Source organism: Castor canadensis, chromosome 16 (genome assembly GCF_047511655.1).
Source record: "Castor canadensis chromosome 16, mCasCan1.hap1v2, whole genome shotgun sequence".
Lineage (NCBI taxonomy): Eukaryota > Metazoa > Chordata > Mammalia > Rodentia > Castoridae > Castor > Castor canadensis.
Genome location: NC_133401.1, coordinates 37,874,731 through 38,018,909, shown reverse-complemented (window position 1 = coordinate 38,018,909; position 144,179 = coordinate 37,874,731). Strand labels below are relative to the sequence as shown.

At 42.8% G+C, this 144,179-nt stretch overlaps 1 protein-coding gene and 2 long non-coding RNA genes across 47 annotated transcripts in view; 1 reads left to right on the top strand and 2 right to left on the bottom strand.

The window, feature by feature from the left end:
* Positions 1 to 41,841: 41,841 nt before the first annotated feature.
* On the bottom strand, positions 41,842 to 91,615 carry LOC141418157 (uncharacterized). 4 transcript variants are annotated; one of them, XR_012442863.1, is made up of 5 exons: positions 91,405 to 91,615; positions 80,645 to 80,707; positions 70,201 to 70,259; positions 54,761 to 54,940; positions 41,842 to 42,032 (listed from the first exon to the last, which is right to left on the bottom strand). It is a non-coding gene; the product is annotated as an uncharacterized lncRNA (long non-coding RNA). The 4 variants fall into 4 exon arrangements; XR_012442865.1 differs by having other exon boundaries at positions 70,201 to 70,254; XR_012442862.1 differs by lacking the exons at positions 41,842 to 42,032; positions 54,761 to 54,940 and adding exons at positions 60,386 to 61,067; positions 62,450 to 62,535.
* On the top strand, positions 91,579 to 124,973 carry LOC109694780 (zinc finger protein 354B-like). 42 transcript variants are annotated; one of them, XR_012442830.1, is made up of 12 exons: positions 91,579 to 91,701; positions 92,642 to 92,732; positions 97,558 to 97,697; positions 98,190 to 98,282; positions 99,330 to 99,461; positions 100,237 to 100,452; positions 102,455 to 102,573; positions 109,681 to 109,843; positions 112,930 to 112,973; positions 113,848 to 113,922; positions 115,974 to 116,044; positions 117,651 to 124,973. XR_012442830.1 is itself a non-coding variant. In XM_074058591.1 (7 exons), exons 3-7 carry the CDS (start codon positions 97,601 to 97,603, stop codon positions 117,681 to 117,683), a joined length of 372 nt encoding a protein of 123 aa, XP_073914692.1. In that variant the 5' UTR covers positions 91,579 to 91,701; positions 92,642 to 92,732; positions 97,558 to 97,600; the 3' UTR covers positions 117,684 to 124,973. The 42 variants fall into 42 exon arrangements, 3 of the variants coding, with proteins under 3 accessions (XP_073914692.1, XP_073914691.1, XP_073914690.1); XR_012442828.1 differs by having other exon boundaries at positions 109,681 to 109,848; XR_012442831.1 differs by lacking the exons at positions 112,930 to 112,973; positions 113,848 to 113,922 and adding exons at positions 93,967 to 94,031; positions 95,407 to 95,629 and having other exon boundaries at positions 109,681 to 109,848.
* Positions 124,974 to 142,981: 18,008 nt separating this feature from the next.
* LOC141418155 (uncharacterized) overlaps positions 142,982 to 144,179 on the bottom strand; it is a 3,452-nt gene continuing 2,254 nt past the window's right edge. The window contains exon 2 of the long non-coding RNA XR_012442821.1: positions 142,982 to 144,179. This exon is cut by the window's right edge and continues 910 nt beyond it. This is a non-coding gene — a long non-coding RNA (uncharacterized lncRNA).

Sequence of the window (144,179 nt, the reverse complement as noted above, 5' to 3'; positions counted from 1 at the left end):
TTGGTCCCCAGAATGGAGCTTCTCTTTTCCCCCTGCCCTTTTCTTCCTCATGGTACATTAAAATCAATATTCATGCATGCTAGGCAGAATATTGAGATTGAAAACAATGGCAGTGTATTGCATTAACGATTTCCATCCCGTTCCGTAAACCTGGAGGTCAGGACCTTAGATTAGGATATGTAAATGAATGAAAAGTAGACAGCAGCTTGCCAGTGACTGTGTTTCTTTGGTGGCAGGTAGGTGATTCGTGCTTGCTTTCAGAGGGTCTCAGGTTCCTCTCAGTTCTCTGACTCATGGTACAATCTTGCAGAACTTTCTAGGGCATGCCCTTGGACTTGGATGTATTTTATTCATAAAGCTTATTTATTACTACAAAGAATTAAACTTATTCTTGTCCCACACTGTTTCTTTGTATGGGTTTGTCCTCAACCATTTGCATCAAGCAAAAGCGATGAAGGTCTGAGTGTCCTACCCTTTCCCTTCTCCCTGGCCACCAACGAATGTCCTGGCTTGATGTGTCCTCTTTGTTTCTCTAGGCCTCTTGGCCCTCCCCACCCTAGTCAGTTCATGTCCTTTAGCTTGCAGTGGGGCGGCTCAGTGGAAAGCATTAGCGGGAAGAGGGGGAGGGAGGAGGAGATGAGGGATTCTCGTTCTTGGCTTCCTTCTCTCCTTCCTGCAGGTCTAGGGTGTTACTTCTAGGTTTTCTAGCACTTCTGCAAACAGTTGTGTGACCCTGGCCTTGGGGACCTGTCCTTGAACCACCTGTTTTCTGGCTCTTGCCTTAATTGGGCCCCTCAGATTTCCCTTCCCCAATGTTCTTTGTGGGGATCATGGTCACAATTTGGGAAGAAGAAATGTGGGGGACCCTGGAGGATCTCTGGAGTATGGAAGAAACAACAGGAGAGGAGGACTGGGAAAGGTTGATACAAACTAGACCTTTTCTTCATGGTATTTGAGAAACACGGTCATGAAGTTCACTGCTCCCAGCCCATTTTCTGGAGCTACCCGGGGCTTCTCTGGCCCCATCGTTTGGCTGAATCATGTAGACACGGACTCTGCAGCCAATGTCTAGGTAGAGCTTCTCTTCTGACCTCTCAGAGTGCTGAATCTCTGACCCCTGCATCTATTTGGGCTACCACTACCACAATGGGAGCCCCCAAACTACACTGGGCCCTCTAAAGTGGACTTGAGACAAATCTCAGGCTTCAAGGCAACCCAGGGAGAGCTTGGCAAAAGATATTCTCACAGCTTCTCTGCCAAAACCAGAAACCCTTCCAATGCTGCATCCAGGGAGATGTGTTTGCTCGCCCCTGCAGAGGACCTGTGTGTCCCATACCTTACTCTAGGGGTTAGAAAATCAGATCTGCAGCCATGGCCCTGGTTGTCCCTGAGCAGCAGGGAGCCCCAGATAGATAGCACAGTGCTGGTTGCAAGGGAATCCTGGAGGGGCCCAGCTGGCTTCCTGGAGGGCCCAGCTGGCTTCCTGGAGGAAATGCTTCATGCATGGCCCACTCACTCCACCTAGATTATTTTCAGAAAGGGCACCTTGCCACCCAAGGAGACAACCGCGACTTCCTTGGGTCCCGGAGCCCTGCTCACAGAGGTCAGCAAACAGCCTTATCCAGAGGCCAAGCCAGGCGCTGGAAGTGACAGCTCTGCCCCTTGGCCCAAATGCCTTTGCTCCCTAGCCTCCCTTTCTCCACCTGGCAGGTGGGTACAAGGAAAGCATCTGGAGCATGGCAGGTGCACAGCAAACGCTGCTTCCTTTTGCCTTTGCTCCCTCACCCACTTCTTTCTTGCACAATACAGATACTGGGTGTAACAGAACTAGCATGGGTTTAGGGACTCCCTAGAAACTGTGTGACCTTGGGGAAGTCGTCAACTCCTCTGAGCCTCAGATCTATACATTGGGGATAACAGTACCACTCATCATGCTTTCATGTGGATAAAATAAGACATTAAAGTGTCTTCCCCTTATTCATGCAGGATGTCTTTAAAGAGCCTCAGTGGATGTCTGAGACCACAGGCAGCACCATTCTCTATATACTGTTTTTTTCCTATATGTGTGTACCCATGATAAAGTTTAATTTGTAAGTTAGGCACAGTAGGAGACTAACAACAGAAATTAACAATTAAATAGGACAATTATAACAATGCAGTGTAGTAAAAGTCATTTAAAACTTATGCAATTGTTTATTTCTAAAATTTTCCATTTAATCTTTTCAAACTGAGATTGACTATGGGTAGCTGAAATAGCAAACTTTGAAACAACAGGTTAAGGGGGGCTACCACACATGCAAAAGCACCTAGCACAATATTTGTTCAGACTTCCCCTCTAAAAACATCTTGCTTTCCATCTGACCCAAACCCATCTCTCTGTAGCGCTCTCAAGGCCAAGCTGTGACTGAGGCCAAAGCAGTCCCACACTGAAGGACACTGACCACTCTGGGACTTAGTCGTCTGTCCCCTCTGTTCTTTTTCTCTTGTCATTCAAAGTCCTCACTGATCTTCATGGCAGCCCTGAGTACCACCCAGTCTCTGGTACCACACTGTCCCTCCTACAGCTGCATCTTGGAGAAGTATACTCTGCAGACAGAACTGCTGTCTGCAGCCAGGCCCTGCCTGGTTCTCACCATCACTGCCTGGCTTCCCTGGGTTTCTGAACCCTCCTTCCCCGACAACATTCATTATTTCCGTGCCTTGCTCTACTGGCTAGTGATTCCACCCTGTCCTGACCTCAGGACTGCTGAGGGAGATCTCATTGTCTTTGGGACTGAGAATCCATGAGCTGACATGAACTGTCACTTCCCTGCTCTAGCAGAGGTGAGAACTGCTGCTTCCTTTTGCATTGTGAATGTCATTGAAGATGAACAATCTGACCTGATGTTGAATTCTCTCTCTCTCTCTTTCTCTTTCTCTCTCTCTCTTCTCTTTTGGCGGTACTGGGGTTGGAACTTTGGGCCTTGCTCTTGCTGGGCAGCCAGAGTCATGCCCCTAACTTGGAACTTAGAATCCCTCTTCTAATGGCATCTTTGTTGTGTTTACTCTGTCTCTCAAAACAAAGCGATGGCCATCTCACTTTCTGGAGCCCCAGTGCTGGCCTTGCTCTGAGAGTCCATCAGGAAATGCTGTGAGGGGGAACAATGGCATTTGCATGGTGGCCTTCCTTGGCTTTTTTTTGCAAGGGGTTGCCTTGGGCATCACTAGCTGGCGAGTTTGAGAAATGCATGTAGGGCCATGCCTGGGGTCTGGGCTCTTGCTGGGGGAGATGACATTTGCTAGGCCAGAGTAAGGTCCCCAGCCTTATGTGGTCAGGCATATGCTTCACTGTCCCTGTGTGTTCCTGGGTTATGTAGCTGGGGACTTGCCCTGTGGGAAGGAACCAGTGCCTCTGATGTCCACAGCAGGTGCAGGGCTGTTATCAGAGGTGACAGATACCTCTGACAGTGACAGCTGCCAGCTCTCACATGTGCCTGCCTGAAGCAATTCACTCACCTTCACCATCCTCACAGTGACCCTTCCAGGTAGGTAGGTGTCCATGCTGAGGAGGAAACTGAAGCTCAGAGAGGCAGGGACACTGTCAAAGTCACACAGCAGAATGTGCTGAGGCTGGGTTTGAACACCGGATGGCCTGACTTGAATCTGCCCTCCTGAGCAGCAAACAGGACTGACTGAGAAGTCACTTCTCACAGTGAACAGCAGACAGTGAGGGCTGGCACGCCATGTCCTCCTCCTGCCCTAATCACACCAGGTTGGGAAATCCACTCAGAGATTGGGTGGAAGGGCCAGGCTGGTCCATAGCACAGTGGATGTGTAGGGGCTCAGAGCAGAGTGGGCTGAGGGGAGGAAGAAAGCAGAGAAAGGACCCTGTGGCCTGGGCTCAGTCTGGGTCAGAACCCCATGCTTTGGAGCTCAGCTGCGCCCTTTCTGGTTGTGACAACACTGTGTGTGCTACCTCACCTCTCTGAGCTTCTGCCTTAGTGTCTGCACAGTAGGGAGGCCACGGGGAGGACAGGTTCTTTGCTCAGTGTCCGAACATGCCTGATGGGGTGCGCCCCTTCCCTTCCCTCCCTCCTTCCTTTCCCTCTCCCCCTTTTTTCCCTTCTCTCCTTTCTCTCTCTCTTTCTTTCTTTATTGCTTCTCTGTCCACCCCTGTCTTGGAAATTTCACCTTGGAGGCTTTGCAGAGATCCAGTCCTCTTCCAAGTTGGGTCCCAGTGTTCCAGCCAGAGGTGTTCCCAGTCCACCCTCGCAGGGTCTTGGGGGGGTGGTAAGGCGATGGTGGGGGCCCATCCCAGGTGCTCCCACAGCTCCAGAGGCCAACTTCCAGCAGGGCCAGAAAAAGCAGGGCTCCCAATCCCCACAGACTGAACCTAGCAACGGTTGGGGTTCCTATGGCAACCTGTGATTTATTTTTAGTCGTACTTTAACATTTACATGAGGTGAGGGGATCTGAGAGCTATATTACTCTCTTTTAACAGCACCGAAGGAAGGGAAAAAAGAAAAGAAAGACTGTCTCTTTGTAGAGAGGTTTCAGCCCTTGGGATAGGGCAGGGTGATAGTGAAGGCTGAGGGGTGACATTAAGGGCAGAGGGGTCTGAGGAGCAGATCTTGATGACCCTTTCTCAACTAGGGTCCCAGGACACCCTTCCCAGGGCTGAACAGAGGAAGAGGGACTGGGAACCAAGCAGCCTCAGCAGGCAGACACACCACAGCCCTTCCTTCCTCCACTGAAGGGATAGGATGGGAGGAAAGCAACATGAAACAGCCCAGTCACTTTGCAAAGGGCCTCTGAGCCTCCACCTTGGAGGACTAAATCAGAGCAGAGAAGAGAGCGAGTCAGAGACAGAAGCTGGCTAACCAACTGTATGACCTGGGATGCCAGCCTCCAAAATTAGGGCCAGACCCAAGGGGACACAGAAGGAAGGCTAGGCTGGGCATCTTCCTTTCACCCAGAGGATTCAGAGTCAGATGTCCCCTAGATGAAGGCAGGGCTTGGGTGTGAAAAGAGCAGAGGTGGGCTCAAGTGGAGCCATGGAGCAGATGCTGGATGCTGGTGTGAAGATGTGAGTTCAGTCTTGCGCTGGGCCCGGGCCTGGCTGTGCCTCAGGGCCATGGTGCAGGTGCATAGATTAGTCCAATTTGGAGCTCACAGGGGCAGATGGGTAGAGATGAGTAACCAGTGTCCACCCACACTCATCCCACCTGGTGTGGGAAGATCCTGTTTGGGGCCAGGGGTGCACAAGGAGGAGGAGGTGCTGAGCTGTCTGAAATGGGGAACTGGCTTTGCTGGCTTTCCAGCTGCTTTTTTTTTTTTTCTGTTCAGCCAAAGCTTTTCATTCCTCTAATCTTAGAAGGTGCTCTCTTGTTTACCCAACCACTTCAAATACCCAACCACTTCAAATCCCCCAACATGTGATTGTTTCTAGGAACAGGCACGTAATCCAAGAATGACCAATTGGAGCTCTTCCCTGAATTGCTGAGTGAGGGCTCCCAAGGCCTTCTTGAGTCTTGGCCTCCTGGATATTGACACAGCAGTAGGAGGGGAAATAAGATTGGTGGGCAAAGAGAGGCAGAGACAGCCAGAATGTTGTCCAGCCACCACCCACAGCTCTCCCTTCAGGGAGGGCCTGGGGCATGGCCTCTTCAACTTTTTCTTATACCACTTTCTTTGTTTGAGGCAGGATCCCACTCTACAGGCTTCCTCGAACTCAAGAGTACTGGGATTATAGATGTGAGCCACCATGCCTGGCTCTTTTATTCCAGTTTGATTTGGCTTCTGTCCCTGGCAATTGAACCAACCTGACTAATTCAGTTGGTCCCTGTGATTTTTCTAATATAAAGAGACAAAAGAGCCTTTTGAAGGGAGAAAGAAAGGAACATTGCTTCTCACACCTACTGTGAGTTGCTACCGTGTCAGTGATTGCCTATCTGTTTTAGAATTTATTCTCATAACTGTCTGGAAAATTAACTATTAGAATCAACTGCAAGGAGCCTGGGGCACAGAGAGGCATAGCGGCTTGCCTAAGGGCACACAGCCAGCAAATGCCACACTGGAGTGGCAGCCAGGTCTTTCTGACTCTACCGTGGCAGCACTCTTTCCTTCCCAGCCCCAGAGAAGGGGCCCCAGGGCAGGCTGCCCAGATGTAGCCTGTGGTTCCCAAAGCATACATCTGCCTGGGAAGCACCTGTGCTAATTAAAACTGACCTCTGGGCTGGAGAGCCCAGACTTGCTCAATCCAGTCCTCCTTCTCACCCCTGGCACCCCACCCCACAGCCACAGCGGTTCCCCAAACTCACCCAAGCTCCTTGTTTTCCATGTCTTTGCCTGGACACCTGTCCTCTTTGCCCGCCAATCAGCTGACATGTTCCCCTTTGCCTTAGTTCTGCAACCCCAACACAGCACGCACAGTACACACTTGCATCTCTTGCTCTGGCCTCTGGCAGCCCCCTCCCCTCTTTGCCTCCATTCCCTGCTTCATCCTACATTTCTCCAGGGTCATTCCTGGCTGTCCCCACTCCCGGGGCTGGAATAGGGCAGGTCCTGGCACAGTCTGGCACAAAAGCGAGTATCTTAACCCACCTGGTACTCCATTTCTTAGAAAGGGCTGAGATCCTCTGCTCTGATGCCACATTTTTAAGGGTTTAACCTCATGGCTCCCCTGCCCCTGTTTTTTTGCTATGTAGCTGAGGTTGGCCTTGAACTCTCATCCTCTTGTGTGAGCCTTCCGAATGCTGGGACTGTGGAATTGTACCATTCATACCCTGCCCCATTTTCTTTTAGTGCAGGAAGGCAGCTTTGCATAGGGTTAAAAGCCTGGAAAACTAGGTCTCTGCTGCCTGCTGTTATGTGACCCCTGGTCAAATGACTCTGTGCTCAGATCTCACATCTGGAAAATGGGGAGAACAGCTCATTATTGAGCTGTGGTGAGGATGAAGTGAGTTGGTTCTTGTCCAGTACAGTTGTCCCATCGTATCTGTAGAGGCTTGGTGCCAGGCCCCCCTGTACACTAAAATCGGATGTCACTCAGGTCTCTATATAAAATGGTGTAGTATTATATATCACCTGCTCAATCCAGCTGTGTACTATCACTCATTTCTAGATGGCTTGCAATACCTTACACAGTGTAAATACTATGTAGACAGCTGTTACACTGTATTTTTAGTTGTATTATGTTTCATCATTACACTAGCATTTTTAATTCTTCCCCCCTCCCAATTTTTTTTGTGTGAGGTTGCAGTGAATGTGTTTCATGAGAGCTGAGTCAGGTGTAGTAGCCCCCAGAATTCCCACTGGGACACTCCTTTAGACACTACCTCATTTAATCTTTTCTACCAAGTTAAAAGTTTATCGTTATCTAACAGATAAAGATGCATAGGCACAGAGAGGTCACATGGCTTGTGCAAGGGTACACAGTGTATATGGAGAACAACTGTGTTCAAAGGAACACAGGTTTATGGCTGAGCATAAACTGACATTACACAGATGTAACTTAAGATTCTGTCTCTGTCCTCACTAGCTTTGTGCTTGTAGGCAATTAATTTCACTTATTTGAGATGAATTGACATCTACAAAAGGGGGGTCATTATGTCTCTGTCAAGTGCAAATCCCATCGTAGTAAGTTGCTTTCCACCATAACAAGCCGCCATTCAGAGGCCAGATGGGAAGTGTAAGAAGGGATTCCTGCTTTCTCCTGGAAACCCTGTGTAGCCTAGGCATTCCCAGAATCCTGGCACCTAGGCAAGAAGATGGGTTGTGAAGAGATGACTCCCCTGTTTCCTCCTCTGTAGAATGTGGGTGGCAGTGGCACCTTGCTGACAGGGATGGACTTGGCTCCACAAATGACAGCACAGTGCCAAGTAGTGGGACACTTAAGGGTGCAGGGTATAGAAGCTGGGCCATCAAGCAAGGACACAGTTGAGATGGATTTTGCTCTGAGAATGGAGAGGAAAGATAACGGGGAGGGAACAAAGAGAAAGAAATGGAGGGAGGAGCCAGAGAGAAGAGTAAGCCAGGCAGGGGTCAAAGGGCTGCCATGCCCAAAAGTTGCCCTGGGTGGGGGAACCCCAATATAGTACTGTGACTGTGTTTCGGTGAGTAATCCTCTCCTCAATGTTTGGGAGTGTCCCTCACTCACAAATGCTCAAATGCCCAAAGAGTCCCAGCTTGGACCAGAGCAGGCTTCTTCCTTCTACTCTCTGTTAAATTGGGTCACCCTCCTATAAATCTTCCTCCTTCCCTGGTCTACACTGTTGTCCACACTCCTAGGACTCAGGAGTGATCCTCCCCTTTCTCTTCCCTCTTCTCTTTTTCTTTTTTCCGCCTCCTTGCTTCCCTCCCCCCTTTCCTCCCTTCCTTCTTTTTTATCCTTCAACAGAGAAAAGAGAAAGAAACGAATTGGTTTCATATTTCCAAAATATTCCCTTGAAAATTTTGCTCTAGGTTTACAGACAGGAGACTCAAGGGTGAAGGGTGATCCTGCCAGGACCCTGAACCAGGTTGGCCCACATTCCTCACTGCTGTGTTTTCCTGCCTCCCAGACCAGGCAGGTCAAGGCATTGACCATAAAGGGCTGTGCAGGGATAAGGCAGTGAGTATGCCCCATCCTTCTCCCTCTCCAAACCCCCCAAAGTGCTTTTGACACCCAGGTGCTTGGCCGTGGTGAAAGATGGCCTGACAGACTCATTCACTTCTTTGCCTTTAAAGGAAATGCCCAGTAACAACCTATCAGTTCTGGATGGAGCACAGATGGTCAGATTTGGGGCACTCAAGAGGGGGATGTCCCCAGGTCAGGAGGCTGCTGAGGAGTGTCCTGAGTCCCTGAAGGAGAGGACAACTCCCCCTGACAGCACAGCCCAGCTCCCTATGAGCAGGGCAAGGCCTGGCCTCTTGGCTGGCTCTGTTGTTTCAACAGAGACAGGTGGGATGAGGTGGGGGTGGGGGTAGGAGACAAAGCAGATCTGTGAACCAGGCGAGTGTTTCCAGAAGGTTCTGGCTGTCGTACACCTGCCCCCAACAGTTCCCTGAGCCAGGAGTTTTGCAGCCAAAAATGGGGTGACTTTTCCATCTGGACAACATCAGATTCTTGTCTAATTCAGGCTCAACGTAAACGAGGTGAGGGGGTGGGGGGAGCCCTGGATGATAGCCAGTCTCAATCCCACCCACTTCCCTGGGCCATGAGCACTTCTTCCCCAGCTGAACCTCTGAGTTCCAGCTGTAAGGTGAGCCAGGTAGACCAGATGCCCTGGAAGCTTCTCCTGGCTGTCCCCATTGGAATGTCCATGGTGGGAGGGGCAACTTTGCTATGGGTCTGTGTGCATGTGTGCACACACTTGAACATGTGCCTGGTGTGAGGGCATGCCCACCACATTCCTGATTACTGGACCAAGGAAATCTGAGTGAGGCTTCAAGGAGTCAAACACAGAAGCATGATTGGCTATCTGAAGGAAATAGCCAATCATCAATTAAAGATGATCCAAATCCCATCTCCAATCTCCAGATGCTAAGTTACCTCACACCACACAGGGCAGGATTTCTGGGTGGAGCCATGTTGATCAGGTGAATCAGGAGCCTGCTGGCTTTCAGTTCGAGTGAATCTGTGAAGCTGGGTGGTTTGAGTTCCTGAGAACCAAGCACCTGGATTGGGTGTATGTGATAAGCCCAGGCCCTGCATGTACTGGTGTGACATGAGGGCCACAACTGTGTACTGTGGTCTCAAGTGCACAACTTCATTTATGGAAGGCATGATTGATATTCCAGTTTCCAGGCAGGGAAACTGAGGCTCAGGAAGGGCTTACCCTATCTTTCTAACTGTATCTCCTTGGCTTCTCCTGCAGTCTGATGTAGCTTTCAATGGGCCCAGATCTATCCTGGCCTCCTCTGGGACTTTGCACATGCCTTTTCTCTTGTTGGGAACTTCCTTACTCCATCCTTCTTCCTCACTGCCTTCTCCAGGAAGCTTTGCCTGACTGTTTTGGCTCCTTGATCCTTATTCCTTTGAACTCCCTGGATACTTGCTATCTGTACATTTATTTAACCCAATATATCCTTGCCATGCATCTGCCCTGCACCAGGCTCTGTGATGGGCTCTGGGGGTACAAAGGTGACTTGATCATGGACTGGACTGGAAGGAGCTCCAGTCCTGTCTTGTTGGAGGAGTCAGGCATCCACAGACTGTGACAGCGCAGAGATCCAGATTTGAGTTGGAGTGGGAGAGTGGGGGAGGATCCTGATTCTGTGGAGGGTGAGAAGAGAAAGAGTTCCCATCTTGAAGTGTGGACAGGGACCTGGGTATGGAAGGGTGCCATCTGTCTGGAGAAGGGAATGCTGAGGGCATGACTCAGGCTGAGACTCAGGAGGAAATGGCATGGCTCTTTGGGAAGGCTGCACCGGTCTTTGTCTTCTTTTTGTTCCTTAGGTACAGCAAGTCCGGCCTGCCTCAGCCCCTTTGCACTTGCAGTAGAGCTTGCTGGACTCTTCTCACTGTCCAGCTTGCTTCTACCCCTCCCAGGGGCCTTCTCTGACTGCCCCACTTCACTTGCTGGCTGTGGAGAGTGGATTATGAAAAGCCTATGAGAACTGGACACAAGCAAGGCAAGATGCAGCTTAATTGCTTTTACCTGTAGGCTGAGATAAGCACAACCCTGGCCATGAAAAAGGAAAAAGCAGAACAGCTGTGTCTTCTAAGCTTGTGTTCAGAGAAGGAGGAACACAAGTTTTTCCTGTTACAATGTGACGCCCCTCCCCGAGAGCCGCTGCTCCACCCTGTTCACCACTGTTTATAAAAGGCTCCCTGAAGGAGGAAGTGGGGTTTTGACTTGGGCATTTTGCTTTTGGCTTTTACTTTGGGCTTTGGCTTGGGTTTTTCTGCTTTTTGGTGTGGGAAGCTTTTGGAAAGGAAAAGAATTACTGAAGGGAAAAGAATGGCTAAAGAGGGGTTGATAGAAAGTCTGCACCAAGAACTTTAACAGGCTTTAGAAGATAAGCTAAAGAAAAAACTTTATACATAGGCTTTAGAAAAGCTAAGCTAAAGAAAATCCAAAGAGAACATGAGACAGTGCAAGATAGAGCACTGAGACTTTAAGAATCATGCATATGTAGATTTTAGGCGTGGCTGTTTGAAAGTCCGAGCACCAAGGCTTTAAGAAAGCTAAAGAGAGATGGGACAGTGCAAGCTGGGACAAAAGACTTCAAGAGCAACTAAACTAAACATAAGCTAAGAGAAAACATGGGACAGTGGGAGTCTAAGGAAAGAGGTTTTAAGCAAGGTTGTAAAGAAGACTTTAGAACAAGGTTTTTAAAAACTGCAAGGAGTAAGGCCTTAAAGAATAAAGATAGAGAAAAGAAGGAATGAGGGTTGTGAATCTCCACCAGAGCACCCAACACACCTGACCCCCTTTCTGTCTTTCTATTTATCCTATGTCTTTTCTGAATCTCTAGTTGCCCCCAGTTAAGCCCAGTTAGGTTCTGTAATAACCAGAAGGGAGCAAGAAAGCTCGTTCTAACAAGGGAGGCAGCAAAAAAATAGCCCCCCTCCAGCTGGCCATCTCTGGGCTTTATTTCTTAGTATGTATTACTCTCTGAAATTATGTTTACTTATTTGCAGGTTGGTCTCCCCATTAGGATGTACACCCTGGGAGGGCAGGGACTGTGTGTGCCGCTGCTGTGTCAACTACAATATACAGCAGGCTCTCACAAGTACAGTGGTTTCCATGGAATGTCTATACAGTGACACTCCATGTTGTTATGACCTCCAGGTCCACACATTCTGTGTAGGTGGTCCATCCAACCTTGGATGGGGAACTGAGTCATAGTTGAATGTGTATGGACTTCCATTTTCTTAGCATTATCCCCTAAATTACACAGTAAAACATTTACATCATATTAGGTATTTTGGTTGCAGTTTTTTTAAGATCTCACCCAGGTCCAGGCCCAGCCCAGATAGGCCTGGAAATTTTGATCCTTTTTCCTCCTCCATAGGGCTGGGATTATAGGTGTGAACCACCATGCCCAACTCATAACAGGTATTATGTCATCTAGAAATGACTTAAAGCATATGGAAGGACGTGTGTAGGTTACATACAAACACTGCCTCATTTATATAAGGGATGAGTAGATTTTTGCTTCCACTCATGGAAGCAATCCCCATGATATTAAGAGATGACTATATTTGTTGAGGAAGGAAAGAGGGAAGAAGGAATAGAAGGGAGGGTAGCAGGAAGGAAAGGGAGAGGAAGGGAGGCAGTGGTGACAGAAGGCAGGATATGAGACCAGCAATAGGACACCTAAGTTATGGTCAAGGTGAGCAATTTGAGGAATTATAGCAAAGAGAGGGCAGGGTGTAGGGAGATCACTAGAGTACAGGGTCAGTCCCAGAGATGATCACTGGGGAAGCCAGTCATGACCTGGGCTGAAGGGATAGGGGACAGGGTCACCCAGGTAGAAGCTGCCTGTGGCAGTCCAGTAGGGAGCTGTGGCAGAGCAATGCCTTGATCTTGCTGGGCTCCTGTGTCTGGACCCAGCTAGAAGCCATCCTGCAAGGGGGCTGTTGATAGAATCCACAGAGGTTGCCTCCTAGAGCCCAGATGAGAGAGAGAAGAGGGTGGGAGGCACATTGGAGCAGCAAAGGCAAGCAGAGGCCAAAGAGCCTGTCTATGGAGACCAAGTAACAGAGGTCTAGTCCCTTCTGATGGGCAAGAACAGCTCAGGGCTGCACAGAACTGGGGACCCTCCAGTCTGTGACTAGCCATCAAGGCTCCAATCCTTAGTTGGAAACAGTTCTTTTGGTGGGTCCTATCTTGCTCCATCATTGTTAAGATGTCACTAAGTGTCATCTGAAAATAGAAGCACCCCACCTGGGTCCGCCATGGAAACAGTGTGGAGGAGGTGTTCTCTCCCGGTGCCCATCAGGCTGCTGCCTGCACAGCTCCCTCCCAATGCTGTTTGGCCACTAGGAGACAGTTGGTATTTCCTGAGGCAGACCACATGCCAGGCACATGGTAGAGCTCACTACAGAGATGAGCAAATTATTTATGCTGGCACTGATATTTCTGGATGGCCTCCTCTTCTCCCATCATACAGATGGAATACTGGAGGGCAGGGCAGGAGTAAGTTGCTCGAGCCTACATCTAATAAGTGATGGGGCTGAGATCAGGGCCTGAGGCCAAGGAGATCCAAGTGATGCCGCCATGCCTTCTCAAAGGAGAGCTGTCCAGGAAGCTGGCCAATTTAGAATCATTCCTTTCATTCATCCTTTCAATCAAGTAATCAAATAATAAGAGCCAGTTTTTTTGAGTGGTTACTGAGTACCTAGCCCTGTGCTAAACCTTTCTTATAAGTTCTCTCAGAAAATCTTTGTAATAACATTGAAAAGTAGTTATGATTCCTACCTTTATCTTATTAGTCATGAAACAGAGATTCAGAGAGGTTAACTTGTCCAAGGCCACACAGCAATGAAGAGGGAAGACTAGAATGAAGGCCAGAGCTCCTCTGACTTCCCAGCCAGGCCCTGTTCCACTCTGTGCCAATACACACCTGGTCCATGTCTAGGCTCTCCCCAGAGGCATTCCCAGCAGAGGGAGATGAACTCTAGGAGAATTTGATGACCATTTTCTTTGAAAGTATTTCAGAAAACCAAGGCTTGGCTGTTCTTCCTACAAACATCTAAGTGGCAATGTTTGCAGATAGAGTCCCTACCTGGCTCTGCTGGCCTCATCCCATTACACTAGTATGCTGAGTAGCTCCTCTGGCCTCTCTGGGCACCTCCTTTCCTCTCCAGGGAGGCTGCCTCAGAGAGCTACACAGCTCTACATCCCTACCACTTCCCTGGCCAGCTCCCACCGCCTGCCTAGGGAGGCGGGCAGCCATGAAATGTGGCATCCCTAGAACTGGGTTCAAAACCTGTTTCTGCCTCTGCTAACTGGGGAGCCTGGTTAAGTCACTGCCCACTTTGACTTGCCGCCTTTATACAATAGGGGTCCTCATGATGCCCATGTTAGTGCTGTTGAGAACAAATGAAAAATGCAGGTAGTGCACTTAACATGATGCCTAGTGTAATTAGTACTCAGTACGTAATGCCTATTATTATTTTCATTATTGTTGTTACCTGCCCAGGTGTTGAAGACTGACGGAGAAAGGCAAGATCCCAAATTCCTATGCAAATCCCAGCTCTGCTCTCACTAGCTGTGTGACTCTGAACAATTCACCTCCCTTTCTGAGCCTCAGTGTCCTCATCTGTCCTGTCGGGATAAAAATCCTCACCCTGAAGACTTGGCACAGAATTGAAGGGGGTAACAGGAAACACATGTGTTGCTGCCTGGTTGCTGGTTGGGATTTAAAAACAGACCGAGAGTGCCTCCAGTGCCAAGCTGTTCCCAGCTCCCATGGAGCACAGCAAATCAAAAGATGGCTCTGAGAGTCCGTGGCACATGTATGTGAACCTGAACAAACAAGCGAGTGTTTGTCAAGCTGCAAGTTGGTGGGGCACTTGTGCACGCATCTACATGACGCCACCCTTGAGTGCAACTCGTGTGGGTTCCCTGCCTGCATTACCTAGAGCTTTTGCTCAGGTGATACGTTAGGTAAGAGCTCCAGCTTATCTTAGGAATCCTTCCAGGACAAATCTTGCAGGGGCAGGACCTACCTACCGGCAGCCCCAGCAATCCGCAAAGGAGCCCTAAGCAGGCTCTGGCTGCGTGCAAAGCACTTAGTGGTTGCTGGGCTCATTTGGTTTATAATCTCATTGCTCTTTTGAGGTTCTACTCCACTCCCAGGCCACATGTGTGCTGGGAGGGGTGGGGGAGGTGTGTCATCAGCTCCCCTGGCACCCACATCCAGATGTGGGCAAGGCCCCCTTTGTCTCTCCTCAAGCCTGCCAGGAGGGCTCCCTGACATCCCTATTTAATTCAGCAACTGCCCAGCCCTGCCTCTCAGGCACCCATATGTTCTTCTCACTGTGTGGTCTGAATTTGCAATCCTGCTCTCCAGTGGATGCCAGTTCCGATAGGGTAGGGGTCTTTGTCCTCTTCTGATACAGCCCCGGCACCTATTGGGTGCTAGATCCTGGGAAGGTGCTCAGGATGCCTTTGCCAAAGTAATCGATGGATAGCTACAGGAGGGAATGCTGCTGGACAGAAAGCAGGACTTTATAGCCCGTCCAGGCGAGGTGTGAGTGGAGATCTCTAGAGGAGTCAGAGTAGGACTGTTTTCTCACCAAGGCTGAGAAGCTCAGGAAACTAAGGCTGAGAGGTGGGGCAACTTGCCCAGGGTCCTGGAGTTTTTGTCCTGAACAACAGTCCCATGGTGTGGGCTTCCCAGGGATGCTGCTTTGAAATGGTGCCCATGCTAGTGAGGTGACCCTGCTCCCTGTCCCCATGTGGTTGCCTGGAGAGGCCCTAGCAGCTGAGCTCATGGCTGAGTTTGCCTGGCATTGGGTCTACACAGTTGGATTCCCAGAAATGTCTGAGGCTGCTCCTGATGTCTCCTTGCTTGCTTTGATTCCACCCCTTTCCTTCCAATTTCCCCCACCAGTGTCCACGGAGGCCAGTATCATCCCAGTGTGAGGGACTCTTACTGTTACCCTGCTTTTGCGCTGGTAACATTAATCCATGTCACTCAGCTCATGGGGGACCAGCAGAGGGTAGTCTAACTTCACTGTGCCTCAATAGCAGAAGAGGGTGACACTGGCAAGCAAGGCACTTGGCCCACAGTAGGCACTCAGTAGATATCTGGTCCCTGCCAAGCTCTATGCCTTCCTCTCCTGCCTTCCTGGGCTTCAGACTCCCTGGCCTCAATTCCTGGCAACACCATGATTTCTCCACTCCGGGACCTTTGCATAGCTTTTTCCTCATATCTTTCACCCCATTGTCTCCTTGTCATTTAAAACTCAGCTTAAATGTCAATACTCAGGGACACCTACCTTGACCTCCTAGTCCAAGGTCACAGTGCCCAGCCCCATGACTCTCTGCTCCATTACCTTGCGTGGTTTTTATCCTAGCATGTATCATTTTCTGAAATTGCACTTTTTGACATTTTATTATTTTATTTATCTTACTTGGTGGCACTGGGGTTTGAACTCAGGGCCTCATGCTTGCTAGGCAGGTGCTCTAGCACTTGAACCACTCTACCCGCCTGAAATCACATTATTTATGGGTACAGTCTCTTTTCTCTTTCTAAATGTTTAGCTACAAGAGGGCACCTATGGCCATGTCCCCATACTGGGAACCATGATGGCACATCTGGGCAATGTCTAAGTATTAGAGAAGTGCCTAAATGACCAAATTTGAACATTCTGAGAGGAGAGCAGTGGCCATGCTGGTAAGACATTTCTTTGAAGTCTAATGGTGACTTCAAATACCATGTGAATTTTGCATTGTTATGTACTATGCCCATGTTTGTTGTAATCCCTTTCTTTGAGACAGAGTCTCACTATGTAGCTCAGGTTGGCCTTGAACTCATGATCCTCCTGCCTCAGCCTCCTGAGTGCCGGGATTACAGATGTGTGCTACCACACCAGTCCCCACGCTGGTTTTAATTTTTAGAAATGTGTTTTTTGTAGCTCTGAAAGATGATTGAAATTTACACCCTTGGAAGGTGCATTTCATTTCTGCTGTTTTCTTGGGCAGGATACAGGCTTTCGTTCTCCCAGTTGCTGGCCAGGTTCACAGACTGTTCAGGTAAGGCTGGAGGGAAATAGTCTTTATACCCATTGCCATAGGGTGTAGACAGCACTAGTCCTTTAAGAGGACAGGTTGGCCACATCCAATAAAATGGAACGTGTGCAAATTCAAGAGCTGTGGCAGAGTTACAGTACAAATGACCCCAATCCTTCCCCTCCCTATACCCACACCATTTGCAATGTGACTCCCTATGGAGAGGTGCATTTTATTTCCCCATCTATTGGATATGGGTTTTCTCTTGACCTCTTTTGGAAAGTAGAATGGGGTAGAAATGACAGTGTGCCAGCTCTAAGACCAGACCTTGAGGCCTTGCATGCATAATTCTCCTCTCTCTCTGAGACCCAGGCCTTTGCTGTGTCAGGGGGAGTCCACGCCAATCTGACTGAGGAAGGAAAGCCACATGAAGCATAGATGAGTCATCCCAGCTAAGGCCATCCATGGCCAGCCCCCTACTCACTGACCTATCAACCAACCTCAAGCCCATAATTAACAATCCTCTCCCATCAGATGACCTGGGACCAAATCAACAGAATTGCCCAACCAACCAGGTGAATGGTGAAGAATAATAGGAGAATAACCGATGTTTTAATGCTTTTCTTTTTTACCGTTCTGGGCCTCACACTTGCTATGTTGGTACTCTACCACTTGAGCCATGCCGCCAACCACCACGATTGTTGTTTTAATTCTTTAAGTCTTAGGTTGTTTGTTACACGGCATTGTTGTGGCAATAACTAACTAATACAAACATGGTGGTTTCATGCCCTGGAATCTGCCTTGAGAAACACTTAGCACCTGAGAAGGCAAGGACAAGGATGTTCACTGTGCTATGGTACCAGCAAAACAACACAAGCAAACCTAAATATCCAGCAATAGAGGAATTGATTCAGAAGCTATGATTCATCCCTACAATGGAATTCTAAGCAACAAAAAGGGCAAAGCAGATCTACATATAGTGATACGGAAGATCTCAGTTTGATGATTTGGAAAAGCAAGCTGAAGAATGACTCGTGTAGCATTGTGGTGTGCATAAGAATACACATGTAAAAATAAGTACTGGATGCTTTCTATGGAGACATGTCTACAATCTTGTGAAGAAGGAACTCTGAGGAGGAAAGAAGGGGTTAGGAAGGGAGCTCTCAGTGCAGTCAATGGGTCAAGTCCATGAAATGTTTTCATATTCTTAAAAGGTGATTTTTTTTTTTTTAGCAGTACTAGGGTTTGAACTCTGGGCCTCATGCTTGCTAGGCAAGTGCTCGACTACTTGAGTCATTATGCCAGCTGCCCTCTACCCCCCCTTTTTACAATTTTGTTTTCCAAGATAGGGTGTTGTGAACTATTTTGTTGGAGGCTGGCTTTGAACCATGATCCTTCTGGTCTCTGCTTCCTGAGTAGCTGGGATTACAGGCGTGAGCCACTAGCACCTGGCTAAAAGGTGAATGTATTTATGTTTAAACATGTAATGCACTATTCTGGTTTCAAACAGTAGTTTAGTAGAGGCAGGGATTGTGGCACATGGTTCTCTAATCTACTCCCAAACTTTCAGAATCTTCTCATGGGAATCAGGACTCCCATTTTCAAAATCCCATAGAAGACACCAACCTACTAAAGGATGGTCAGTATAATTAATCACCAGAGAAATGAACTTTGAAACCACAACAAGATAGCATTATGTACCAGCCAAATAACTAAAATTAAAAAGGTTGCCAGTATCAAGTGATGGCCAGGGTGTGGAGCAAGCAGAACTCTTCCATGTTGCTGAAGGAAAGTAAAATGGCACTGCCACTTTGGGAAAAGTTTCTAACGAAACTAAACCTGCACTTACCGTATGTCCCAGCAACAGACCAGTTTACTTGAGAGAAATGAAGAAGCATGCTTCTCCAGAGCCCTAAAGTGTTTATTAAGTGAATTAATTGTCATATTCACATAAATGGAATATATAACTTGGCGATAAAAAGGGCCACCAGCTCACTCAACACCATGACGAATACCAGAGGTTCCATCCCCTTTGAGTCCATGCACATGCAATTTGAGAAAAGGTGGAGCCAGCACTACCGATGGCAGAAGTGTGGTTAGTTGGGAGGGATGGGGACTGACAGATAGTTTTACTGGAAATGTTCTATATCTTGATTGCGGTGGTGGTTTTATGGGTTTATGGGTGGTTTTATCCAAACTGTGAATTTTATTGTGTATAGATTAGATCTCAGTTAAGCCAAGAGCGTGCGGAAGACTTAACTCCTTCCAGCAGGCCCATGGTGCCCAGCACTGCTGCCTGTTTATCTGAGTACACACCACCCCCCAGTCTTCTCCTTCCCCTTTCTCGGGCTCCCGGGCCAGGATCCCAAGACAGTGAGTAATTAGCCGTGCAGGAGTCTCCGATGTGGAGCCAAAAACAACAACAGTATCACATCAGATGCCAAGGTCTCCAGCTAAGAGCTGGCTCAGCCACCCCCACCCCCACAGCTCCCTGCAGAAGGAAAACAGTCCATGTGCCTGGGTGCAATCGGGCTGCCTTTCTCACCCCACACCAGCTGCTCTGCTCCTGCTGCACCATGGGTCCCTCGGGCACCTGCCATCACGGAGTGGGGAGGGGAAGGTCCTCCCAGTGAGTGCCCCCACCCCGTGCCAGGCACAACATTAGGCCCTTTCCATATTTTGCTTCATTTTTCTCCCCTGCCATGCATGCCTCAAGAGATGACCATGGTCCCCAAGTTATAGGTGAGGAAACTGAGGCCCTGAGATGAGGCTGGATGAGGTGGCAGGAATCTGCTACAGCCTGACCTCTGCTGACCACCCTGCCCCAGCCCAGCACACCCAGGAGCTTCAGTGCTCCTCTTCTTACGACCTCCCATTCCCTGGCCCCAGCATTCCTGGTGTGGGAGGATGAGTGGCTAGGACCCCACCACCTTCCTAAGCAGCGCTGTTCTGCTCTCATGCAGCTGTCTCCTTGAGGGAGGCCCCTCAGCAGGATGGAAGTGCTGTGGGATTTCTGGCCACAGGGGGATGGCGTTGGGAGATGGGTGTCCTGGTCCTGATGGCACGTCCTGTCCCACGGAGGCCCTGGGTGTGAGGTCTTGACGTGAGCATGCAGGATGTGAGGTTGTGGTTTGGAAAAGCTAGGCTTTCTGTTAAAAGGTGAAGGCTACTGCGATGGGGGTAGGGGTGTCGCCTCCAGAGCTTGCTTACATCTGGTCCACTTAATCACTGCTCCAAGCTACTTAGCACAGCCTTGAGGGTCTTACATGTTCTGGGCCAAACTAGGCTTCAAAGAGGCCCTTTGTGAAGTATAGCTATGACTACCATTATCTGGAGGCAGTACCTCTGTGGTTAGTTACCAGATTTGAAATCCGGAACAGTGTCTCCTGTGTGTCCTTGGGCAACTCACTCAACCTCTCTGGTCTCTGAAAACGGGCAAAATAATAGGGCCTATGGTGGTTGAGAGTATTCAGTAGGATCCCTCATGCCTTTCTTGGCCCACCTGGGTCCTTCTGCTTGGAATTCCTCTTCACCCTGGCAAGGCTCAGCCAGGTGTTTTTTTCTGTAGAAAATTGCCAAACACCAAGGCTGGGCCACAGGCTCGCACTGTGCTCAGCTCCCAGAGTCAGTGCTGAGTGTGGATGGGAAGCTCTTAGGTGATGGCTGCCTGAGATTTCCGTGTGCTCACAGTGAGTGCAGGGATGGGTGAGCCTCCTGCCACTACTGCAGAAACTGGTCTGGCTAAGAAGCTTCTAGGGCAGGGCAGGGCAGGCCTGCTCCCCTCTGTATCCGTGGGCATCTCTTTACTGGAGGAAGAGGGACTTGCCTTCAGAACAAGGATCAGGAAACTCAGAACATTTGTGACTGAGCCTGTGTCATTTCTGTGCTTCAACTTAACCCTGGCTTGGCTTAGGCCTTGCCAAACAGGAATAAAAAATCATCACATAATCCAAAAATACCCGCCCCAAATCTTTCCTGTTTCCAGGACACATGGACGAGCTAAGGTAAATACCAGTGGTTATCTTGGGACAGTTCATCCCAGCTCGAGGGAGGAAGAGCAAGCATGCATATGTAGACAGCCAGCTGACTTGCTGTGATCCTGGTTAAGCGCTCAGCAGAGCAGTCATCTATCTACTCGGTTAGGAGAGACTGAGAGAGAAGTCAGAGATGAAGCGGAATATCATGCGGCAGAGGGAGGAGCCTGTGCCTTTGTCACTTACAGGCTCTGTGCTTTGTGTGTTCTTAGGAAAACTCTCAGGGGACCCTCAGTGATTAGGATCTATGTGCCATGGGAAAGACAGGACTCCTTCTAGGAGAGGCAGCTGGCCCTGGGCAGCAGTGGTGGCCAAGGACTTTCTCAGACTCTTGGGGCTGCTGAGTGGAGGCCCCACCTTAGGACGGAGGCTGAAGAGCTGGGAAGAGGAACCCACAGTGGATGAAGAGCTACTCCTCAACAAACCCCATCCTCCCTCACCACCTCTGCTTGGCCAGGGACCTCCCAGGCAGACCTGTCCTTCACCTCTCTGCTCACACACCATGCTTTCCACAAGGCCTTCCCACAGCATCTCACTTAGACCACTCTCTCCTTTCCCTGCTGCACGGCCACACGAAATACCCTTGCATTCATTTATTTACTTATTGTCGGGTCTGTTTTGATGGAGCCACTATGTCTAGATGCTAAGTATGGAAGTAGACTTTTTCCAGCAGTAAAGTCTTGCATGACCAAAGCAGGAACTAAATATCAACAGAGAAATGAAAGCACTGACATTTATTGAAATTTCAGGCTTTGCACACAAGACCCTGTTTGTCTTCCCAGCAAGGCCGAGCGGCACAGTCTTCCATCATGTGAGGGAGGAGTGTTACTGGAAATGGTCTATATCCTGGTTGGGCAGTGGGTTTATGGGTTTATGGGTGAAAGAAAGCAGAGCTCAGAGGTTAAGTAGTTTGACTAAGGATACTAAACTGTGGCCTGTCTCACACCAAAGCCTTAGTCATCTCCTTTAACCAACTGTCCTTATACAGCCGATGCTCAATACCCACAGGTCCGCATCTGAGGACTCAACCAAGGGTGGATGAAAAATATTAGGAAAACAATTGCAACTGTGCTGACCGTGCACGGACTGCCCCTTGAAGCTACTCACTCAACACACAGCCCAACCACTGTTTACACATGTGTATGCTGTCCTAGGTATTGTAAGTCACCTGGAGATGATTTCAAGTCTGCAAAAGGATGTGTGGCGTTTAGATGCAAATACCACACTCTTCCAGGTTTTGGCATCCAGGGGGTTCCTGCGACAGTCTCTCAAGGATAACGAGGGCTGCCATGCCCAGTCCTACTGGAAATAAAGTTGTAATCTCCCCAGATGTACCACACACTTGGCAAGAGGAGAGTCAGTCTGGCTGCTCTTTCTTTTCAGCCCAATGTGCGACACAGGTGGGTGCACAGTGAAGAGTGCTACCTGCCTAGGTGGATGAATGGATGGGCAATGTGAGTGAAAGGTGAGTGAGCTCCAGCTGGGTACCTTGACCTAAGCTGCACAGACCTCTGCTTCAGAAGCCCATGTGGGGCTTTTTAAATGTCCAGATCCTGAATCAAAAGATCTGAGGCTGAGGAAACTGCTTAATCCATTTTCCAGGTGATTCTGATATTCCTGAGATCAGAAGATTCCTAGAACCTTGGGCTCTAATGTCAGCCAAGATGGTCACCACCATCTGAACAGTGGTTCCTTCTGCATGGAGCCCCAGTTTATCAGCAGGCATGTGTGGCTTCATCAACAGATTCCAGCTGGAGGAGCTCCAGGGACAAGCGAGAGAGATGACCAAGGTGAGGAAGATGACTTATTAGAAAAGGTGGAAGGAACTGTGGGGCGGCGTTTGTGTGAGGGAAAGCAGGAGCCCCACATAAATCCTGAGAAATGGGGGCAGCATGGTGTGCGGGCATTGCCAGCCTAATGGGGGACAGGGATTATATGTGGTAAATTCGAACTCCGTGCCAGGGAAACATTTATAATGAAGGACTTGCAGTGCTAGCTCATTACAATTTACAAGATTCAGAGCTCTAGGCCTGAAAGGCCGTTCTTTAGAGACCATTTCATCCATTCATAGTTAAGCTTTTAAAAAGTCTCTTTTTACAGCACTGCCTTTGTACAAATGAAATCTCATATGTAATGCAGATAAGACGAAGAAAACAAAGATGCTCAGACCACCTCTCTGCCTGAGGGCATCACCACAGATCTCCAGGGTTCCTAGGAACCCAGTGTGGGGAACCACAGATTTGAGCTGTGGTCCTCATTCTGCACCAGGAGAAACTTAGGCTCTGAGCAGAGAAAGGTGTACCTCCTGGATGCACAGCAAGTTGGTAGCAGAACCAGGAGCTGCCAGGGCTGCAGATGACACAGGATGGAGCAGACAAGCCTCTCACCCTGGAGGCAGGAACAAGCAAATGGAGGGAGCAACTATAACAAGTCATAAAACCATGGACACATGGGCAAGGCCCCAAGTTTGGACTTTATTTGCATAATCTCACTTTGTACCCATAACAGCCTTGCTGTGAACTATTTTGGCTTCCCTTTTTGGAATGAGGAAACAAGGCGCAGAGAGGTTGAACAATGGAACCAAGGTCACACAGCTATAAGAAGTGGAGATAGAATTTAAAACAAAGCTATGGGACTCTAGAACAGGTTCTTTCCCTCTCCCTCCAGCCTGCTGCCTCCAAGGGCACAGTTTCTACTAAGTTGGAGTTGCTCTTGCCTCCTTCACAACAATGTCCCCAGAGAAGGAGACTGTCATCATGAAAACGCAAATCTGATTGAGCCTCTCTCCTGTTCAGACACCTTCAATGGCTCTTTATTGCCCTTCAGGATACCCAGCTCACGTCAATGCACTGCCTACTTCTTTCTGGACTCTAGCCGTACCAGCCTCCCACTCTGTCCAGACTCCCTGCTATTGTAGCTGTCTACCAGTGGTTCCCAAACTCTGTTGACATGCATCCCATCCATAAAAGTTTCCTCAGCACACTCTCAATATTGACACACTTTTTAGTAGTATTTACCTGTATGTCTATGCTAACAGGGTGAATGCATTTAAAATTTACTCAAATAAGTGAAATGAATAAAAGACAAGGCAGAAAAATAAAGAGGAATTTTCATGGTTTCTTCCTGCACCCCAAGGAATTGCCTTGCACATTCTCCGGGGTGCCCACAGTCATTCTGAGACTCCTGATCACTATGATGCCTGGACTTGGGGTGCTCCCCAAAGCCACTTGCCTCCTAGCTGGTGACCATCATTCTTCCTTCTGATACAGGCTGTGGCCTCACACCCTCTAAGAGGCCTTCACTCTTTTAGGGCACCCAAGCAGCACTGGCCTTGCTTATCATCATTTAATAGAACAGTTCAATTCACTTGCCATGTATGTCTCCCTGTTCCTGAGACCAAGGCTGGAGTCAGTTTTACATGTGACCCTACTTCCCATCACTCAGGAGCTAATCCCATTTGTTGACTGATTAAACAACCAGCACAGGACTTGGTGCCTTAGGCCACTACAGTGTCTTGTCCATGGGTCTGAGTCAGTAGGAGTTTTAGGCTGAACTAACTCCCTTGTTTATATGCTGAAGTCTAAACCCCCAATACAGATGTCTGTGGACTTATAGTGGAATTATGTCCCAGGAAACCCATTATAAACTGAAAATATTCTAGGCCAAAAATACATCACAGCCAGGCATGGTGGTTCTTACCTGTAATCCCAGCTATTCAGGAGGTAGAGATTGGGAGGATCATGGTCCCAGGCCAGCCTGAGCAAAAAGTTTGTGAGACTCCATTTCAGCCAATTAAAAAACTGGGCACTATGGTATGTGCCTGTCATCCTAGCTATGTGGGAAGTTTAAGTAGGAGAGGATTACGGGCCAGGTGAGCCAGGGCATAAATTCAAGACCCTCTTGAAAAATAACTAAAGCAAAAAAGCCTGGGGGTGTAGCTCAAGTGGCAGAGAATCTGCCTAGCAAGTGCCACGCCTTCTATTCAGACCCCGGTACCACCACTACCAAAAATGCATTGAATTCATGCAATTTAGTAGTCTAGTGCACACTGCAGGTGACCAACACTGTACACTGCAGAGCACCAGCTGTTTCCCTGTGTGATCAACAGGCTGGCCTGCTCCATGGCAAGAGCATGTCTTACTTACCACATATTGCTAACCCAGCAGAAGATCAAAACTCAAAACCTGAAGTACAACTTCTGTTAAATAAATATCACTCCCTCATCATTGTAAAGTCAAAAAATTGTTTAGTTGAGCCATCCTAAGCTGGAAACTGTCTACACATACAACCACACTTTGTAGAGGCTATTAGTGTTAAATGAAGTCCTGAGGGTGGGCCTAACCCAATAAGACTGGTGTCCACGAAGGAAGAGGCGATAAGGACCCAGACAGAGAGATCCTAGACACACATGCACACTCAGGGTGAGGACACAGCCTGAAGACTGCTGAATATAAGCCAAGTGGACAGGCCTCAGAAGGAACCAGCCCTGACCACACCTGGATCCCAGGCATCCAGCTTCGAGAGGACAGAAATTTCTGATGCAGGGGCTGGAAGCTTGCATTTTTGCCAAGCACACAAAGAAGCCCCATGGTGCCCTGTAGAGCCCACACTCAGAACAACTGTTCTGAACTCAGAGATGGTGAAGGTGTGGCTGGAGGAGGGACGCCTGGAGGCAGAAGGAGAAGGGCTGGCCAGGAATGCTGCCCTGGCTGGTCTTGGGCTAAGGAGAGAACTCTCTCCTGAGGGCGGGGGGCCTGGAGGGAACAGCCAACACTTCTGAGCTGCTTCTTGCTCCCTGCCCTTGGCTGGGGACATTGTGAAGGAGTGGCTGGGGTGGGTCTCCTCTGACACAGGAAGCTCCCCTGGGGATTTCGGTCCCTCCACAAGGAAGCAGCTCAGCTACTTCCTGTGAGCTGTGCTGTGCCTGCAGGCAGAGGTCAGGGGAGGCCAACAGGTTGATGAAGTCCTGGCCAACTGTGGGAGCCTTGGCTGAAGCCCCTGACTCCATCCCAGCAGGGCCTAAGGACTGGAAGCTAAGCTCCATGCACTGCCTTTGGGGCAGATGCTGCAGAACAGATCATTCCCATGGGCCATGTGCCTTCCTGGAGCCTCAGTTTCCCCAGCAAAGATGAGGATCCCTGGTCCTTCTCTGGAGATAGGAAGCTGTGCCCAGTGTCATTTCAGTCATGCATCAACTACAAGTTAAGGCCCTTGTTCTAGATGTGGGAACTGAGGCTCAGAGCGATTAAATTACCCAGGATTTCGGGACTGGAGATCAGGTCATCTAGAATTCAACTCTGATGGCAGAGCCTGCCCACAGCTATTCATATGCGGCCCCTGATAGCTGAGGACCTGGACCCAGCTTGGGGCAGGGAGGAGGCCTCCTTGATGGATGCTCATTCACTTGGCTTAGCTCAAATTCCTATAACCCCAGAAAACTCCTCTGCCAATTCTGGAAGAAGAATAAAACGGCTATGTGCCAGGATCTGCTCCATGCAGGGCACTTTTCCTCCTTCTCCAGGTAGGAAGCTTGAAGGCTGGAGGCCATGTTGCAGATCAAGCAGGCTCCAGTCCAAATGGGCAGGTATTGGCTCCTAAGGTTAAAAAGCCCAAGGTCAGAGCTGGCTTTGGGGCTGTCATCTGGGACTGGCCTCTCTGCATGTGGCCACACCTCTAGTTTATTAAATAAGTGGTCCACACTTGCTCTATCCCCACAACACTATGAATGCTGTCTTACACCATTTCACAGGTGTGAAAATGAGACCCAGAGAAGTTGAGTTGAGAGACTGAGAAGAAACAGTGGACCTCCAATGGGACTTCAGATCTGTGCAGTCCCCAGGCCCTGGCTGACCCCACATCATACCCTCATGCTCTACTTCAAAGCGCCTTGGGTCCCTTCCCGGAGACAGGAAGCACTGGCCAAGATGAAAGATAGAGTTGCTTTTCCCAGAGCTACAGTCAACCCACAGGGGCCACAATGGGGTGTCTTGGTGGCCTAAATAGTCAGAATTGGCAGAGGAGTTTACTGGAGTCATAGGCTCAGCCCACACCAATCCTGCCCTCCTCTGAGATTGTCACATCATGGAGCTTGCCTGTCTTCCACACTAGATGACACAAGCCAGGACTGTTTTGGTTTTGAGTGGCAGAGGCCCAATTTAAGTTGGCTTCAGCTCAAACAAGCATTTATTGGCTCCTAAAGCTGACAAGTTGGAGGGGAGAGCTGGCCTTAGGGCTCACCCCTGTCATCTGGACCAGGCCTCTGCTCTGTGTCTGGTGCTGTTCCCTCTGGGTTTGTGCCAGTCTCCTCTGCACAGGGCAAGATGGCCTGCAGTGCCCCCGACCCTGTGTGCCAGCTTAACTACCCCAGGAGATTATGTTCCTCAACCCAGGATGCTTCAGAGGGAGGCAGCAACCAGGGAGAAGTACTCCGAGTGGCCAAGTTTGGGTCAGGTGAGCAGGGGAGGGGTGGTTTCGGAAGAAAAAACGGAAGTTCTGTCACCAGAAAATGGCTTCCTGGTTCCCCCTCACCTTTGCTGTGTGATCTGGGATAAGTCACTTCTCTTCCTGAACCTCCATTTCTTTTTACAAAATGGGGGTGACACCCTAACTCTGAGGACTGTTTGTGGGATTCAACAAGTTAAGGTGTGTGGCTCGCCTTGTGCAGTGCCTGGCTCACAGGAGATGTCAACCTTCTGCCGCCTTCCCATCTGTGCACCCCATTCCCAGCAGGAATACGCCTGTGGTTCACAATGATGTGCTCCTTAAACGCTTGGCAACGGGTTTAATTACACGCTTTCCTCCTTGCAGGCATCTCTCTTTTCATCTGCCTTTTCTCTTAGGACTCTCCCCTGAGGCCAGGAAGCTCTAAGTGGGAGCCCCTAGAGACAGGTGATAACACAGGTGCTCCGTGCCGGCGGGAGGCATGGCGTGCTACAGAGGCAATGGGAGTGGGCTGAGAACAAGGTCACTCAGTCCTGCCACAAGGGGTTCATGTTCTCATAGATATGCCCCACACCATGGTAGCATGTGTGTGTGGGACATCCTCTTTACTTCCCAGAAGGGATAAGTCAATGGTATCTCACTGACTCCATTGAGCATTATTGTGCTCATTTCACAGGTGAGGAAACTGAGGCTCAAGAGACAAAATGCTCCCCCAGAGTGGTTGATCTCTCAGCAAGCGAGTGGCAGAAATGAGACATTGCTTCTCTCTTCCTTCCCTGACGCACGGCCTGAGTCAGGCCCCACACAGAACTCGATGAAGGTTAATTACAGTGACAGAGCCTATAAAAATCAAACAGGCCATCTTCCAGCATGCTGGAGGAGAGGGGAAAGACATCTGTGTGCAAAAAGTCAGCCCAGGGTCTGGGACAAGCCGAGTTGAGTCCTTACATGGAAATTCACATCCACCAGGAAGGCAGGCGCAGAGCCCCCAGCGGGCCTAGTGTCAGGAGGAGCCAAGCAGTTCACAAGGCAAAAGCAGGCCCAGCAAGCTGAGGAGCCAGGCAACGTGCAAACAGTTGGCTGAGCCTTTGGGAAGTGCCTGGGATCCACAGGGAAGGCCATGTCCTCTTACCTAGTCCATCACTGCCCACCCCAGCCTGATCAGCAGGAAGGTGTGGGTGAGGTCCGTTAGGAGCAGAAAAGCCAACCTGGCTTATGGCTAAGGCAAAGATGAACACTCTGCAGGGATTTAAGAATACAGTAGACCATACCCAACTGAAGGACTTTGGGTAATTGCTCTTCCCTCTGAGCCTCGGTGTTTTCATCTGCAGAGTGGGACTGCTGCTGCCTGTCTATAGAGCAAAGAATGCTAATGCACAGGCCATACCACACAGTCCAAGCCTCAGGGGAAGAAAGAGAGACTCAGAATGGCAAGTCTCTTGCCCAAAGTCACACAGCTGGTCAGCAACAGATAGAGGTTTGGAATCCTGGTCTGTCTGAGTCCACAGCAGGCTCTCCCACCTCACTTAACACACAGTGGGTCCTCACTATATGATGTGCTTTCTCTGTGTACCGCAATTCTAGCAGTTTCTGGTTTAGCCCTGCATATTGCTACAGGGGTATTAGTTCTGAAAGTGTTGGCTGTGTTTGCCATGCAAGACTTGAGAATTTAAAAACACTTATGAAACCCAAACAGATGCATTTATTAACGGGCCACAATCAGGCAGAGTCTATTAGCTGAACAAACAGACAATACCAGGCCTCCTCTGGGCACAAGAGAAAACAAAGGGCTCTTTCTTGCTGCCAGAGACTTGGGGAGCAAACAGGCATTCTTGGTGGACAGCCATGGCTTGCGCATGTTTCAGACACAGGATAAGATAGAGACATTCTTGTAGGTACCAGCCACCATGCCCTCACTGTAGCTACACACACACACACACACACACACACACTCTCTCTCTCTCTCTCTCTCTCTCTCTCTCTCTCTCTCTCTCTCTCTCTCTCTGTTGCCTTACCTTGCTCAGGGGTGAGGGCTCCAGAGGGCCAGCTGGCAGGCCTAGAGGGTGAAGGTACCACGGAACAAAGAAGGGAAGGGATGGCATACTAAGCGCTAGGACAGAAGTGGGAAGGAAGCTGACTTGGGCCCAGCTCTCATGAGGCACAAGACTGATGCGCTGCTGCAGCCTCCCCAGAGTGATCTGCTTCTGGGATGCCCAAGGCAACGAGTTCAGAAACTCAGGCCTTTGGCAAGTTCATGGTTTCCTGACCATGAAAGTTCTATTGCTCACCTGGTGGCTGTTACCAAATGCTGCAAGACTGGTTCCCTTCCTTTGGAAGGGGCATCGGGGTGCCAGAATGGTTTGAAAATCACGGCATCTACCTTCTGAGGCTACAGGAGGAAGGATTTAACTGGCCAGTGTCTAGTGTAACCTCTGAAGATTCCATGATGCCCCTGCAGACCAAGCTCTGCTTCTTCCTCTCTGGTGACCATGGACAGCTCACTTCCTTCTGCCGAGCCTCCTTGTCATAATGGTGCCTCAGGATCTTGGGTGACACAAGACATTATGTGCACAGTGCCGGAAGCAGGGAAGTCCTGGATGAACTTAGCTCTTTAAGATGGCTGCTCTAAAGCCTGTCCCCAGGGAAAAGAGAACCCTTGTCCTAGGCACAAAGACCTGAACTTATGACCTCACATCTATGTCATTAGCCTGAGCCCTCCCCTGACATGGACACACCTGTGTAATTCTCCTGGGAGGTCTTATATGGGAGTCATTAAGCACCTCACGCTTGATACAAGTGAAGTTCAATCTTGATTTTGCCCTCACCCTCTCCAAACCTGCTCCTCTGGCATCCTCCCCACCACAAGGAATGGGACTTGTCAGCTGCTCCGATCAAAAACCTTCAGAGCACCCTTGACCTTTTCTCTGCCCCCCACCCCCGCCCATATCTGACTCCTCTCAGCCCTACCTTCAGCCATCTTTCACCGCCTTCCCACATCCTCTATGCTGGCCCAAGCCTTCGTTGTTGGGAGGATTGATGAGCTAACTAACCTCCAATCCGGTTTTCCCTCTTCGAGACCCCTGCAGCCTCTTCTCTGCTGAGAAGTCGGAGGGATCAGTATGAGTGCCCTTTGGCTGCTATAAAAATTACTGCAAACTTGTTGCTTAAAACAATGCAGATTTGTTCCTTTACAGTTCTGGAGGCCAGAGTCCAAAATCAGCTTTGCTTAACTGAAGTCAAGATGACCACAGAGCTAGATCCTTCCAGAAGCACCAGAGAGAATCTAGTCCTTGCCTCTTCTGGCTTCCAGAGGCCATCTGTTGACCCACAACACTCCAGCCTCTTGCTCTGTCATCTCTTCCCTATCTTGTCCTCTGCAGCAGTGTCTCAATTTTCGTCCCTCTTGGAAGGACACCTGTGAGCACATCAGTGGCTACCTGGATTGTCTAGGACTCTCTCCCCATCTCAAGGACTTTAACTGCAATCCCATCTGCAGAATTCTTTTTTTGTTTGTTTTTGTCTTTGAACATGAATTTGTTTTATTTTTTATTAATGTATATTAATTGTACAAAGGGGATTCATTGTGATATTCCCAGACATGCAAATTATGTACTTTGATCAAAGTTACCCCTCTACCTGAATTTGATTTTATGAAAATTGTTTGCTAGTATTTTACATTAGGCAAGCGCCCTCTTACCAAACCACACCCTTTAGTTCTTTATTGTAGAATGACAGCATGTATTTCATGTTTACATTTTTATAAGCAAATTTTACTGGAGGTGATTTTTACTGGAGGTGATCAGAATTCTTTGAGTCATATAAGACCATAGAGGCCACTGAAGACATTTTCACAGGGTCTGCACATCATACGCAGATGTCTTAAGGGCCCAGTTTTGAGCCTACTGCAGGATCCTTTTAAAGGTAAGTTGGAGCAAGTCTCACCCCCACTCTAGAGCTTCCCGTCTCAGAGTAAAAGTCACATCCTCACGGTGGCCCCCAGGTCCTCTGTAATTGGAGTCCTACACCTTTCTTTTCTGAGTTTAGACACTACCCTCTCCCCTCACTCACTGTCCCTTGTGTGCTTCATAAGTCTCTCACACACCCTGCCTCAGGCCCTTTGCACTGAGTGTGCTTTCTACCCAGAATGTTCTTCTCTCAGATTCCCTCCTGGCTCAATCCTTCATATCACTGCAGTGATGCCATAGAGAGCACTTCCTGGATCTCTCTTTGTGAAAAACAGCCCCACCACACACACCTGTACCTCTCTCTCATAAGGGAAGAATATAGGATAGGAGCGCAGGTCCTTCTGGCTGAAAGCTTGCACTGCTGACCACTCTACTAGACACTGAAACCACAGGGAGCCTGTGAACTTGTGTGCACAAGCACCTCAGAAGTGAAGGGTCCGTGGTCACAAGGACTTTGAGTCATGATGTGACATGTGACTTAAAGGGGTGCTTGTTAGTGACTGAATGTTCCTTTCCATCTGTGGAAGCCCAAACCCCAATGTGGCTGTGTTTGGAAGACATGAGGGTTCAATGAGGTCCTGAGGGTGGGGTCCTGATCCAGGAGGATTAGTGTCCCTTTGCAGATACCAGGGAGCCTGTGCTCTCTCTATAGGCACAGGCAAGAGGCCATAGGAGAACTCAGTGAGATGGCCTTCCCCAGTGCAGGGGAGGGCCCTCTCTACTAGCCACCCCTGCCGCGCCTTCATGGGAGATGTGTAACCTCCTGAGTTGTGGGAAAATAAATGTCTCTTGTTGAAGCTCTAAGCGTATGGTGATTACCCAAGCTAACTAATACAGTGCTCAGCATACTTTTGTTGTGGTGGATAAGCCTGGTTTGGTAGGTACTGCTTTTAAAAAGAGGACTCCAGTTCCCCCCTCCCCATCCTCATTTTCTTTCTCAGCCCTGGAGCCCTGGGTTTGTGGCTCTAGTCTAAGCTGGGCTCGAGCCTCTGTGTGGCTGGGTAGGTTGAGAGAAATAAGCAGAGCCCCCATTTCTCCCAGCTGGGAGCGCCAGGTGAGACATGGGCTTGGGAGGTCTTTCCTACCTGGCAGCTGCTGACAGATCCTGGACTTCAGTTCACTCCTCAGGGACAGGGCCTCACAACCCCTGCATGGCCTCTGGGGGTAGGGTCTCTGGGGACCTGCTTTCTGCATGGTGGCCCTGGCTGGGATCTTGCAGCTCCAGCAGCACCCCAGGGCTCAGGAGTAGCAGGTTGTGGGGAAGCCTCTGAGCTGAGCAGGCCACTGGCCCCCACATGCCCACTCAGTGAGGAGGGAGGAAATCCAAGAGGGTAACCAGAGTGGCTGCCAATGCCCATGGGAGAGAACTTTCCACCGCCACCTGGTCCATGGAGTCCAGCTGCCATGCTCACTATCCTGCCACAAAGCACCAGTGGGTGGCAGTGGGCCGCCAGGTGCCAGCAGCCCTAGGGCTTTCCCATCTGTAGGGGGAGAGGGGGAAGGAGGAGTCCTGTTCCTGCTGTCACCAGCCACACCCAGATCAGAAGGACAGTGCTCCGCCTGCTACTGAGTGCTGTTCCCCTCACGCTAGTCCTGGTCCCAGAGAGTACCCCAAATCTGAATATGGTATAAATGTGGCAGCAAGGGGAGAGACAGTCTGAGATGAAGGATGGTGGGGGACAGATATTGTTGAGCACGATTGTGGTTTGGCTATAGTTCATTGCTGGAGGCTTGCCTCCAGTGTGTTGGTGTTGAGGTGTGGCCTAGTGGAAGGTGGTTAGGTCACTGGGATCCTCCTCCTCATGAGTAAAGGAATGCTGGTCCCATGTAGTAAGTAAGGTGGGTCCAGAGAGAGAGAGTTGTTGTATAAAAAGTGAGCCTTGTCCCTGCCTGGCCCTTGCTTCTTGTCTTGCCTTTGGTTATTCACCTATGCATTTTCACCATTGTGATGTCATCTGCCATGAGGCTTTCATCAGTGCCAAGCAGATACCAGTGCCTTTAAATCTCCACAACTGTGAGCAAAAGGAATCTAATATCTTTATGAAGTACCCAGTCTCATGTGTATTGTTATAGTAAGACAAGGTGGGCTGAAACAAGCACCTGGTGTGTAGAGTGCTTACTCACCTCTTAATCATTATGCCTGAAATTGCCCATGCACCTGATGAAGAACAGGCCCTGTGGCCAGCACTGCACATAGTATCAGTGTCTTACGTCATCTCACCTAACCCTCACAAAACATCTATTCCTTCCTTTGTTTAATGAGGAAAGTGAGACTCAGAAAAGCACTATGACAGTCCCATGGTCGCACAGCTAATGAGACACAAGACTCACAAATGCTATTCCACATTGCCCAGTGGACAACAATAATGATAGCTCAAATTTATGGGTTGCTTACTATACGTCAGACAATCTTTTAAACATTTTGCATTTGCTAGTCTAGTTATTTTTCCTAACAACCCTTAAACTAGGCCCTTCTACTATGTTTATTTTACAGATGGTGAAACAGAGGTACAGAAATTAGGGGACATTCTCAAGGCTATACAGCAGCCAATAAATTGTTCAGCAGGATGAAAGCCAGGCAGTCTGACCCAGAGCCCTTAAACCACAATGAGAGACCACCTCTCCTCTCACCTCCCGTGGTCCTCATGGTAAGCCCCCATGGAAGCATCATCAACCTTGTTTGGTAGAGTTAAGTTACTCATCTAGGGTCACCAAGAGGGCCAAGGGCAAAGCTAGGATTCCAATCCAAGTACTTCTTCTGCATTCTTACAACTATGCTTTAGGTAAGTGTAATAAGTACACGTAGTATAATCATTTACTGTGGCTATTCCAAAGACCCATGTGGTAAAGCTTGGTCACCAACCTGACAGTATCAGGAAATGGTAGATCTGGTAGGCAGAAGTTAAGGAATAGAGGTGTGACTTGGAAGAGGATATTGGATCTCAGCCTCCCTCCTTCTATTTGCTTGACTCCTGACTGCCTTAAGGGGAGCAGGTTGTACCCCACCAAGATGTACTGCCTTGCCACAGGCCCAAAGCAACAGACTCTCACATTGAATCTTCACAATCACCTAGGAAAAGAAGGATTTAACTCAGGTTATGCTATAGTAACAAATGAAGCCCCCACAATTTTAATACTTAAGTCAAGAAAGCATTTTTTATTTTTGCTTACTGTGTTATTTAGGGAACTGTACTCAGAGACAGAGATTGAAGCCCAGTGTTTGTACAGATTTGCCAAGATACAAAACAATTAGACTCAAGCAATTAAATATTCCAGCCTGAAAGTGACCATGACACTTCTGCTCACAGCTCATCAGCCTCAATTCACCATGGTCTCCACCAATTCAAGGTGTCCACTTGAGTATCCTACTAAATGCACAGAAGACAGAGAGCTGCACAAGACCATCCCGTCTTCCCTCTCTTCTACAGAAGAGGAAAGCCAGAGTCCTGGAGGTAAGTAAAAAAGTGTGGAGACAAGCCAGCCTACAGCCCATTCTTCAACTTTGCAAAGTCCTTGGAACTCAAAGAGAACCATGGAGAAGGTGCACCAAGTGTGACCACTTACTATGACTATTCCAGTCAATCTCTATTTGACTCACTCATCCCTGGTGCAGGGCTGAGAAAAATCTTCCCCATTGTGCAGCAGAGGTTGCTACAGTTCAGAGAAATGTCACCACTTGGTTAAGACCATGAAGATTTGAAAGAATGGGGCAGGGATGAGAGCTCAGTTCTTCTTACCCTCCAGTCTTCTGCTTGAGGTCACCTCTCTCCTTCCCTCCCTCTCTTCCTTCCCAGGCCAGGACAAGATAGAATAACTTATGCCACTTCTCTTTCCTTTCCTTCCTGGCAGGGAATTGAAAGGGACACAGTTGATGTTTTTATTACAGTCTAAGATCACAGAGGGAGACAAGTCAGGCACAGACCAAGGTCAAGGAGCATGGCTGTGCCAGGAACTACCAGGAACCAAACCCTCCTCAAGTCTTTTCGTTCCCAGCATCTTATCTAGTCCCTCCAACAGGCAGGGGTGACAATTATTTGATCCATTTTATAGACGAGGAAACTAACACTCAGAACCTAGCAGAGAGTCTGACACAGGAGTCTCATCCAGTTTATAGGCTGGCAAGCTGGGCATGGGAGCACACATAAACTTGTAATCCCAGCACATAGGAGGAGGAAGTAGGAGAATCATGTGTTCAAGGCCAGCCTGGGCTACAAAGTGAGACCCTGTGTCATTAAACAAGTTTGTGGGACAGATTAGAGGGCCTAAGTGACTACCCGAGGGTACCCAGCTCACAAGGACAGGCATTGGTCTGGGGCCCTGGTGAGTTTGTTCAGACTTTGTTTATTCAGTGTGACAAGGGAACTCTGCCTGGGCAAAATCTCAGCTCTGCCTTATCCTAGTTCTACCCTTGGTAAGTAACTTAACTTCTTACCTCAAATTTATCACCTGCAAAAGAGAGGTAAGAAGAGATTTCCCAGGGTTGCTCTGGGGATTAGTTAATACCTGTAAAGAACGTGTTTGGCACAGAGGAAATGCCTCAGGGAGGCCAGTTCTTGCTGCTAAGTGGTCATGAAGTTTTCAGATTGACAAGAAACAGAATCAAAATTCAAATGAATTTTATGTATATATGTATACATACATATATATATATATACACATACGTGTGTGTGTGTGTGTGTGTGTGTGTGTGTGTGTGTGTGTAAACTAACAGTAAGGGCAATCTATGGCCCAGAAATAATAGACAGAAAATGTTAAAGTCCAATTGGGTGACAATTTTGAACAAAGAAGGAAAGAGTAACTATTGTAAGAGAGGTTCATTGCTCTTGTCTCTCTCCAAATCTCTCCCTCCTTCCCTCCCTCCCTCCCCTCCTCTCTCTCCCTCCATCTCTCTCTCTCTCCCCTCCTCCCCTCCCCGACACTTCCGTCCCCTTCTTTCTTTCTCTCTCTTTTCCCCTTAAACTGATGATTCATTTTTAATTGACAGATAACATGTATATAAATTTGGTATAGAACATAATTTTCAATACATGTATACATTGTTCTCCAAGTGTATTTTGAAAATGCTTTTATTAGCAAATAATAGTTGCATAGGGGGCTTCATTGTAACATTTTCACATATACTTACACTATACCTGGGGTAAGTTCATTCCCACCATTGTTCTCCCTCACCACCCTGCCCTCTACTTAAAATATCTGACAGGTTTCAGGGTTCTGTCTTCATACATGTACATAAAGTACATGACCATCTTCACTCTCCTTCACCCTCTCCATTCTCCTTTTCCTCCCGCTGGTATTGTCCCCCTAACAGGACCAGTTTTACATTCTGTTCTTCATTATTTAAGTGTATACTCATTGTTTAAAGGGGTTTCGCCATGGTATTTCACCTATTAATATATTGTATTAGTCTAACCCCCTCTGTTACTCTTCCTTGCCCTTTCCTCCTTCTCCCTATTCTTCAACAGCTTTCAGTGTGCTTCGCTTTGCCTTCTTCCCACACAGATGCAAAGCATTTCAATATTATTCTCTTTTCGTCTCCCTCCTCCTGTAAAATTATCCTCAAACAGTTCCACTACTGAAAACTTCTCATATATACATATATACATATATACACGTGTGTGTGTATGCTCATGCTTATATTTATAGATACCTTTATCTTTTGGATCTGTGCTCCACATATGAAAAAAAGATGAACTTTAATTTTCTTGAAGCTGTCTTACTTTGCTTAATATGACCTCTGCTTCCATCCATTTGCCTGCAGATGACATAATTTCATTCTTATTTAGGGCTGAATAGTATTCCATTGTATCTGTATCTATATACCACATGGAGCTATATATATATATATATATATATGGTATATCTATATACCAATGGATAACATTTTGTTAATCCATTCATCAGTTGTAGGGCATGTGGGCTGTTTCCATAGCTTCGTTATTATGCATAGTGTTGTCACAAACATGGGTAAATGAGTGTCTTTATTGTATCCTGACTTATATTCCTTGGAATACATGCCCAGGACTGGTATCAGTGGATCACATGGCAGTTGTTTTTAGTTTTTTGAGGAATCTTCATACTGCCTTCCATAGTATTTACACTCCCACCAACAGTACATAAAGGTTCTTTTTCCCTGAATCCCAGCCAACATTTGCCATTGTTTGTGATATTGATGATAGCCATTTTGACTAGAGTGGGGTGAAATTTTAATGTGATTTTATTTGCATTTCTTTTATGGCCAGGGATGTTGAGTGTTTCTTCATGTAATTAGTGGCCATTGGGACTTCTCTGAAAAGTTTCTGTTCAGCAAGCACGCTTGCCCATTTGTTCATTGTGTCACTGATTTTTTGGGGAGTTTAGTTTTTGAGCTCCCTATAAATTTTGGTTATTAATCCTTTGCCAGATGTATAGCTGGCAGAGATTTTCTCCCCTCTGTGGGCTTTCTCTTCAATCTGGTGACTGTTTCCTTTGCTGTGCAGAAGCATTTCAGTTTCACATAGTCCCATTTCTCTTAATCATTGAGCTGCTGGAGAAGTTACTGTCTGTGTCTTTGTGCTCTAGTGTTTTCAGTATCCTTTCCTGTAGCATTTCAGTTTCTCGCCTTATGTGAAAGTCTTTGACCCACTTTGAATTGATATCAGTATAGGGTTAGACAAAGGATCTAGTTTAAGAACAGGCAGATATTTGGTTTTCCCAGCACCATTTGTTGAAGAGGCTGTCTTTTCTCCAATGTACGTTTGGGGCTCCTTTGTCAAAAATCAGATGACTGTAGCTCTTTGGATTTATGTTTGGGTCTTCTGTTCTGTTCCAATGGTCTTCACGTCTGTTTTTGTGTCAGTACCATGTTGTTTTTATTGCTATGGCTCTGTTGTACAATTTGAAGTCGGGTATTGTGATACCTCCATTGTCTCTCTTTTTTCTCAGTATTTCCTTCACTATTCAAGGTATTTTATGCTTCCATGTGTACTTTAGGACTGATTTTTCAATTTCTGAGAGGAATACATTGAAATTTTGATGGGGATTTCATTGAACATGTAGATTGCTTTTTGGTAGTAGAAACATTTTCACAAAATTGATTCTGCTGATCCATGAACATGGGAGGTCTTTACATCTTCTAATGTCTTTGTGTGTGTGCATGTGTGTCTGTGTATACGTGTGTGTGTGCACACGTGTGCATGTTTAATTCTTTCCTATCCTTAGCATATCAACTTGATCACATTGCAGCTACAGAACTGAGGTTCTTTTTCCAGTTTGTGAGGACTCTGGAAAGGTAACTGTCAGCAATCCACCATTTTCCTCTCTCAGTGCTTTGTTTCTTCAATTGACCTTATTCAATGGAATTACTGTGGTGGGGCAGGGTAGGGTTGCCAACCTTTGGGCCTTTTGCTACTTCCTACAATCCTGCACAAAACCCTGTTTGCCCCTGTCAAATCCTATCCTTCTCTATGTCTGGCTCTAGAGGCAGACTCCCATGTGGACACTGTGGCTGGGAATCCCAAAACTCTCTGGTCTGTGAATTTTCAAATCTCCCAGATTGTTCAGTCTTAAAACTCACCTGCCCGCATGAGTTCCAAAAATATGATCTCTGCCAGCAAAGACCAGGGGCTTTGTTCTGGAAAATTTCCACGGGCAAGTGGGGCCACCAACACTGCACCTTTCCCTTCCCCAGCAACTTTTCACTTCTCAGCTTACCTCAAGTCAAAGCCTCTCCCTCTCCACGAGCCTCTTGTAGCTGTCCCCTCTTACACACTGCAGCCAGGTATCTTAAGGCATCCCGAGCCTTAAGATTGCTCCTTGTTTTCAAGAACCCTGAGAACCTCAGTCTAGATCAAGAGGCCCTCTCTCAAGATGGCACCTTGCTACAGCTTTCTGAGGTATGAGGAATCAATGGCTATCTTGTCTGATGTTGGGCTGTTGTGCTTGGGAAACCCCCACAACGGAGTTACGGTTTGCAGGTAGTATAGATTTTGTCCTATAAGATAGGTCGGCCAGTCTTATGCAGAGGTAGCCTGGCTTACCTTGGGGTGGAGGCTTCAGCTTCCTCTTCCCATGAGGGAGCTGGGGCTGGAGCTACAAACTGTTAAATTTACTATCACCTTTCTGTTTGTGTTTTTCAGCTGTCCCTGTCTCTTCTTCGTGGTTCTCAATGCTTTTCTTGTCTTTTGCTCTTCTGTATGTACTCTCTTCTTTGTTATCCAGACTCTAATTCATGGGGTCCGATGGAGAAAACTTTTACTCCTTCCCCATCTTTCCCCAACCCCTCCAAGTCTTAAAGCACAGATAAGTGTAAATGGATGTCTTAATGCATTCATTCCCTCATACTGGTATCTCATAACTAGTGGCTTACAAGTGACAGAAATTCATTTCCCACTGTTCTGAGCCTAGGAAGTCTAAAATCAAGGTGTTGTCCAATTCAAGGTCTGATGAGGGTCCCTTTCTTGGTTCATAGATGACCACTCTTTCGTTGTCCTCACATAGAACATAGGGTGAGAAAGCTTTTGGGAGCACCTTTTATGTTTTTAAAAAACATTTTAATTCAAGTATATTAATCATACAGAACAACGGGTGTTATGGTGAAATTTCATACATGTGCATTACTTACTCTGATCACACTCATCCCCTCACTTCCCTCTCGTGTCCTCCTCCCTCTTCAGGGCCTGTTTTTATAAGGGCACTAATCCTGTTTATAAGGGCTCCACCCTCCTGTCCTAATCACCCTGAAAGGTTTTATCTCCTAATATTACCATCCTGGGGATTTCAACATATGAGTTTTAGCAGACAGAAATAGTCAAACTATAACAATGGAAGAAGTTTCTGTAGAAGTTTCAATGGAAGAGAAGCATACCAGTTCCAGAAAACATTAGGGACCATGAGCCCTAAAACTGATTGCCTTTCGATCCATAATCCCACTTCTACATACTAATGATTATCTAACAATAATCCTGGGAAGAAGTTATTTTCTCCCCTTTTACAAATGATGGAATGGAGGCTCAGAGATGTTGAATAACTTCGTTTTTGTTACATAGCCAAACCAGAATCCAACCCAGGCTGGTCTGCTATAAAACCAAAAGCTACATCTTATGTCCTCAGAAGGATGACTCTATAAAAATATTAGAAGCATTAATGTCCCTATTTTCCAGGACACAAATTCTGTAGGAAAATCATCCCAAAATGTATGAAAAAGCAAATTGAAGTAATAGATGGATTTAGCAAGGACAAAGGATACAAAGTCAGTACATAACAACCAATTTAAATGAACTTGAAATTGTTTAAAAAAGTACAATTCGTAGTAGCATCAACCCACAGGAAACACTAGAGATAAATATATGCACAATCTATATACAGAAAACAAACTCAAGCACGGAGAGACACCAAGACCTGAATAACAGGATAGGACTGGGGAGGGCCTGCAAAGGAGCAGAAGGGACTTCTTGCAGTGTGTGAATTCCTTGGTATCTTGACTGTAGTGACATACAACTACGTATGTTTGTCAAAACTCTTAAAATGGTACAACTAAAAAGTGTGAATTTTACTTTAGGTAAATTGTGTTTAAATGAATCTGACCTTTTTTAAAAAACACAGTAGCCAGGTGTGGTGGTGCCAGGCCTATAACCTTAGCACTCAGGGAGCTGAGACAGAATTGTAAATACATGCCTACCTGGGCAACAGAGCAAGCTACAGGCCAGCTTAGAATACATACCAAGGCCCTGTCTCAAAAAAAAAAAAAAAAAAAAACAACTAATGAGGTCTTCAAAACAAAATGTTCATTTAACAGCATGAATGTATTGAGTATCTGCTGTGGTCCATCAGGAAGATGAACAATAGTCTTTCTTCCACAGAGCTTCTGTCCCTTTTTCGTGTGTGTGTGTGTGTGTGTGTGTATCTCAATCAGCTATGTTTACCATTTCCATGGGGTCAAGTTCCTCTAATTTGTCTGCTTTGTTTGCTGTCTGGAATCTTTAAATAGTTTTTTTTTTGAATCTTTAAATAGTTGTTCTAAACTCTTACCCAGAGTTTATCATTTCTGTCTGCTGGAGGATTAGTCTGATACCAGGTACTCCACAAAGACCAATACTGGGCTGAGTGAGCAAGAATGTTGATGCTGAGCAAAAGGTGATGGCCTTGGAATCGTGGCAACTATCCCCAAAGAATGGCATACAGATGTGTGTCACATTGTTCCTGCCAACAATCAATCACATCCATGACTATTGCCTGTGACATAGCATCATAGCACAATTCCATTAGTGTTTCTGGTGATGCTGATGTGACAAACCTACTGCACTGCCAGTTGTACAAAAGCAGAGCACATGTAAGTATGAACAGTGCATAATACTTGACTATGATAATAAAAGACTGTGTAACCAGTTTGTGCATTTACCATTCTCTACTTGCTATGGCTGTTTTAGAGTGCACTGCTAGTTATTAAAAAGTTCACTGTGAAACAATAAACATGGTGTGCCAGTAGCAGTCTTGTCTGTGTCTTGTTTACTGCTTCTGATTGTATTGAGGCCATCTGACACCTAGAGTGATTGACTAGACCATCTAGGTTTGTGTAGGTGCACTCAGTGGTGTTTCCACAATGACAAAATTGTCTAAGAAGACATGTCTCAAAGCCTAGCCCCTTCATTAAGCAACATAAGGTTATGCATGATTCGAGGGTAATTTGATTGTTCAGATGTTCTTGTATTTGGTAACATGTCTGCAATCCTGATCACATACAGTGCTGTTCAAAAATAGAAAATAATGAACGTGCTCTATGTTTTAGTAAAATATTTATTTGGGAACTTATTATTCTTTCATTCAATAAACAAGAGATGGCATAGGGCTAGTGAAAATGAGTGCACAAAGAACATTTAAAAAGTGTTGAAGAGGTTCAAGGAGAGTTCTTTCTTCCACGGTCTCTCTGCACTTTCTATGGTGATTTGCATTTGCTACATGATGTCATTCTAAACAAAGAAACATTAAATTTTATTAGCTTTAATTTACTGCCCATCTTTACACTGTCCTGTTCCAATTTTAACACAAATGCCAGAGCATTTAACACATAAGCAAAATCACTGAAATTACAGTTTGTATTATATGACTCAGCCGAGGAGGGAGCCTCAAGTCACCACAAGAGACAAATAAGGCAGATGCACGAGAGCTGAAAGGAGGAAGAGAGAAGCAGTCATGCCAGGCACAGAGCCTGGCATACTCTGAGCCTGGGGACACTAGCAGGGATAGGGCAGAAGTCACAGGTGTGGGGGTTTCACCCTGTGATCCGGGACACCTCTGCCCATTTGGGTTTGAGGTCTGCTGGGTCCCCCTCCTGCTACCCACTGGACTGACACCACCTGCCCTGGCTAGGGTGGCATGATGGTTAGTCTTGACTTCAACTTGATTGGATTGAGACATGCCTAGGAAATTAGTAAAGCACACTTCTGAGTGTGTCTGTGAGGGTGTTTACAGACAGGATAAACTGGGGTGGGGGGTGTCTGGCCTGTCCTGAATGTGGGCAGCACCATCCCATAAGCTAAGGGTCCCAGATGGAATAAAAAGGAGGAAAAGGAGAAAGCCAAGAGCACAGACACTGCCCCCCTCCGCCTTCTCTGCTTCCTGGACACCAGGAAGCGAGCGGTTTTGCTCTGCCATGCCCTACCGCCAAGGGCTGAAACCTATGCAAGCTTCTTCCCTTAAGTTCATGTATTTGTCACAGTGATGCAAAAGCCTGACTAACAAGGATGGGCTGACAGATGCCATGGCATAAGCAACACTTTCCCCACAACGTGCCTTCCAGACCTCCATGCCAGCACATGTTTGGTGTATAGAAGCCCCAGATCTTATTAAGCCTCAGCCTCCAGCTGGCCTTCCACCAGATGCACGGTGGTGCTTATTAGCCCTGGAGGGGACTGTCCCCCTGCTACAAGATGCCCCTGAGTGTGCATGTCTGATTCCTCTACTCTGCATGCCTGCTGGGTAGAGGTCGCAGTAGTCATGGGACAGGGTGGAAGGGGCACTACCAGGGGAAAGGGCATCTGAAAACCTTTTCTGAGGAGGCTGGGAGGGCAGGCTGTGTATGAGCCAAGGCTCCAGGTCCCCAGTGCATTCTCCCTTATCCCCTCAGATTTCACTTGCAGAACCAATTCAAAGACAAGATCATGAAGAATTTTGAGACCGTGATGGTAATGGTGCTGATGGTGCCCAAGTGCAGGGCCCTTCTGTCTGAGCACTGAGTCTTGTCTGATGGCATTGGTCACATGCCCATGAAGCCAGCCCTGAGTGAAATCCGCCTTGGGATGAATCAGACACAGTTCCTGCCCTTAGTTTAATTATTTAGGCAGCAAGCATGTGTTGGGCACTGTTTTGGCTAGTGGGGACAGAGGGGAGAATACTAGAGAAGCTGTCCCTGCTCTTGGGAAGCTCACAGCCTGGCCACAGGCACCCAGGGGAGGGGCTGTGAGCAGAGCCTTAGTGCTGGGAGCTATAGGGAAAATGGCAATCAGGCTGAGAGTTGGATGATGAGGTGGCCAGGCGAATAGATGGCAGAAGAATCTATCTGGCATAAACTGGGTGTGTCAAAGCCCGAGGCTGGATCCATCTTGGCTTGTTGGAAGTGCCGAGAGATTGGAGGCACTGGTCCAGCCCACAGAAAAATTCAAACCAGTTTTAACTGTAATCTCGAGCTCCTATTTGCTGCTGTGACATGAAATGCAGTTGCCTGATGACCCACCTGGGATGCACTGCTCCTGCAAGTCTGTTGGGAGCGGTTATTAGTGAAGGGTACAAATAGTTCCTGAGACTCCCCATGGATTGTTATAGAGAACACTTAGCTCCCCCCCCAAAAAATGGCTGTGCCAGCCAGGTTCAGGGAGAGTGCTGCTGGCCACCAGATACCCATGTTAGGGGGATCCTGTCCCCATTCCTTGCCTCCCAATTCTGAACCCTCCAATCAGTGCAGAACTGCTTTCTGCATCCCTCCTCCATGTTTGAAGCTCTCACCCCTGCAGCTTAAGACTTGCTGTACCCTAGTCTCATGTCCTGGCATAAGCCTTGTGTTCACTGAGAAAATGAGAGATCCTCCTGTGGCAATATTTATAGTTTTAAAAACACTGTGTGGCAGGTAGTGTGGCTTGTCTAGGACACCTGAGCTCTTTTTATACATGTCTTCCTGTTTTGCCACTTGGCTGTGACCTGGCCATGGAAAACAGAGTAGATATGTGTACTTTGTGCTCATTGTATAACAAATGTACAAAGTGAATAGAATAAAATAAATGCATGCAAATTAGCAAAAAAAGGTGGTGCGGGTGGTGGTGGGGGAAGGAACTTCAGCTCCAGTCTTTCTAGTTCATGAGAGGTGAAAAGAAAGCCTCTTTACAGAAACACATTTTCAAGCTACTCTGATTGGACTGGGAACTTCTCTGAGCCAATCAATGTGGTCAGGGTGATTCAGTATATTGATCAGTTATGGTGCAGAGGCAGGTCCTCAAAGCAAGCAAGTGGAGGAATGGGGAGCTCTGAGTCCCTAAAAGGAAATTAGATGGCTAGTTCTAAAGAAGGGGGGTGGGCAGCTAGAGCACCCTTCCACAGTCCACCCTGCTCTGCCCTCCCCAAAGAAGCTCTTTCAAGATTGAGACAGACCTGGATTCTACTTCTGGCTTCTCTCCTTTGAGGTCTGTGGGTCTCTGGGCCACACCTCCTTTATAGAAATGCCGTTAAGGGGATGGAGCAAGTTGGGAGGGCTTAGAACTTGTCAGGCGCCTAAGAGGCTATAAATACCAACCAGCAGCTATGGAAACGGTGTCTTGCACCCACACAAATACACGGCCTCTGAAAATACTGACTTACTTTTTTGGAATGCACTTGTCTCTCTCATGCACACATCCTTTCCAATCCCTTTCTTTCAAAGCCCACCTGCTACCACTGCCTCTTCTGATGGGGAATGAATTCTAATCCACTTGACCTTTAGACTGTACTTCACTTATAAAATGGGCAAAGCAGTAGCCATTTTCTGAGGTTTTTAGGAGAATTAAGTGAGGTCATTCAGGCAAAGTGCCTAGTCCAAGGCATTCAATGAAGAGGAGTCTCTGTTTCTGTGTGCACACCATCTGTTGGTAATTATCTCTTAGGTGCCAGACTTTTACACTAGACCATGAGCTTCTAGATGCAGGGGCCTTGCAGGATTCACCTGCATTCCATTTTTACCCATGACTATGGCCTACTAGAGCATGGTAGAAGAGGCCAAGAGAAGTGAGCAGGCTGCTTGGGCAAAAGCCAGACTTAGCTGCTGGGAAGAGGGGAAGGTATGACTTTTTTTTTTCTTTTGTCTTCTCACTCACCCTCTTTATCACTTACTAGCTGCAGTTACTCTTGCACTTGGGTGAGACCCAGAGGTCAGGGAGGACAGAAGAGAGGTAAGAGAGCAAAAAGACCTCACTTGATGGGGCTCACCTTAAGCTATCCTCATTCAAATATCTACAGCTGACTCTCCTGGGATTTTTCAGAGACCCCGGATGCAATCCTTCAATATGGTGATGTCATCTTTTGAAACTCATTGATTCCTCTGTCTGTAACCTTCAGGATCAGCTGCCTCCTTCCAGCTCTTAAAACTCCAGCAACTGGGCCAGGTGCAGTAGCTCATATCTGTAATTCCAGCTACTTGGGAGGTAAGAAGATTGAGGCCTGAAGCCTATCTGGACAAAAGCATAAGATCCTATCTGAAAAACAGACCCAAATCCAAAAGGACAAGGGGGCATGGTTCAAGTGGTAGAGGGCTTGTGGCCCTGAGTTCAGTTCCCACTATGCTAAAAATAAGTAAATAACAGTAAAAAAAATTAAAAGAGCCCTTCTAGGTGGTTCTTTTGAACAGGCCTAAGATGGCCTCATCCCAGCCCTCTTGCCTGAGTGGCCTGGATCAAGTCCAAGGGAAAGATTCATATAGGCCTTCTACCATAGTTTGGCTCTTGAGTGTCCTCCAAAGACCCATGTATGGAAGGCCTGGTTCCCAGAGTAGCATTATAGGCAGGTGATGGAACTTTTGAAAAGTGGGGCCTGGTTGGAGGTCTTTAGGTCATTTGGGGGTGTGCCCTTGAAGGAGGGACTCTAGGCCCCTTCTTACTCTTTTTGTTCTCTGGACAGGAAGTGAGTAGTTTTGCTTCGCCATGCACTCCTGCCATGATGAGCTGACCATTGAGGTGGAGAAGGGTGGAGAATGGAGAATGGGAGAGGAGCTGGGCCTGGAGTCCCACCATTACCCAAAGAGTACTTTTTCTGTTACTTCAAGTTGAGAGGGATTTCAGTAGATGATTCAGAGGACTTGATTTCTGTCCTTGGCACTCAAAGGATACAGTAGTGGGCAGTGTCTGCTTCCTGCTCAGAAAGTTGGTAAGAATATCTTTATGATCTTGCAGACCATTCTTAACAGTAGACATTCAAGAAAGGTTGATGTTTCATTGGGACTAGCTAAATTTCTAGAATTTCTTTAGGAAGCATTCTGTCACTAACAAATAACTGATATTCTCAGCTTATAAAGAGAAAAGGTTTTATTTTGTCCCACTTTTAGAGGTTCCAGTCTGTGATTAGTTGTCCTCACAACTTTCAGGTTTCTGGCAATTATTGTTATTTTTTTAAAAACAGCAAACAAGTGATCAGAACTATAGGAAGCTTCCAGTAGCAGCAGTGCCTAAAGATGCATCTGCTGGAGTATGCTCTGGAATTTTACTCAGCCACAGTAATGAGGTTCTAACCAGGAGCAGTGGCACCTCCAGCATCTCAGTGGGGCATGTGAGCGCATACGATCCAGCCTATGTGTGGTAGCAGCCTCCCATCTTATAAATAGCTACCCTATTTTCTTTTGCTCCTTCTACCTTTTGCTCTTCAGCCCTTTCAACATCATTATAACCAATTCCCTATATTAAATACCTACTATCTGAAATAACTAAAGTGGTTTCTGATTCTGATTGTGCTAGTTGATTCTTGATCCCCCAGATCTGTTTTGTGTTCTGCCCCCATATTGATTCCGTGTTTCTAGCCTCCTATCAATTATGTGAGTCCTGATAGCTCTTCCTAAAAGTTCACTTTCCCTTTAAAAGTGTGTTTCTGTGACTTCTCATCAAGAATCCTGACTTTAAAACCAGTAATTCAATTTCAGCTTTAGGGGTTTAAAAGTAAAAATAATAGCTAATATTTATTAAGATTTTTCTGTGTGTCTGCCACTAAGCTCAATCATCTCTGTTTTTCAAAAATTATTTGTCTACAATTAGGCGAGGTAGATAATATTACTAGCACCATTTTACATGCAGGAAAAGGAGATCACAGTAAAAGTTAAGTCATTTGATTACGCAGCTAGGAACCAGTAGAGCCATGATTTGGGCTACAGTCATCCAATGAAAGAGCTCTCATTTTAAACTAATAAACTCTATTGCCTAGTAACACATTAAATATGCACTTCAATTGTAAGATGCCTTCTAATTTTAGAAACCTAAACTCCCACACCATTGTACAATATGTATATAAATGCTAAAGTTTTTCACTCTGGCAATTTGCTGGTGAGGTAGCATTGACAAAAAAGATGGGATCATTTTCAAGTCTAGAAACCAATTTTTCTTTGAAGCCAAAATACTTTCATTAAATTTCAATTATAGTGCCTAAAATTCCTAGCATTCCATCTCCTTGCATTAGGGCATCCTATCCCCAGAAGTCCCTTGGGGAAGGGTGAACAAGGTACTCCATAAAAGAGTATAAAGGATATGGTCTTCGATTATCCAAAACATTCCCCCAGGAACTTCTTCCTTCTTTGGTAACACTCTTAAGCTCTTTTCTCTTTAAGGTAGGCACATGACTCAGTCTTGACCAATCATAGTATTCCATTCCCTCCGGCTACATACAACCATAGACTCTTGGTGTGTGATAGCTACTTGGAATGATGGGTTTCTGTGGAAAGTTTGGGAGAAAGGCAGACAAGAGCACAGGCTGAACAGATTCAGTTGGCATTATGGAGTCAGAAGGTTGTACAGTATATTATTTTCTTTGTTCCTAATGCTCTCATGTATGGGACCTCACTGAGTGGGAGCAGCTGTTCCTTCCAGGACCAGCCATCTTTCAGAGATAGCAGATGAATCCCCTTTAGTTTGCCTTTTCATATGCCAACCAAGCCATCTTCCTACCACTTCTTCTATTAAACCCTCATGTATCAAGCCACTGTTCCCTGCCTCAATTACCACAAGGTAGCTCTGATGCCTAGAGTCCTCTGAAATTATTCAAACTAGCCAATCCTAAATGTTCTTCCCATAGGAAGGCTTCTAATCAAGCATCCCCTTGTCCCTCTGCTTGCTGCCTGACCTGTGGTTCCCCAGTGGCCTGCATGACTTATTGGGTCTCTTATTCCTAGGATCTCCGAGTATAAGAACTTCTGCCTTTATGACAGTCACTGTTGTGTCTTCATGTTGCCTGATTTATTTTAATACCTCATTAAAACAAATCCCAGGTGCTTTTTTTTGTGGTACTTGGGTTTTAACTCAGGTTCTTGTGCTTGTTATGCAAGCACTGTACCACTTGAGTCACATCCCCAGCCCTCCCAGGTGCATTTTAAAACGAGGTGCTCATGTTCAAAATCCACCTGCCTTACTGATCTCCTGCAGTGGGACTAAGCTCAAAATTCCCTCTCTCTGAGTCTTAGCCATTGCATCAAGAAAAATGAAAGGGCATCCCATGATCTCATTGTAGAGTACTTAAACTCAGGTTTCTCTTCCTCTTCTTATAAAGTCACTAATGTCATTAGAAAGGGCCCACCTCATGACTCATCTAGCCTCAATCACCTCCCCAAAGCCCCAACTTCCAAATACCACCAACCTATGCATTTAGGAGTTAAGGTTTTGACACATGAACTTTGGGAGAAGAATGATAATAACTGCTTCATGTGGTTATCGGGAGGAATCGTGGAAACCCAAACAAAAGAAAATCCAAGTACTCTAAACTTAAAGTTGTTCTGTCCACATGAAGCATTACAGTAGCCTTCTCCCCTGACCATGGTTTTGTTTTCCGCAGTTTAGTTACCTGCAGCTAGCCATGGCCCAAAAATATTACATGGAAAGTTTCAGAACTAAACAATGTGTAAGGTTTAAATTGTAAGGTATTCTGAAAAGTGTGGTGAAATCTTGTGCCATTCCATCTGGGAGGTGAGTCATTCCTGTGCCCAGCATATGCAAACTGTATACATGACCTGCCCACTAGTTACATAGTGGCCATCTTGTAGCAGCATTAACTCCATATTGAAAAGTCTGTCAGCTCTGGAAGACAGCAGACACAGAGTGGACACAAACAGCCTAAAAGCACATAGGCGGCAGGAAGGAAACACATGGTCTGTTAATGAAAGGCGTAAAGATGGCTGTCTACACTAACAAGAAGTTGTTTGAATTACAGAAACCTCAGGAGGTCTGGATAGCATCAGCCAGAGACAGCTGACCCTCATGACACCTGGCCTGCAATTCAAAAACAACCTCTTGAATTTATTTGCATCCCCTTTCTCCACCTGATGTTGGACGACAGTCTTCCATCTTCCCATCAGCTAGCTTTTCAAATGCAGTTGTCTCCCTTGCCTGAACACCTTGTCTCTTGATTCAATTGGCCTGTCACACAGAGAGCAGATGAACATGGGTTCGGTTATCAGAGCCACTGTTGTGGAATCACAGTGCTTGTGGTTCAAGTAGCTCTTACAGAGCAGCCCAATGCCATATCACTTCATCTTACCATGTAGGTGTTGTATCATCTCACCTTATCACAGGGGCTGGGGGAGGGGTGTAACTCAGTGGGTGAGTGCTTGCCTAACATTCATGAGGCTTTGGGTTCAATCTCAAGCACTACAAACAAATCAATCAATCAATCAATCAATCAACGGTGACTATAGTACAATAAGACATTTTGAGAGAGGGAGAAAGACCTCATTCACATAACTTTTATTGCAGTATATTATTTTAATTGTTCTATTTTATTATTGGCTATTGTTGTTATTCTCTCACCGTGCCTAATTTATACTGTCTTGAACATGTCCACATGGATAAGGGAGGACTGTTGTATCATGTTATTCTTCACTGGCAATACAGAGATGACCATGAGAACATAAAGAACAGGCAGCTTCAGGTTAAGGCAAGGGGAGCGAGAGAGAGTACCCTGATGGGAGCACACATTCCCGATCCCTTAAAAGACAGGGAGGTAACAGCCAGAGAAAGGGAGACCAAGGAGAATTCCCAGCCAAATGGAGAGAACCACAGGGTGTGGAGCTGCAACCCAAAAGCGTGGAGCTCCAATCTCTTCACTAAGTTCCTCTGGTCTACCTTGGCTTGGGTGAAAAGTATTTAAAGACAGAGGGGTTGAAGGGGAGAAGACAAGAAAGTCAGGCTCCAGAAGTTTCCAACAACTTACAGGAGTCAACTGTCAAACTTCGATGCTTTGCTTTGAGCATTCTTGGCTATTCTCAGCTAGGGCTGAAAATTGCTTTCTCAGAATAAGATGATAACATCAAGCATGCGGGAGGGGCAGAGAGATGGCACCCCTGTGCCCTGGTGGAGACTGTATAAATTAATATTCCTGTTCGAGTGGCGACTTGGCATTGAGTATCAAAAATCCTAAAAGGGTCTGTTATTCTTTGGCCAGTAATTCCACTCTTGGAATTTATCTTAAGGATTGACTCAGACCAAGTGCACTAAGATGTAGATACATGGATACTTATCACAATATTTATAACAGCAGAATACCGGAAATGATCTAAAATATCCATCAATAAGGGATTGTCTAAATAAAGTGTTGCATTCCTACTACAGAATGCCACACAGACTTCTACAGAGGATGTTGCAAATCCACATTTGTTGACAGGGGAGAAGTGCCTGTGGGATGTTGAAAGAAAAAAAATACCAGTTGAAAGTACATATAGCAGAAGTGTATTTCTGTCAGATTATACAGATCTATAAATCTACATGTAAATGTGCAGGGAAAGGTTTGGAGTGATGACACCAAAATCTAGTCTGTGGATATCTCTGGGTAGGGAGATTATGGGGGATGGAGCAGGAATTTTGCTTTCATTTTTATGCTTTTGTACTATAACAAGACATAGACCATTTTATTCAGTAGAATTCCTAGAGTGAAGCTTCTCAGCCTTGGTAATGGAAAATTCTTTGTTGTAGGAGTCAGTCTTGTGCATTTGTAGGATGTTTAGCAACATTTCTGATTTTGGTCCAAAAATGTCAATAGTACTTTCTTCCCTCTACCCCAACTTTGACAATCAAAAGTGTCTCCAGACATTGTCATATGTCTCCTGGTGGGAGGGGGCGAGCCTTGGAGGCAAAATCATTCCTGTTTGAGAACCACTCACCTAGAGGAAGGCTAAATCATAGTAGATGGTAAGGCTGTTGCCAAGAGAAGCCTTGGAAAGTAAAATCAGGTGACATTGCCTAGCTGGTGATGAGGAAAAAGCACAGAGATGCCTGAAGAATAGCCAGGTGGTGGAGGGCCAGATGGAATTCCAATGTATTATTTTTTTGGCCTTTTCTTGAGTTCACAATCCTGAGCAAGAATGGATGTCCTGTGAGAAAATGTGATTAGGCCAAACCAAGATGGCAGGCTTGGGTGAGGAACAGGCTCTGTGAAGATCAGCAGGAGCTCAGTGGGGAGCTGGCAACATCAAGAGATGTCCCTAAACTCTGAGCAAGGGGTTCTGGTTCTCCCAAGTTTTGGATTGCCAACACACAGTCTGACCAGCTCATTCAGGCTTTAACAACTCCAGCTGCCATATTCTTTAGTTGTCAAGTGCTATTGATGTCTCCATCCAAAACAAAGTGGTCTGCAGTTTGTTAGCCCTAATGTTGTGCCCATGATGGACCTCTGAAAAATAAAAACTACCAACACTTACTAAGGTTGTAACTGCATGCCAGGTATGGCTCATAGACCTTTTAAGCATGTTACTCCTTTAATCCTCACAGCAAGGCTGTGAGATAAATCGTGACCCTTCCCATGCTGCAGATGGGGAAACTGAAGCAGAGAGCAGTTAATACAAGTGCCCAAGGAACCCCTAACTAGTTTGTGTCAGAACTGGGATTTAGCCTCAGCCAACCTGAGCCTGTGGTCTTAACCACCCACTGTTCTGTCTCTGAAGAGGTATGGATAGGGCCAGGAAGGCCCAAATCAGGAGTGACAACATTCCTGACCACTGTGCTCAACTGCCTGCTTAATGCAAACACCTGCCACTGGTTCAGGGTCCTACATACGCCAGTAAATAAGAGGTGCTTTACGCACACCATCTTAATTCCTCACAACAGCCACATGAAGCCAGCCCTATTATTACTATGGATAAGGCATCCTTAATCTGAAAGGCAGAAATTTGAAATGCTTCACGCTCTGACATGATACCACAAGTGGAAAGCTCCATACCATGAAGACTTATTTCATGCACAAAATTATCATTATTATTTTTTGAGGTACTATGGTTTGAACTCATGGTCTTGTGCTTGAGTGTGTAAGAAAACACTACCTTGAGCAGTGCCTCCAGCCTTTTTGCTTTAGTCATTTTTCAGATATTGTTTTGTGCTTTCGGTCCAGGCTAGCCTTAGAATGTAATTCTCTCACCTATGCCTCCCCAAAAACTGGAGTTGTCCAGTTCATCTCCCTGACAGAGCTAAGATAACAGGCATGTACCATTGCACTCACCTTGTTCTTTGACATAAGTTCTCACTAACTTTCTGTTTACACAGGCTGGCTTTGAACTGTGGTATTCCTATCTCTGCCTCTCAAGTAGCTGATATTACAGGTGTGACCCACTATGCCCAGCCACTATTTTTAAAATCATACAAAGTTGGCCAGATGTAATGGCACATGGCTGTAATCCCAGCACTTGGGAAGCTGAAGCACAAGGAAGCTGTAGCCCAGCCTGGGCTACACAGAAAGTTCCAGGCCAGCCTGAGTTACACAGTAAGACCATATCTCACAAAAACATAAAAATTACCTCAGGCTAGGTATGCAAGGTCTACATGTAAAAAGTGACTTGGGTCCCATCCCCCAGATATCTCATTATGCATATGCAAATATCTGGAATCCCAAACAATTTTGGTCCTAAACATTTTGGATAAAGGATACTCACTCAACCCACACTCGTATTTTATAGATGGGGAAATTGAGGCCAGAGTCACTGTTCTCTCCTTTGCACTAACACCAAGGCCCTTTGATCTCTCTGTTCCCTCTGTTGTTTCCTCTCCTGCAGGGGTTGTGCCTGCCTCCTCTCTCTCATCTCTTGCCCTCTGTGCTGAGCTCCAGAGGCCATGCCAGAGTGCAAAGTGTGCTTATTACTTTCTGTCTGCCAGTGCCTGAGCCCCCTTCCTGGGTCGGTATAAGTCCTGGTGAGCTCCACCTCTCTTTCTATAGAATCAACAAGGCAAACACATTTCCCTGCAATGATCCAGCCCGTCTAATGACCCCTTCTGGGACACAAGCTGGATAAGGGACAGAGAGAAGCAGAAGTCCTTCTAGATTCCTTTTATCACCATAGTAGTGGCCTAGTGGATCTTGAATGCTGGACAGCGACACTGCCATTTTCTTTCGGTTGGTTTTAGCATGATATATCTATGGAGAATAAAGTGATAAAAGGGTTTCTCATGTGGGGCATTTTCTTCACATCACAGAGATGATTACAATGAAATGTTACGCATCAGTGACAATGGCGTTTCATAGAAGTGGCTTCAAGACTCAAATTAGTGTGGTGGCACATTCAGGAGGCTGAGGTAGTATTGCAGGTTCAAAGACATCCTGGGCTACCTACTGAGGCCCTGTCACAAACAAAGCAGAAAAGACTCATACAACTCCTCGAGATCTGCATCTTTGGTTTTAGAAGCTGAAATTGGGTTTAGAATCATCTCAGTCATTGCATTTATTCTTTTAGCATTTGACTAGCACCTACTCAGGAAGGCTTGTGCTTAGAGATGACCTCTGTCCAGGGGAGGAATTGGATAAGAGCTGTTTGACATAGTAGTGCCTGGAGGTGCTGGGAGCAGTTTGGAATAACAATGATAATAAACAAGTCTTACTCGTTGAGTAATTACCATGTGCCAGGTATCGAACTGCTTTGACGTAACACAAACATATGCATTTAAATTTGATCTTCAAACACAGTAGAGGAAAATATATTGGTTGTATAGCAACTGTGAGACACTGGGCAAGTTATTTCATGTCTTTGTACCATGAAAATAGTAATAGAACCTACCTCCTTAGTGTGTTGAGATGAAGGACTTCCTAAAGGAGCTGCTGAATACCAGGCCTGTGGTCAGATGAAGACACTGAATCTCAGAAAGTTGAGCCCACTTGCCCAAACCCTATGTTTGATGAGTGAACTTTCCTGATCTCCCTGTGTGCCAGCACTGTGCTAGGGGCTGGAAATGTGGCCCTATTCACAACAGACATGGTCCCTTTCTCAGCTGGAACAGTTCCATGTTCAACTCAAAAGGCTCCAACTCTGCCCCCAGTGCTGGTGGCTCATCAGGAAAGGGTCACAGAAAGCTGTTTTGGGGAGCCCCTCCAGCTGACTTCCAAGGCATAATGAGGGACTTGGTAGATGGAAGAGCTGAGCCGGGTGTGTTATGCTGTGGGAACAATGTGTGTGGCAATCCACTGCATAGACCTTTCTTTTTCTTGTTTGTCTGCAGAGGAACATATATTTTACCTTCCTTTGTCATCCAAGTGCTGAAACAGCATCCTTTGTACAAAGAAGTAGGTCACATTTTCAGCTCCGAAGAGGAAATTCTACCTCAGTTGTGACAGGGTGTGAAACAGCCACCTCTACCGCCTCCCACGTGGTCCTATCTCCCTGGAGTCTGCTGTTCCCAGAGACATATTCTTCTTTCTGCCAATGAATACAACATGCAGGAGACTTCATTAGCAGCCCCTGAGCTAGCCCTAACAATGGTGGGGGTGGGGCAGAACAGGGATGGCCTAGCTGATACATACTAGCTGGGAGGTGACTTTTCCCAGGAAAAGAAAACTCAGGCAGTTAACCTTGCCAGAAAGCATTTCCAGTCTCACCCCCACTATGATCTATTCAACAGAGCTTTGGGGCCTTCTCTTGGGAGGCTGCAGAAGATCTGAGATGTCTCTGGATGAAAGTAAACCTAAGCCTTGGTGTTGGGTCACACCAAGAATTTGTAGCCATGGTCTCCCTGCTGCCTGCACAAGCTATCTGGGACTACCAAGGACATTCCTGGGCCAAGGCAAGAGCCATGTCATCAAATGTTAGATTTAGAATAAAGACACCAAGTACTTTAGGGAAGCAAGTGATGCAGTGGAAGCATTGTGGATTTAGAATAGACTGGATCAGTAAGCAGAATGGTCTGAAAAGGGACCTAGAATCTTACTTTGTGTTGGCTAAGCAATGTGCTATGGGGGTGGGGGAGGCAACCTGTACCCATAACTAGTGACTCTATGGTACCACCATGACAGGGGAGTTGTAATATCCCAATGACCCTTAAGGTCCCTGGGTGCTGGCAGTCATCATCCCCAGACAACCTCTGCACTATGGTTTATATATGAAGTGAGCTCCTTGGGGGCTCTGTCTTGTCCTGCTGCTCCCTTTGCTTCCTGTCCACCAGGAAGTGAGTAGCCTCTCCCACATGCTCCCTGCCATGAGGTGCTTCACCATGGGGCCAGAGTCAATAGAGCAAAAGCCCATGGACTAAAATCTCAGAAACTGTGAGTCAGAATAAGTAATTCCTTTCTTTAAGTTTGTTTTTCTCAGGTATTTTGTCACAGCAATGAAAAGTATGACTAACACATTCTGTGAATAGCCAGCTCTGCTACCTGAATTGGAGCAGACTATGACTCTGCACCGATGGGTCACTCTCATGTTTGTCCCTGTACTCTAGAAGGAAGGGGATACTGAGAAGGGGATACAGAAGCTTGGAAAACTTCTGTCTTGCACCTTGAGGCCTCATCTGGCCCACTGGGAGATGTGTACTTGCCCTGTCTTCCCACCCTGGTGGAGATAGAATAAAGCCCTGGTTGTGGAGAGCCGCATCCTATAAAAGCCCCCCTGGGCGAGGGCCTTCAGGAGTTGTTCTGCCAAAGCTCTTTCCTGTATAAGTATCCCAGGACTGTGGCCACGAATTTCCACAGACTTGGGACTTAAAACAAACAGGTATTTATTCTTTCACAGATCTGGAGGCTATAAGTCCAAAACAGAGGTGTTCAAAGCCAGGCTCCCTCTGGAAGCTTGGGGGAGCTCATTCCACACTTTTTTCCTAACTTCTGGTGGCTGCTGGCAAGCCTTGGTGTATCTCGGCATATAGTCCCATCACTCCAGTTTCTGCCCAATCTCACATCATTGTCTCCTCTTTGTGCGTGTGTTCTCCTCTGTGTGTCTTTCATAAAGATGTGTCATCAAATTTAGAATTCACCCAGATAATCCATAATATTTTATCTCAAGATCCTTAGTTATCAGCCAGCTGATGGTGGCTAACACCTGTAATCCTAGCTACTTGGGAGGCTGAGATCAGGAGGATCATGGTTTGAGACCAGCCTAGGCAAATAGTTTGAGAGACCCCATTTCCAAAGTAACCAGAGTAAAGTAGAATGGAGGTGTGGCTCAAGTGATAGAGTACCTGCTTTGAAAGTGTGAAGGCTGAATTCAAAGCCCAGTCACACCAGAACTGGTGTAACTTCCTAGCTGTGTGGCCACCAGAACAAAAAATCCTTAGTAATATACAGGTCCCAGGGTTTGAGTGGAGGAGCCACCCTCAACCCATCATAAATCCCTTCCAATTTCTCTAGCAAATGGAATGGGTCTTATTATTTTACCAACTAGAAAGGGGTAAGGGAGAAGAACCCATGATGTGTCAGGCACTTCTACATTTATTATCTCAATCCTCTTTCAGGTGATGAAATAGAGGATCAGAGACGTTATAGGCAGCTTGTCCATGGCCACACAGCTAGGAAATTTTACACCACAGCATTAGATGCCCAAGTCTGTCTGTGTCCCTTTTGGTCTCCCTGATCACTCTCAGCATGTGGGACAGATTGTACAACATCACATGGGTTGAGGAAGATGCTTTATTGGAGAAGGGGACACACATGTGTGCTAATGGCCAGTGAAAAGTGAGAAGACAGGGAATACCTCAAGCTCCCATAAGCCACTAGAGAGGAGGGCCAGAGCTAGGACACTGAGGATGAGACAGAGTGCTGAATTGGAGAGAGAGTCAGGCAAAGGCTTCATAGGAGAGCCTGGGAGGCATTTGCTCTGGGCCTGGTGACAGCCATTGCAGTGTTTAGAACTTTTACCCTAAAGGCTCCCTGTGGTGCTGGGGGTGTAGCTCCACAGTGGGGCACTTGCCTAGCAGGTTGTATGGTTTTGGAGTCCACACCCAGAACTGTAAAATAATATAAATAAAACAAAATTTGTCATATGAGGAAATACTAGACAAGCACAAATTGTGCCAGGGTCATGACAGGTGAAGATGGACCAAGGAACTGTCTCAAGGAAAAGGGAATTAAAGGGACAAAGCCACAAGATGAAATGTCCAGCTCAGACCTTTCTTTGGGGCCAATAGGCAGAATGTGAATAAGGTCTATAGATTAGCTACTAGTACTGTATCAATACCACCATTAAAAAAAATAATCAATAAGATAGGTTTTATTGAATGTTCACTTTGTTTTGCGGTTCTATATTAAGTTTACATTCTTATAATACAGACTATATACTTTCTTCTTTTTTTAATTATTCATTTATTCACATGTGCATACATTGTTTGGGTCATTTCTCCCTCCTGCCCCCGTCCCCATCCTCTCCTCCCCTCCCTCCCAGTACCACCATTTTTTAAATACCACTGTTTTTGATCATCATAATATAGTCATGGGAGACAGTATTTCTGTTTATAGGAAAGTACCACTGAAGTACTTAGGAGTAAAGGGAGCATTGCCCTGCCACTTACTCCAATGTTTTACAGAAAACTTGCATGCAGTCATCCCATGGTATTGGAGGAGGACTTGTTTCAGAACCCTGCTGTGGATACCAAAATCTGAAGATGCCTAAGTCTCTAATGTAAAATTTGCACATAACCTCTGCACATCATCCCTACACTTTAAATCCACTCTAGATGACTTAGAATACTGGGCCCAATGTAAGTGCCATATAAATCGCTGTTAAACTATATCATTTAGGGAATAAATGACCAGAAAAAGTCTGTACATGTTCACTGCAGCTACAATTTGTTCTGAGTATTTCTGGTCTGCAGTTGGTTGAATCAGTGAATACAGAACCTATAGATACAGAGAGACAAAGAATGGCAAAATGAATGTGAGAAGCTGAGTAAAGACTATGTACAAAGGCTTTGTGCTATTCTTGCAATTTTTCTATAGGCTTAAAATCTATGTCACAATAAAACAGGAAAAAAGGTGAGATGGCCCTGTAGAGAGCTGGCTTAGGAGGGACACGTAGGTAGGAGTACCGGCCAGGCTTGCAGCAGAGCGGAAATAGAGAGTGGGAGTACTAGTAGGTGGGCAGCAGTGGTGGGGAAGGTGGGGAGACTGGAGGTAGTGGGTCCTCCATATCCATGAATTCTGTATCAAAAAAAGTAATACAAGAATAAAAAATGATTTGAAAATCCTTTAAAATATAGCACAAAAATAATTTGCATTGTATAAGATGTTATACAGCGTGTAGATGTAATTTAAAGTATGCGGAGAATGTGCATAGGGTCTATGCAAATACTACGTCATTCTGTGTGAGGAATTTGAGTATCCGCGGATTTTAATATCTGGAACACTCTTGGGTACAGAGGGATAGCTGGACATTTTGAAGGTAGAGCCACCAGGACTCCTGAAATTGGTCATGGAGGCCGAAATAGAGACAGTTATCAAGATCTTTCTCTTGAAGAGACCTTTTCCTGTGGGGAAGAGGCTAGGGTGTAGAAGTATATTTTACAGGGAAGATGGAGAACCTGTGGCCAATAGCAGCAAAAGACTACTTGTTGAGTGCTTCCTTGGGTACCAGGCACTGAAGGCATTTTAGATACATCATCCTTTCTTCTTACAATATCCTTGTGAGGTGTGTACCATTATCCCCATGGAAAGCATCATGTATCTAAGGCTCAGAGAGGTGAGGAGACTCTCCCAGGGTGACACAGTCAGTCAACAGCAGAGGTGGGTTTAAACTAACTCCACCCTTTGCTAGAGAACCTGTTTCCTATCACATCTTGCCCAGCTTCCCACAGGACTGAGGTCTCACCTTTTTGACAAGAAGCCATGCAGCTGCCTTTTCCTGACAGCTGCAAGGCTACTCTCTGAGGGATGGAGTACTTTGTTGCCAATCCAGCCCCTTCCAGGAAGGAGCCCCTGAATAACAGGATTCCACTCATCCTCTCTTCTGACATGCAAAATTAGACCTGGCTGCCCCCAGAGAAAGTCCTTTGGCTCCCTGCATTCTTGTTTTTCCTTCTCTGAAAACAGGTCCTGAGAGGGTGGGGTTCAGCATCCTTGGGGCCTCATCCACTCCCTGGATGGGTGCCTGCTTGGGCTCCCACACTGTCATTGTTCCTAACAGAGATAAATAAATAGCAATGACTGTGAGTCATCAAGAGCCAACTGGGTGCCGGGTTTTCTCTGTACCCAAGTCTGACTTCTCTAGGCCTCAGTAAAGTAGATCTTCCCATCCTCATTTTCAATAGGCAGTCAGAGACCCCACAAGTGCCTGTCTGAGGTTCAAAGCTGGGATGTGGCTTAGCCAATATTCAGCTCAGCTCTGGATATGAAACTGATACACAACACTGGTACTCAGTAATGACTTTTGAATGGACTCAGGTTCCAGAGGTTCTAATCTCAGAGCTTCATCCTGTCTCTGAGCTTCAGGACTATAAAGACAGGTTAAGCTGAAAGGCACAAGAGGTTTTGCTTTGCTGGCTCCAGCTCCCTCATGCCATAGGATCTGGGTTCTAACATCTATCCTCTGCTTGCTTGCTCTGTTCCAGCACAGCCTCATCCTGCCACACCCAGTGCAGCCCAGGCCAAGGACATGGCCTGAAAAATGCTCTGCTTCTGATCCCACCTGGGTCTGCCTCTCTGGATCATCCTGGCCTAGAAGGAGAAAGTGGGAGGTAGAGGCTGGGAGAGTGGGTGAGGCTGGGTGTAGGTGGGCCAGTAGAACACAGAGAGCTACTTCTCAGAGGGTGGAAGGGGTTGGCATGCTTGCTGCCTTAAGCCTGGACAAGCTTCTCTGAACACTGCACAGCCTGGAGAAATAGACAGGCTATGTTTGATTCCGTGGCTAGGAACCTACTGTGTCTAGGCCATCAGCAGGGCTGGTTGCTTGCTGGGACAAAGGACCCTCATCTTGTTGGCTCAGTATAATAAAGGGTGTTTCTACCCTTGTCTTTGTGCATGATGTCTGGGGATTACTTTACAATACTCCAGCAAACAATTTAAGAGTAGAGTGGGAGTATTCAATGGAAAAAGACTGGAAATGTTGATAATTTTTTGAAGTTGAATGCTGGATGGCTAAGGAGAGTTATTATACAATGCTCTCTACTTCTTTTGTATATTTGAAACATAGATGTATGTTTATTTCTCCCCCGTACAAAGTCCCACACACAAAGTCCCCATACAAAGGCTCATGTTTCAGGCCTGTAGCTCTCCTAGGTGGCTTTCCTCCAATGGTTGCTCTGGGACACAGGCTTTTTCTATTTTGAAGCTCTTTCACCGTCTTGTGACCTCATCCAAATAGCTCACTGGGAGAAGGAAAGGACAGCATACCTGCTACTTCATAACACTTCATCCTGACAATGCCATGCATCCCTTCTGTTCATGCATTGGTAAGGACTAGTCACATGATCCGCAAGGGATCCTGGGAAATGTAGTTTCTGGCCAGGCGGGTACTTCTAGTACCACCATGTGAATTTTGTTGGTCAACTGATCGTCTTGGCTATATCCACCATGTACAGTTCAGTTGTGTCAAAGATGATGTTCAAGAGGGTGGGTGGCCTGGTCTCCTGTGAGAAGATAGGAAAGGGGTTGATAAGGATAAATTTGTGGGTTGCTGCTACAGGTTTCCAAACTTGTTTCCAGACATGCCTAGGAAACAGTCTTGGCAAGAGGGAAGTCACCAGAGCTCCCTGAGCATCTGACCTTCAACACACTGGTGCCACATCACAGTCTGTATTCTCCACATCAAAAGTGGCAAAAATTCATTTTGCAAAATGTTGTCATTGGGGAGAAATGGGCACAATGTACAGGAATCTCTATGAATTGTTTGAATAAATAATTATCTCAATAAAAGTTAATTTAAAAGAAGAGACCCTGGATGACTCCTAGCACATACTGGGTGGTCAATAAGGCTGGTCCTGAAGAAGCTGGATTGCAGCCTTGACTCTGCTGAGCTGTGGGTGACCATGGACACAAGACAGAACCTCTGTGTCTCAAGCTTTTTCATCTATAAAGGGGAGTGACAGTTGTGTTAGTCTGAGTTCTCCAGAGAGAATTCAGAATGGGGGATATGTTAATGTGATATGGGAGTTGTAAGCACGCAATCTGTAGGGTGGCCAGCAGACTGGAGGCCCAGGAAGGGTTCTACCTCTGTTTGAGGCATAATTCCTAGTTCTTTGGTAAACCTCCATCTTTGTTCTTGACCAGGCCGTAGCTGACTGGTCAAGGCTCAGCTACATGATGGAGGATAATGACCTCTTTAACATCTGTAGATGTTAGTTACCTCTACAAAATGCCTTCTAGCAACAACCAGACTGTGTGGGACTAAGTAGGTATAACAGCCCAGCTAAGGTGACACACATAAAATTAACCCTCACAGCACTCACAGTCCATGTGAGAGGAAGCTGTGAGAATAGGGTTTGGAACGTTGCATGGTGCTGTAGGAACAGAGCCAAATTGGTGTTAGCCATTGATCTTGTTGGCTGTGAGCTGCTTGAACACACATAATGATAGTTATGTGGGTCCCCTGTGCCTGACCCCAATGGATAAAGATGGTGAGGGCATCAAATGTGGCCCTAAGAGCTCAGAGTAGGGCTGTGAGAGCCAGAAATACAGATAATAATGGCAGGGCAGGCACAGGAGGCTATAGAAACCAGAGAAAAGGGGTGAGCCAGAGAGATGTTTCCTAGGGAAGGGGACAAAAGTAGTTTGTTTTCAGTGCTAAAGCAGAAGTGCCAGGTGAAGAAAGAAGGGCCAGGGAGGAGAAGCAACATTCTAGGCAGAGGACCAGAGGTGCAAGAGAGGTCTGGAACGAGGCGGAACGGTCACATGCATGGCAGACTACTACAGAGAGGTGGCTTTTCTCTTCACAGGAGCCATGCCTCCATGAGCACTCTCCGCGCAGGCACTGTGCTAGGTTTTTTGCAAGATGGCTCATTTGTACTCTCACATGATTGTAGGAGGCACTGCTACCATCTTCGGTAAGCTCAGCTGGCTCTCTGTATTCAGGGACTTGACATCTGCAGCTTCACTCACCTGTAGATGGAAAACACTCAGAAAAATTGCATCTGTATTGAACATGTGCAGATTTAAAAAATGTTGTCATTGTTCCCTAAACAATACAGTGCAAGAACTATTTCCATAGCATTATACTGAGGTTTTGAGGTGATGTGAAGTGTAGGTTATATGCAAATACTATGCTATTTAAGGTAGGGATCTGAGCATCCATGAATTTGGTATTTGCAGAAGGTTCTGGAATCAATTCCCTGCAGATACTAAGGAACAACTGCAAATGCAAAGTCACACAGTGTCGGAAGTGGTGGGCCCAGATTTGAATCCAAGCAGTTGGCTCCGGAGCCCAGTGAGCACACAGGGATCCATGAGTAATCATAGAGGACTGGGAAAAGCTGCCAAGAGGCTGGGCTAGGGGTGGGTTGAGCTTGTGGAATCTGAGGCCACAGAGACAACAGAGTGGGAGTCAGGCGCAATTGAAGGTGGGAATGCCAGAGAGAGCAATCTAGACCCGCCATCAAGGGCAGAAGTTGGTCTTGTTCTTGGTAACGTTCATTGAGCATGAGTTCAGGCTAGACTCATGCCAGGCTAGATCCCTCAATCCCCTGAGCCCCACAGAGAGGTCATAATCATTTTCATTGTGAGGAAATGAGTTTACTCAGGCTGTTGGCTATGGCACCCCTAGCTGTGAGGAGGCTGGGAATGCAGAGACCCCTGGCCTGACCTCATTGTCACCATGAGTAGAACACAGTTTTGTTAGCAAGGATGTCTTGAGAACTGAATAGGGATTGGAAATTGACAGCAGCTGCTGCAGGCAGTCTCAGAGAGGTCAAGATATCAACCCAAAGTGACACAACTGATAAATGACAACTGAGACTTGAACTGCATCCAGTGTTGTAGAGCACAGCCCTCCCCCAGACTCAGTACCTCCGAGGACTCCACCTCCATGCCTGGGCACCACACAGAGCTATCCATTCACTGACACATCGCCTGCTCATTCATCACCTCCCCCACCTGCCTCCCAGCACTTGGTTCCAGCCGTTCTTTCTGTCTTAGAGTCTGATGTACATTTCCTGCCGTGGGCTGTCCTGCTTCAACTGTGCAGTCCTTGGCCACAGTCCACACCCACTCAAAACTGATTCCTGTTTTTATCTGTCATTCTTTCCAGATTCTCTGCTCTCTAGCCCTTCCTCTGCTACCCCTCTGTCCCCAGAGGCTCACTGAACCCCAAAGGTCACAGAGACAGAATGACATCATCAGAGCTCTGGACCTCATGGGGCCCAATTATCAGGCTATAAGTGGAAACGCCCTACATTTTCCCACAGGAAAGTCCCCTCCCTCTTACTGACCCACTGCTTCTGGGGACCTAGGCAGAGTGCACAGGCTCCAGCCTAAAGAGAACTGAGCTTCTTCCCCTTTCAACATCTTCCCTAACTCTCAGGCTTTCTCTGATTCTTCCAAGCCAGGTACAGGGCTGCTCTCAACAGAATGGAGACAGTGTCAGGGGGGCACACAAGCAGGTGCCAGATAGACCTGCTTGCATTGCATCCAGCTCCTCTTTCTACCTGCGTGGCTTTGGGCAGTGGCCTCTTGACACTGGGCTTTCACAGTCTTACTTTTAAGTTGAGAATCATAACAGAAATGATCGCATTAAATCACTCAAACAGTCTTCTGAGATACAAGTATTGTTCCCACTTTAAAATGAGCAACCAGATACAGAGAAAGTTAGACATCTGCCCAAGGGCAAGGTTTAAAGGGAGATTCCAGGCCTGGGTGAGAACTCTGGCATCAAGAGAGGATAAAACTGCCAAGGACTGTCTGGAGCCCAGACACTGCTCAACCAGGGGTGGGGTGGGACGGTGAGTGAGGATGTTGGGGGACACCAGGCTCCAGAGCTGACTTGGGGCAGAGGGCAAGTTCACTTCTCAGGGACTTGGCTTTCCCAGCTGTAAAATGAAGATGACAATCCCTACTCTGGAGTTGTCCTGAAGCCCTCAGGAGGTTACATCCTGGAATTCTGCTCTCCTATGTTGCAGGCTACACATTTCAGCACTCCATACCTCCCTGCATTATTTACTGTTATTTTCCTTCTCTAAACAGACCATAATTTATTAATTCACATATATTTATTGAAAATGGCTGACACCAACTTCCATCACTATGATATAAAGAAAAGGCACATCCAGCTGTAAATGGAAGGCAACTGTGGAAATAAATACAGCTGAAGCAGGAAGGGGCTCCTCAGCTGCTGGTGAGTGTTAAGGAGGTGCTAAAGGCCCCCTCAGCGACCTGCCTCAAGTGCACTTCCAGCTTGCCTGACTCCTGGTTGTTGTCAGAGGAACGCAAATTTAGTGCCTGTCTCCTACCCCACCCCCAGAAGTAGACATCCCATGGAAGAAGCTGGCTGCTTCCTCCAAAGGGCAAATCAGCCTCTCCAATTAAGCTCATACCATCCCTACACTACTGACCACAACTAAATGTGGTACGTGGCATGTGGCATGGCAGGCTCTGGCATACTGTCCCTGGTAACTATCCTGAGCATTCTGACACTGGAACTGAATGATTGCTGTGAGTACCAGGAACCTGCTGGGATCTAATATCTCTATGGTCCCCTATTGCCCAGAGAGCACATCCACTCCAGTTCTCCAACCACATGCTCTGGTTGTCAACATGTATCTTTGGCCCTCTTCCCCTACATGCAGCTCCTCTAATATCATCCTTCCTTGACTATTCCATAGACTGAATACCTTTAGGCAAGGATGAAAGGTGACTTACCCCAGCTCCTGAAGCTGAGAATGGCAGGCATAAGACAAGTAGGGTTCTAGGACCCCAATATTCAGTGCTTCTCTGTAACAATTCCTCTTCCCCATAAGCTCTGGGCCCCCAAAGTGTGACTCCTCTTCTGACTTGTCATTATTCAGATTGCTTGACTGCATGCTTACCACAACCCATCCCAAAACTTGTGTTCTCCTTCCCACATTAGAGAAAAAAACATGCAGGGGCCACAGGGCCAAGCAACTGGCTCCCACTAAAGGGCTCCTGAGAGGCAGAACCTGGATCCTCAGCAGGATGGACTGGCCCATGCTCAGAGCCAGTGCTGCATGCAGAGCCTGAGCTCAGTACAGTGCCCAGTGCATTCATCTCCTTTCAGATGAGCAAATCCCTTTCCTTTCAGTCCCATTTTGGCCACCTCATAGCTATGTCACCTCAACTAAGTCACTTTTCTGCCCCTCAGTTTTCTCACTGTGGAGTGGCCTGGTGCTGAGTAGAACTGCACTGCCCGCCTCTCCTTCCATGAAGATCCTCTAGGACGGGTGGCACGTGTCACCACAGAATGTCTAAACTTCAATCCAGGCTCAGAGAGAACAGTCTAAGGGACTACCATGGAGCGAGGCATCTTCTAGCTTCTATCACTCTCCCAACCCTGCGCCCAGCTGGGATTTCTGCTTAGCCTCTGCCACATCTATGAATAATTTAAGAGGTACTGTGTGGGTCCCTTTCAGAGTCTGTCTTAATCCCCTGGTGTGTGTGTATCTTTCTTTGTCTTGTTTTGATCCTCTGACTTGATCCCTGTCTCCAAGGATAAGTCAACCTGTCCTAATCCTGCTGCTGATCTCAGACGTGGCCTGAGACCTACCCTCCGAAGTCTGGGAAGAAGAGCCTTTCAAGAATGTGCGTGGCCAGTGGGCAGATCAGGTGCCTGGAGCAGCCTGCCCAGGCTGGGTTGGATAATTCTAGAAGCAATTTCAGGTGATCTCCAGATGCCAGGCAGAACCCCAGGAAGCCTCAGACCCAGCTCCAAGATGAAACCTGGACTACCCTGGGGACAAGTGTCCAGGATGGACTGTCTACTGTCCCATTGAGAGCCATGCGTGTTTGCCCACTGACCACAGACAGACACCATGTGGGACAGTACGCATATCTTATTTCACTCCTTCTTCACAACTCCTTAGAGAGGCAGCAGGGTTGATCTCATTCCACAGCTGAGGGGAAATCAGATATGAATAACTTGCCCAGCCCAATGTCACACAGCTAGTAAATGGCAGGTCTGCCTGGTTCTGTGTCCGTGTTCTTTCTGTGACACCAGAGAAACAACACCAGGAGTTGAAGGAGAGATTCTGGGATGGCCCATCTGGCTTGGCCAAGGTCCAAAGCCACATCCAAATACAGAGGGATATGCCTGTTGGGGGCCCCTCTTACTAGCCTGGTAGAACTTGGAAGAAACATGTCAGGGTGGGCATCATTGCATGTGCTTTACTCCCTTCCCCTTCAGAGCATCTGTTCACCGCCCCACTTTATGGTATGACCTTGGTGCCATCAGTTCCACACTGACTTGACTGTCTGCCAAGCTGAGCAGTCCCCCAACTCCATTTCCTTTTTTCACAGGAAAGGTGTGAAAGGGTCTACATCCAACTGTGAGCAGTGCTTGTCCCTGGAGATGGGGCAGGTTCAAAGTGACTTTAGCCTCATCAACAGCATTTCCTTTTCTTTCCTGCCACCTAACCCTAAGGAGTATACATTCTTATTTCGCTGGTGCTCCTAAAAAATAATTTAAAAAACAGCAAATTCCTGGCTGCAGTTAAATACTAATATCTCTGTGTTGTTTTGGGAAGAGAGTATCCAGAGGTTGACTGCGCCTGTTGAGGCAGAGCAGCTGGACCAGTGTGTGTGTGGGGAGACAGACTCTAGTCTGAGGAGAGAAGCATGGGGCTGTCCCTTCCCCACTCTCATCACTGTGGGAGGGGTGTACTCCCACAGGCCTTGCCCCTGGGGCTCAGGAAGTTCCTGGAAGCTGGAGGCATCCTGGGAAACTGTCTTCACATGACCTTCAGGCAAAGGGAGGTGGGAGGATGCCTTTTAATTACCGTTTTCATCCTGTTTCTATATTCTACAAAATCCAAGGGGGGAAATGGGGTAAGGCTTCAGAACAGAGAGGTCAGGGTTTCATAGGATCTGATACCCAGGAGAGAAATATTTTCTGGACTAATCCAGCCCCAAGGGTAAATCAGCCCTTTTAAAAAATAATTTTTAAAAATACTATGCTGCATCATTTTCTTGGCAATTCAGATAATCCTGATGAAGCTGAGATTCCCCCTGACCCCCACTCAACCCCTCTGAAAGGTGGCCACTCTACTCAATTTGGTGCACACCCTCCCACAGCTTTCTCCAGGGCTGATGTACACATTCACACCTACTGAAATAGGAAACCTCAGTTTTCTTTGGTTTTTTAAATGAGTACCTGCAATGTTTTTCTCTTAACAAGTCTTAGAAATCTAAGTTAGTTCACATGAATCTTGATGTTCTTTTTAAATACTCAAAGGACTATAGTATGAGGTGCCTATGTTATTTAACTATTTATTACAGTGATTAGTTAAAACAAAACAAGAAACTTCTGTCATTTACACAGGAAAGAAACCTCTGTCACCCACCTACATCCCTCTGTCTCTGTTTCTCCACCAGTGACCTGGAGGCATTCACCTAAATGGTATGGATGGGCACAGCCTGTGGCTTTCAACATTTGATCTGATGCCCCAGCTGAGAGCCCTGATACGTCTGTACTGGCTTCCTGGGTTTGTTTGTGAATCAGCCAAGTTCCCCCATTCCAAGTCTACCCTGGCTACTTCTCAGACTGTGACAAAAGAGCTCCACAGCTACCTTAAAATGCAGCTTTGTCTCACTCCCATGATCCCCTGCAGCAGCGGTGTGTGGTGGTGTCTGAAACAGTCTGGAAACAGAGACAATTGGCCCAGCACATCTCACCAACTTTCAGAATCCAGGGACTTACACAAAGGACAGATCATTTGCACCAAATGTCCCTTCTAATTCATGCTCAGGGGCAGGGGGCTGGGGTAGCAGATGGGGCTCAAATGGGCCTCCAGTGGAGATGGTTAGCCTTTCCCTTGTCCTTGCTACCCCATGGGAGGGTCACTTTCCCAAGGCGCCCAGCACAGCTCTGTTATTCAAGCATCATTTCAAGTACTTCACATCCATGTGCCCAGTTAGTGGCATAAAATCCCATGTCCTAGTGTGTTCTCTGTTGCTATAACAAATTGCCTGAGACTGGGAGTGTATAAACAAGTGATTTGGCTCATAGTTTTGGAGGCTTGGGAGTCCAAGGGCATGGCTCTGGTAACTGGCGAGGCTTCCTGCTACATCCTGACATGGTGAGACAGTTAGTGCAGTAGCTCGGGTCTATCTTCCTCTTCTAATAAAGGCACCAGTGCCCTCATGGGGGCCCTATCATGACCTCACTAATTCTAATTACCATCCCAAGGCACACATATGAATTTGGGATTAAGTTTCCAACACAGGTGGTGGTGTGTATCTCAGTAGCAGAGCCCTTGCCTAACATTACTGAAGGCATGGTTTTGATCCCCAGCCCAGAAAAAAAGGTTCCAACATATGAACTTTTGGGGAACATATTCAAGCTATAACACCTGAAGAGGCAGGTTCTGCTATTATCCTCATCTGACAGATGGGAAGACTGAGATAACTACTCCAGATAAACATGGCTATTCATTGGCACGGCCAGGACTAGCCATAGGCAGTCTGCATTCCAGGTCACTGTATTATCCAGCCTCATCACCTTCAGAAGGGGTGGGAAGAACTTGTAATATTTATGTGGTGGTAATTACAAGTCTTACTCCAGAGGACTGTGGGGTATGATGAAAGAGCCCTTTACAGAGCCGAGGAAGCATGGCTTCCAGTTGTAAGTTTCTTCGCACCTCAGGACCTTTGCATATGCTGTTTCATGTATCTGGAACATTCCTCCCATCCCACTCACCCTTCTGCCTACCCTCTCTTTGCCTGATTCTTCTCAGGGCTGACCTCCTTTTCACTTTTATGTGAGGAGTCAGTGAGAGCTACTCACTCACTCATTTTCTTCTTCATTCATTCACTCACAAAATATGTTCTTTGCACCTACTACCATGTGTTGGACATTGTGTTATTGACAAGACAGACACAGACCCTGCCCTCATGAGGTTTATCTATCAGAGCTGGGCAGAAAGTGCTTAGTCAAGAAACCGGCACATAGTAGGTCTTCAGTAAACAGGAGGTTGATCTGGAGGCATTGTAGTCAAGGACATGGAGTAGAGGGCTTTGTGTTGGGGAGTGTCCTGGGCAGCAAGAGCAGACCCTCTGGGCTCCTGCCCCTGCCCCTGGCCACTCGGTGCTCAGCACAGAGCTATCTTCCACCTCAATGGGCTGCTTGCTGCTCCACTCTTTGGTTGTCATGGCAGCCATGTAGGGTCTCCCTGCACCAGTATTCCATTCAGTCCCACCTTGTTCTGAGATCATTCTGTGGCAAGCCACAAGCCAGGCCTGTAGACCGAGCAAATAAGATGCCCGCCCAGTCCAGAAAGGTTCTATAGGAAGGACTCTTGAAGATTGGTAAATTCAGACACACACACACACACACACACACACACACACACACAAGATCCCTGTGCACAGGCAGGTGGAAAGTCAAGGCACTAAGAAGCTTGTTGGGGAACAGACAGATTATAAAATGATGTCCAACAGCAATTTGGAGGGGCCATACTCTGGAGCCACCGTTAATTGCCAGCTGTGTTAGTTATCTACAGTCTCACAGTGAATAGTTCCCAACCTAGCAGACACGTGTGATCAAGTGATCAGCCAGGGCCACAGGGGCTGACGACAGAAGCGTCTGCTTCCAGGTACACTCACGTGGCTGTGGGCTGGAGGCTTCAGCTTCTAGTCCCTGGGCCGCTCAGGACATGGCTTCTCTTACAGCAAGTGACCCAAGTGAAAGAGACACATAGGAGAGAGTAAGAAAGCATCCAAGACAGGAAACGAATCTCAGAAGGGACATGTCATCACTGTACAATGTGAGGGGACAACACAAAGGTGAGCACCAGCAGGCCGGATCATCGATGTACATCCTGGAGGCTGCCACTACCACGACCACACTTGCTTTCCCTTTCCTCCCTTAGTAATAAAGCTACAGTTCCAGTCAAATGATCCCTCCTTAGCTCCAAGGAGGGAATCTGTTTGAGTGAATCAAGTAATCCCATATTCATCATCTAGAATTCATTTAGAATATGCAAATGATCCAGTTCTGGACATATGAGGGAAAGTCAGCTGAGGACTTCCTGAGAACGCTTTTTTCCCTAGTATAGGAAAGAAATTACCACTTCCTCTCTAGATGTCATAGGTGAATTAGCCTGGTGTTGTGGCAGCCACCTTATAACCATGAGGGGAGTCTTATCAACTAAGAGGGCAAAGGAAAGCCGTGGTTACTCCCCAAGCAACTAATTCTGGAACTATGTAACTTCCAGACTGCTCGTTACATGCAATGATAAATTCCTCATTTCTTTTGCTTCTTTTGCTTACTTTACTTTTAGAGTGTTCTACTAAGTGCTAGCAGAAATATGCCAACAGAAACAGGCAAGGATTGGGAAATCAGGGCAGGCTTTGAGAAGAGCTAACTGCCTTTAGGTTGGGCCTTGATGCATGATTAGGAGTTCACCAGGCCAACCAGAGGGAGAAATGTGTCAGACTGTGGGAAGAGCATGACAAAGTGTAAAAGAGCTGAAAGAATGGAGTGCCATGCTTCTGGGGTGTGAGACATCTGACAGACAATGGTGAAGGCAAGAGCCATGCCGTGAATAAGTGGGGTGAGAGTCACAGGCCTGGTCATTAGGAGCCCAGGTCATCGTCCAGAAGGAAAAGGGCACTACAGGAGGGATGGGCAGGCTTCTGGAAGGGGCTGTCTGGAGCAGTGTGGAGGAAGCTGTGAAGTGGAAGGAAGGCAGGAGAGTCAGCTCTGTCTTCTGTTGGGCCCACTCCAGGCCAGTCATGGCCCGTTGCACTGGGGTGAGTGCCAGGATGGAATCAAGGGCCTGACTAGATGTGCTACCTCCTATCTCCCGGGTTCAGGGGAGGGAGGCCTCTAAAAAGCGGCCAAGTTGGGACCCATCTTGCTTTGAAATCATCCATTGGTTTCCTGTCACATGGAGAGGAAAATCTGTGACCCAGTCCTGTCCCTCCTTGCCCAGCCTGCTATAGCCACGCTGGCCCTCTTGCTGTCCCACAAACATGCTAAACTTGTTCCTACCTCAGGGCTTTTGCATTGCCACTCCCACTGCCTGGAATAAGCTTTCTGTGGCTTTTTGCTCAACTGCCTGTGCTCGGCCTGCAGGTCACAGCTCAGATGTCACCTTCTCTGATGTTGCTTCTGAGCACCCATCCAAAGCAGGTTCCACACCTCCTATCACTCAACTACCCCAGCTGTTTATTTCCCTCTAGCACATACCACTGTCTTGAACTATCTTGACCATTTCTTCCTGTGCTGTATATTGTCAGTCTGCCTCACTGTTGTGCTTCCTAGTAAGTCCCCAGACACCAGGACTGTCCATTGTCCAATAGTGAGCACAAATAAATCCTTGCTGAGCTCATACCTACACCTTTGTCTTCATGTGCAGTATGAGGCCAGCCAGACAGGTGAGAAATCACCCTCATCACAGTAAGATACCTACCCACTTTCCCGTCTTGGTGCCATTATGTCAGAATTGATGCCTTGAGACTTTATAAGTAACTTGAGGGCAGAAATTGTTTTTATGGCTCACGGAGTCTGAGGCAGTCCTACATCCAGATATTTAGCAAGCACTTGGCTGTGCAAACTGATGGTGGTGGTGCATTGTTCTTGCACACCATTTTGAGAGATGACCCTGGAGACTAACGTGTGGCAATCATCAAACAACTGGGACTGGAAACATAGATATCTAAAGGAAGGCCTTTACCTTGAGGATTTTATCATCTAAACAGAGAAGCCAACAGAACACAGAAGAGTGTAGCCCACCACAGAGGAAAGGATGTGGGCCCGGGAGTCTGACAGGCTTTCATTTCAAATTCCAACTCTGCTGCTTTCTGCTGTGTGACCTGGGAAGATCCTTAACCTCTCTCTGCCTCTTTTTTCCTTGCTTACAGATGAATGTGGTCACTCTTACTCAAAGGCTTGTAAAAACAGCCATCAGGATGGCATTGCAATCAGTATACAACACAGTGGTGTCATGGTGAAGGCTGCATGCTTTCAAATGGTCATCAAGAAAGAAGCAAAAGCACTTGGAGCCTTTGTATCTATTCTGGAAAGCTCAGAGTATGGGAGCTCTTAATACATCGACAAATTTTATTAAAAATCATGGCCACAGCTGGGTGTGGTGGCACACATCTGTAATCCCAGTGCTTGGGAGGTGGAGGCAGGAAGCTTTTGAGTTTAAGGCCATACTGGGCTACATAGCAAGACTCTCCCTGGCCACAGGGGACAGGTTCCATAAAACATCTCCAATGTTATGTCTTTAAAAGAGAGTGCATATCAGTTGGGAACCTGTGGGTCACACCTGTAATCCTAGCTACCTGGGAGACTGAGATCAGAAGGATCGAAGCTCTGGACCAGACCAGGCAAAAAATTCATAAGACCCCAATTCAACCAGTAGGTGGGCATGTGGAACACGCCTATCATTCCAAGCTATGTAGGAGGCTGAGATCAGGAGGATCAAGGTTCCAGGCCAGCCCAGGAAAAAAGAATTGGAGAGACCCCATCTCAATAGAAAAGAGCAGGGCGTGGTATGTGCCTGTCATCCCAGGGATGATGGAAGTGTAAAAGAGGAAGACCACTGTCCAGGACAGCCTGGGATGTAAGCAAGACCCTATCTCAAAATAATCAGAGAAAAAAGAACTGGGGATATGACTCAAGTGCGTAGCAACATGAGACCCTGAGTTCAAATCCCAGTACTGCTGACAGAAAGAGAGAGAGAGAGAGAGAGAGAGAGAGAGAGAGAGAGAGAGAAAGAGAGAGAAAGAGAGACTTGATTTTTTAGAGGGAGGACAATGTGGGAGAAAGAGTTGGAAATTCAGCTCTGGGATTTCTAATTGCATTATTCTCTATGTTTTTATTTGTGCTTGAAAATTTTCATAAAGAAAAGTATATTTTAAAAGCTCTCCATCTTCTGAGAAAGATACTTTAATTTCTCTATTTCATGGATGAAATACAAGACTCAGATAGGTTAGGTTACTTGTCCAAGGTCACACAGCTTGTTTGGCAACTGAATCACAATTCAAACTCAAGTCAGCATGAATCCAGAACCCAGACTCAGTCCATGATGACAATGGTCACTTAAAAAAAATTGCTAGACAACAAAAAATCTTTGTAAATGTTCACAGAAAGACACATTTAGTTAAAAAAAACTGAATAAGAAGAGTTTTAAAACTCAAATACAAACTGAAGGAAAATTTATTTTCTTGTAATCATTTTTTTGAGAAAAAGTACCTGCTCCTCTTTCCTTTTTCTGGGAGCAGTTTTTGGAGGCAGGTACAAATAACAGCAGCAGTGTGTCCTATCTTGCTAACAAGGCTGGCAAGTTAGACCCTCTCTGGGTCTCAGAGCTGTCCCCCCAGGGATACAGTGTGGTATCCCATAAAAGCTGTATCATGGTCCCTTGGATCCCTATGGTCTGGGTTTGTGTCCAGCCTGTGCTGTCCTAGCTGTGTGTGTGTGAGACACTGAGCAAGTCGCTCCCTGCTGTGCACCTGGCAGGAGCCTCTGCTTTGTGGGTCTCAGTGAGAGAACAGTTTCTGCCCCTCACCTCTTCCTTTTCCTGGAAGCAAGAGGGCAGTCCCACCACTGGGAAAACGTCATCAACTGGGAGTGAATGGCGTGTAGCTTGTGATGGCGGTGGGGAATCTTGGAGCAGAATACAGATGAATGGGCAGGGTGGCAGCAGTGACCAGTGCAGTGCTGGCATCTTTGGGTGCAGCTCTGCCACCAAGGGCTTCCCTTTCCCATGGGCCCACTTGTTCCTAGAGCACATTCTTTGGGAGACTGGGTCCCCGTGGGATGTCTTAGAGAGATCAGGTGTTTAACACCTCATTTCACATGAAGAAGCAGCCAGGAAATAGATGAAAATCTAATGGTTTTGTTAAATACACAGGACTGCATCTCTGTCATCTGTCCTCTGTCTGCCTGAGGATCTGCTAAGAGAGGTGACAAGCCCCCTGGTGGTAAGTCAGTCAATTTTCAGGGATGTCCCCAATGAGCACATAAGAAATAAGAGAGCAGTGATTGCCGCCCTGTGGCTGAGTCAGAAACCAAAGGACTGTGACAGAAGATAGCTATAGCCAGACAGGGGGAACAGTGAGCACCTACCACATGCCAGACTCTTCCCAAGCTGCCTCCCTCAATCCTCACAACCGGCCCATTCTACAGAAAAGAAATCTGAGGCTCCAAGAGGTTTGCTGCTCTGCTCAAGGTTACTCAACCATTCAGTAACAAAACCAGGAACAAAGCCAGAGTCTCAAAGCCCAGACTGTTCATGTCCCAGAAAGGGAAGAAAAGAGGGAAAGCATGAAAATAAGAGTACTTGCTGAGCACCATCCACGTCTCATTCCTATGGGCTGAATGGTGGTCTCTCCAAATGGTGACACCCTGACCACCCAAATGGCGGCATGGGGTTTGAGAGGGCAGGCAGAGCCTTGGGAGGTAATTGGCAAAAGATGAGGTTGTGAGTAGGGGCCTCCTGATGGGACTCACACTATTATACGAGGAGATACTGCCATGTGAGACGTCACCATGCAATAAGAAGGCAGCTCTCTGCAAGCCAAGAAGAGGGTCTCCCACTGGCCAGCACCTTGATCTTTAATGTCAGACCCCGAGAACTGTGAGGAACAAATATCTGTGTCTAAGCCACCCAGTCTACAGTATTTTGTTATGGTGGTCAGGCTGACTGAATAGTGCTGCTCACTTGTGGTAGCAGTCACCACTGGCAAGGGACTCAGCACAATCACTCACAGGGTAGAAAAGGGAAAGGCTTTGGTTGTACACTGTTGGAGCTGCTGGCTTCAGGAAGCTGTAGACAGGCTAACTGGTAGTAATGGGGTATGTTAGTCAGACTTTCATCACTATGACAAAATACCTGACATGAATAACTTAAAAGAAGGAAGATTTATCTTGGTTCATGGCTTTGAGATTTCAGTTGTGGTCACAGGACTCCATGTTTTTGAGCCTGGAGTGAAGCAGTACATCATGGTGGAAGAACACTGTCCAGCTCATGGCAGCTAGGAAACAGACAGAGAGAGAGCATGTTCTGGCTGGCTTCCTCTTCTGCTTTTGTTCCATCAAGGACTCAGCATATTGGACAGTGCCACACACATTCAGGGTGGGTCTTTCCTGCTCAGTTGATGTCCTCCATGTCCATCACCTCTGGAAACGTCTTCACAGACACACCTGGAGGTGTGCTTTATAATTTCCTAAGCATCTCTCAGTCCAGTCAAGGTGACTGTCAAAATTAACCACTACATGGGGCATCCTGTATGGTTGGTTAGGAGGCCATATTTAGATTTCTGTGGTTGGTCCTAAGTTGGAAGTAGGTACAAAAGTGAGGGCAGCTGGGAGTTACTCGTGACCAGTTGTGGCTGACTATTCTAGGGTTACTGTCTGGCTTCCTGAATTGTCACTATTGCTAGAAGTCTGATGTCCAGCAAGTCCCGCTGACAGGCTGGGTTGTGTATCGATTGGCTTCCTGGGAAGGCTGCAACAGGTTGCAGACTGGAGTTCTATTTGCATAAGTGAGCTGGCCACTGGCCACTTGTGTATTCAGTCTCTCTCCACAGGAGATGGGGATGGAACAGAATTGAGGAAAGAAGAGAGAAATGGATGAGGGGAGAGGAGATTTTCATGGCCAAGGTTGAGGACCAGTTACTGTGGTATAATATATCCTGCTAAGGTCATAGCTTCCATTGTCTGTCTATTATCAATTTGACGGACAGTCCCTATTTATTTCCATGTGAATTTAAGTTTAGGATTGCTTTTCCCATCATTAAAAATATTTATTAATTATTTATTACATAATTACATTATTCTTTATTGCATTTCCTTTTTTGTGGTGTGAACCAAGTAGCTTACCAGTGCTAGGCAAGAACTCTACCACTGAGCTACAGCCCCAGTCCTAATTTCTTTATTTGGCAAACCATTTACATGACTCAAAAGTCAAAATCTATAAAAGATAGGAACTCTTCCTTCCCTGCATTTTCTCCCTTTCATTGCTTCCTGGGCAGTCATTATTATTACTTCTGGTTTATTCTTCCCATGTTTCATTTTTAGAAAAAAATTTCAAAGAGATAAGATAGGTATTTTTTTGCACTTAATATATTTTGGAAACTACCCCATATTGCTTCTTAGAAATCCTCTTCAATTTATTTTGTAAATTATTTTTAATTATGTAAGTAAGTGACACTCTCTTCTTGGTTTTTAAAAAAGTTAAACATTGCAAGCAAGACTGAGGCCTCTCTCTCCAGCCTCTTCAGGCCCTTGCCCCCTCCTTAAGCCCTCTCACAGATGAGTGCTTGATGTAGTTTGCTTTGAAATGTCCCCTAAAGGTCCATGTGTTAAAGGGTTGGTCCTCAGTGTGGCAGTGTTGGAAGGTGGTAGGAAATTTAAGAGATGGGGCCTAGTGGGAGGTCTTTAGGTCACTGGAGGATGTGTATTTTAAGGAGATTGTGGGACCCTGGCCTATCCCTCTCTTCTTCTTTGCTTCCCAGTGGCAACAAGGAAAGTAGCTTACTCCACTACATACTTCCCACCATAATGTGCTGCCTTGTCACAGGCCCAAAAGCAACAGGGTCACCTGACCATGTAATGAAAACTCCAGACTGTGAGCAAAATAAACTTTTACTCTTTTTAAGTTGATTTATGATTTTCTCAACCCTCTCCTCTCAGGTTGCAGGTTATAAGGATCTAACATACAGCCACAGTACAGGCTTTAGGGGTGTGCTTGTCTACCGTGAATATGCAATAGTATCACCCGAACAGTCCTTAAACATCCTGATGCACTTTCCCCGATTCCATATTTGCACCTGTCTTCTTACATAATGAAATCTGTCTTGTGATAACATCAGGATATTAACTTGATTCCACGGTGCTCACAGATAACACCTTTGCCACTCCCAGCACTACGACCAAGAACTCTTTTAAGTCAAGTTCATGATTTGAGGTTACCTTCATCTTTAAAATATATCCTAACCTGGTAGAAAAGCAGAAGAGCAGGCAGGTGCACGTAGAAGAGACTGTTTTTTTTAACAACCTGCTCATACTAGAACCAACCAACATCTGAGGGGTCACTCCAGAATGGTATTAATCACTCGCAATGACCTAATCACGTCTCAGAGGCCTTGTTGTCCAGTATGGCCACAATGACAACCAAATTTTAACATGAGCTTTAGAAGGGAACAACTATATTAAAACCATTGAAATATGTTCATATATTAATCATAACAGGAATACTGTAAGATGTATATAGTTTCTGTGAGACACATCAAACCCTTTGCATAATTCTAGAGCAGACTTTCTATGTGCTGGACCCTGGGCTGGGTGCAAGAGGTACAGTTGAGGAAGAGGCAGATGCAGCCTGCTGGGCAATTTTGAATGCAGTATGGAGTAGTGATCAATATCATGCCTTCTGAAGCCAGCCACCAGATTTTGGTTCCCAGCTCTGTTACTTATGACCTGTGACCTTATTTTGTCTTATCTTTACATAAAGTATTGGTAATTTACTTACCATAGTTTACTTTTGTGTTAATTTTTATTTTAATTTTTTTTCTCCTTGCTTTCTATTCTATATATTGATGTTCTATGCCTCCTTGCCTATTTAATTTGAAATTACAAATACTGATCTCCATTTATGCTTTGGACTTCCCAATTATCCCCAGGTCTATTTAATGCATCTATTTGGAATCCATTTCTGGAATCCATTTTCATTTTTATTAGGTTCACAATAAGGGCCCATTGCCACAGTCAGGCAGCTCTCTCACTCTGGGCTTTGTTCTCGGATCTTCCTGCATGTCTCAGTGCTTTTCTGAGCCCCCCAGTTTTCCCTCAACACTGCTGAGAAAGAAATGGGCCCAGAGTAGTGGACACTGGTCAATCCAGGAACTCCTGGACTCTGGGACATGAAGCAGAAATGCTAGCTGCTTCCTAGACACAGGAAGAACACATTTGTTGGTTTCCTTCTAGACCCCAGATCTACTTAGAAGACTGGCTTTTGATTTTGGAATTTCTTTTATTTCTTAAGTATTTTTTACTTTTCATTTTGACTTGTGTTGTCTTTGTCTTGCTCTTACTTCATTGTTGTCAATGGAGATGAAAGATACACTTGGTATCTTTTACATGTAGCTGAACTATTCTTAGTAGCTTTGAGTAGGCACCATTTTTGCACTTTGTCCATGAGCATCATGAAGGAGATTGTTTTGTTTGTAAATTACAAAATCCAGCATGTGCCCATTAGCTCCACCTTGTGGCCCTAAGAGTGAAAACACCCTCATCCTTTGAGGGCTTGCTGTGGGCCTGGCTCTGTGTTGAGCCCTTTCCATGAAGTTTTTTCATTCATTCCCACAAGACCTGCAGGAAATCTCTCTTGGGATCCTTATTTCACTGATAACAACTTGCCTATGTCATACAAACAGCGGCTTAGAGCTGGGATTTGCATTTTAATACGATTCCTAAGCTCAGGCTAATTTATGATTAAAGTTCTCCATGTAAGTAGTTCTTTGTTTGGGATTCATGTAGGATGTAATGAATGCCCAGGTATGTGAAAAACATTAACAGATCTGTGGAGGTCAGAGGTGAGGGCAAGGGCTCATTGGGCATTTTAAGTTCTCTAAAATGGTCAAGAACCATTGCTCTGTCTATATTTATTTTTTGTCTGTTTGTTCTATGAAGGAATGAGACAGATGTTTAGCATATCCCTACCCTTATGGGCTTATTTTAACACTGTTTAACATGATTCTCAATGTATGCAAAGGGAATATTTAAGACTATTATGAATGGAGGAGTGTGGAAAACATAAAAGGAGATCAGGTTTCTATATTTCACTTGAACTTGTAAGATATAGACACCTGTAGACTTCGAAAGTTTTGTATGTATAATAAAATAACTAGAGCAGCCACTAAAATGTTATACAAAGAGATATGCTCAAAAATATTATAGTCTTTACAACAAAGGTGCTGGGACAATTGAATAGCCACATGCAAAACTCTTACATCAAACACAAAAATAACGCAAAGTAATTCAAAGATCTAGGCATAAGAGTTAAAACTATACAACTCTTAGAAGAAAATGTAGGGATACATCTTCATAACCTTGGACTTGGTATTAGATTCTTAAACAGGATACCAAACATAGAACCAAAGAAAAAAAATAGATAAACTGGACTTAATAAAAATTTTAAAATTTATGCTTCATAGGACACTATCAAGAAGTGAAAAGATAGAAGCTATACTATGGAAAGTGATCTACAGATTCAATGCAATCCCTCCAAGATTTCGGTGTCATTCCTCACAGAAATAGAAACATGAATCCTAAAATTTGCATGGAAGCACAAAAGACCCCAAAAAGCCAAAGTAATTCTGAGCAAAAAGAGCAATGCTGGAGCTGTAACAGTACCTGACTTCAAATTGTACTACAGGGTCATGTTAACTTATGTCACCCTCCTTTTCCATGGTCTCTGCATCATTCCTTGACTGCACTGCCACAGGATCTTTGCACTTAGTGTTCTTTTTCATCTGTCACTCAATGTTATCCATCAGTTCTCCATTTAAAAGTGACCTGTTCAGAGCAGCCAGCGTACTGGACTGGTCCCCAACATAGTGCACACTACAGGTTCTGAACAAAAGTGTATAGGCAACCAGCACACAAGAGCATGAACTCTGTGGGCAGAATGGGTCAAATCCTGGTTCTTCCACTTGCCAGATGTGTGACCTTGAGTGAGTCATTAAATTTCTCTGTGCTTCAGTTTCCTTGTTTGCAAACTGGAAAAAAAACCGTACCTACCTGATAAGACTTTTGTGAAGATTAAGTTGTTATATGTAGAGTGCTTGGAAGTGTCTGTCCCAGGCTAAGTGCAATATAATGTATGCTTAAATGAGAAAGCAAGTAAAAATACATATGCAGCATTAATAGAAGATTATATGGTAAATTATACTTAAAAAGGTAGAAAATATTCTTATATTTCTCAAAGGATATCAAAGACTTAATATTTATATCTCAGACCATTTTCTGTTGCTGTAACAGACTACCTGAGAGTGAGTTATTTATAAAGTGAAAAAGTTTTATACAGCTCACAGTTCTGGAAGCTGGATAGTTCAAGAGAGTGGTTCTGGCATCTGTTCAACTTCTGGTCTCATGCTGCTTCAATTCATGAAAGAAAGCAGAAGAGAAAATGGACATGTGCAGAGGTGTCAAAACATCAGGCACAGCCTTGCTTTATGACATCTTGCTTTCCCAGTAACTAATCCAGTCCCTTGAGGATGAGAACTCCCACCAGAAAGACATTAATATACTCATAAGTGCTCTCCTCAGTATCCAACACCTGCAACACTGCCTCACTGAGAAATGGAGATTCTCTCATGAATCTGGGGGTGGGGGACACATCCAAACCACAGTACCAGGCAGGAGTCCTAAGGACCAGAGAGCTCAGAGCCACTTTACACTGGAGACCTTTGTCACGTGATCAGGTGAGAGGCTGAATTGCTCTTTTGTCAGCCTCAAAGTACTAGGTGGACACAATTTAGAATCAGAGCCTTCCAAGGGCTGAGATCTTAGTAAATGTGTTCTATATTTTGGACAGAGAATTTCACAGGCTGCTTAGTAGAAATATAGGTAAGTCAGAAAGTCTCAAGCCAGGTGTAGAAAATGCTGGAGTTTGGCTTTTCAGCACCAAGCAAGAATTTTAGGCTAAGAGGTCCCCAAATCCTTTCTAAAAATGATAATGTCATTTTAGACTTCAAACTATTTCCACTAATACTTTCTCAAATAAAATGTCACAAAAAATCAAAGACAGGAGAAGGCAAAATGAAACAAATCAGATGCAGCAGAAACTAGACACCATCAAAGCAGAACTTCAGAATTCCAGATGTTGAAATTCATAGACTATGAAACAGTATATTTTTAAAGTCCCAAATGCCCTGCCGTTGATTGTAAGAGGTAGCATTATTTTATGTTCCACTATAAAGAAAAACAAGCTGTCAATTGGTCACAGTGGCCTTTGTTTACTTTGAAATTAATTTTCTTCCTAAATTGAAGAGATCTGGCAATTCCTCCCACCTTCAGTTTCCTTGCTTAGTGAATGGTGGTGGAAAACCCTCAGCATGGTTTCAGTCTCAAGAATTAATACAGAGCTTCCAGCAGAGATGGAGCAAGAGAGACCAGATTTACCCTTCCTCCTAGAATAAATAAAAAAATTGGACAAGATATTTGGAACAATCACAGTCAAGGTATGGACTTCAGACAACAGAGGAATGACTCTCAGGAACAAGGAACAAATGAGGGGAATCCTGCAGTGGCCCTAACTGGCAGCCTCCTGGACTGTGGAGAAGGGGATGGGAGGACAAGGAAACTAAGGTAGCTTTAACAGTGCTGGAGAGGCAAACGACCCATAGAAAGGTGCCCTGAAATGGTAGAATGCTGCCTTGAGTGCTCAGCAGAGTGCTTGTCAGCACTTGTATACGATGATACCACCCAAGGCCAGGGAAAAATCCACCCTCACGAATGCAGAGAAACCCTCAGAGAATGCACAAGGGCCAGGAATCCTGCTTATTTCCAACCACGGAAGTGGAAAACCTCTGAATTTACAGGGTATCAGTTGGGTTTCTAAGGTTTTAGCCTCATTAGTGGGGAAAAATTAACCTTAGATTAAATGCAACTCTGATATTGCCTAACAGAATATAAAGACAAGATCTGAAAGGACCAAAGTGTTTGCAAACAATTTAACTGCTTCTCAGAATGAAGCTCAACAATATTTATATAACTATAAAAATATCCAGCATCCAACAAGGTCGACTTCATCATACCCAGAATCCAGCCACATCTCAGCTTCTCCATTCTAATTCCCCAGTCTGGGCCACCATCATCCCCTAACTAGACTATTGCTGTAGACTCCTACATTGTAGTGGCCAAAGTAGGCTAGGCCATGCTGCAGTAACACCGCCATAACATAGTCACATGCGAGGGTTTTTCTCACACGTTAAGCACAGGTCTGAAGAAGGCCTCTGCTCCTCATAGTCACCCCAGAACCCCAGGTGACAGAGTAGTCACCATCTAGATAATTCTCAGGTAGAGAATAGAGGCTAATTTGCTCATAGGCCCTTCTGCTTGATGAAACTCTTTACTTCTGTCTCTTTTTCAGCGGCCAAATAAGTCACATGACCAACTCTGAGTTCCTGGAGGGACAGGGAAGGGGAACTGCAATCCAAGGCGCCCAGGAGAGCTGGAATCTGTCTTTACCCTAGAAGACACAGTGAGCTCATTCACACATAAGACAGGTCATGCCGCTCATCTCTCTCCATACCCTCAGTCAAAGCTAGAGTCCACACACGGCCCCAGGCAAGCTGGTTTCCAAGTAGCTCTCTGACTCAGGTATCCTGCTTCTCACTTTTCTCGCTCCACTCTAGTCACATTGACCCCCTTTCTCTTCTTCAGACATGCCAGCCATGTTCCTACCCTTGGACCCTTGTAACACCCAGTTTCTTCCTTCTGGAGGGTTCTGCCCCCATACCTCAGGTATCTGCACAGCTTAGTTCCTTACCTCTGTTTACTTTCCACTCATGCCTCCTTCTCAAGGAGGCCTACCTGGTCCATTCTGTTTAAAATCAGCCATTTCCCCCAAACCCAGCCCCATTGTCCCATGTCACTTCTATTTTGTTAATTACACTGATTTTTGTGGGCAGGGGAGGACTTCACTCTATTCATTACTTACTGCCTGTCTTCCCTGCTGGAATGTGAGTGCCACACAAGAAGAATCTTTTTTAAAAGTTTTAAAAATTAGTATCTAATAGTTATACAGGGGTTTCATTGTGACAGTTCCATATATTCATATATTGTACCCCAGTTTGGTTCCTCCCCTCCATTAGTCTTCCTCTTCTCTCATTCCTTTCTTGAACTGATTTTCACAGGTTTCAATGTTTCATATTCTTACATGTGTAGAAAGTACATCAACCGTATTCATATTCGTCTTCCATTACCTTCTTCATTTATCCTTCCTCTCCTGCTAGTGTCCTCTCCTTAACACCAGCTGTGTGACATTCAGATCCTTCATTGTTTTAGTTCATTGTTCAGTCACGTTTTGCCTTGGTTTTACCTGTACTCTAATCAGTCAAACCCCCTCTATTACCCTTCCTTATCTTTTGCCCCCTACCCTGGATTGTTCAACAGTTTTCCGTGCATTTCTTTGTGTCTTGTTCCTACACAGTTGTGATGTTTTTCACTATTATTCACTCCCTATCACTTTTATTTTCCTCCTTCCTTACTCTCCTCTAACAGTTCCACTTTTGGAAAAATTATACATATATATACATATGTACCTATATATAATACTGCTTGTATTTGTACCTGGCTTACTTCACTTAACATGATGTTTTCCAGTTCTATCCATTAACCTGCAAACAACAAAATTTCATTCTTCTTTATAGCTGAATAATATTCCATTGTATATATGAACTATATTTTCTCTTATTTATTTTTATTAGCATACATTAATTGTACAGGGGGCATTCATTGATATTTCTGAGTAGCCTTACCATGCACATTGCTTAGGTTCTCCCCCACCATCTCTTCCCCTCAACCCCTTTTCCACCCCAACTAAAACAATTGCAAAAGGTTAAAATAAACCATTTTAATTTTTATTTTATACATGTATACAAAACACATCAACCATATTCATCCTTTTTCATCTCCTCCATTCCCCCTCCCCACCAAGAAGCACCCACCCACTCCACAGGACCTATTTGATAGTCCTGCCCTTCATTTTTCATTCCAAAGTCAGTGTTCAAAGGGGTTTCTACATGTATCTCAGCTGTGGTTACACTGTACTTTGGTCAGTTCAGCCCCCTTTATTACTATCCCTTGCCCTTTCTCTCTGACCTCTTTTATTCAGCAGCTTTCAGTGTGTCTCATTATGCCATCGACCTGCACAGATGCAATGTGTTTTGATATTGTTGACTCTCATTCTCTTTTCCTTTCATCCTTTCCCAAGTTCCATAGAGTAGTTCCACTGTTCCAAACATACTCTCTACATAGATGTGTGTACTATGATATTTGGTTTTGTATATATGTTTATCTTTTGGATCTATCTTCCACATGAGAGAAAACATGAATCCTTTACCTTTCTGAACCTGGCTTACTTCAGTTAACATGATGTCCTCCAATTCCATCCATTTACATATAAATAACATAATTTCATTCTTTTTTATGGCTGAATAATACCCTATTGTCTATAGCTACATCACATTTTCTTAGTCCATTCATCAGTTGTAGGGCATCTTGGCTGTTTCCATAGCTTGGTTATTGTGAACAGTGCTGCAATTAACATTGGTGTGCAGGTGCCTCTATTGTATCCTGACTTTCCTTCTTGTACACACCCAGGAGGAGTGATATCACTGGATTTAATGACTAGTTTTAATTTTAGTTATTAAAGGAATTTCCATACTGTTTTCCATATGCTTGTACTAATTTACATTCCCACCAACAATGTATAAGGGTTCCTTTCCCCCCACATTCTCACCAACATTTGTTGTTGTTTGTGTTCTTGATGGTAGCTATTCTAACAAGTGTAAGGTTAAATCTTAATGTGGTTCTGATTTGCATTTCCTTTAGGCCAGGGATGTTGAGCATTTCTTCATGTGTTTTTTGACCTCTTGTACATTTTCCTTTGAAAAATTTTTGTTCAGTTCATATATCCATTTTTTCATTGTTGATTCTTTGAGTTTAGTTTTTTGAGCTCCATGTAAATTTGATTAATAATCCCTTATCAGATGCATAGCTGGCAAAATTTTTCTCCCGTTCTGTGGGCTGCCTCTTCAGTTTGGTGACCATTTCCTTTGCTGTTTGGAAGCTTTTTAGTTTCATTTGTTCATCCTCTCTCTTAATTGCTGAGCTACTGGAGTTCTATTTGTAAGTTATTGACTATACCTACATTTCCAGCATACTCCATGTTCTTTCCAGCAGTAGTTTCAAAGTTTCAGGCTTTATTTATATTAAGGTTTTTTTTTAATGCTTTTATTAGTTTATGATAGTTTTTCAGGAGGTTTCACTGTGACATTTCCATATATACATATACTGTTCCTTACTTGGGTTCATACCCTACATCATTATTCTCCCTCTTCCCTCTCATACTTTCTTAAAATGACTTCAGCAGGTCTCAATGCTCCATATTCATACATGTATACGAAGTACATTAGCCATATTCACCCTCATTTACCTCCTTTACTTCCCTTCCCTTCCTAATCCTGCTCTCCCCTTAACATGGCCTGTTCCACATTCCTGTCCTTCATTGGTTTAGTGTCTGTGCATTGTTCAGTGGGGTTTTGCCTGGGTATTTTACAAGTAATTATGTTTACTTAAATAAGTCTAACCCCCTCTATTACTGTTCCTTACCCTTTCCCCTACTTTGTATTGTTCAACAGTTTTAAGTACATTTTGTGTGTCTTGTTCCTAAAACAGATGTGATATGTTTTAATATTTTTTCACTATCATTCTTTTCTTCTTTTTCTCCTCCAATCGTCCCCCTCTTGGAAACATGTTCTGTATGTTGAAAGGAGTGTATTCTTTTTGCAGAGGACAAGGCAGGCTCAGCTCGACTGAGCAGGACTCAGAGTCTGGGAAGGAGGCAAGGGTCAGAGCATGAGCTTTAGACACATAAAACACATCACTGTACATGCAACAAAGGAGCAGTCTGAGACGACTTCAAGGACTTGACCTTGCAAAATGAGCTGGTGTGGTGAGCTCAGGAAATGAGGGCTTAGCAGAGATCTGAAGGGTACATAGAAGTTCTCTAAGTGAGAGAGAGTTGGGCAGAGGGGTGAAAGCTTAGTTCTGAGTGAATAGCATGTGAATAGGAGTGTGAAATAATATATTAGTCACGTTTCCATCACTATAACAAAATACCTGTGATAACTTATGAGGACATCTTATTTTGGCTCATGATCTCAGAGGTTCCAATCCATGCTTGGTTGGCTCCACTGCTTTGGGGGCTGTGATGAGGCAGAATATCATGGCAGGGAGTGTGTGATGGAGCAAAGTTAAACAGTTCCTACTGGCCAGGAAGCAAAGAGAAAGAAAGAGTCTTGGGTCCAGTCTCCCCTTCAAGGGCATGTCCCAAGGACCTAACTTCCTTCTACTAAACTCTACCTCCTAAAGTTTCCACCACCTCCTAATAGTGCCATGAGCTGAGGACCAAGCCTTCTACATGTGGGCCTCTGAGGGACGTTCAGGATCCAAACTATACCAATTATAGTCCTCATGGTAGTGTAAAAGGTGGTGTGAATAGTACAGTGAATGGTAGAGTAGTGTGTAAATAGTGTGTGAACACTGGTGTGAAGAGTATGTGAGAATAGTATTGTCGACTGTGTGTGAAAAGACCCTGAGGCCTGTCAAAAGGTGAGAAGGTCAGAGGGACTGCACACTGAGCAGGGTGGGACAGCTGGAGAGACCGAGAGCCCAGGTATTGGGCTGATGGTCCACCAGGACCCTCATACCTGTGCCATTTTTCCTGTCTAGGTGTCCATGGGAAATAAGACTTTAGTGGCAGAGATCTTCCCAGCATATTTGAGGACTGTCCAGTACCACCCTCACCTCCTCAGAGTGCCCTCATCATGACATGAGCCCTTACAGGACACGGTTGGCCTGGTTTTCTCCAGGCTACATTGTAAAATTCCAGGTGCTCTTGGGAGGCAGAGCCATGGTCATTCTATGGCTGAGTGGCTGCTGTGGGGAGGGAGAGGCAGGGGAGAAAGAAGGCCAGAAGGGCTGAGTATGACTGCTGCTCAGGTTTAGTTAAATTCCACTTTCTGAAGGGTCCGCTGCCAGGCTGGAAGTGTGGCTCAATCCACAGAGCGCATGGCTAGAAAACATAAAGGTCTGGATTCAAACTACAGTACCACACACAAAAAAAAGAATAAAAGAAAGAAAAAGAAAAAAAAAGCTCTTTGTACATGGATCTTTGGGGAACATTCATGATCCATCTGGGAAGTTAGCTCAAGGAACTTTCTGGGATGTCTTTCTGAGAATGTTCTGTGTCTTATCTGGAGTCAGACACACTTCTAAACATTTTTTAATGTGTACAGTTATCTTCATTTATCATATATTAAATAGTATTAGAGGGAAATAAAACAATGAAAACATTAATGTATTGCTGTGACTGTTCTTATCAATTAATGCTTGCTTCTGTGGCTGAATATGGAACAGAACTGAAGACAGAACTCATCAGTAAGTAGGCCCATTGTGGTTGACTCTTGACTGGTTGACATCCATTTTAAAATAATTTTTACCCCACCTCTTGCTGAAAAGTACAAAAAGTGTGTTCGTGTGTGTGTGCAACATAAACATTCAATATTTTTAGCAATTCAATATTTTTTCAGAATCCGCTTCTCTTTGTTACCACTGTGTACTCTCCCTCAGAAGCAGTACAATATTTGACAGCAGAATTGGATAAGGTGAGATTGTTAAAAGATGATCATCACCACCAAATTTCTGAGATATGTGGTTTTAGAGCCTATGGACCATTTATATATAATACAATCCTTCACTGTAAACACAAGTACATCCAGGATATTTTAAAATTTCAAACACAGAGAAAAGTTAATAGAATTTTACAGAAACTGTATTCCACCTCCTAGATTCTATCACTGACATGTTTTATTGCTGCTAAGCACAGTCCTGAATAGCTAAAACCTGAAAACAACACAAAATGTGCATGGCAGACAAAATGATCTGCAATAAGAAGGATGAATCTAACAAAATGGAGAACAAGATGCAAAAATACAGATGTATGGTTTTATTATATAAAGTTAGTCACAGGTGAATCTCTTGTGTAAGGATGTATAAATGGGTTGAAAACTGAAAAAGCAAAGATAAGACTGTCTCAAAAGTCATGACAGCAGCTGTGCTTAGAAGGAGGTACTGAGTGGAGGTGTGGTTCAAGTGGTATAGTGGTTGCCTAGCGAGTGTAAAGCCCTGAGTTCAAATCCCAGTACTGTCAAAAAAACTAAAAAATTAGAAGGAAGTACTGAGTGTTAGTAAATGTCTACTTCTCAACTTGGGTGCATGTCCAGAGGGGTCTTCTCTTTATAATCATGAGTGTTCTAATTGACTCTCTGCATATATTTAACATTTTAAATAGTATGGAAAATGAGTATTTATGAATCAATGCTGGATTTATTTCCATATTATATGTTTCTTCATTGTACACACTGGGAAGGGTTTTAAAAAATAATGAATGGATGATTTTCAGAGTGAACAATAAAGGATTATTCCTTTTAAAATTATGCATACATGGTATTTCAAGATGAAAATTCAAATTTGAACACTTCAATAGGAAGTGGCCAGGGTACCTGCTATAGTTTTGTGTTAGGGAGAATTTTCAACAGTGTGATAAAATACTTGGCATAACTAAATGGAAGGATTTCTTCTGGCTCATGGTGTCAGAGATTTTAGTGCATAGTTCTTGGCTCCATTAATTCTGGGCCTGTGGTGAGGCAGAGCATGTGGCAGAGGCTGTTCATCTCAGACATAAAGCAGAGACAGAGAGGGTTCCAGGACAAGGTACAGCCACAATGACATATTTCTATAGTGAGGCCTACTTCCTAAAGTTTCTACCACCTCCCAAAATATCCCCAACAGCCAGAAACCAAGCCTTCAATACATGAGTCTTTTGGAGAGGGACACTTCACATCCAAACCATAACAAGTTTGGATCTGGAATGTCTTCCAAAGGCTCCTGTGTTAGAGACCTGGTCCCCAGGTTCAGGCATAATTGGAAAATGGTGGCAATTTTAAAGCATGGAGCTTAAAATGGATGGAACTGGAGAACATCATCCTGAGTGAGGTTAGCCAGGCTCAGAAGATCAAAAATCATATGTTCTCCTTCATATGTGGGCTTTAAGGGCAAGCACAATAAGGGGATAGGACTTTGATTACATGATAAGGCGAGTGCACACAAGGGAGGTATGAGGATAGGTAGGTAACACCCCCCCGCCCCAAAAAAAAAGATAGCATTTGATGTCTTCAGTGCATAGGAACTAATACAGAAACTTTAAAGCAACAGAGGCTAATAGGAGAAGGGGACTAGGAACTAGAGAAAAGGTTAGTTTGAGAAGAATCAGTTTAGAAAGTAACACATATGTACATGGAAGCAAAACTAGGAATCTCCCTATATGGCTATCCTTACCTCAACTAGCAAAAACCCCTGGTCCTCCTTATTAATATTCATACTCCCTCTTCAAAAAAATTAGAGATAAGGGTAAAACAGTATCTGCTTGGAAGCGAAGGGGTGGGGGGAAAGGGAGGAGATGGGGGAAGGGGGGAGTAATGACCCAATCATTGTATGCACATATCAATAAAGGAAATAAAAAAAAGGATGGAGCTTAGTGGGAGGTCTTCCCATCATTGGGGGCATGTACTGGTCTCTTTCTCTTTCTCTCTTTTTCTTGTATCCCAGCCATGACTTGAGCAGATTCTTCTACCACAAGCTCCCTACTATGTTGTGCTGCCTGGGTACAGGCCCAAAAGCAATGGGGCACAGTTGACCACAGACTGAAACTTCTAAAACTGGGAGGCCTAAATCAAAATCTTTTCTCTTATAATTATCTCTAAGGTAATTATTTCAGTAATGGAAAGCTAACATGGTACCTTCAAGGCAATTAAACATCAGAAAGTAAATAAAGAGCAAATATGTAACACATTTAATTTTTCAAGTAATTAAAATTGTATACAAAAACAAGATACCATTTTTATTAGATTTAATTTCATAAGTTCTTAAATTACATATTCCAACAAGTTAACTATTTGTTCCATTAAATAAAAGCATTAAAAGAAAATCCAGACTGGGCAGCAATACGAGGCACATAGTGTCAGCAATTGCTCATGGAACTATAAATTTTAACACCTTCCAGAAGAAAATCAGGCATTGTACTGAAATGTGTTAGAGTTCTACCACAACTCATTCTAGCAATTCGAGTTCAAGGAGCTTAAGAAAATAATCTTCAAAGATATAGCTGCATGGATATTAATGGTGCAAAAAAGAACCTCAATATAAATAACTAGCAATAGGTGTTTAGTTAAATATATTGAATTAAATAAGTTTTAGTTAAATGCTTTTAGAAATTAAATGCAGTGAAGACACTGAAGCTATTAGAAATACTACCGAGAGAATATTACTTGCAAAATTCAAATGTCCAAATTTTTTCACGTGGTAGGTGACAGATGGCTATCTGCAAAATTCTATTACGTTAAAATGAGAGCCACAGTGACTGACTGAGATTAATGTAGAACCCAAAGGGCTGTTACAAGCAGTTAATCAAAATGTGTCATTAATTTTCTGCTTAATGGCAGGCACCAAGGGCATTTTTCTTTACATTTTGGTGTTTGCCAACCCTGTGTTTTTCTTGTAACTGAAAATCTTTACTTGAGAACAAATTGTCTGTTGGTTCCTAGTACCTGGAACGTGCCTCCACAGGTCCCTACTTCCAGTGCTGCTTGGGAATCTTTGCTTCTTCTCATGTGTGCAAGCCATCCTGTTCAAACTCCCAAACCCTCCCCAGATACCTCAACCCTGCTCTTCCGTTGCTTTCCTCCTTTAAAGTGCTGTGTAATTATGTTTGTGACTTCTTGTTTTCTCCCTGCCTTTTAAAACATACTCCATCTACAGTAATAGTTTTTGTTTTGTCTATTAACATATTGCAAAAGGATTTCCATAGTACTTGCACCCAGTAGGTGCTCAATATCCTTTTGCTAATAACTGCAGGAGACATGGGTCTGCTCTGGCCACTATCTGCTGGCCTCACCATCAGTCACACGAATGCACAGCGATGACACTGGCCTGGGCGAACCTACCTTCACTGACTGGAGCCCAGGGCTCTAGAGGTGAGGAAGGACAGGATTCTGCAGCTCAGGAGCTTTCTGGGAGCCTCGCTGAGGCCTGAGTATGTGATTTGCCTGCCCCGCCAAACAAATGCGGAAAACTACACGTCCCAGAAAGCTTTGGTCCTAACGTGGACTATATTTCCCAGGAGACCTAGTGGCCGCGCGACCCCTGGCTCCAGCCCCGCCCATCGTGTGCATCTTGGCCGCCAAGTCTCTGGCATCGCACGCGGGTCTGGTTCCTGAGGTCGCGCGGGCTGAGTACCGAATGTAGGCGGCTGTCTGGAGGCCTAGTTCCGGAGCCTTGTGTTTGCAAGAGCGGAGGCCTAGGCCACGCCCAGGGGACCGCGAAGCCCAGGGTGGTGAGCGGCGGAGGGGCGGGGATTGCGGGAGGCGGGGACCCGGCCTGAGGCACGCTGAGAGCGTTGTGGGCGCGGCAGCACCGGGGGCTCTTTGCTGCTCTTCGGCTCCCCGCCGTGTGCGCCACCGCCTGGACGTGCGGTAGGCCCGCGGTCTTGGTTCACCCCAGCTTCCCGCTGGCCGAGCTCCCTGCCCGCCCTGCCGGCTTGGAGCTTCCGCCGCCGCGGTAACGCGTGGGAAACGCGATCCTCCCCGTGGAGCGAGGCGCTCGGCACCCCGCGCCAGAGCCAGGAGCAGAACCAGGGCTTCTGATTTTGCGCCGTGGGGAAGCCACCGTTTGTGTTTTCCGGGACGGTTTTCAACAAAACCTTGGAAATTGATTCCTTTGCAGGAGGCAGAGAAATTCAGTGGGCAGAACCTGAGGCTGAGGGAAATTGTCGCAGGGAAGACAATGAAACTAGAGCGGCTGCTCAGGGTCGGGCTTGGAGTCCTGTGACATCTCACAAGTTGAGCCAGTGGGACAAGTGGCCTCACTCTGCCCTCAGTTTTCTGACCTATGAAGTGTGGGCGCCAAGCAGCGTAAGGGGTGCCTGGCACAGGGTGAGGCTCAGTGATGGAGTCCAGAATCTCCTCTGAGTCTTGCTCTTGTAGATTCTCTGAGTCAAGAAGAGTGGGGGGCCTGGGCCACATGGGTCCAGCCCTTCCCTGGTCCTGTCCACTCCCACCTCCTCTGACTCCCCTCTCTGAAGGCCCCTGGCATCATGCTCAAGGTGAAAGGATTTCACAGCTCTTGATTCTCCGTGGTTGAAAGTGGAACTGGATTCTTTATGGTCCCTTTTTCTTCCCTCAGATCCAGCCTCTGGAGAGAGACTGCAGCCATCCTTGGGGGTAGAGCTCAGATAGAGGACATGGGTCCTGAGCAAAGGGAAGCACAGTCTCAGGTGAGCTCATTGCTATCTCAGTGCTTAGTGGATAGAGATGGAGTTTTTCCTGCTGTAACTGAAGTTCTCTACCCAATCCAACCTTTACCAGGATTTGGAGCCTTCGTTTTATGTAGGAAGAGTTAGGCCACCCTCTGTATTATTCCTGCAGAATACTCTCCGCACGTATGTCTAGTGTTCACTTTTGCTCACAAGCCTTAATCTGCTGTGTCATTACTAATTGACAAGTAAGATGCCAGGTGTCTTTTTATCACTATGGATAGGCAAACACGCACTCTTGGGAAGATCTGGCCCTGCCATCTTTACTCATTTGTCTCCCTCCCTGCCCCTGGCAAGACTGCTTTTCTTTTTCTCTTCACTCCTGAGAATCCTCATGATGCCTCTCCGAGGTTTCTTCAGACCCTAGTGTTTAGTTTTTCTCCCACTTTACTTTATGGATCATGTGATTTGCCTCTACCACTCTTGTGAAACCTGCCGTTTTCATTGTAATGTTAGGAGATTGTGGAGACCCTCCATCCAGGTGAGAGGATGAGTGGATATAGGACAGCAGGGGACCCAATAGGAGAGGTCCCTTACTCAAGGAGCAAAGAAGGCTCCTCAGGAAGCCACAGGAGGATTTCATGAGCTGTCAGTGGTAGAGAAGCAGTGCACGTTGTGGTTAGGAAGTGAGGCTCTCAAACTAGAGAGATGGTTTTAATCCCTTTCCTCTGTTGCTGTTCATGGTCTTTGGGCAAATAACTCCACTTCTTCGTTTATCAATTTCCTCACCTATAAAATCAATGCCTACCTTTTAGGGTAGATGACAGGATGACGTGAGTTAGTGCATGGAAAATGTTTAGCCCAGGGCCAGCACATAACCATTTGATATGTGGTTATTGTGGTAGCTGAATGATAGTGTATTAATAATAATACTTATTTTATAGAAATTCCTAAGGGCTGGAGTTGTGGTTCAATGGTAGAGTGCTTCCCTAGTATGTGGAAGACCCTGGGTTTGAGCCCCAGCATGGCAAAAAACAAAGCAAAACAAAAACCAACCACCACCACCACCACCACCACCAAAAACAAAAACACCCCCAAAAAACAAACCTCATAGAAACTACTGTACAGTGTTCCTGGGACCCAGAAAATACTTGTCCTTTCTCTACTCATCTTCGTCTGAATGTTTATTGAGTCTCTAGCATGCTACAGAATGCATTGAGGACTTTGTATTTGTTATTTCTCATTCTCACAACAGCATGGCAGTTGTCCCTGAAGAGGATATTGGCCTTGTCCTCTTCTCTTTAGCTTCACAGCCTTGAGGTAAATATGCTTCCTTTGCTTCACACTCCCACTGTGATGTGCTGCTTCAACATAGGCTCCAAAGCAGCAGGGCCAACCAATCATGGGTGGAAATCTCCAAAAGTATGAACCAAAATAAACCTTTGCTCTTCATAAGCTGATTATTTCAGGTATTTGTTAGAGGAATTAAAAGTTGACTAACACATCCTTGTTTTACATACATATAAGGAGACCAAGGCTCCAAGAAGTCAAGTATTCCAAGTTCATACTCAGGTGCATTTGGCTTTCAATCCATGCTTAGACTATTTGGCCACTCCTTTGGTACATCTTTCAGAGCATGGACAGACCCAGGCACATGTTCCCAAGGCATGTTAACAAAGTGGTATTATCTTTGGACCTATAAGTGTGGTGAGGTTTGATTCTCTGAGGATATAACCAGGACCTACCATTGTATGTTTAGGCTACTGTATTTGCTTTAAAGCTTTCCCATTCCATTTAACAAAGCCAAGTTGCTTTCTTGCCCAGACCCTTCATCTCCCTATCTGTGCCTGTTGTCCATGTGTCAGTATCATGTAACCTGGAGTAAAAAATTCAGTGATGGGAAATTTAAGATCAGAGAGAGAACAGAGACAATGCTGGGGTCAAGGTTGGAAAACTTCAGTTACCGTCCTGCAGCTGCTGTGTGAAGTGTGTGAGCTGAGTTCTTGGCTGCCCTTGTTCTTGTTCCTTGGCTCTAAAATGAGGATTGATGGTTTATGGTCGTACCTGTCCAGCTACAACTTGAGCTCAGGGTCTCTCATATGCCAGGCATGTGCTCTACCACTGAGCTACATCCCTAGCCCCTACATAGCTATCTGTCGTTGTTCAAATTATTTCATGCATTTTACTTGTCAATTGGGTTGTAAATTCTTTGAGAGCACAGATCACTCTTTTGGTATCAGGGGTGGGTAATTTTCTTCACTAATCAAGCAGTGCTGCAGAAGTTACTTCCTCTTGGTATCCTGTAACTGAATTCAGTTCACTTCAGGTAGATACTATCTACTAGAGTCAATGTCAGATCCTAGAGGTCGAGGACACAGTTCTACAAGACTGTCCTCACTTCAGATACCAGTTGCAAGTCTGGGCTGCCAGAACTGACTAACGCTGTAAGTTTGCCACCTCTGAGAGCAGCTTATAGAACTCATTCCAGCTCAGGGAAACACATTTCCTGGCTTAATATAAAAGATATTACAAAGGACACAGATGAAAAGATGCTTAGAGTGAGGTATGGGGCAAGAGTAGCAGAGCTTCCAAGCTCTTTCTGGCTGTTTGATGTGAATCTCCAGGAACCTCCCCGGGTTCAGCTGTCAAGACTCTGAATCTTGTTTTTCTGGATTTTATGGTGGCTTTATTACAGAGGCATCACTGAGTAAATCATATCTGGAGTCGGTCCAGGAGCCCCTGCATGGTCAACTCATTAGCATAGAAAAAGACATCACTCTGAAGATGCCAAGCATTTTAGGAGCTGTGCTATGAAATGACATGAAGAACAAATCCTAATATTGCAACATATGTAAAAAAAAAAAAAGGTGCAGTTACTCTTGCTACAACATCTGGAGATGATCTCTGGCAGTCCTTTGGTGTGTATCTATCAGAATCATTTTCTGTGTATATTTATTTATATGCATATTTATATGTATGTGTATTTTATCACTTTAAACTTTTGTTGTGGTAAAATGTACATACCACATAATTTACCATTTTAACCTCTTTGAATTCAGTGGCATTTTAAGCATGTACCTCAACATTATTGAACAACCACCACTGCTGTCCATCTCCATTGTATCTGTAGCATAAAATAACAATTCTGCTTTAAAGAAAGTAAGAAAATAGGGTGAGGAGAATAGAGAATGGCCCAAGTGGTAGAGCACTTGCCTAGCCACTGGAAGATCCTGAGTTCAAAACCTAGTACCTAAAAAAAAAAAGAAGGATATTAGAAATAGTTTATTCTGAGACAAATTGGAGTGGCCATGGCCTGGGAACACAAGATTCAAGTTACCCTTATTGATGTGCTCCAGCTGTGAAAGAGGTTGCATGAACTGTTATAGTAAAGAACAAAGGAAGTCACATAAATCAGTACAGTGTTGTGTAGTGGGTAGGCCATTACAGCAAAGGATGGAAATCTTTCCTGTGGATAGCAGATGTTCTATTACAGCATTCTTAGCCTGAGGGTTGGTGGAAGATAGAGTACTGTTCGCACTACATTTCAAGAGGCTGAATAAGAATGTTAGGTCAGATATAAAAGTAAAGTAAATAGCTACTTTTGTAAAGATCCTAAGATAGCCATGTCCTCCCAATCGTGGTGTTCTACTCAACTGAGGTCAAACTATCTATAGGGTCACTTAATACAAATACAGCTTCTTTAGAGAACTTCAACTCCATAAATACATTATCTTTTCTCTTAACCCTATGATGTAGGAATTAATATGTAAATTGCATATTGGTTAAGAATGGAGCCTAAGAAGGCTGGTAGACTGGAATTCCACTTCCAACACTGGCCAGCTGTGTGACTTAGGCAGACTTCTAATCTAGGTAGCTTTTTTCTTTCCTGGACTATAAACCATAATAGCAGCTTCTTCATAGGATTGTGGTAAAGATTAAATAAGTTATGTACCAAAGATTAGCATTTGTAACTAATTTCGGTCTTTAATGTTCATTATTACTGTCCTCAAGCTTGCGGAAGCAGACATTGTCTTGAGTTATTCAACCTAGTCTTCCTCGGTATTTAGGTAATTTCCATTTTCCACTATTACAAGCACCATAATAAGTATTCTTGTGCATGCAATTTTATGCTCTGTTGATTAGCATACAAATACAGTAATTGGTGAGTTGAAGAGTATACATATTTCTAAGCCTTTGAATATGAATAATCAAATCCTCATCAGAAAGATTATTCTAATTAGCACTCCCACTATTTGCCTTAGCCTCTCTATACACCTGTCTTAGAGGCTAACACAAGGCCAGTGTATTAGTTAACTTTCAATTGCTGTGACGGAATACTTGAGACAGTCAATTTAGGAGGAAATGTTTATGGTTTCAGTCCAGGGTTGCTTGGCCATATTGCCTTTTGGTCTGTGGCGAGGCAGAGCATCATGGCAGATAGCGTGCAGCAGATGCAACTGCTTACCTTGTGGCTGGGAAGGAAGGACTGGGAATGAAAGAGGCTAGGTCTCAATATCTCCCTCAAGGGCACATCTCCTAAATTCCTTCTACTAAGTCCCACCTTCTAAAGGTTCCACTACAACCTGGTCCCAGTAGTACCACAGGCTGGTGACCAAGCCTTTAATACATGGACTATGGGAGACTTTAGAGATTTATACTATAACAGCCAGTTTCATATTTTGTGCTGTTCACTGTGTATTTTTCTCTAGTTAAATATTCATTAAATAAATGACCCGGACCCTTCAGCATCTTGAATGGCATCAGCAGCATTTCATGGTAGCCTGTCCCCCTTCCCCCACTATGTGAGGGCTAGTTCTGGGTAAGCTGGAATGGCTCATCTTTACAGATGTCAGTGACATTTGAGGACATGACTGCATGCTTTAATTGAGATGAGTGGAGAAAGCTGGATCCTTCTCAGAGAAGCTTATACTGGAATCCTCAGAGAAGCTTGTATGCTAGAGAACTACAGACACCTGGCCACACTGGGTAAGGAAATTCCCCTATAGATAAAGAAATCAGATGTGAGAGCTCTCAGCAACTACTTTTCTGAAGAAAATCTTGGGACATCATAAGAGTTTAGCTGAGTGTTGCCTTAGGATTATACCGATCAGATCTCTGTAACTAAATGTTGAAAGCATACAGCTTATGGAATTGCCATATGTACAGAAATGGAGAAGGTGTATTGATAGTTATCCCCATCCCTCCATATGTTATCACATTAGAAGTTTCTTCATGGTTCAGACATCACTGCCCTAGCAGTAATTGTTCTGTGGTTTGTTTATCTCTCAGCAGAGGGTTATATACAGTCTCTTGATTTACCTTTCCCGCTTGCTTTTTCTAGAAGTCAGCAAACTTTTTCTTTAAAGGACCAGGTGATAAATTTTAGGCTTTGCAGGGCACATGTGATCTCTGTAACTTACTTCTCTTAGTCTTTTTGGTTTTCTTAATGTTTTAAGTGTTAATTTTGTCTATGAGCAGGACTCCCATTTATCAAACCAAAGGTGATCTCTGTATTGCAGCAAGATCATCCCTGGAAGGCAGAGAAGGAAAGGCCTGGAGACTTTGCTTTTGGTGAGTGAGTGTTTGTACCAGTCTAATTAATAAGAGTGTGCAACTTAGAGTATTGGTTGGAAAACTTCAGATTGTGAGTCCTCAAGAAGTGATGGGGGAGCTGGGCATGGTGGTACATGCCTGTAATCCATCTACTCAGGAGGTGGAGGCAGGAGGATTCTGAATTTGAGGCCAGCTTGGTCAAAAGTTAGCAAGCTCTTATCTCAGAAACAAAAGGGCTGGGTACATAGTTCAAGTGGTAGTGCACTTGTCTAGAAAGTGTGAGGCTCAGGGTTCAATTCCCAAATACTGAAAAAGAAAGAAAAGAAGAAGAAGAAATGATGGAGGCTGCAGATGTAAGCACCTATCTAGCAAGTGCAAGGCCCTAGGTTCAATCCCTAGCACTGAAAAAAAAAAAAGTGATGGGGAAGAGAAAAGCCCAGGATCCTATACATGAGCTTGCTCTCATTCTCTTGTAACCACTTAAATGCATCTCTCAGAATCTGTTTTCTTGTTCTTTCCTTTTATTTCTGAGGAGGCTGCATTTTTATGTGTTCACTGAAGAAACATGGTGTAGTTAGGGATTATTCTAGATGAAGCTTGTGTATATAAAAAGGAGATGAGTTAGGAAACAAGGTTGGAATGCTATGTAAGGGCCACATTGTAAGTACTTCAAGTACACTTCTAAGAGATTTGAACTGCCCTGTGGATGACTGGAAATATTTGAGGTATTTAAATAGAGCATTATATAATCCTTGATAGTTTAGAAAAGCAAACCTCCATTTGATGATAGGATTTTATTACCTGTATTGATTTCTTGTGCTCTGGTGCTGGCAGTGTTAGAGATTGTATCCACTGTCTTGTTCATGTTAGGCAAGTGCTCTACCACTAAGCTATACCCTCAGCCCCTTATTAATTTTTGATAGGAAGACTTGAGAAGTTTAATATATATGATCAATTTTAAATACTATTTAACTCTGTAACAGTTTTTTTTTTTTGTGAGAACTAAGTAGACCTCTTAATGTAATATCAAAAATTTTGTAATACTTTTATTCATCACTGCTTTAGAATGTGGTCTATCCCTTGGGAGGCTGAGACAGGAGGATCTCGAGTTCTTCCAGGCCAGCCTGGGCAACATAAGGAGACCCTGTCTCATAGAAAAAGAATTGTTTCCTTTTCCATCTATCCCACAAGCACATTGTAAGTGTACTGTCTGGGTTTTATAATGTGAGTGTTTAATGGGAAAATACTTTTTTAAAAGGCAAATGTTATTGTGAATAATTCTGGAGGAAATCAATGTAGTTCAGCTACATAAATTTTTTGCCTGGCAATTTGAACACTTTTTACTATTGATTTTTTTAATCCTAAATAAAAATGTTTCAATAGTTACTAAGAAGGGATAGATTAACATTTGCCTTTTCAAAGTGATGATCATTGTGTTGAAAAACTTGGTTCTGTTTTTCCAGCAGTTGCCCATGGCTACCTCTGATACAATAGTGAGATGCTGTTCATTCAGGACCCACATCAACCCTTTTGTAAGATTTCTTCACCAAAGGAGGTGGAACTGTATTTCAATACACAATGTCAATAGTGTGAGGAACTGCTGAATAAAAACCATACCACATGTGGAAAAGAAAGATTTATTAGGAACCAGACTGCAGGGCTGTCACTCTTTTGGGTTCAGAGTGCAGCGGCTTGGCTGAAATGGGTAGTGGAGGAGGCCAAGCCATGGGGGAGGGAGAGAGTCTCTGGTCTCCGATTATCTGTGATCACCAGATGGAACAGGTCGATATGCTTGGCTAGTTGAGTAACTGGAAGTTCCTGAGATTTTGCAAGCAGAGCAGGGAAGCAAGCAGGGGAGTTTGGCAAGCAGTAATAAAATCAGGGGGTCTGGTTTCAGTGTTAGCCCTGGGACCTTCTGCCTGCTGCAAGAATGCCAGGGACCTAACATTCCAGCTTTTTGTTGGTATTCCAGGTGCTGACCGATCTTGCTGCTTCATGCTGAGTGGGGGCATCGTTAAGGGGGCTTTGGCTGGAATTTGGAAATTTGTGAGGACCCCAGGAGCAGAGGGTGACGGTTTTTCCCAGGCTTCATTTGCAGACAAGGCCAGTTGTTGGGAAGTCTGTCTCCTGAGTTCCCTGAATGATCCTGGAGGCATCTAGGGTTAAAGAGCATTTTCCTGGTTTAAGGGTTTGTATTTCCATAGCATCATTACATGTGCAGCTGTTTTCTTTCTATAGTAGCCTCCATAATGGACTCAATAGATTGTATAACCAAGGGAAGGAAGCAGGGAAGTAGTATGCATGCTTCCAGAATTAGGCTCACTGCCCCACCAGTGTTTTAAATTCACCTATGGCACAAAATCGAGAGCCAGATGAGGACTAAGACCTTATGTAGGAGTGGAAGAGGGAGAGAGTTTGCAGGAGAGACGTAGCTGTGTGGGGCCCAGCGGTACGCAAGAATACTCATCCTTTGCTGTAGTGGAAGAGTCTGAAGTTGGTGGGCAATGTTTTATACTTGAAAGGTGCTGCCACTGGGGGATCCTGTTGAACTTGACAGCAGTGGGTGTTGTGAGGATGAGCAGATGAGGTCTGGTCCACCTAGGTCCCAATGGAGAGGGTCGAAGATCCTTGAGGAGAACAAGATCCCCTGGCTTAACAGAAGTTGTAAAAGGGTCCTCTGAGGGGTGGGCAGGATCTGGTCTGCATGCTCTCTGAGAAGTTCCCAGAGGAGGTTAAGATAAGGTAGATAGTCAGCCAGAGGAGCAGAGTCTGTTGGAGGCCAGGCCCAAGAGGTCTGTGAGGCCTCCACTCTGTTGAGAGTGGGAATGGGAGACTGACCTACCTTGCAGAGACAAAGAGGGGCAATTGTCCTTCCAGTGTCTACTCTGGCCACATCGTGGACAGGGTCCTGGCCTGTGGGCAAGGTGAAGGGCAGTTTTTTGCCCAGTGTCTTGTCTGGTTGCACTTGAAGCGGGGCCCTGAAGGTATGTGTTGTTGTCTAGCCCATCTCGAAGTTGGAGGAGGTAGCCTCAGGGCAGCTGCCAAGGGCTGGTGAAGTGGCTCAAGTGGTAGAGCACCTGCCTAGCAAGTGTGAGGCCCTGAGTTCAAACCCCAGTACCACCAAAAAAAAAAAAAAAATCCAATCTCAGGGCAGCTGCCAAGAGCTGGGCCTTTTGCTGGTATCGGGCCTTGTCTTGGTTATTAAATACCTTAAATGCCATTTTCACAAGATCTCCCCTGGGGGGTTTGAGGGCCATCCCCTGCCTGTTTAAGTTTTCTTTGAATATCGGAAGGATTGGGAAATAAAATGAGAGTTGAGAATAATTATTCCATCCTTGGAAGATGGGTCTCATGCCAAGTCATATCATATGCTTGGGTTAGGTATTTAAATTCTTTAATATAGGAGGCTGAGTCATTAGAGAAGGAGCCAAGTCCACTTTCAATTTGAGAGAGCTCAGTCATGGAAAAGGGCACATGAACTCTGATAATACTGTCAGCTTCTGCCACCTCCTGGAGTGGGTATAGATGGGCTGAGTGTGCTTAGGAGGAAGTGTGGGAGCGGTTATGGGATGTGGGTGGGGAGGAGAAAGATGAGGGTGTAGCAGGGGCTGAGGGCAATGCTGGCGGTGTTGGGTTCTTGAGAAGCCGATGGCTCAGGGTCAATTGTGATCACTGTAGAAGGGGTATAGGGTGGCAGATGTTTGGAGGTTTGAGCAATTTTTTTTAAATTGCATTTTAGAGCTGGTACATGCTCAGTTTTGGAAGCATTCTTTTTCTTTCATGCATGTGCCTGACAAGCGCTCTTCCACTGAACTACATCCCTAGCTCCTGAAGCTTTCTTTAGACATTGTTTAGAAAACACTTCAAATTGCCTGCAAACTTTTGTACATACTTTCTAGTATTTTTACATGCTACTTCCTAAGCAATTACATGTAACTTTATATTATATACAAGTAATAGTTTGGATTTCTGAATTGTTGTCTTTCAGTGACTGTTTGGCTCATGTGCAGTGTTTCCCCTTGGGGAGGATATGTTTTTGTGGTAGAGGAACATTGGCTGGCTTAAAGAGTTGTTTATGTTGGGCCACTTTCCATAATATGAATTAGATGTTGGCTTGTAAGCTTAGCAGATATTTCATGTGCGTATGTATGGGCAAACTTGACAAAACACTCTTCTTAATTTGTTTTTAGGCGTCCTGAAAATGCTAGCACAAAAGTTGGCTTTATAACATTTGGCAACAGAATTCATTTCTGCAGTTTTCAAGAAGGTCTCTCTCAACTGCAGATGCTAATGGTTTCAGATATTGAAGGTATGTGTTTTATACTTATATTTATTGAATGAACTACCTTAGGAATTTTCCATTTCAGAAGTATTTCTTGACTGTTTGGCAAATTAACAATGCATGCTGTGGGTCTATTCTAAGAATGAAAAGCTTGACTATAAACTCATTAGATTGTTGGAGTTATAAGAGTACTTCAGTCCAATTTCTTTTTTTTAGAAAAGAGAAAACAGGGAGATAAAGTAAATCTGAACAAGGAAACAAAGACAAATTAATGTTAGAATTCAGATTAAATTTAGGATTCTTTTCCTTTTCTTCCCATTTATCAGTTCATTCAGGAAGTGATGGAGGGCTGTGGATATAGAGCATTTGCCTTTCATGTACAAGACCCTGGGTTCAGTCCCCAGTACCAGAAAAGCAAAAAACAACATAAGCATTTGTGGATAGACATGAAGACCAAAAAATTGTATAGAGTTCAGAAATAAACCATAAGCTGATTTTTTTTTTCCAGTTGAATTTTTTTCTTTTTCCACATTCCACCTGTGTTTGTCAATTGATTTTTTTTTGAGGTACTGGGATTTGAACTTAGGGCTTTTGTGCCCTAGGCATGGTGATGCATATGTGTGATCTCAGCTGCTTAGAAAGTGAGGTGGGAGGATCATGAGCTCGAGGTCAGCCTGGGAAAAGTCACTGAGACCTACTTCAAAATCGAACTCAGAATAAAAGGGCTATACCCAGTCCTTTTGTGTTTATTTTCCATCCCCAGTACCTAGAGAAAAAACCCTTTAGTGGGTGGGAATGTAGCTCAGTGGTATTGGGTTCCAGCCCTAACAACAGAAAAAAGAGAAAAGCCAAACAAGCTTTTGTACATCAGAGGACACTATTTAGAGAATGAAAAATCAGCCACAGAATGGGAGAAAATGTTTGTAAATTATGTATCTAATAAAGAATTTAATATGTACAATGCATAAATAATTATATCTCAAAACAGTAACAAAACACGATTAAAAAATGGGCAGAGGACTGTTCTAGACATTTTTCCAGAAAGAACATATACATGGGCCAATAAGGGCATGAAAAAATGTTCAGTATCTTTAATCATTAGGAAAATGTAAGTCACAATGACAATGAGAGCTGGGGATGTAGCTCAGTGGCAGAGTGCTTGCTTTGCATGCTCAAGGCCCTAGGTTCAGTCTTCAGCACAAAAAACAAAACAAAAATCCACAAAAAGTTACCATGAGGTAACTACTTTATATCCATCAGGAGGTTGACTAGTTTTTTGAATTATTTTTTCTTGCTGTATGGGGCTTGAACTCAGGGCCTACACCTTGAGCCATTCCACCTCCATCAGTTTCTTTTTGTGATGGCTTTTTTCCAGATAGGGTTTCACAAACTATTTCCAAGTCTGGCTTCAAACTGTGAGCTTCCTGATTTCTGCCTCCTTAGTGTCTAGGATTATAGGCACTGGCACCTATCAAATGTTGGCAAGGTGTGGCAACACTGCAAACTGTGTATTGATGGTGGGAATGGAAAATGGTACAGCTAAAATAGAAAACAGTTTTGATGCATAATACAATGTGGATGAAGCTTAAAGATTTTGCTAAGCGAAATAAGCCACCCCCCCCCAACATATTATGATTCCACTTATGGAAGGTATCTGTTGTTGTTTATGTGCTGGACCTGGGTGACTGGAGCTGTAAAAGATGAGGGGACTACTGAGTCTTGCTCAATAGCCACTTTAATGAAGATCATTTCTGCTTTTTATAAACTCCTTTTTCACAGAGAACATTTGGTCAGAAAAAGCATGCCAAGTATTATGTGTCAAGGTTACATTAGTACAGGGAAGCACAGTTTAAAAATTAACTCTTTGTTATGTCTCTTTTTAAATGGGAACAGAGAAGCAGGAAAAGCACGATGAGCATAACCTTATTTACATCTGAAGGACACAAAGCCATCTGGGGAACCTTGAGCACTGTTATTTTTCTGGACATTCTAGTTCTGAGGCCTTTGCCTCAGTTCCTTGGTTTTCTCACAAGGCCAGATACCAAATCACACAGGCACATTCTGGTCCTGAGACCTTTGTTTCAGTTCCTTGGAGCTTTCTCACAAGGCCAGATACCAACTCACAGATGCACAGTCTGGTCCTGAGGCCTTTGCCTCAGTTCCTTGGGGGTTTCTCACAAGGCCAGATACCAACTCATACAGGCACAGTCCCATTGCTGGCTCCGACAGGTATCTGCAATAGGCAAATTCACAGAGACAGAAAATAAGATGGAGATTATTAGTAACTGGGGGAAAGGGATCTAGGGAATTATTTGTGGGTACAGAGTTTCTGTGTGGAATGATGAAAACTTTCTGAAAATAAATAATGATGATGGTTACATTGCATTATGAATTGTACACCTAAAATAGTTAAGATGGTGAAGTTTATATATTGTGTATATTTTATCACATGAAAAAATTAACTTGGGCTGGGGGTTTAGCTCAGAAGTTCAGTGCTAGCCTATCTTGTATGAGGCCATTGGTTTAATCCTTAGCACTGCAAAATTCTTTTTATAGTTACTCAAAGAGGATCATAATGCCAAGTGTGAGATTAAAAGTATAAATGTGTTAGGAGAAAACATAGAAGTGAATCTTGGATTCTTAGATACAGTATCAAAAGTATTGGCAACAAAAGGAAAAAATATACAAATTGGTCTTTTTCAAAATTAAAGTTTTGTGCTTTGTAGAACACATCAAGTAGGCAGGTGTGGCATACCTCTGAAGTCCCAGTACTTGAGCCAAGCCTGAGCAACATAGCAAATTCAATACCAGCCTGAGCTACACAGTGAGACCCTGTCTCAAGAAAACAAAAAAAATATCATCAAAACAGTGAGAAAACAGGCTGGGAGTGTTGCTGAGTGGTAGAGCACTGGTCTGGCATGAGCAAAGCCCTAAATTCAATCCCCAATACCACAAAAAATAAAGTGAAAAGACAACCCACAAAATGGGAGAAAAATATTTGCAAATCATATCTGATATCTTGATTACCTAAATAACTTCTGTAATTTAACAATAAAAATAAAATAGCAGACATGAAGCAGAACGGTTGCAATATGTACCTGAGTCAGCTTTCCATATATGGCTCTTTGGACCCTTGCAGGTAGTGCTGTAATACTAGAGAGGTAGCTTTTCTTTAAGTATGGGACATTTACTTGTGTCATTGTCAGTGTATTTGCAACATCTTTTTTTTTTTCCTTTATTCATTTATTCATATGTGCATACATTGTTGGGGCCATTTCTCCCCCTGCCCCTCTCCCCTCCCTTTTACCCTACCCCTTTGCTTCCAGGCAGAACCTGTTCTGTCTATTCTCCAATTTTGTTGAAGAGTAGACATATTGTAACATCTTTAACAATGAAATTTTGCTGAAAATAATTATTTCCGTATTCTTTCAGTTTTCTTTTAACCTATGCCAGAAAATGTATTCGTAAATTTAAATGAAAACAAAGAGATAAGGCACATTTTCCTATCTGCCATGGTTCATTTAAATATCAAAGGCATGTTTTTAAAGTAACTGTAAGGAAAGTTTTCATTCTTTCCTTGACATTTCTAGGATATGCAGCATTTTGCTGACCATTTTTTAAGCCTACTGCAGCAAGTTGTTGTAGAAGAATAGAATATAAGCCTCTTTTGGAAGGAAGAATAACCTGAAGACCTGTCCTGCCAGCCTCATGGGAGGTGGGAGGATTACTGGGAGATGCTGCTGGTTACTACCGGGAAGCATTTTAGCCAGGCTGCTCTCAGTGACCTTTCCTTTTCTGATTCATAGACTGTTATTGGGATCAGTTCAGAAGAAATTCTTATTACATGCCTAGAAATTGGGAAGGCAATACAGTGCGAGGTAAACAGAATGTGTCTGAAAGGGGGTATTGTGTACCCTATACATGTATACATGCTGTGGGAGTAACATTTTAACTAGCAAGTCTATAGTCTCTGCTCTTGGCAGGTGTCACTGTGCCATAGTGAGGAGTATTTTTCTCCATTAATTCTGTTTTTACAACCTGAAGAGGTAGTTGGTTTTTATTTATTTATTTATTTTTTTAATAGTAATTTGACTACTTGGCAAATTACTGGAGATCTTAGATTGCAACAAGGAAGAGTTAACTCACTTTGTAACTTAAACATTCCCAACTTTTAATTAAATTTAATCGATTTGATATTTTAATTAAAAATTAAAACAGTATATAAGTAGTGTGTGATCTCTTCCAGGTAGTCTGTTACTATCCATTTTCCATCATGAGCACAAACCAGTCCAAGTACAGAAATTACAGAAGGAACTACCTCATTCTAGAGAATGGCTTTGAAGCAGTAGAGAGGGTTCTGTGACCAAAGTTGGAAACACTGTTTTTCCACATAGGAGGAAATATTTAAATACTGTTTTTTTTTTAAAATACCAATAAATATTCATGTTTTCACCTGGTCTTCTCTTAAAGACTCTGTTAAGATTCTTTGCTGACTTCATAATATTCAATTAAGAAGTGAGAAGAAACACTTTGATTTATAGTGAATATATTAAAAAATATGGCATTATACACTTTAAAATGGTGAATTTTATCATATGTAACTTATCTCAATTTTTTAACGAAGGAGCCCATGTTCCCAAGGAAAGTAAAACTGTGTTAGTTTTGGATTTTCTAATTGTCCTTGTGGAACAATAGTAGTAGATCTTTTTTCTTTTCTTTTTTGATACCAGGTAATGGTATGTTGCCCAGGGTGGAGCTGGGACTACAGGTGTATATCACCACACCTGATTTTTAATTTTGTTTTTGTCTCCATGCTTGGTTTCAAACTCAGGGTCTTTTGCTCGGTCACTAATTGCTATACTACCTGAACCATGCCTCTAGTCCTCTTTTCATTTTAATTAAACAATTATTTATTCTTTCAAGTTATGGTAAAATACTCATAATATACAATTGGCCATTCCAACCTATTTTTAATTAATTTGTGAGTTTTTTTGAGGTAGGGTTTCATTGTGTCACCCAGGCTAGCCTAAAACTCACGATTCTATTGCCTCCGCAGGTACATTAAAAAAATTTTTTTTCTGCCATGCTGGGAATTGAACCCAGTACTTACACATACTAGATAAACACTCTGCAACTGAGGTATACCTCAACCCTCTTTTTTTCCCCTTTGGTTGTAAGGGTTTGAACTCAGGGTCTTGCCATTCCCAGGAAGCACTCTACCTACTACTGAACTATACCCCAACCCTTTAACCTTTTTTGGTTGTACTGCGATTTGAACTAAGGACCTTGTGGTTGTAAGGCAGGTGCTCTTCAATTGTGCCACACCTCTAGCCTCTTAAACATTTTTAATTGCGTGACTTAGTGACCTTTTCAACATTATATCCATCTCCAGAAGTAGCACATCCTTTAATTTCCACTCTATTTCTCCGCTTTTCATTTTTCCATGTTTTGAACCTTCTCATTTTTTATTCATACAACATTTTTGCTCCACAAGGGGGAGTTAGGCAATTATTTTTAAAGCAAAAATTATAGGAACATATAGAAAATATAAGTAAGGATCCACTGATGGATCTATTGGTCAAACTATTTGCCTGTATGACATTCTCTGTTACCCCTAACTGTAAGAATGCAGTCTTCCTGAATTCATTTGCTCATTCTAATGATTTTTCAGCTTTTGTATTTTTGGAGGGGTGGTGCTGGATATTGAACCCAGAGCCTCATAGACACTAAGCATGTGCTGTACCACCAAGCTATATACCAAGCCCCACCAAGCATCCACATTTATTGGATGCTGTTCATTCATTCAAGATCAGAAGACTTCAGAAGTATTTATTTCTGCAGCTGTTGACTGTTAATTAGGGGGAAATGTACATATTAAAAGTGCTTAATAATTTTTCTACTTGGCAGATCAGAGGCTATGTATATTACTTTACAGGGCTGAGGTCCTGGCTCAAAGTGCTTGATTTGCAAGTGCTAGGCCGAGTTCAAATTCTAGTATTACCAAAACAAAAAGTAAAGTCAAAGAGCCTGGGCATATGCTAACAAATTAGTCTTTTGCCTCCTCTAGAGTGGAAAACTTAGCAAAACTGTGTGGTTAAATTGCTTAGCTCTTTATTTTTTATGATAAAGTTCAAGTGCATGTTTAGCTTGAGGCTCGGAGTTCAATCCCAGCACCACAGGGTGACAAAAATGAGGAAGTACTAAACATGTTAAAGAAAGGAAACCAAACATTACTCAGTATGTACAATTGTATCATTTATTTTCCCTTCAAAAGTTTGCCCAGAGATAGGTAAACATATATTTTAGTCTTAATTTGAAATAAAGTTGAGGCTCTCAAAATCATGCTCTTTTAAAACCACATATTGGGCATGTATTTTTCTGTATATTCTTCTTTTTCTTTCTGACTGCTGTTTGGGTTTAATGTTGGTTTTTATGTATCTGTTTTTCTTTAAAAATATGTATATATCCATGTACACACATTATCGCTAAAACTAAATACCTTCTGGATTACCTGAATGTACACACAGAAACTACATCCTTGTGTACTTACTGGAACCACTTTGGTGAATAGCATCACTTCCTGTACATTTATATACTTAGGTACAACTACATGTAAAAAACATAGCATGGTGTGTTTGCATAAATAACAGACTTAATAAATCTTGAAGATCCTTTCACTTTAGTTTGTATAAGTCTATCTTATTCTACTTAACTTCTACCTGATATTCACTCAAATGAATAAATCACTATGTAGTTATTTTCTTACTGATAAGCAGTGATGGTGATCTTTACTTTTGTGCTGCGACCAAAGATCTGTTTAAAAAGTCTTTGCAGAAATAAATGTAGCACGTGAATGGGTATATTTGTAGGAGGAATTCTTAGATAAGAAATTGCTAAAGTTCAAATAACTATCCATTTAAAATGTTATTAGGTATGGTCATATTGTCCTCCAAGAAAGTTTTTTAAAAAAATTTGTATCCTTACCTTCATTTAAGAAGATACCTGACCACATCAACCTCACTAAATATTCTGTGTTATCTGCACAGTTTTTCTATCTGAAAATTGACTAAGATGAAATGTAAATATTCAGAAACAGGCATAAAAAAGTGATTTTGATAATTTCCTCTCTTCTAGATCTTGTCATTCACACATTCCATGGAAACTTCTTTGTCCACTCCACAAACTTCCTGTCTCTGCCAATGTCATCTCAAATGTGCATAGTACAGACATCAGTGGAACACAGCTTTACTGACACTCAGTTGGTTTCTTTTTAGTCAGCACTCCTATATCCATGAAGGTGAAGTAAGTTTCCATTTGCTTGCTTTCATAGTTGCAAAAACCACATGAGCTATCCTGTAATTGCATAGTGCAGCAGTGCTAACTGTATTCACATTATCATAGTAAAGTTTGTGGGTGTGGAACATCTCCTATGTCCTATGATAAATTCTCTTAGGAGAGATTAATAATGTTAAGTCAAGAGAGTATTTGGTCATAGCAACTTTGTTGCTGTTCTTGGTAAAGACACAGTGTTTTTATTTCCGTAGATCATTTTACTAATTCACAGATACTCTTTATTTTTTTGAGACAGGATCTTGCTACATAGTCAAGGCTGGCCTCAAACTGGCATGTTCCTCCTGCCTCAACTGCTCAGGTCCTGGCATTACATGCATGGGCCTCCACAGCTGGTTATAAATATTTGTTGAGAGACTGTTATGGTAAGCAGTTTAAAAATCCCTTTATTGAGCTGGACTGTAGCCAGTAAACTGGGGAGCCTGGGGCAGGAGGATCAATTGAGCCCAGGAGTTCTAGACTAGTGTGGGCAACATAGGGTACCCTGTCTCAAAAAGAACAAAATCCTTTTCTTTGGAGACCTTAATTCTAGTAGCAAGTCAGATAGTAAACAGGATAAATAATTATTTAATATAATAGTTAAGGACAAAAGTAGAGTGCACAAATGATGTAAGTAGTGCTTGGGTTGATAATTTAAGATAATAGCCAGGGGAAGACTTTGCCAAGGGGAAATTTGAAGAAAGTTTTGAAATGCTGGAGACAGAAAGCACTTTTTAAGGGTGGAATTTATTCATTTCTAATTATAGTTTGTATCTTATCCTAAGGTGATGTGAGGCATGTTCTTTTTAAATATTCTTAAAATACTTCTTAAATACCTTTAAAATATTTTTGTTGGTATTTGGGCTAGAACTCAGGGCCTCTCATTTGTTAGACAGACACCTACCACTTAAGGCATTCTCTGAGGCCTGAATTTACTTTATTTAATTAAGAAATTTACTACTCTCACACTGGAACCCTCTTTTATCTCCTTAGCCAGGTGTGGTAGTCAGGCCTGTAATCCCATAAGTTGGGCTCTGAGGCAGGAGGATTGGAAATTGGAGGTCAACTTTGGTCATATAGCCATACCCTGTCTCAAAAACAAAACATTAAAAAAAAAAATCATGAGTGGTGGTGTGTTGTCTACTCAATTGTTATAGCAGCTCCAAATCTATGAATAGTGTGTAATAAGGACATTTAAATAAAATGCTTAGTGTTAGGAAAATTCATCTTGTTTATGAATTGTAAACATAAAAGTAAATTTGATTTCTGAGCTAGAGGTGGTGGCACTGCTTACTTGTAACCCAGGTGTTCAGGAGGTAAAGAGAGGAGTATGTTGTTTGAGCCCAGCAGAGGCAAAGTTAGTGAGACCCTATCTGAAATATAAAATAAAAACAAGGACTGGGATGTAGCTCAGCATATACGTCACCCTAGACTTGAACCCTAGCACCAGAGAAAGGAAAGAACAGGGCTGGTTGAGTGGCTCAAGGGGTTGAGTGCCTGCCTAGTAAGCTACTTAGTTTTTCCTGTCTTCTTGAACATATGGAATAGAGTTATGATAAGTGTTTTAAAATTCTCATCTACTAACTCAAACATTTGTTTGATTTCTGTATCTGTTTCCATTGATTTTAATTGAATGCCAGAAATTGCAAACATTACCTGACGGTGTTTGCATTGGTTATTCTTGAACTTTTCCTGGGTTGCGGTTATGTTACTTTGAAAAAATATATCTATATACTAATGTAATTTAATATAAAAACGCCATTGAAAGAACATACCAGAGCAAAGGCAGTTAGTGATTCTTCTTGTAAGACATGAATAAATGAGAGACCATTATGGGTTGAATTATATCCTTTCAATATTATATATTGAATTTTACTCCTCAGTGTGACTTTATTTATCATTTCAGTATTATATATTGAATTTTATTCCTTAATGTGACTTTATTTAGAGATAGGGCCTTTAGAGAGATAATTAAGGGTAAATGATGTCGTAAGAATGGGGCTCTAATTCAGTAGAACTGCTATTCTTATAAGGAGGGCATAGAAACCACAGATCTCTCTCTTTACTCACCCAGAGGAAAGGCTACATGAGGACACAATAAAAGTATAGTCAAATCTGCCAGCACCCTGATCTTGCAATGTCAGCCTTCAGAACTGTGAGAAAATAAATTTTTGTTGTTTAAGCTAAAAAAAACACACAAAAAAAGTAGTGGCATAAAACAAAGTGGTACACACAGAGTTCTGTCTTTAGACACATTATTTATTTGACAAAAACAAAAACAACACAAAAAAGCTGAGTGCTAGAAGTATTTCCAATTTTAGATATCTTCAAATTTTTGAATATTTGCATGTACAAAAATGAGATATCTTAGGAATAAGATCAGATTTTACCACACAATTTACTTGTGTTTCCATACACTTTACAGACATCACCAAGAGATTATTTTATATGATATTTTAGTGTGCATTCATTCATTTTGATTGCCACCCTACTTCTTACGTGGAAGGTGTGGGAGTTTCCTCTTATGGCATTGTATTGTTGCTTGAAAGTTGTCAGATTTTGTATAGTAGAGGTGTTGTCGCTCAACCTGTAGTGTGTAGACTTTTGAGTCTGGCTATCTTTACTTAGCATAGTGTATTTGAGATTCATCCATATGCTGTTTCTATTAGATGTATAATTCTTTTTATTCCTATGTAGGTTTCTGCTGTACCCAGTTTGTTTATTCACTGCCTTGGTGTGCTTAGCATGCTTAAGGTGCTGGGTTAGGATAGATAGATGATAAATAGGTAACTTTGATGATTTCAAATGTTTTTATTTGTTTTATTTATTGACAGTAGTTGTGTTACCTAATTACCAAAGAAATGGTATTGTGAATATTAATCTATTTCTCTAAACTTTTTCTTTTTAAAAAAAAGAATAAAATTTGGTCTGGGAGCATGGATCAATTGGTAAAGACCTTGCCTAGCAAGCATGAGGCCATTAGTTCAAATCCCAGGTCAACAAAAAAATAAATAAATACTTTTTGGACTTCACGTATTTCTGTATTTTTTTCAGGTGGAACTGAGGTTTGAACTCAGAGCTTCACACTTGTAGAGCAGGTACTCTACTGCTTTGCTACCCCTCCAGGCCTTTTTTTTTTCTGAACTTTAAAACAGGCTATAAAATGCATATGAAGATAGTGATGTCTGTCTGTTTGGTTGAAATTTTTATCACCAAAAAATGGTAAACTAACCAAAAAGTTTACAAAAAAAATTTGTGTAATTCTAACATTGGCAAGCATGGTGGCAGATACCTGTAATTCCAGCATTCAGGTAGCTGAGGCAGAATGATCACAATTTACAGGCCAGCCTGAACTGAAAGTGAGATCTTATCTAAAAAAGAAAGGAAGGAAAGAAAGAGGTAAGAAAGGAAGGGGAGAATGGAGGGAGGATGAGAATGAAGAAAATTCTAGCATGTTATCACCATTTAAATATAATACCTGTTACTTATTTTAATAACTAGAACAGATAAGTTTTAAAGTAAACAATAAAAGCAGCGTTAATGATATCATGGACCAGAGTGTGCTTCCCGTGTGACCCAACTTGGCTCTGTATTGAAAAGAGCTGACTTTAGCATAATAACTTTTGAATGTAGTTATCATGGTTTTTCCCCAAAGGTGAAAGAATGCATGTCCATACTTTGTGTTTGCCAGTCATTTGAACTCTGAATGAAATCTTTCTAGGATCTGATGTTCACCCAATTTCTGGGTTATGAGTTGGTATCACTTGTAATGTCTTGCAAGTTGTACTCTGGCAAATGCACATATTTTGTTTTCTTGTAAGTAATGAGCTTTATAGGTTTTGATATTTTGGTGGTTGTAGATATATCATTGAAAAGATCTGCCACAGATAATCCTTTTTTGCTTGTGGAATTCCATGCCATGGGAATGCACTATTTAATTGTAAAATTCCATTGTTTTTTGTGTATCTACAGAGTTGTGAAACCATCGTCGCAAACTGATTTTAGGACATTTTTATCACCCGAAAATGAATCTCACGCACATAAGCAGTTAGTTTCATTGCTACCTCTTTTTCTCACTTGGCTTTTCTCCCACTAAACTACTTTCTGTTTCTCTATATTCTTCTACTTTGGACTTAAATATCCATATGTTACCTAAGTTTCAGTGTTAGTGCTTAGTAGAATTGTTTATTGCTGTGCTTTATGCGTACTGTAACTTGTATAGTAAGAGATGGTAGGGCAGTATAAAGATTGTTAGATCTGCAATCTTGGAATTTAAGATTAAAAAAACTAGTTTACTACCACACACATGTTCACAGCCTTGCCCAAAATCTTGTGGTCTAGGAGGAAACTTACTGCTGTCTCTCTATTTACTCCCATCTCAGATCTAGTCACTGTCTTGATCTCTTCTCCTGTCTTCAGCTTCAGAATTTAATGTCAGTTTGATTCTTACAGTCTTTCTCCCTCAGGGAAGACTTTCACAAGGTCCATTTGCCTCATACTCCAATCTGCCTTTAAAAGAAATAGGTACTCATTTTCTGAGTTTCTTTTTGGGAAAATTTTCTTTCACAGAGCCTCACTTTAGTTATATGTTGTTAAAAACTTGAAGATTGTGGCTGAGTGTGGAGTTGTACACCTGTAATATAAGCATTCAGGAGACTGAGGCAGAAAGATCATGAGTTATTTGAGGAGCCTGGACTACATAGTAAGACTCTTTCTCTAAGAGCCAAAGGAAAGGGCTCAGTGGTAGAATGCTTGTCTAGAAGGCAGATGCCCTGGTTGTGATTCCCAGCACTAAAATAAAAAAGGAAAAGAAAAAGACATGAAGATTGTGACCTAAGAAATTTGATGGTCACAGTCTTTTGTTTTTGAGTAATATTTTTGAGCTAGACATGGTAGAACACTTGGAAACACGGCTACTTGGGAGTTAGAGCCAGGAAGATGTCAAATGCAAGTTCATCCTGGGTAAGATCTTAACTCAAAAACAGAAAACCAACCAACAAGTGAGTCCCTGGGTTCAATTTTCAGTAGCAAAAAAATTTTTATTGTATTATAGGCAATTGAACTCAGGGCCTTGTCCTTGCTAAGCAGGCTCTCTACCACTTGAGCCCCTCCACCAGCCCCCCAAAATAACATTTTTGATTTGTATATGATCATTATTTTCAGTATTGTTAGTATCAACAGCAGTAGCTTTCAGACCATATTTGTAGATTTTAAAAACTTCACTGTAGCTTTGTGATTATGGGTTCTTTTTTAGAGTATTTGATTAAGCCCAATATGCACATTTTTTCATATTTTATCCCCTTTAGAATCAGAGCATGTCTTCAATTGATGAAGCCTTGGGGATGCTGTTGATCACATAGCAATAATCCTCATTCTTCTCTCCCTTTGTGCAAATTTTGGTCATAGTAGTAAAACACATCCCTTCTTTGAATATATTTTTCATACTACATGAATTGAGCAAGTTGCCGGTTGTCATACCCTGATCCATTGTCATGGTTGACAGTTGTCGTGAATTATTAGAGGATGGCTAAGGGGAAGTGGGGAGGAGAGATCTATTTCAGGATATATTCAGAGAGCTTGGGCCGCAGCCCACTCAAGTGGTCCCCCTCAATCTTTTACCATAAGGTTGAGAAAATACTAAGAAATTTCCCTTTATCTGTAACTGGTGACCCTTTGAAGTTCTAACATGGCAGTTATTTCTGGGAGTTATTCTCTGCTTCTGATTTAACATTTATCTTTATTTTCTTCTGAAAGCATAGTAAGATCTATGGGTTGGCTGCGTATGTGGCAGTTTTGCTGGGTCTCCCAGGGAGACTGTAACTAAGTACCACACACTCATACACACTCACACACACATATACACACACACACACACGCAAAATCACCCCACACAGAAATTTATTGTTACTGTTCTAAATTCACTTTGGATGGATGTGCTAATTCAGCCATAGCAGTAGAGCAGTAGCAGCATAGAGTAGATTAAAAAATTTTTTTGTTAGGATATATTCTTTATATGGGGGGGTTGGTGATTCATAGTAACAATTTTGATTAGAGGACAGAATGAGCAGGTCTAACACTGCTGACCTTATTTTCAACAGAAATCAGTGGTGAGTCTAGAAAAGAAGCAGCATACAAACAGTTGGCACCTGATAATTGTCCAGGACTGATGGTAAGTGAATCCTGGATCTAGGGGCACAGGGATTTTAAACAGAGAAAAAGAAGTTACTTTATACTACCATGTTGTAATGAAACTTACTGACAGCAAGACAATGAGAAAATCTTAAAAGAAACCACAGACAAAAGCAAAATGACCTACAAAGAAATCCTAGGTAAACACTTTCTCATTAGAGAAAACGAGAACAGTGTAACATCTTCAAGAGCAGAAGGAGAATAATGCCAGAATGAGGTCCATGTTCAAGAATAAAGGAGGAGAATAAATGCCAGAATGAGGTCCATGTTCAAGAATGGATGCAAAATAGGGACATTTCAGACAAAAAAGGACTGAGAAGGATCTTCACATAGGTATTATTACCTAAAAACTATTTGTTCAGTAAGAAGGAAGTTAACTGAGGAGGCTGAGACAGGAGGACTGTGAATTCAGGGTCTGGACTACACAGCCTTAATTCTTCTTAGAAACAAAGGAAGGGAAGAGGAAGAAAAGGGAAGGAAGGAATGAAAGGTATAGAAGGAAGGAGGGAAGGAAGGAAAGAAGGACAGATAAAAAGGATAGAAGGAAAGATTAAATTCTGTAGAGTTCTGCAGCAGAAGCAATGAGGGAACAATTAGATATCATTTAAATCTAAATAAGCCTTGTATATAAAACAATAAGGATAAGTGATAGCTCATTGTGCAGGGCTTAAAATCAAAAACAATAAAGTACTAGGTGACAATAATTGTTTTTCATTTTTTGAGACATGATCTTGCTACATAGCCCAGGCTCACCTAGAACTCACTATGTAGGCCAAGCTGATCTTAAACCTGAAATCTTCCTGCCTGATGTATAAAATCACCTGATGTTTGAAAATCACCCTCTACAAGGAAGTACAATCACGAGGGAAAGGTTATAATTAAGCCCAGATGTATGCTACTTCTTACTGTACGATTGCATATCTGCTCATCTTAGGAAATTTATTTATTCCCATACCTGCATGACTATGCTTACCTTCAGTATATAGGTTTAATTTGATTCTCTTCTGGAGTGCTGATTCAGTGATCAAAAATTGTTTTAATTTCTGTTTGTCATGGCAGGTTTTTATTTTTTCTCCAGTTATGAATTCTAGTATCTGAATGTCATATTTGTTTGTTGGTTTTTGTCTTAAATTTATATAAATCACTTCATATTTATATTCTAGAGTATGCACATGCTGGCACTGCAAATATGTCAGTTATTTAGGTCATCTAGTTTGACTTTTTCATTGTGAGGTCAGAAACTCAATTATGTTGTTAGGGTAACCTGCACCCAGGCTCAGTAAGATCCAGCTTAGGCCAGTCTGATAATTCTCCCATTCCAGGTAACATATTTTTAAAACTTTCTGTAGTTTTATAGAAAATAAACTTTTCCTTTGATTTTTAAAGTTCCAGTAGATTATATGTAGATTTTGGCATCTTTTCTTTATAACTATTTGGTGATACAGTGAGGTAATTGTTTAATTCATGTCTCTGGAAATTATTTCCTTCTTTTCCATTATAATTATAATCTGTTTTTCAGAAGTCTTTTAAGTGTACATGTCATTCTTATTTTTCCTTCAAAATGATTCCTTTTTTTTTTTTTGTAGTACTGGGGCTTGAACTCAGGGCCCATACCTTGAGCTACTCCACCAGCCTTCGTGATGGGCGTTTTTGAGATAGGGTCTTGAGAACTATTTGCATGGACTGGCTTTGAACCATGATCCTCCTGATCTCTGCCTCCTGAGTCGCTAGGATTACAGGTGTGAGCCACTGGTACCCGGCCAAAATTATTCATTTCTTATCACTGTATTCACAATATATGGTACAGTAAGGTCAAATACATATTTATGTTATTTTTAGTGCTGTATCTCTCATTTGTAAAAAATGTTTTATATCCTAGACTAATTCTATTTCATTTGTGTCCATCTTTCTTAAGTTTTTCACTAGATGTCATAAAGTTCCTCAGAATTTTCTGAGGAAGTTTTTATAATATTGAAAAGGTAGCATTGGCAAATATACAAGTTTACCCTTTCAGGTAACATATATTTCCCTGTTTTGAATTTTTATGGGAAAAAACAATCCTTGACTTTTCCATGTTACAGTAGATTTTCTCTATGGATTTGCATCTTTCTTTCCTAATTATTCTGGAATGCAGTAGCATAATTGTTTAATTTATGCCTTCTGGATTTCATGCCTTCTTTTAAGAAATGTAGTATTAATTTTGTTTTTCAGAAGTCTCTCATAACATCTGGCACACTTTATAACTTGTTTTCCAATTAGTATTTCCCTACATCCTCATCACCATATATATTATATCCAGATATGAACATTCATTCTGTTGTAATCTGTATTCATATTCAGCATCGTAGTCAAGGCTCATCCTGGCAATGGGAACATGTGGCCACCATAGTTGTCTTTTTTAATGTGAAGTCTTAATCTCACTCAAAATATAGTATGCTGATAATGTTCATGTTCTTCAAGTCTTGTTTGCTGTTTTGGTTACTCTAATATCTCACCTTTCTCTTACTTTTTCCATTTTTTTGTGATTTTTTAGGGGATTCACTTTACATGTGACTTTGCAGTATTTCAGCAAACTATGTTCAAATATTAATTTATTCCTATTAATTTTCTCTGCTTATGAGATATATGTATTTTATATCAAGAGTTCTGATGCTTTTGTCATTTTAATCTGTAATTGGCTTTTAAAAACATATACCTGAATATACTTTATAATTTCATTATCACTATTTTGGAATCATTGATTTTATGTAATCACCCTTTATATATTTTAAATAATAAAGTTTATGCACCTTTTTGTTACTGATTTAGAAAATTAATTTAGATTTTGTATATTTTCATTTTAAGCTTAAGGTCAAGCTTAGTACTGTGAGCATGTATCCTGCTTTATTTAATTTGTGATTATGAAGTCAGAGTCCTCATATTTCTGTTAGAGTTATGCTGGCAATTTTCTTATGCCCAAGTGTTTCGTAGGCAGCTTAATTCAGTCTGATTTTTCTTCCTTTCCAGCTGGTACAGTTTAACATTTTTTTGGATATTTTTGAATTTCTGACTTTATCCTTGATATGTGACTATTCTAAATAATTATTGCAGAAGAAAGGGATTACCTTACTGCCGCGACCTGCATGGGGAGCTGCTGAATCTGACTGGGAGCAATGGGGAGTGAGAAATAAAGACAGACACAGACATAAAGACACACAAAGCTGGTATCGGGAGGGCTGCACGTTCTTGGTGGGAAACATGAGCGCCTATCTGAGTCTAAGTGTTTATTTTATAGGTCAGTACAAGGAAATGAATCAGGTAAAAATCAAGCTTCAACAATTCGTAGATCTAAGGTAAAAGGAATGAGGTTTGGTGGGCTAATTTTCCTAAGGCTGTAGAAGCTCAATTATAACACACCTGTTCTGGAAATTGTTAAGGCACGCAGGACACCTTATCTAAGGTATTGATTAATCTGGCATTAGGGAGTCTCCAAGCAGTTCTGGTACTTGATCTAGTTTTGCATCAGGGGGCTGGTATGTGGACACAGAAGTTTGTTTTCTTCAAGGGAGATGCGGGAACAAAGGTCAAGACACCAGGTGCTGGGAAGAATGAGAGTAGGAGAGACTCTGCAAGCTCCGACCATGGAGAAACTGTGTAAGCTCCATCATTTCCCAGTCCAGTGTCCATGCCTAGTCCCCAGCACCTTACTTCTCACTATTCTGATACGTTGTGTGATAGGTTCTTCATTTTACATGTTCAGTTCTGGATGCTTTCATTTTTGTTTAAAAATATTTTCTCATTGACACGGTCTGTTTTTCAACATTCACACTTATATACCATTTTATTCTGTTGTCATTTCTTAAAAATATTCTTTTAAAAATTTCTTTTCTCCCTATGAATTTTGTCCTGTAAAACTTGTGGAAATTTGTTTCCTTTTGTCTTTTATCTGTGAATGTTTATCTAGGTCTTGAGTATATATTATATATTCAACATCCTAGAATAGGATATTGCTAGTAAACAGAAAATGTTTCTGATTTGCTTTTTCAAGATGAGGTCACTGTCCCTCAAAATTCTAAGTTTCTGAGGTAACCTTATGTTATAAAATGAGAGTAATCTAATGCCACACTTTTATACCTTAGATCACATATCTTCTCTATTCATTCTTGATTTTGTATATCTCTCATTTACATCAATGTATTGTCATTCTGATTATTTCTCTTCTGGTCAGTATAATCTGTTCTCAAAAACTATTCCCAGTGTAACCTCTGTGATGTGCATACCATGTTCATTTTATGTATGTTTTAATATGTAAATTTTTCTGTATATTATCATATAATGCATTTATACAAAATGCATATTAAATTTTTGTTTTTCATTTTTCAATTCATATTGAGACAAATCAGCAGTTTCATGAAATTAGAATGTGTTTTTATTTTGGAAACTCATAATTTTGTGCTTTCAAATTATCACTTGACTGAAGAAAGGTAAAGTAGAAAGAAGAAGTCAAACATCTTCAAGGATATCTTAATGTTCTTCTCAAAACTACTTTCTGCATGAAAAAAATATTTAATAAAATTTTGTTTACTTCTGGTAAACTGGTTCACACATGATACATTTTTAGATAAAAATTTTTGATAACCTACACATAAATTTATTTTGAGGCTTTGTGGGTATTGAACCCAAGGTATCAACTATGCTGGAATAACACTCTACCTTTAAAATAAACCCCATGTAATATTGTTTTAGCATCTATTTATTATTATCTATTTAGGGAAATAATATTTTTCTATCACTTTCTTTGGTGTTTTGTGAGGACTTGAAAAGACATAACCTTTTAAGTTTGGTTAATTTTTTTTCTAAATATATCTAATACATGATCATCTTTTCCTGTACAAACAAAAATACCTTGAACAGGTAGTCTTCCTCCGGGTATAGTTTCAGCAATATTGCCATAAAATGAGAGTTTTACAATATAACTTTGTTACATTTTTAGTGACTGAAGATTTTCCTTTAATATCCCCTCTTTTATGGTTGATACTGGTAATTTCTTTCTTCAGTCTGGCTAGAGGCTTATTAATGTTATTCATTTAAAAAAGTTCTTGAGTTCATTATTATTTTTTTATTTCTTGTTAGAAAAATTTGCTATTTATTGTCTTTGCTCTTTTGCTTTTGATTCTTTTTCTAGATTCTTTTCTCTGAGTGTGCATTATTTGTATGAAGGGGTTTCATTGTGATATTTCCACACTTACATATAATATATTTTGATCAAATTCACATCTTTTTGCCCCTTCCTTCCATAATTAATGTGTTAGTTTGATGTTCATATATGCATAAAACTACATTGTTCATATCTTTTTGCACTACTGCCTGCTGTTGACCCCCCCAAAGGAGACCACCATTTACATTGAAATCATTTATTTTATGTATAGCTATAGGATCTGAATCCTGTAACTTTCTAGAGTCCAGATAAATTCCCATTATTGTAGACACCTCAAAAATTTAAGACAATATATTACACAGAAACTCTTGGAGTCCTTTCAGCTCACTGCTAAACACTGTTTATGTGAATTTTACCAGGAAAAAATACAATTTTGAGGTATTGTCTTCCATAAGGAAGAAGTTTCTGAAATTATAATTACAAAGTTAAGGTATCCCAGGTTTCTTGTGTCAAAAATGCCCACTATTTCTATAATTTATATAAAAATAGTTATAAAATAACCATGCACCAGTAATCTAACTGTAATTCTGGCTACTTGGGAGACTGAGATTAAGAGGATCAAAATTAGATAGCACCCTGACCCAAAGGGGAACATTGTACAGGATACTCAGTATTCTATCTAGGTGGTTTTGTTACAGGAGTCACATGTTTCTCTGAAAAACAGCATTATAGACCATTATTTGCCAAAAATAAATGTTTCTCCCAATTGAAAATGGTGCTAGATAGGAAGCAATACTGTGACATGCACACTCAGTTCCCAGAGGTGCAGCACACCCAACCTTGTTACCTAGACTTTTTTTAAAAATAGGAGTTGCATGTTTCTCTGAAAAACAGCATTATATACCATTATTTGCCAAAATGAGCTTTTCTCCCATTTGAAAACCATGATAGATGGAGAGTAATCTAATAACATATGGACTCTACTCCTAGAGTAAAACATTGGGAAGGACATTCAACCATGTAACTAGTTGGTTTTGTAATAGGAGTTACATGATTGTGTGAAAAACAGTGTTATAGGACATTATTGACCAAAATGAATATTTCTTCCATATGAAATTTGTGACAGATAGGGCAAAATTCTTTGATAAGCTTACTCAGTTTCCACAGAGAGACATGGTGCAGGATATTTAACCCTGTAAGTTATGATTGTTTTGTTAATAGTGTTCCATGTTTCTCTGAAAAACAGCATTATAGGTATTGTTCGTCACAATGAATGGTTCTCCCAATAGAAAATGGTGATAGGAAGTAATCCTATGATGTGCACACTCAGTTCCCACAGCAGAATGTTGTGCGGGGCACTAAATATTTTAAATTAGATTGTTTTGTTATAGGAGTTGCATGTTTCTCTGCAAAACAGCATTATAGGCCATTATTTGCCAAAATGAATCTCCCAATTGAAAACCCTGATAGACAAGGAGTAATCGAATAATGAATGGACTCTACACCAAAAGGAAAACATTGTGAAGGACATTCAACCTTGTTAACTAAGTTGGTTTTGTAATAGGAGTTACATGATTGTGTGAAAAACAGCATTATAAGCCATTGTTGGCCAAAATGAATGTGTTTCCCAACTCAAATCTGTGACAGATAGGGAATAATCCTATGATAAACTCCCTCAGTTTCCACAGGAACATGATGAAGGACACTGAACCCTGTCACTTAGATTGTTTTGTTATAGGAATTACATGCTTCTCTGAAAAACAGAATTGTAGTAAATTATTCCCCAAAGTGAATGTTTCTTGCAATTGAAAATGGTGATAGACAGGAAATAATCCTGTCACATGCCCAGTCAGTTCCCACAAAGGAAATTGTGCAGGACATGCAACATTCTAACTTACATGGTTTTGTTACAGAAGTTACATACATGTTTCTCTGAAATAAACAAACAAACAAACCAGCATTATTTGCCAGAATTCCCCCAAATGAATGTTTCTCCCAGTTGAAAATGATGATAGATAGGAAGTAATTCTGTGACCTGCTCACTCAGTTCTCACAGGGGAACATTGTACAGGACACTCAACATTACATCTTAGATGGTGTTGGTATAGGAGGTACTTGTTTCTCTGAAAAACAGTATTATATGCCACTATTTCTAAAAATAAATGTTTCTCTCAATTGGAATTAGTGATAGATAGGAAGTAGTCTGTGGCATGCATGGTCAGTTCCCAGAGGAGGACAGTGTGCAAGACACTCAACGTTGTAACTTAGATGTTTTTGTTATAGGAGTTACATGTTTCTCTGGAAAACAGAATTATAGGCCATTATTCCCAAAGATGAATATTCCAGTTGAAAAGGGTGATAGATAGGAAGTAATCCTGCGACATGTACTCTCATTTCCCACAGGGGAACACTGTGCAGGACACTCAACATTCTAACTATGATGGTTTTGTTATAGGAGTTACATTTTCTCTAAGAAATGAATATTTCTCCCAATTGAAAATGGTGGTAGGTAGGGAATAAAGCTGTAATATGCCCCGTTAATACCCACAGGGGAACCTTTTCCAGGACACTCAACCTTGAATTTTAGATGGTTTTGTTACAGGAGTGACCTGATCCTCTGAAAAACTGTATTATAGGTCAGTATTCACAAAAATGAATGTTTCCCTAGTTGAAAACAGATAGATAGGGATTAATCCTGTGATATGCAGGATTAATGTGGAACACTGTGCAGGACACTCAACATTCTACATTACATGGTTTTGGTATAGGAGTTACAGGCTTTTCCTGAAAAACAGCCTTATTCACGAAGTGAATGTTTCTCTCAATTGAAAATGGTGATAGATAGTAATGTTACCAGTTTTGAGCCTTTGCATTTGTAAGAGCAAATAATCATCTCAGTCTTGACATATAAAAGAAAGTTCAGGAAATTTGGAGAATCTGGTTTTCTCCTTAGTGATGTCCTCTTAAACTATTGCTTCAGCCATAAATCTTCCTCTCCAAGGTCTATGGTATTAGTACACCCAAGCTGAAATCTGTGCTTTTTTTTTTGTCAGACTGGGACTTGAACTCATGGCCAACACCTTGAACAACTCCTCCTGCCTTTTTAATGATGGGTTTTTTCGAGATAGGGTGTCATGAGTTATTTGCTCAGTCTGGCCTCAAACCTCACTCCTCCTGATCTGTACCTCCTGAGTAGCTAGGATTATAGGTGTGAGCAATTGGCACCCAGCTTTCTGTTTTCTTTATACAGTCATAATAAGTGCCTCTAAAGTGCATCTTTTTTGAGGAATGTCCAAAGCCTTGACCAGTTGGTGCAGAGCAGTTGAAGCCCAGAGAGTGAAGAAATTTGTATAAGGGTGAATAGGAAGGTCATTTTATTTTGGATGAAGGAAATGTGGTTATTCAAATAATGAAAGTGTCATGGAAATTAGAAGGTTGGTTTTCCAGCACAATGTTTCACCCAAGGAATTGAGACTGCATTTGATAGTATTACTCCCCATCTATCATTGTTTTCAAGGGAAAAACATTCATTATGGCTCATTATACTGTAATATGCTGTTTTTCAGAGAAACATGTAACTCCCATATAAAACCAGCTTACTTAGAAGGTTGATTGTACTATGCAATATTCCCCTGTGGCAATTGAGTTGCATTTCATAGGATTACATTCCATCTGTCACTGTTTTCAAATGGGAGAAACATTCATTTTCACTCATAATGCTTTTTTTTTTCCATTTTTCTTTTATTATTCATATGTGCATACAAGGCTTGGTTCATTTCTCCCCCCTGCCCCCACCCCCTCCCTTACCTCCCACTCCACCCCCTCCCGCTCCCCTCCTCAATACCCAGCAGAAACTATTTTGCCCTTATCTCTAATTTTGTTGTAGAGAGAGTATAAGCAATAATAGGAAGGAACAAGGGGTTTTGCTGGTTGAGATAAGGATAGCTATACAGGGCATTGACTCACATTGATTTCCTGTGCATGGGTGTTACCTTCTAGGTTAATTCTTTTTGATCTAACCTTTTCTCTAGTTCCTGGTCCCCTTTTCCTATTGGCCTCAGTTGCTTTAAGGTATCTGCTTTAGTTTCTCTGCATTAAGGGCAACAAATGCTAGCTAGTTTTTTAGGTGTCTTACCTATCCTCATCCCTCCCTTGTGTGCTCTCGCTTTTATCATGTGCTCATAGTCCAATCCCCTTGTTGTGTTTGCCCTTGATCTAATGGTCCACATATGAGGGAGAACGTACGATTTTTGGTCTTTTGAGCCAGGCTAACCTCACTCAGAATGATGTTCTCCAATTCCATCCATTTACCAGCGAATGATAACATTTCGTTCTTCTTCATGGCTGCATAAAATTCCATTGTGTACAGATACCACATTTTCTTAATCCATTCGTCAGTGCTGGGGCATCTTGGCTGTTTCCATAACTTGGCTATTGTGAATAGTGCCGCAATAAACATGGATGTGCAGGTGCCTCTGGAGTAACAGTCTTTTGGGTATATCCCCAAGAGTGGTATTGCTGGATCAAATGGTAGATCGATGTCCAGCTTTTTAAGTAGCCTCCAAATTTTTTTCCAGAGTGGTTGTACTAGTCTACATTCCCACCAACAGTGTAAGAGGGTTCCTTTTTCCCCGCATCCTCGCCAACACCTGTTGTTGGTGGTGTTGCTGATGATGGCTATTCTAACAGGGGTGAGGTGGAATCTTAGTGTGGTTTTAATTTGCATTTCCTTTATTGCTAGAGATGGTGAGCATTTTTTCATGTGTTTTCTGGCCATTTGAATTTCTTCTGTTGAGAAAGTTCTGTTTAGTTCACATGACCATTTCTTTATTGGTTCATTAGTTTTGGGAGAATTTAGTTTTTTAAGTTCCCTGTATATTCTGGTTATCAGTCCTTTGTCTGATGTATAATTGGCAAATATTTTCTCCCACTCTGTGGGTGTTCTCTTCAGTTTAGAGACCATTTCTTTTGATGAACAGAAGCTTTTTAGTTTTATGAGGTCCCATTTATCTATGCTATCTCTTAGTTGTTGTGCTGCTGGGGTTTCATTGAGAAAGTTCTTACCTATACCTACTAACTCCAGAGTATTTCCTACTCTTTCTTGTATCAACTTAAGAGTTTGGGGTCTGATATTAAGATCCTTGATCCATTTTGAGTTAATCTTGGTATAGGGTGATATACATGGATCTAGTTTCAGTTTTTTGCAGACTGCTAACCAGTTTTCCCAGCAGTTTTTGTTGAAGAGGCTGCTATTTCTCCATTGTATCTTTTTAGCTCCTTTGTCAAAGATAAGTTGCTTATAGATGTGTGGCTTCATATCTGGGTCCTCTATTCTGTTCCACTGGTCTTCATGTCTGTTTTTGTGCCAGTACCATGCTGTTTTTATTGTTATTGCTTTGTAATATAGTTTGAAGTCAGGTATTGTGATACCTCCTGCATTGTTCTTTTGACTGAGTATTGCCTTGGCTATTCGTGGCCTCTTGTGTTTCCATATAAATTTCACAGTAGATTTTTCAATCTCTTTAATGAATGTCATTGGAATTTTGATGGGAATTGCATTAAACATGTAGATTACTTTTGGGAGTATAGACATTTTTACTATGTTGATTCTACCAATCCATGAGCATGGGAGATCTCTCCACTTTCTATAGTCTTCCTCAATCAATCTCTTTCTTCAGAAGTGTATAGTTTTCCTTGTAGAGGTCTTTCACATCTTTTGTTAGGTTTACACCTAGGTATTTGATTTTTTTTGAGGCTATTGTAAATGGAATTGTTTTCACACATTCTTTTTCCGTTTTCTCATTGTTAGTGTATAGAAATGCTAATGATTTTTTCTATGTTGATTTTATATCCTGCTACTTTGCTATAGCTATTGATGATGTCTAGAAGCTTCTGAGTAGAGTTTTTTGGGTCTTTAAGGTATAGGATCATGTCGTCTGCAAATAGGGATATTTTGACAGTTTCTTTACCTATTTGTATTCCTTTTATTCCTTCTTCTTGCCTAATTGCTCTGGCTAGGAATTCCAGTACTATGTTGAATAGGAGTGGAGATAGTGGGCATCCTTGTCTGGTTCCTGATTTTAGAGGAAATGGTTTTAGTTTTTCTCCGTTAAGTATAATGCTGGCTGTAGGTTTGTCATATATAGCTTTTATAATGTTGAGGAACTTTCCTTCTATTCTTAGTTTTCTTAGAGCTTTTATCATGAAATGATGTTGGATCTTATCAAAGGCTTTTTCTGCATCTATTGAGATGATCAAGTGGTTTTTGTCTTTGCTTCTGTTAATGTGGTTTATTACGTTTATTGATTTTCATATGTTGAACCACCCCTGCATCCCTGGGATGAAGCCTACCTGGTCGTGGTGAATAATCTTTTTGATGTGTTGCTGAATTCGATTTGCCATTATTTTGTTGAGGATTTTTGCATCAATGTTCATTAAGGAGATTGGCCTATAGTTCTCCTTTTTTGGAGGTGTCTTTGCCTGGTTTTGGGATAAGTATAATACTGGCTTCATAAAATGTGTTTGGCAGTTTTCCTTCCCTTTCTATTTCATGGAACAGTTTAAGGAGGGTTGGTATCAGTTGTTCTTTAAAGGTCTGATAGAATTCAGCAGAGAATCCATCAGGTCCTGGACTTTTCTTTTTGGGGAGACTCTTGATTGCTGCTTCAATTTCATTTTGTGTTATAGGTCTATTCAGGTGATTAATTTCCTCTTGGTTCAGTTTTGGATGATCATATGTATCTAGAAATCTGTCCATTTCTTTAAGATTTTCAAATTTATTTGAATATAGATTCTCAAAGTAGTCTCTGATGATTTCCTGGACTTCCATGGTGTTTGTTGTTATCTCCCCTTTTGCATTCCTGATTCTACTAATTTGGGTTTTTTCTCCCCTCATTTTAGTCAGGTTTGCCAGGGGTCTATCGATCTTGTTTATTTTTTCAAAGAACCAACTTTTTGTTTCATTAATTCTTTGTATGGTTTTTTTGGTTTCTATTTCGTTGATTTCAGCTCTTATTTTTATTATTTCTCTCCTTCTATTTGTTTTGGGATTTGCTTGTTCTTGTTTTTCTAGGAGTTTGAGATGTATCATTAGGTCATTGATTTGGGATCTTTCAGTCTTTTTAATATATGCACTCATGGCTATAAACTTTCCTCTCAGGACTTCCTTAGCTGTGCCCAATAGGTTCCGGTAGGTTGTGTTTTCATTTTCATTGACTTCCAGGAACTTTTTAATTTCCTTTTTTATTTCATCGATGATCCATTCTTCATTAAGTAGTGAGTAATTTAGTTTCCAGCTGTTTGCATATTTTTTTTCTTTACTTTTGTTGTTGAGTTCTACTTTTACTGCATTGTGATCAGATAGTATGCATGGTACAATTTCTATTTTCTTATATTTGCTGAGACTTGCTTTGTGCCCTAGGATATGATCTATTTTGGAGAAGGTTCCATGGGCTGCTGAGAATAATGTATATTGTGTAGATTTTGGATGAAATGTTCTGTAGACATCAACTAGGTCCATTTGATCTATTCCATATTTTAGATCTTGGATTTCTTTATTGGTTTTTTGTTTGGATGACTGATCTATTGATGATAATGGGGTATAAAGTCTCCCACAATCACTGTGTTGGCGTTTATATATACTTTTAGGTCTTTCAGGGTATGTTCGATGAAATTGGGTGCATACAGATTGATGATTATTTTCTTTTGGTCTATTTCCCCTTTTATTAGTATGGAATGTCCTTCTTTATCTCGTTTGATCAATGTAGGTTTGAAGTCTACTTTGTCAGAGATAAGTATTGCTACTCCTGCCTGTTTTGGGGGGCCATTGGCTTGGTAAATCTTCTTCCAGCCTTTCATCCTAAGCCTATGCTTATTTCTGTCGGTGAGATGGGTCTTCTGTAAGCAACAAATTCTTGGATCTTCCTTTTTAATCCATTTCGTCAAGCGGTGCCTTTTGATGGGTTAATTAGGTCCATTAACATTAAGCATTAGTACTGATAGGTATGTGGTGATTCCTGTCATTTAGTTGTCTTAGTTGTTTGAAGGTTTGATTGTGTGTACCTAAGTTGAGGTTACTCTCTACTTTCTTGCTTTTTCTTTTCCTGTGGTTTGGTGCTGCCTGTCTTTTCATGGTTAAGTTGGGTTTCACTTTCTTTGTGCAGAATCCCTTGCAGAATCTTTTGTAATGGTGGCTTTGTGGTCACATATTGTTTTAGTTTCTGCTTATCATGGAAGACTTTTATTGCTCCATCTATTTTGAATGATAGTTTTGCTGGGTAGAGTATCCTGGGGTTGAAATTATTTTCATTCATTGCCTGGAAGATCTCACGCCATGCTCTTCTTGCTTTTAGTGTTTCTGTTGAGAAGTCTGCTGTGATGTTGATGGGTTTACCTTTGTATGTTACTTGTTTTTTCTCTCTTACAGCCTTCAATATTCTTTCCTTAGTTTCTGAACTTGTTGCTTTAATGATGATATGTCGTGGGTAGTTCTATTTTGATCTGGTGTGTTTGGTGTCCTGGAGGCCTCTTGCATTTGTATGGGAATATCTTTCTCTAGATTTGGGAAATTTTCTGTTATTATTTTGTTGAATAGATTATGCATTCCCTTTGCTTGCACCTCTTCTCCTTCTTTGATGCCCATGATTCTCAAGTTTGGTCTTTTGATGGAGTTAGTGAGTTCCTGCATTTTCTTTTCACAGGTCTTGAGTTGTTTAATTAATTGTTCTTTGGTTTTTCCTTTAATTACCATTTCATCTTCAAGTTTTGAGTTTCTGTCTTCTGTTTGTTCTATTCTGCTGGATTGGCCTTCCATTTTGTTTTGCAGTTCTGTTTCATTCTTTTTTCTGAGGTTTTCTGTATCCTGGGTGGTTTCCTCTTTAATGTTGTCAATTTTGTCCTGAGTTCGTTTATCTGTTTATTCTTCGTGTTCTCTATTTCACTTTGGTGTTTATACAGTGCTTCTATGGCTTTCTTTGTTTCTTCTTTTGCTTTTTCAAATTCTCTATTTTTGTTGTCTTGGAATTTCTTGAGTGTCTCCTGTACATTTTGGTTGACCCTATCCAGTATCATCTCTATAAAATTCTCATTGAGTACCTTTAGTATGTCTTCTTTTAAATTATTTTTGTGGGCTTCATTGGGTCCTTTGGCATAGTTTATCTTCATTTTGTTGGAGTCTGGATCTGAGTACCTGTTTTCTTCATTCCCCTCTGGTTCCTGTACTAATTTTTTGCTGTGGGGAAACTGGTTTCCCTGTTTTTTCTGTCTTCCCATCATTGTCTTTGGTGTTGTTACTTTCCCTGTACTGTGTGCAATTAAGTATTTTCTAGCTTGTAATAATAACAATGGTAATATTTAGAATGGAAGGGTGAACTAAGATGGAAAGCAAGAAGTTAAAGAAGAGGGAAAACAAATACACAGACAAGAAGGAGAAAACAGAACAAGGTATCAGACAAGAAAGTTTCAAAGGAGCATTAGTGTACTAATTGACAGTAAGCTGAACAGACATTAGAGAGCAGAGGATTGAAAATCAAAAATAAAAAAATAAAGATAATAATAAAAATAAAAAATAAGTAAATGAAAGAAATATCTTTATATAAAAATGAATTAAAATAGATGAAAAATAGAAAATTAAAAAAAAACCAAAAAACCTCCAAGTTCAAATGCAATGAAGTTTCAGTCTTAATAATTTGGGTTTCCGTCTCAGTCTTCAATCCTGGAGATGGTGCCTCAGATGTTGTTCTGTAGTTGTCTCATCAAAGGGGACGCATAAAGTAGAACAAAACTACACACACACACCAAAAAAAAAACCCCACCAAGTGTCCCAAGTTCAAATGCAATACAGTTTCAGTAAGTTTTTCAGCATGCAGGTGTAATTCGGTTGTTCTCTCATCAAGAGTAGGAAGAAAAAGAAAAAAAATAGTCTGGAGACAGTTCTGAGAATGGTATCTGCAGCTGTGGCTTGCCTGCCCGCTGCTGTCAGCCTGCTGTTGCTGGCGGCATTATTTATGCAGATCTCTGGGGTGAGCTTAGCACTCACCTGGCCCCGCATGCTTGTTTGCTCAGAGTTGTCCTGTGCGGGAGCCTCTGCTACAAGCTTTCCCCTTTCCAAGCACACTGGGAAAGGTGACACTGCACCTGCATTGTCAGGCCTGCATGTTTATTTACAGTTCATGTGGGAGGTGGGTCTTCCCCCCTCTCCTGTGGAGTTTTCCTCCCACCGCCACTTTGACAAGCTTTCCTGCTCCTGATTAGTGGGTGGTGCTGCTGCTCCTGCCAGCTGCCATGTTTATTTACAGTTCACGTGGGAAGTGGGTCTTCCCTCCTCTCCTGTGGAGTTTTCCTCCCTCCACCACTCTCACAAGCTTTCCCGCTCCTGGTTGCTGGGCACACGCCCCCGCTCCCACCAGAAGCTCTCTGGCCTGCCCGGCTTGTTTATTTACAATCCTGGGAAAGGATTCTCTTCCCCCAATCTTCAGCGCTCAGGGTGCCCCACCCTCTTTCCCGCGTGTCTGTATTGTTCTTATTGCTTATTACTCAGTTTCTCTTTTTTCCCCGGGTGGAGGTCTGTCTGTCCAGGGGGCTATGCTGCTCTGGCCCAGGCTGTCTGTGGGAGTACCACGGTACCACAAAGCTCACCTGGTCCACATCTTCCCAAGCCATCTGGGTGCGGGCGACTGGCATCCCAGGGGCCCTTCTGGTTTCTCCGTTTAACATGAAGTGGAGATTCTCTGTGCCAGATGTTTAAATAAAAACATAGGACCTGTCCAGGTATGGTGCTTCACAGCTGTAATCCCCTATACTCAGCAGGCAGTCACAGGAGGATCATAGTTCCAGGTCAGTAGGACAAAGTTAGACTCTACAGGCTCCATGCACCACATTCACAGTCCTCCATTGGCTTGTCTATTGGCAGACGGTCTGTGCTCCCATGCTCTGCAGTCTTCCGTGGTCTCCATGGATTCTCAGAAGCTGAATCTTTTATTAAAATTGTTTTTGAATGGAAATCTGATGATGCTCCTCTGCCACATTGTGTATATAGAGACTTCTCCAAAAAAATTGTTTCTTCATTCTGAAAATGATGTTGGATAAAGAGAAGTGCTATGAAACAAGGACTCAATTCCTTGACTGAAATATTTTGCAGGATGCTGATTCATCGAACTTACTTGCTATTATAATGTCCTTTACAAGCTACTTTGCCATATGGAATATTAGAGCATTATGAGCCTAATTTAATGTTTCTTAAAGTGAATATGGTGATGGATAAGGAGAAATTCTATGAATAACAGACCCAATTCCTGGGGAAGATTGTATGGTACATTGAATTTTCTACCTAAACTGGTTTAAACATGCAGTTTCAAGCAACTTTGGAAGAGAAAGTAATAGAGACAAAATTGTTTCTTCACATTGTAAAACCATTATAGATGAAGGGAAATCCAATGAAACATGAAATTACTATAATGGAGCATAGTGGAAAAAGCTGAATCATTTAAGTTGTTTTTTATTATATCAGTTATAAGTTGATTTTAGAATGACAGTAATATTGTTCTTTCCCACAGAGATTAAGAGAGTATTATGAGCCCAAATGAATGTTTCTTCAAGTTAACAGCCATCATAGGTGGACAGAAATACTGTGAAACAAAGGCTAAATTCTTAGAGTGCAGGAATTGCAAAAGACTGAGTTTTCTAACTAAACTGATTTTAATGGCAATTGTATGTTAGTTTGTCATAGAGCATATTAGATCATTATGAGCCAAAATGAATAGTTCTTTGAATTGAATCAGGGAGAAATGGAGAGAAATCTTGTAAAACATGGACTCAATTCCTATACCAAAACACTCTGCACAATGCTGAATATTCTAATTAAATTGGTTTTAGAATAACAGTTAAAGCGTACTTTGCCACACTGCATAATAGATCACTGTGAAAAACAATGAATGTTTATTCAAATTGAAAGTGGACATAAGAGGGAGAGAAATCCAAAGAAACAAAGATTCAATTCCTAGATTACAATGTTCCAGGAATCTGAATCCTCTAACTAATTTGGTTTTTAAAAGATAGTTACATGTGAATTTGCCATAGAGACTACTAGAGCAAAAGTGAATGTTTCCTCAAATTGAAACTCTGATAAGATGGAAAGAAATCCTGTGAGGCACAGATGCACTTTCTAAGATAGAACATGATACAGGATGCTGAATCTTATAATTTTGTTGTATTTCAAATGGCAGTTAGATGCTACTTTGCCATAATAGTGACTTCTGAGTGAAAATGAGTATTTATTGAAATTGAAGTTGGTTGTACAAGGAGAGAAATCCACTGAAACACATATTTAATTCCTTGAGTGGAACACTGTACCAGATGCTGAATCTTCTAACCAAATTGGTTTTGGAACGGAAGTTAAATGTTTCTTTGTCATTGAGCATAATGGAGCATTAGGAATCAAAATGAATATACCTTCAAATTGAAATGGTGATAGATGGAAAGAAAGCATATGAAATGCAGTCTCAATTCCAAGACAAGAACATTATGTTGGGCATTCATCTTTATACTTAAGTTGGTTTTAGAATGCCAGTTACATTCTAGTTTGCCTTAGAGTTATTGTTACATTTTGAATCAATTTAATATTACTTCAAATTGATAATGGTGATAAAGAGGAAAAACTATGAAATACAGACTCAATTCATATAGTAGAACATAGTGCGAGACATCAAATCTTTTATTTATGTTGACTGTCAAAAGACATTTACATGCTAATTTGCTATAGAGCTTAATAGAGCATTATAAGTCAAAGTAAATATTCTTCAATTAGAAAGTGGTGATCAATGGAGAGTAATGCAAGGAAACACAGACACATTTTCTAGTATTGATCATTGTACAGCAGGATTAATCTTCCAACTAAATTGGCTTCAGATTAACAGCTACAAGCTACCTTGCTGTAGAGAATAACACAGCCAAAATGAATTTTTTTTCAAATTGAAATTACTGATAGATGGAGAAGTATCTTTGAAACAGGAATCCATTTTAGAGTGGTCATTTATAACACATGTTGAACATTCTAAAACAGATGGTTTCAGAATACCTGGTACAAACTGTTTTGCCATGGAGCACATTAAAGCATTATATTCTAAAATGAATACTTCTTCAAATAGAGAATAGTGAAAATGGAGAGAAATAATAAGAAACATAGACCCAGTTCCTAGGATAAAATATTGTTCAGGACCCTTAATCTTCTAACTAACATGATTTCAGAATGGCAATTAAATGCTACTTTTCCATTCAGAATAATAGAGCATTATGGTCCAAAATCAATGTTCCCTGAGTTAAAATTGATGGACATTAATCATAAGAAACACAGACTCAGTTTCTATAGTGTAACATAGTGCAGGACTGTGAATCTTCTAAACAAGTTGTTTTTATTTTAAAAGCAAGGAAATAGGTTGATTTTCCCCTCCCAGGTACATTATCTATATTTCTTTTTAAATTACTTTTGTTGTGTTGGGTGTGGGTGCATTGTAGCATTTTAAAAGGTTCTTACAATGTATCAAAAATATATTTGAGTTTACTTTTCCACCATTCTCCTTTATCCCCCCTACCCCCATTCCTGGAAAAGTTAAAAAAGATTTCACTTTTCTGTTTATATACATGGGTACATAGTATTTGCACCACATATACCTCCCGCACCCTTCCCCTACCTCATCACCCCTCCCACTCATAGCTGTTTCCCCCTCCTGTTCTTGGATTTTGTAAAAGATAAAAAATAACATTTTTGCTTGCTTGGGATTCATCACCTCTATTTTTCTTCTTTCTACCTTAGTTTGTTTCTTCTGGTGGTTTCAACCAGTTTAAACTTTCTGTATTCATTTTAGTACATCAAACATACTCAGCTTCATAACTTCACGTTTTTTACCCTCCAAATCACAGACGTGACCTCCCCTTAGTGTGACATGTATTAGGTCTATAGTCCACATATGAGAGAAAACATGCAGCTTTTGACTTACTGAACCTGGCTAACTTCAATTATGATGATGTTCTCCAGTTCCATCCATTTACCTGCAAATGACAAAATTTCATTCTTCTTTGCAGCTGAAGAAAATTCTATGGCATACAAATACCACATTTTTTTAATCCATTCATCAAGGTTAGGACATCTTAGCTGTTTCCAGAGATTAGCTTTTGTGAATAATGCTACAATAAACATGGTTTTGCAGGTAACTTTGTTGTAACCTGACATATGCCTTTTGGTATATCCCTAAAAATTGAATTACCAAATTATATGGGAGTTCTGGTTTTTTTTGTTTTTTGAGGAGCATCCACACTGCTTTCCATAGTGGTTGTACTAACTTACATTTCCACCAGTAGCATATGAGGGAATCTTTTTCTGCACATCCATGCCAACATTTACTGTTTTTTCTGTTCTTGATGGTAGCCATCCTAACAGAAATGAGGTGAAAACTTAATGTGGTTTTTATTTGCATTTTCTTTATGGCCAGGGATGTTGAGCATTTCTTCATTTGTGTTTTAGCCATTTGTAATTCTTTGAAAAAGATCTGTTCAGTTCATTTGCCCATTTCTTTATCACATCAGTGAGTTTTTCAGATTTTCGTTTTTTCAGCTCCCCGTATATTCTGGTTATAAATTCCTTGTCAGATATACATCTGGAAAATACATTCTCCCATTCTGTGGGCAGTCTCTTCACTTAGAATTCTTTTATTTTTCTGTGCAGAAGTTTTTAACTTCATGTAGTCCCATTTGTCCCACTTTCTCTTAGTTGCAGATCAATTTGAGTTCTATCAAGGAAGTCATTGTGTATGCCTATTTCTAGTGTATTTCCTGCTCTTTCCTGCAGTATCTTAAAATTTCAGGGTTTCTATTAAGATCTTAATCCACTTAAGTTGATACTTGTACAGGGTGACAGACATGGATCTAGTTTCAGCTTTCTGCAGGCAGATATCCAGTTCCCTGAGCACATTTGTTAAAGAGGTTATCTTTTCTCCATTGTATGTTTTTTGGTGCTTTTGTTAAAATTTATGTGGGCATAGCTACATGGCTTCATATCTTGGTCTTCTATTCTGTGCCACTGTACTCTATGCATTTTTTGTGCCAGAACTGTGCTATTTTTATTTCTACAACTCTGTAGTATAGTTTGAAGTCAGGTATTATGATGACCATAGTGATGTTCTTTTTACTCACTATTGCCTTGTTTATTTGTAGTCTTTTGTGCTTCCAAATGAACTTTAGAGTTGACTTTTCAATCTGTGTGATTAATATCATTGGAATTTTGATGGGAATTGCATTGAACATGTAGATTGCTTTTGATAATATAGCCATTTTCACTATGTTGATTCTACCAACCCATGTGCTTGACCGATCTTTCCAACTTCTGTAATATTCTTCAACTTCTTCCTTCAGTGGTTTATAGTTTTCCTTGTAGAGGGTCTTTCACATCCTTTGTAAAGTTTATTCTTGAGTACCTTATTTTTTTGATGCTATCATATATGGAATTATTTTCCTATATTCTTTTTTAATTTGTTCAATGTTAGAGAAAATCAGGCTACTGATTATTGTAATTAATTTTGTATCCTGCTACTTTAGTAAAGCCATTTATCATGTCTAGTAGTTTTTTTGGTGGAGTATTTCATATTGTTTAGGTATAAGATCATGTTGTTTGCAAATATGTAAATGACTATTTCCTTTCTAATTTGTTTTCTTCTTCCTGTCTTTTTTTCTGCCTAGGAATTGCGAGTCTAAAGTGGAGAGACATTGAACAACCTTGTTTCATTCTTGACTTAAGAGGAAACATTTTCAGGTTTTCTCATTTAGTGTGATATTTTCTATATGCTTTTGATTTATAGCCTTTGTTAAGTGAGGTACAGTCCTTCAATTCTTTATTTCTACAGAGCTTTTATCCAGAAGGGTTGTTGAGTTTTTAAGAAAGCCTTTTCTTAATCTATTGAGATGATCATGTGAATTTTGTCTTTGCTTCTGTTAATATGCTTCATTACATTTAATGATTTGCATATGTTGAACTTGCATCCCTGGGATGAAACTGATTTTAACATGGTGTATGACCTTTTTGATATACTATTGAATTTTGTTCACCAATATTTTATTAAGAATTTTTGCATCTATGTCCATTCAAGAGATTGGCTTGTAATTCTCTTTAGTTTGTTGTGTCCTTGTCTGGTTTTGGGATGAGTGTAATACTGGCTTCCAAGAATGAGTTTGGCAGTGTTTCTTCCTTATCTATTTCATGGGAAAGTTTGAGGAGTGTTGATATTAGTTCTTCTTTAAAGGACTGCATAGATTTCAGCACTGAATCCATCAGATCCTGGACTTTTCTTTTTTGGGAAACTATTCTCCTTCAATTTCATTGCATGTTTTAGTTGTGTTTAGGTTACAAATATTCTCTTGGTTCAATTTTTTGTGGTCTCATATATCTAGAAACTTGTCCCTTTTTGTTAGATTTTCCAATTTATTTCAATATAGGTTTTCCAAGTAATCCCTGATGATTACCTAGATTTCCTTGGTATTTCTTGTTATATTCTATTTTTCATTTCTAATTTTAATCATTTGGGTCTTTTCCCTACTCATTTTTGTCTGATTTGTCAGGGGTTTGTCCATCTTGTTCATCTTTTCAAAGAGGAGCTTTTGTTTCTTTGATTCTTTGTATTAATTTTTGGTCTCTATCTTGTTAATTTTGGTCTTTGTTTTTATTATTGCTCTCTTTCTGCAATTTTTAGATGTAGCTTGTTCTTGTTCCACTAGTTTGAGATGCAGAAGTAGGTCTTTTATTTAAGATCTTAATGTGCTTTTAATATGTGCATTCATGGATATAAACTTTCCCCTTCAGACTACCTTTGCTGTGTCCCATATTTTCTGATAGCTTGTGCTTTCATTTTCATTAAGTTCCAGGAACTTTTTGATTTTCTCACTTATTTCTTTAAATGCACTACTGATCATGGTGCAACTTGTTCAGCCTCCACTTGTTTGAGTATTTTCCACTGTTTCTTCTTTTATTGTTGAATTCTAGTCTTATTGTATTGTAGTCAGAAAGTATGCAGGGGGTTGTTGCAATTTTCTTGTGTTTGTTAAGACTGACTTTGTGACCTAAAATATTATCTACTTTGGAAAAAATTGATGTGCTGCTGCGAAGAATGTATATTGTTCAATTGCAGTATAGATGGCTGTTTAGGTCCATTAGATTTATGGTGTCATTCAATTCTACAGTTTCTTTGCTGATTTTCTGTTTGTATGACCTATCTGTTGGTGATAAAATAATATTGTAGTCTACTACCACTACTGTGTCTGGGTCTATCTTTGTTTGGTTTTTTTTTTTTTTTTTTTGCAGTGCTAGGGTTTGAACTCAGGGCCTACACCTTGACCAACTCCACAAGACCTATTTTTGAGATGAATTTTTGAGATAGGGTCTCACAAACTAGTTGCCCAGGCTGGCTTTGAACCATGATCCTCCTGATATCTACCTTCAGCATGGTTAGGACTACAGGTGTAAGCTACCAGTATCTGGTTCTATCTGTGTTTTTAAGTAGTGTATGTTTGGTGAAGTGTGTACACCAACATTACATGCATGCAAGTTAATTGTCATTTCCTTTTGAGGTATTGCTCCTTTTATCAGTATGAAGTGACCTTCTTTCTCTCTTCTATGGAAATCTACTTTATCTGGTATTAGCATTGCCTCTCCTGCCTGTCTATATGGCCATTAGATTAAGAAATATTCTTTGACCCTTACATCCTAAGGCAATGTTGTTTGTCTGTAAGATGAGTTTCTTGTAAACAACATATTTTCAGGTCTTCGTTTTTAATCCAGTTTTCCAATTGCTGTGTTTTGAAGGGAATTTGAGGCTATTAACATTCAGTATTAGTATTAAGAGGTAAATGGTGATTCCCACCACTTAGTTGCTTTTGTTGTATGAGGATTTGTATGTGCAACTATTTCTTTTTTTGTTTGTTTTGCACCCACCCTAGTCTTACCTGCATCAAACTCCTTCCATCTCCTCCTGATTGTTCCTCCTTCTCCTAGTTGTCCTTTCCACCATGCTAGACAGAGCTTCCTGAAACCCAGCTTTGGTCAGTGATTGCTTCTCTACACTACCACCTCTACAAAGCTACTCCCACTTCCCACTGGTATAACTAAATTAGCTCCCTAACTGGTCTCTTTGAATCTACTCTCACTCTTTTCTAATCCTCTATTTTCTTGCCACATCCAATTTGTCAGGTCTCTGAGAAAAATTGTATGTGCAACTATTTCTATGCTACTCTCTGATTGTCTTTTCGTCTCTTGAGATTCAACAATTCCCATCCTTTAATGGCTATGTTTGTTTTTATTTAATGTGTGTAAGATTCATTTCTGTGTCTTCTGTAATGGTAGTTTAGTGGTCATCTAATGTTTTTGTTTCTGTTTATCATTTTTTAATGATAGCTTTACTGGGAAGAGCATCCTAGGACTAAAATCATTATCTTTCAGTGAGCAAAATAACTTACTCCATGCCCTTCATGTTTTAAGGTTCTGTTGAGATACCTGCTGCTATTTTGTTGGATTTACTTTTATATGTTGTATGATTCTTCTCTCTTACAGACTTCAATATTCTTTTCTGATTCTCTGTGTTAATTGTTTTAACTAAAATATGCCCTGTAAAACTTCTATATTGGTCATATCTATTGTCCTGGAGTTTACTTATACCTGAATGGGCATCTTTCTTGAGATTTGAGAAATTTCCACTACTATTTTGTGGAATTTATTACTAATACCTTTGGCTTGCATGTCTTCTCTTTCTTCAGTGTCCATGATTTCCATTATCATCTTTTGATGGAGTCACAAATTTCTCGTGTGTTACTTTCACAGCTCTTGAGTCTTTTGTCTAAGAATTCTTCTGTTTCTTAACTCAATATCTATTTTGTCTTAGATCCCTGAAATTCTGTCTGAATTTCATTGTGCTGATTACAGTCTGCTGGAATGCCTTTCAACTGTATTTTTTATTTGACTTAAGTATCTTTTTAATTCCAGGGTTTCTGTTCAATTCTCTTTTAGACATAATATATCATTATTAAATTTCTCTTTAATATCTTGTACTGTGTTCTTTATTTCATTGATTTTTTTTTAATTTCCTAATTTTGTTTCAGAGATTGTTGAAATCATCTTTGCATTCATTTGGTTGTTTCTGTGTCTTCTTGAGTTTTTTTAACCTGTGTTCTCTTAGGACTCATTCAGGTTGTTTTTGTATGCCTTCTTCAAGCTCCTCATTAAGCTCATTGAAGATCCTTATCATCAGTTCTTTGCCATCAGAACTCACTTTCCATGATTGTGATTGTTAGACATTTTAGGAGTTGTATTCCCCTGCCTTCTTTTAACCCCATGCTTTTATTATGTGCTTTTGCCATGTGTTATTTACTTAGTTGGGCATTTTAAGCACCTGTTCTTTCCCTTGGCTTGATTTATATGCTCTAACTGGCTTAGTTGTTATCTAGATTGTTGTAATAATTATGTTCCCTATCTGGAGGTATAATTAGCAATAAAAAATTCACACATTCAATGCCAAAACAGTTATTTACATAATATATAAGAAACCACTTCCTATATTGTCTATCAAGTGTGAGCACTGGGGAGATAACAATTGTTTAAATAGAGATAGATACGTAGGTAAATAAAAATATGGTACTAGAAGATGGAGAAGGGAAGGGGGATGGGAGAAGAGGGAGAATATTTGTGAGACATGGAGTCTGTATGGTAATGAGGCCCTAATATGTGTAAAGGCATAGTTCAGTCATTGAATGGGAAGGTGGTATTGCCAGGGATTGCAGAGGGATAGGAGGAATCAAGTAAATTGTTATAATACACTATTCAGTGAGTGGTGAGTGTGGTGGAGGCAAGTGCAGATGGGGGAAAGTTAAGGGGCAGAGAGGGCAGAAAGGAGAAGAAAGAGAGAATAGAAGAAAAGAAAAACATTGTGGGACAGAAAGGGGAGTGGGGCAAGAGATGGCTAAGCAAATTGATATTTAGACAGAAAAGAAGAGTGAGCTATGTAACAATAAATATATTTTAAAAAGTAAAATATTAAAAATGTAAAAATAAAAACATAACATTAAAAGAAATCAGTTCAATACTTGTTCTGGGCTCTTTCCTCAGATTTTAAATCCATGTACTGACACTTTTGACAAGGTCTTCTCTGTGTCTCTATCCCTTCTTATGTTTGCTATGCTGGACTGTGTGGCAATGGATGTTGTCCCTCCCCATCATACAACTTTTGAAGGAATCAGTTCTGGGTATTTCAATTCAGGTTTTCCTTGGGTTGGGCTGTTTGGTGTAGGCAGGTTCTACAGGGTGGTCATACCAGGCGCTGGTTTGCTCATAGGGCAAGCCTGGGAGCTACAATTAAGCTTTTTGATCAATCACATTTCATCTCACTTCCTCAAGTCATCAAATTTGGTGTTGTTTTCACCATAGTGCAGTTAAGTTGCCCTGTCACCACACAGGCTTGGTCAGCTGAGCATTCTGCCCCACCCCAGCCAGGCAGAGGTGAAATGTTCTCTCTATTTGGTCACCAGTTTTGTACAGAGGGTGCAATTATCCCACCAGCTGCTCTGAACTATGTGGTTCCCTTGAGACCTAATGATGTGACACACTCATTTTGCAGGGTTGCAGGCTTTCTTGGGTGAATTTGGGTCAGCTTCAGTTCTTTCCAGGCAGACAGAAGCCCTAGGTTCTGTATCCACATTTTCTGGGAGGTCCACTATGTCCCAGATGCTTGCAGAACTCATTATGCAGTTCTATGCATTGTGTATTTGCTTTTCCAAAACAGATGAAAGGAAGCAAAAAAAAAAAAAAAAAAGGAAGAACAATCATGTTTTTCCAGGTGAGCTGGCAGATGCTGCTTTCCCAACCCATGCTAAATTCCCTGGCTGTTATGTGCTGTAACAACCTATTTTAAAGATCAGTTGGTAAACATTATGTGCACCCTATGTATTGTTGAAAAACCATGGTTACATGAAACTGGCTACCACAAACCTGAAGTATTTTTCTGATCATGAAGTTCAGAGTCTCTGGGTCCATCAGCTAGTAACCATCCTGGAAAACTCCTAAATAAATTTGTATTAGAATGGCATTTACATGGTACTTTGATACACTGAATAATGGAGCATTCTGAATCAAAATGAATGTTTCTTCAAATTGAAAACAGTGATAAATGGAGAGAAATCCTGTGAAACAGACAAAAACCCCAAGAGTGGAACATTCTGCAGGATGCTGAATCTTCAGCAATTTTCGTTTTAGAATGGCTGTAAAATGCTATCTTGCCACAGAATATAATAGAGGATGATGAGCCAAAATTAATGTTTCTTCAAATGAAAACAGTGATAGATTGGTAGAAATACCAACAAACATAGACTCAATTCCTATAGTGGGACATTGTGGAGTTGCTGAATCTTCCATGCAATTTGGTTTTAGAATGCCAGCTCTATGTTTGCCATAGAGCACAACAGAGAATTATGAGGAAAAATTAATTTGGCTTCATTTTGAAAATGGTGATAGGTGGAGAAAAATCTCTGAAACATGGACTCAAAACTTAGTGTGGGACAATGTGCAGGACATTCAATCTTTTAACAATGTGAATTTTAGAATGATGCTTAATTGACTCTTTGCAATAGAGCATAATAGAATATTATGAGACCAAATGAATGTGGACTCAATTTCAAAACTGTTATAGATTGAAAGGAGTTCTGTGAATTATAGACTCAATTTCTGGTAGAACATAGTTCAGGATTTTCAATTCATAATTAAATTCATTCTAGAGTTGCAGGTTTATTTACTATACATAATAATTGAGCAGTTAGCCAAAGTGAATATTTCCTCAAATTGAAAACAGTCATAAATGCAAAAAATCTTATGAAAACCAGACTCAATTCAGGCTCAAAGATGCTGAATCTTTGAAGTGGTATTTAGAATGACAATTACATGACACTTTTCATTACTGCATTCCAGTGCATCATGAGACAAAATGAATGATTTTTCAAATTAAATTTGATGACAGATGAAGAGAAATTCTAGAAACAAAGACATTGAGTGGGATGTGGAAACTTCTAAGTTGGTTTTAGGATGAAAGTTACCTGCTACTTTGCCATTGATCATAATACAGTACTATGAGGAACAATGAATGTTTCATCAAATGGATTATGAAAATAGATGGAGAGAAATTCTAAAAATCACAAACCCAATTGCTAGGGTGGAATATTGTGTAGTACACTGGATCTTCTAAGTTGGTTTTAGTTTGTCAGTTACAAGTTGCTTTGCCATTGGGCCTATGAGATTATAATGAGGCAAAATGAATATTTCTTTAGTTGAAATTGGTAATAAATTGAGAGAAATTAAGTGAAACACAGAATCTAGACCTACCATGGAGTATTGCTCATGACTATGAATCTTGTCACTATATTGGTTTTAGAATGACAGTTAAAGGCTAGGTCGCCATAGATCACAACAGATGATTACCATCCAAAAATAATCTTCTTTCAGCTTCAAAATGGTGATATGAGAATTCCAATGAAGAACACATTCAATACTTAGTGTAAAACATTGCACAGTACATTAAAACCTATTAGAAATTAGAATGTAAATTACATTATTTTTAGCCTTGTGAGCTCTCAATCTTCTGAATAACTTGACATTAGCATGGAGTTACATGTTTCTCTGGAAAAAAAGCATTACAAAACATTATGAGCCAAAATTAATGTTTTTCAAATTGAAAACCTTAATAAATGGAGAGTAATCCTACAAAATGCAGACTCAATTCCCAGAGTGGAACATTGTGCAGGATATTAAACCTTCTAACTTCTAAGTTGGTTTTAAAATGGGTGTTACATGTTTCTCTGAAAAACTGCATTATAGGGCATTATGAGTCAAAATGACTGTTTATTCCCATTGAAAACCCTGTGGTGAAATTCTATGAGATGCAGACTCAGTTTCCAGAGTGGAAGA

Bases quoted from the DNA above. Each gene is read 5' to 3' on its own strand.
- LOC109694780 (XM_074058589.1), top strand. From the start codon at position 97,601: ATGAGTGGAGAAAGCTGGATCCTTCTCAGAGAAGCTTATACTGGAATC. The intron at 98,283-99,329 runs GTGAGTGAGTGT...TCACTGCTTTAG, and splicing joins GCCTGGAGACTTTGCTTTTG to AATGTGGTCTATCCCTTGGG. The intron at 99,462-100,236 runs GTAAGTGTACTG...TTGGTATTCCAG, and splicing joins ATCTATCCCACAAGCACATT to GTGCTGACCGATCTTGCTGC.